At 38.0% G+C, this 144179-nt stretch overlaps 5 protein-coding genes and 5 pseudogenes across 5 annotated transcripts; all 10 read left to right on the forward strand.

Moving 5' to 3' along the window:
• Positions 1–595: 595 nt before the first annotated feature.
• On the forward strand, positions 596–1528 carry LOC131422538 (olfactory receptor 2A2-like). Its single transcript, XM_058569870.1, has one exon. It carries the CDS (start codon positions 596–598, stop codon positions 1526–1528), a length of 933 nt encoding a protein of 310 aa, XP_058425853.1.
• Positions 1529–13185: 11657 nt separating this feature from the next.
• Positions 13186–14115, forward strand: LOC131422547 (olfactory receptor 2A14-like; annotated as a pseudogene).
• Positions 14116–28033: 13918 nt separating this feature from the next.
• Positions 28034–28966, forward strand: LOC131422558 (olfactory receptor 2A2-like). Its single transcript, XM_058569887.1, has one exon. The coding sequence runs from the start codon at positions 28034–28036 to the stop codon at positions 28964–28966; it is 933 nt and encodes a 310-aa protein (XP_058425870.1).
• Positions 28967–35549: 6583 nt separating this feature from the next.
• LOC131422565 (olfactory receptor 2A12-like) lies at positions 35550–36470 on the forward strand (annotated as a pseudogene).
• Positions 36471–47921: 11451 nt separating this feature from the next.
• LOC131422570 (olfactory receptor 2A14-like) lies at positions 47922–48854 on the forward strand. Its single transcript, XM_058569912.1, has one exon. The coding sequence runs from the start codon at positions 47922–47924 to the stop codon at positions 48852–48854; it is 933 nt and encodes a 310-aa protein (XP_058425895.1).
• Positions 48855–61942: 13088 nt separating this feature from the next.
• LOC131422580 (olfactory receptor 2A2-like) lies at positions 61943–62876 on the forward strand. Its single transcript, XM_058569925.1, is given in 2 exon segments — positions 61943–62326; positions 62328–62876. Coding segments are annotated over 2 exon segments (933 nt in total).
• A 19135-nt stretch (positions 62877–82011) lies between these two features.
• Positions 82012–82598, forward strand: LOC131400471 (olfactory receptor 2A2-like; annotated as a pseudogene).
• A 14057-nt stretch (positions 82599–96655) lies between these two features.
• On the forward strand, positions 96656–97584 carry LOC131422586 (olfactory receptor 2A2-like; annotated as a pseudogene).
• Positions 97585–121910: 24326 nt separating this feature from the next.
• On the forward strand, positions 121911–122845 carry LOC131422595 (olfactory receptor 2A7). Its single transcript, XM_058569940.1, is given in 2 exon segments — positions 121911–122216; positions 122219–122845. Coding segments are annotated over 2 exon segments (933 nt in total).
• Positions 122846–141321: 18476 nt separating this feature from the next.
• On the forward strand, positions 141322–142262 carry LOC131422600 (olfactory receptor 2A1/2A42-like; annotated as a pseudogene).
• The last annotated feature ends 1917 nt before the right edge of the window (positions 142263–144179 follow it).

Below are 144179 nucleotides of genomic sequence, written 5' to 3' on the forward strand. Positions count from 1 at the left end.
TACCAGTGTCATAAAAGGCAAAGAAAGGCAGAGTAACTATTCCAGAAGAAAGGACGCTAAACATAGATGACATTAAATATACTATTTAATCTTGGATTGGGTCCTGGATGGGGGTGGTGATTAGAGAGAGAATACTGTAGATTAAAGAAACATGTCAGTATTAAATTGCTTGATTTTGTCAATTATTTTGTGGTTAGGTTAGTGAATGTCTTTGTTCTTGGTGGAAAAATGAGGAATTTTTTCTCATGTCTACACTTTAATCTCACATGGTTCTGAAAAAAAATATGTAAATGTAGAGAAATGGAGAATGAAAAGGCAACTATGAAAGAAATAGTAAAATTTGTTGAATCTAGGTGAAAGTATATGGGAGTTCTTTGAATAATTCTTGACCCTTTTCTGTAAGTTTAAATTTCTTGCATATTAAAAGTTAAAAACAGGAAGGTAACCAATTTGGGGGAGTAGGGGAAGCTGTCAAGTAGGGACGAGGATACAACATTTCTCTGAGCTCATTTTGAGATAAACAAGTTGACTTTTCGTTGATTCTCCAGCTCTGACCTTTTATCACACTTCAGTCCTTGACAAACTTCATTAAGGAATGGGAAGCAACCAGTCATGGGTCACCGAATTCATCCTGGTGGGATTCCAGCTCAGTGCGGAGATGGAAGTGTTGCTCTTCTGGATCTTCTCCCTGCTCTACATCTTCAGTCTGTTGGCAAACGGCATGATCTTGGGACTCATCTGTCTGGACCCGAGTCTACACAACCCCATGTACTTCTTCCTCTCACACTTGGCCATCATTGACATGTCCTATGCTTCCAGTAATGTGCCCAAGATGTTGGCAAACTTAGTGAACCAGAATAGAACCATATCCTTTGCTCCTTGCATTATGCAGACATTTTTGTATTTGGGTTTTGCTATTACAGAGTGTCTGATTTTGGTGGTGATGTCCTATGATAGGTTTGTGGCGATCTGTCACCCCCTCCAGTACACTGTCATCATGAACTGGAGAGTGTGCACAGTCCTGGCTGTCACTTCTTGGTCATGTGGATTTATTCTGGCTCTGGTGCATGCAATTCTCCTCCTCAGATTGCCCTTCTGTGGGCCCCGGGAAGTGAACCACCTCTTCTGTGAAATTCTGTCTGTCCTCAAGCTGGCCTGTGGTGACATCTGGATCAACCAAGTGGTTATCCTTGCTGACGGTGTGTATGTCTTAGTTGGGCCCCTCTGCTTAATGCTTGTCTCCTACATGCGCATCTTCTGGGCCGTCCTTAAGATCCAGTCAAAGGAGGGCCGCAGAAAGGCCTTCTCCACCTGCTCCTCCCACCTCTGTGTGTTTGGGCTCTTCTTTGGCATTGCTGTGGTGGTTTATATGGTCCCAGAGTCCAATCAACAAGAAGAGCAGGAGAAAATACTGTCCCTGTTTCACAGCCTGTTTAACCCAATGCTGAACCCTCTCATCTACAGCCTGAGGAATGCTCAGGTGAAGGGCGCCTTGTATAGAGCACTGCAGAAGAAAAGATCCATGTGAAGGGGAGATAGAGTCTTGTTTGGTTGGAGATTTCCTTTTAAAATGTGATTTGCTGAAGCAAAACCTCAGAAAAATTTCCCAATTTGATGTTTGATATAAAAGTGGTAATTGCTGAAATTCTAGCTCTGATAACGGGGCCAAGTTCCATGGAAATCACGTCTTCTAAACTTCAGAGACAATGTTAGGAAATGGGACAGCTAAATTATCAGAATATTTAGTCTTTCTTTTAAGAAGTATTCAATTGTCTTTATTTTTTAAAGCCAGGAATGTTAACTTGTGGAGAAAACTTTAAATGTAAGAAAATTGTATCAATACATTTCTCTAGCTTATGTATTTAGATATATGTGACTTCTTATCACCTTGTGGTAGCTGGAAACAGTACAGTAAAATTAATACCATAAGAGAGAACTTCCAAAGTAGACCTGAAATTTTAATATAGAAAATATTGCCAAGTTATATGAATCTACGTCACCAATTATGTGGTCAGTGAAATAAGAGTTTAGAGAAACTCTAAATTCCTTAATGGCAAAATTGAGGAGTAAAGGATAAAACTTAGCAAATTCTTTAGTCCAAGGAGAAACTATATTAAAAATCCTAAAATATACTAAAGGGTTTGGATTTGGTCGAAGGGAAAGTCATTAGTAAATGTTTAAATAGCTCTAGAGGTAAGTGTTTTGAGCATTGCTCAAACATTACATTTAATTTTGGGTTATAATATTTCTAATAAGGCAAGATTTAATCCTGTTGAAGTTCTTAAAAATTTTCCCACCAATATTTTTATAATGTTTGAACCAACTTATCTGAAGATAGTTTGGGGTAGCACCGAGCAACATGAGACAACTAGGATATAGCCAATGTCATTTCTCTTTCATGGTGGCAAATGTTCCCTGGATTTATGAAACCACATTGAACAACTGTCTTCATGATGCTAATAAGGATAAAATAATTAAAGGTTTCTCTTTTTTAATGATTCAATATTTGTATATATTGCAAAATGATCACCACAATAAGTCTAGTTAACATGTGTCACCATACATAGTCAGAAAAATTTTTTTCCTGTGATGAGAACTTTTAAGATCTAATCTTAGCAACTTTCAGATATGCAATACAGTATTATTAACTATAGTTACCATGCTGTACTTACAATCCCCATGATTTATTCATTTTTTAACTGTCAGTTTGTACTTTTTGACCCCCTTCACCCATTTTGCTCACCCTCCACCCCCTGCCTCTGGCAACCACCAATTTGTTCTCTGTCTCTGTAAGGTCTTTTTTTTTTTAGATTCAACATATAAATGAGATCGTATGATATTTGACTTATTTCACTAGTCTAATGCCCTCAAGGTCCATCCATGTTGTCACAAATGGCAAGATTTCCTTCTTTATGGATGAATACTATTCCATTATGTGTGTGTGGGGTGTGTGTGTGTGTGTGTGTGTGTGTGTGTGTGTACCACATTTTCTTTATCCATTCATCCATCGATGGACTCAGTTTGTTTCCATGTCTTATCTATCATAAATAAGACTGCAATGAACATGGGGGTGCAGATATCTTTTTGAGTTAGTGTTTTCATTTCCTTTGGATAAATACCCAGAAGTTCATATTGTAGTTCTATATTTAATTTTTTGAGGCACCTCCATACTGTTTTCCCTAGTGGCTGCACCAATCTATATTCCTACTAACAATGTACAAGGGTTCCCTTTTCTCCACATTCTCACCAACACTTGTTATTTCTTGTCTTTTGATAATAGCCATCCCAACAGTGTGAGGTGATATCTTATTGTGATTCTGATTTGCATTTCCCTGATGTTTAGCAATGTTGAGCACCTTTTCATGTGCATGTTGGCCATCTGTATATTTCTTTGAAAAATGTCCATTCACATCCTCTGCCCATTTTTTAATCACATTGTTTGTTTCTTTGGCTATTGAGTTGTATGAGTTCTTTATATATTTTGGACATTAACCCCTTATCGGATATATGATTTGTAAATATTTTCTCCCATATGGTAGTTTGCCTCTTCACTTTGTTGATAGTTTCCTTTGCTGTGAAGAAGTTTTTTGGTATTACATAAAATATATCATGATGTTAATTATTGTCTATTCTTTGACAAGTCATGAAAACTTTATTTACCTCGAGTTATAAAATTCTAGAATAAGCAAAAATTAAACATAATTAACTTTCATATTAAAAATATATAGTAACCAAAGCATAAAATATACAGTATTTAACATGGTAAGCAAATCTAGGTGTTGAAAAAGACAAGGAACCAAAAAGGTGAATGTATCTACCTGGTCCTCTAATTGATCAGGTCTCAAATATCACCTCCTCAAAGACCAGCCTGTTTCAAAGACTCCCACTTGACTTCACTAAGTGACTTTCAACCATACCACTCCAGTTTATCTTTTTACACAAATCACTTTACAAAATAAACAGACCTCAAGAATAAAAGCAGAATAGAGGTTTTTTTTCTGGCAATGTGGTGGTTGAGCAATTTTCAGATGTTTTGGTGGGAGAATTTTCTGACATAGCTATATTTAAAATTGATAAAGAGGCAATAAGAAATTCTTCTTGTCAGTCTTTCCCTTTTCATCAGGAATAAAAATCTTTTCCAGAAGCACTCCCTCTCATCAGATTTTTTCTTGTATTCCATTGGCCAAAAGTAGGCCAAATGGCCATTTCTAAACCAGTCACTGATAAAGAGGATGAAATTGAGAGGTTGGCTTAGATTAATCATTAGAGGTTTAATCCTCTTTGGCTCAGGATGAGGTCCACTTTCTCTGATAACTTTACTACCTAAGACCTGAAGAAAATGAGCACCAGGTCAGCAAGGAAGGGGTAATGGCCAGAGGGCAGACAACTAGCAGCATCTGCCAGATGGTTTCAGTTCTGAAGCAAGTCTTCTTAATCTTGAGAAGTAGGAAATTGAAGTGTGCTAATTATTTCATCCATAGGTCTTTGATAGTCTCTCCAGATAAGACATAGTGTTTTAAAAATCTAATGACTACAATCTCTAAAAATAATGAAAAATTATTCTTATATCAAGGAGATGGTATTAAGAACCACATCTTATAGTTAAAAAAGGACTCTGAAGCAGAATGAGTATGTTAGTTACATAGTAGGTACTTTTCCTTCTGCTACATTAAAAATATATATATACTTAAAAATAGCATGAGAAGTATTAATCAAGTTTTATAAAAAATATTTATCGTTATCTCTTTATCTGTCTCTTCTTATATTTTTCTAAGGGCACAGAGATACGTGGGATTCCACCAAACCAATGTGTGGGTGATATGGTTGTATTTTTCTGAATTTCTTAGCTTATTTTTAAATGGGGAAAATATTCTTTTTACATACACAAAAAAAAAGGCAAAACACTTTCCTAAAATATCATGTGATTACATTTTTGTTAAAATTTTCATCTGTCTGCCCTATTAGTCTTAGATCTGTATATATTTATGGAGAAATCTTTGGGATATCAAGCTATTAATCATAATGGATATTTCAGGGTGCTGTGCTCTGGAATAAGCTTAGATTTTTTCTTTGTACTTTTCAGAATTGCTTTTTTTAATACAGATGGAGTTATGACCTTAAACAATAAATATTGCATTTTTTCCCTAAAAGTGGGTGGAGAAGATGATGGTAAACAGAGGTGGACACATTTAAGAACCAGGTCACACAAGTACATCTCTCCTGTTGACACTGGGTGTGAGCAAGGGGAATGCAGACTTCTCTCTCTTGGTCAGCTGTGTCCCTGAGCACCTATAACCTAGACCGTCCAGTCACATTACTGGTCTCTGATGAACATTTGATCAAGGAAGACAGTGGTGGTCAGCACCAACTCCTCAACCCCTGAGCAAAGTGCAGTGCGCTGCTGGGATCTTGTTCATCAGCCCCATCAAGGGAGGCAATTCCCAGAGAAGCCAACTGCCATAAGAGAGACAAGCACCCCCACTTGAAGCTAGAAGCCCAACATCCACAGCACATCAGCAGTGGCGGGAGTTTGAAAAGAAAACTTAAAAGAAAACATAAAAGAAAATTTATGAGGCCAATATGTTCCTCACCTGACTCTCTAAGCGGGAAGTACATATCAATTAAATGCTTACGGCTACAAGCAAGAAAGGTGATGTTGACTGATTGCCTGTTTTTCCCTCTGCTTAGATTCTTTGTGCCCATTGCTATGGCTTTCTACACATGTCAATCCTCCTCAGCCACCTCAGATAATACATCCATCCCTCAGGAGATTTCTGTGCTCTTTCTAATTGGACTGGATCTTTCCTAGCAATTCCATCTGCCTTTATTCTGTGTTGGATGGTTTAGTTCATTAATCTCACGTCCTCCTCTTTCTTGGTTTACTCTCTTGTTTTGATGGAACACATCCTACAATAGCTCATATGGTTAAAAAGGCATACCATGACAGAAGTTATGGTGAAAACAGCCATCAACATGTCTAATTTCTCATCACTGCTTACATTATTTTATCTTTTCTGAATTCCCCATTGAAATTCTATGTGCTAAGTGGACTTAAAAAAAAAAAAGACAGGACTCAATCCCTGTGAAAGAGGAATTACTGTCTCAGAGATGGCAAAATATTAAAACGATACTTAGGTGCAGCTGTAGGTATTGTATTGTGATCTACAAATACTTTTATCTCTAAATTGACCTTCATTTAACAAAGTTCCATCACTAATGATGGAGCCAAGTATGCTTTGTAATCTTTATTCTTACTAAAATATAAAATATTAATCAATATAAATATTAATAACACAAGAAGTCTAAGACTATTCTCAATAAATGTTTTTGTTCTATCCATTTCAAAGATTAAAAGCAAAAAAACATAGAGATGAATCATGACACCTCTTTGTATCCACAGTAGGCTATGTTAAATGTCATCATATTGTCCTCATCAAAAGAAATACAAGAAGCAATTATGCATATCTGAATGAACATGCACTAAATTTTTATCCTTACCCCTTATCTGGGTGTTCATGAGTGAAATTTGTCTTTCTGTAATAATCTTGCTTTCCTTGTAAAATACAGGAAAATGAATGATAAAAATACTAAAAGTAATCAATTATTTAAGCACAACCTTGAAGGATGTTATAATAAGTGTTTTTATTCTACCAGGGAAGACTGATTTGGGTTGGGATATTTGAAGAAGACTCCATTAGTTCTTTGAAGAATGGTTTTATGTTTGAAGTCAACTGGGTAATACAAGGAGAAAATTGACTTGAAACACTGACTAAGAATTTCAAGAGCAACAGTACTGAGGAGTAGGACTTCAGTGAAGTAGAGAGCGTGTGTGGGAGAATAAGGAGGTAAGTGGAGTGGGGCTCTTACTAAAATGTGCTAAGATTTTAGTAAGACACGGATTATTTTAAGAAAACAAATAACCTCAATTTGCCTACTCTGAAATATACTTTACTGATCTCCAAAAGATTAAACATATTACTTTTATTTTGAAGTCCTCGTTCCACCACAGTTGAAGAAGTAAGACTCTCTAGAGAACTAGATTAAGATGGACACTTAGGAAGTTAGACCTGGAAGGACTTGACAATCATCAAACATTATCACTTAGTGCGAGAGAGAGAGAGAGGGTCATTTTAACTGTAGGCCTTAACCCAAGATGAAGAAATAAAAATATGGCTCAGAAATCTGGAGATGTTGGAAATGGAGGGCAAACTAAATACAATTAAAGGAGAGGTGTACCTAAACCGCCCAGTCAAAAATATTTGTTTGTGTATTTGCAGTGATTATTTGGCAATAACATTTGCTCCATTGGGAGATAAGGTATTTCTCTGAGATGACGTCTTAACAGGATCCATGGGACACCTTCTGTGAGAGATCAAGAAATCACAGCCTCTCTTCTACAGTCATACAGGGGGAATCAGAATGGAGCATATTTAAGACTGATAAAATGAGAATCGGGGGAAATGAATTTATGACACAATCTTGAATTTTTTTATTCTCTGTGTCAGGGTCTTGCATAGTTTAGAGACACCCTTGTCTCACCCAATCCCAAGCAAACACAAAGGAACACACATAAATCCCAAACATAATAATTCCCATGGGATACTGACAGAAGAAAATGAGTTAACGCGGGAAATGCACTCATTGGTTCATCTGCCCATAGGAAAGTAGCAAACTCCTTAAATCTCTCTGGAGAGAACAAGAGTAGATGCAATGCCATGGGTTCTCTCCCTTGAATCATTATTTGTGTCTGTAAGGAGAGAGCTGGTTTCAAATGATGACAGAAAAAGCCCTCCCTTTCAGAAGCAAGTCTGTCATAAAGCTCTGTACTGAGACCTGTGTATCTGGGCTTCCCCTCCCAGTGAGGCCCCTTTAGAGAGGAGAATCAATCCCAGCCCTTCCTTTCTGTGAGGTTTCTTCTAAGCTCAAGGCCATGTTTGATAAAAGAACACAGATTATACACTGTAAGGAAAAGTGGTTCATCAGCCCTGAGAAGGGTTTTGCAGGTGGGAAATGGGAAAGGGGAGTGAATGAACTCACTGGCTCCAGGGATCAGTGACTAAATGCCTTCCGTGTGTGGTCCTAAGCCTGTCATCATAACTAGGGTCCTGAGGGGATCTCTAGGGACCACTACCTATCCCCATCGTGTGGCCACGATACCTCTGAGCCTGTAGGTCCCTCCAACCACATCCCACTCGTCATCCTCATGTGGCAGCTCTTGGCTTGGTCATGACTGAGTCAGAGAAGAGGAGTCAGCTAACCATCCATGGAGCAGATCAACTGGCTCAAGGGCTACAAGGAACTTCAGGGGCCACGTGGCCCAGGTGCCTCTTCTTAGAAATAGAGGATCCTGAAGGCAGAGGTGAGTGGTTTGCTTGCACTGAAATTGATGTTCCTTCCCTCTCTGCTAACTGATTGCCCCCAGAGATGCCTGGACACATTGTCTGACCAAACAGGACACATTTCTCACTTGTCCTGGAGATAGATGGCATTGTCTTACAGGGAAAACCCATTGTCTGTTGGTACAGATTCTCTTCTTGTTCCTTATTTTAATAGAGGAATGTTAAGCATATAATATGCCTCCTTATGATTATTGGATACAGAAGTTACTCTCCCTTTCAATTCCCCCAAAATATATCTTCAAACACTTCTTAAGTGTCTTATGTGAGTTAACTCATTTAATTCTCTCTGCTATCCTATGAGGTAGGGTTTATTATTCACCCCATTTTGCACCCGGGAGAACTGAGGAACAGAGAAGCACAGATTGACCGCAAAGCTGGGATTTGAACCCAGGCAGTTGGGCTCATAATCCATGATTGCTTGTTTGTTTTTTAAACTGTGCTACTCCTTAGGGTGAAGCTGAGTGTTGAAGTAACTATTGGAGATGGTAAGTAATCTGAGTAAGTGTGAAAATTGGACATCTCTGTGCTGCCCTAGAACTCTATCTGTGACAGCCCAGGGCTCTCACTCTCAGAGAGTGACCAATAGAATCTTTTACTTCAGGTCAGTGTAAATATCCAAATATGGCCCCTTCCCTTCACAAGATTGACTCTCCCCCTCACTTTGGGATATCTGGCATGGCAGAATTGCCATTTGAGTTTTAAAACCTGTATTTTCTTCTTCAATCCAGGAGAGTGGTGACATTAAAGGATTCTTCTATTTCTTTAAATTCCTTTTTAAATTTAAATTTAAAAATCAGCATATAAATATGTTAATGGAAATGAAAGTAAAATGTGTGTATAGCTAGCCACTATTATACAGCTGACTCCTCATGAACCTGTAAAGAGTACATTTGGCATCCAGTATTACAGTGGTTTGTCTGTAGTTCACGTCTGATGAAATGAGTTGATTCACTAAGAATTCTATTTGCCTCCTTATTTGTTCTTGCCACTTGGAAATAGTTTTTTCTACACTATTGGTTTCTTTCAGAAGTATCTTACCTGAAAAAAATTATATGCAAAATCGTTTAAGTCCAGATTGCTCTATTTACAAACTTTGACTAGATGAATGATCCTAATCATTTGCAAAAAGGAAGCTAATGATGTGCATATTTGATAGCTGAAGCATCCACGTGCCTGCTCTCCTAGGTCACTGGCTGGGTGCAGGAGGAAGACACATCAACATCTCAGATGAGCCCACTGGGCTTTTCCTTTGCTGCACTCCCAGGATTCCATCTCAGGTCTAGACAGGCTGCCCAGGCCCTGTGCTCAGCCTGCCTGCCCTTCCTCTTCAAGCTCTCACCCACACTCCACCTCCTGGAGGTCTCCCAGGATGCATCCAAAGATGATCTTTAGAAAGAGATTTACTCTTCCCAGCTTCCTGTGTCTTTATTAGCTCTAAAGACATGCACTCGGGACTTTTTCTGAAGCCGTTGTCTAATTTTCTGTCATTACTTTTCTTCCTTTCTTACCATAATGACAAGGTGTGCTTATTCAAGAAGAGCCTTGAAAAGTTACAAAATATCCATGCCTCTGGAGTTCTCAGAAATTAAGAGCTCTCTGACGTCCCATTCAGCTTGATTCAGTGGGACCAATTAACATATTTCTTGTGTCCATAATGGGCCATCTTCCTTCTGTCATCAAATTTGTATATTCCAGAAAGTTTGGCAGTTTCCATTTCATACATCTGCTAATCAGAAGTTCAATATCTGTCCTTTAACTGTGTTCTGCTTGCATGAAATTAAAATAAATCAATTAATAAGAAGTCATTGTACAGCAATCTGCTCAGATAAAATCGATCCAATAATATTGGAGTGACTGTGTAAGATATTTTACTGACCACAATTTGCTGCTATTTCTTGGGAGTTCCACTGAAGTGTCCACTCAAAACTTAGGGAGTTAATCTAAGAGGGCCCCCTCCTTTTAAGAGAAACACCAAATCCATGTAGGCATAGACACATAAGTTCACATGAAAGAGAGTAAATGTCTCTCAAATTTGCAATTTCATGGCCCTCTGATCAAATGTGTCCACTAGTGAGCACGTTGGTCAACCACAGGAATATAAATAAGGGGAATTCACAGAGGCCAAGTTTGACGTGCGTCCCTCCAGCAGTTTCTAGGGAAAGAGGAGGCCTTCATGAGCCAACATGGGACAATGTTCCCACTAGAAAGCAGGCTGATTTTAAGTGAATTTTTTTAAGAAATTGATGGAAAGATACCTGGATTAGAAGACAGCTCAAATCCCTGTCACTTCTGATTCTGCGTTTGCAGGGACTGGTTTTATTGTTGTTCTCAATTCTTTTGGTTTTTAACTTGAAATGCCCAGAGTCTACAATGCAGATAAGAAAACTAGAAGGGCTTTGAAATGTGCTCCTCTGAATGACAAAGATCACTTTCTTTGACCTGTGCAACATCAGAACTTTGCTCTGCTTGTGCTCTCCTTCACATTTTAGTGGATGTTTCAATAATTTTCAACTGAATTTAACATCTATTTCTACTTTTAGTCAATAGAAGATCTTGATATTTTTCTCTATCAGGACAATTTAGAAAAAAATTCTCTTTAAAGAAAAATGAGGGACCAGCCCGGTGGCACAGCGGTTAAGTGCACGCACTCCACTTCGGCGGCCCGGGGTTCGGATCCCGGGAGCGCACCGACACACCGCTTGTCAAGCCATGCTGTGGTAGCGTCCCATATAAAGTAGAGAAGGATGGGCATGGATGTTAGCCCAGGGCCAGTCTTTCTCAGCAAAAAGAGGAGGATTGGTACCGGATGTTAGCTCAGGGCTAATCTTCCTCACACACACACACACAAAAAAAAAATAAGAAGAAAAATGAGATTGAGGTTTTCAATTTCCCTTTTCTGGTCAAAGCTTAACTATTTATCATAATACAGTGACTTATTTCTCCCATTTGAAGCTCTAAGAAAATCGGCTCTGATTTGAGATTCTTGTGAAAATTTGGTGAGGTTTATTGAAAAACACGGTTTATATCTTTAACAAAATTTCTCTTCCAATTACAATCATAACCATTATCCCACCCCCACCCCCAAAGGGGACAGAACATGCTCTGCAGGCTGTAACCTGAGGATAGAAATGTATCTCACCAAGCAGGAGAGCAGAGAAGGGGCATCCTCAGTTCCTTTTTCCTGTTTCACAAATCGTATCAACTAGAGGACAGAGAGGGCAGCTGTACCCCAAAGTGCTTCATCCAGAGTAGAGAGGTTACTCCCCTAAATGGAAATGTAAGGAATAGATGACAAATATAGCCACTACTTCCACAGAATATGTCTCCCCTTCAGAATATCTACCTTATCTGGTGCTGTTCCTCCAGATCCTAGAACAGAGGCTCGAATAGGTGATGCACTCAATGAATATGTGTTGAGTTATTATTGAAATATAAATTTAAACTGTAAAAAATTATTCATATATCAAATTAGCAAAGGTTAAAACTGGTAATTTGTAATATTGCTTACCTGTTGGAGAGAGACATAATTCTCACGCACTGTCAGAGGGAGGAATTGGTACAAATTTTCTGCCCGCTAATTGGCAATAGATATTGACAGCCTTAAAATGTCTATATCTAGAAAGAACTAACCAACTGATGCTCCAGCTGATCCCGCTCCCTGTGACCTGCTCAGAGTCCATGAGAACAGCAGGAGGTGGTCAGGATGGTAACAGGGATGAGGAAGGTCTTCATGGGATTTGATGGCAATGGGAATTGCCAAAGCTGGGAAGATGTCCTGATGACAAACAATTCTGTCACACCAGAAAGTAAGATAAGCTCTGGGATTTGTCTCTCTTTTAAGTTATAAAAGGGAAAAGAGACAACATCCAAACAAAATTAAAACACAACAATCATAAATGCGCCCACTCTAATGTAAATTCATTTTCTCCTTTTGAGTTTTGCATTGAAATGGCTGCAAAAATGTCATCATGTTTAACTGAGTTCAAGATAAGATACGGACGTGTGTTCATTGCACGAAGCAAAAAATTCTTTCACTTATGCCTAAATTTCTGTATCAATTGCTGATACCAAAGTAAATAAAACTCTCAAAATAAAACTACGAACACTGAAGATGAAACAGAGGTACCAGGAGATGCTTCTAGGGAGTATTAGCTGCTGAAAAGGAGGTTCTTACAAAGTTTTAAAGACACTACAAAACAGAGAATTTACTTAGAGGGATTGGAAATCTGAAATAAGTAACTAGAAAAGCATGTGAGAAAGTAAATGGATAAACAAGCAACATATAAAGAACAGAGAACCCCAGTCACTTCATACCTTGGACCAAGAACACAAGCAAGCCGAGGACATGAAACTCGCTCCTACAGCAGACGTTGTCTCAGGATCATCTCTCTACAACTACATTAATAGTCAAGACTTACGCCCTCGAAGGGAGCCGGAACACTTGAATTCTCCTAAACAACATGCATGCGCATGTGTGGATGCTACTTGGTAGAGTATATAATAATGCATCCTATTATTTCATCAATAACGTATTTTATCATCTGTAATAAATTATATCTATATCCTATTATTCCATTGATACAAGGGGAATTTCTATCTGCTTTGTATGAGCACAATGAGTTAGTTTCTACAACCTATCTAAAAATAAATGATAGAAAATCGATACACAGTAATACATTTCAAAATGCTCACTCTGGAAAATTCAGTAAATATTTTATGTCTTGATTGCCCTGCAGCACTATTTTCCTGTCGTGGACATGGACTTGTCTGTCTCTGCCACAGGAGCATGGCAGACAACCACACGTGGATCACAGAAGTCGCCCTGCTGGGATTCCAAGTGCACCCAGCACTGGAGTTGGTCCTCTTTGGATTTTTCTCTCTCTTCTATACCCTCACCCTTCTGGGGAACAGGGTCATCCTGGGGCTTATCTGCTTAGACTCTAGGCTTCACACCCCCATGTACTTCCTCTCACACTTGGCTGTTATTGACATGTCCTATGCTTCCAATCATGTCCCCTAGATGCTGGCAAACCTTGTGAGCCAGACAAGAACCATCTCCTACATTCCTTGCATTATGCAGAATTTTTTGTATCTGGCTTTTGCTGCTACAGAGTGCCTGATTTTGGTAGTGATGTCCTATGATCGATTCATGGCGATCTGCCACCCCCTACATTACACTGTCATCACGAGCTAGAGAGTGTGCATGCTCCTGGTCGTCAATTCCTGGATGTTTAGCTTCATCTTGGATCTGATTCAGTTATTTCTCATCCTGAGGCTGCCCTTCTGTGGGCCTCATGAAATCAACCACCTCTCCTGTGAAATCTGGTCTGTCATCAAGCTGGCCTATGCTGACACTAGGCTCAACCAGCTTGTTACCTTTGCATCCTGTGTTGTTATCTTATTTGGGCCCTTCTGCTTGGTGCTGGGGTCCTACACGCGCATCCTGTTTGCCATCCTCAGTATCCGGTCTGGGGAGGGCCGCAGAAAGGCCTTCTCTACCTGCTCCTCCCACCTCTGCGTGGTCGGGCTCTTCTTTGGCAGAGCCATCATCATGTACATGGCCCCCAGATCCTGCCATCCTGAGAAGCAGCAGAAGATCCTTTCCCTGTTTTACAGTCTTTTCAACCCTATGCTGAACCTGCTGATTTACAGCCTGAGGAACGCAGAAGTCAAGGGGGCCCTGAGGAGAGCACTGTGCAAGGAGAGGCTTGTGTGAGAGACAGCAGAGATCGTCATGGGGTAGGGGGCTTTGCTCACTGTGAATCTGGTGGGTGGCATTTTTGCCTTGTGCTACAATAAATTTCACATTAAAAAAGAATATTATAGATCTAAACATTTAGCCTGAAACCATATAGATTTTAGAAAATAAAACAGATGAATATCTTCATGACTTTGGATAGGCAAAGATTCTTAGATGATCCAAAAAGCACAGGACATAATATTTGAAAAATTGATAAATATTGTGCCTTTTTAAAATTACTCATTCTGCTCATGTAAGTCAATATTAAGAAACAATAAATGCAATCACAGACCAAGTGTTTTGTTTTTTGTTTTAAATGTGATGGTCAGTCAGATGCAGCCGCAAGAGGAGACAGAGATGAGGCTCAGGAAAAAACAGATTCTACTCACGGGTCCTGGGGACAGGAGGTAGGGCACACCATGCAGGGCCACATGGGCAAGTCACAGGTTGGTCAGGGGCAGAAGACAGGAGTGAGGGGAGGTTTAGACCACTGCCTGTGTAGGCATTTCTGCAGGAAACACCCAATAGAGGGTGTGTAAGAACAAGTTGGAATTCTTATAACAGATAAATCTTTATCATGTAAAGAAAGGGAATCGTGTAGACTGATAGTGAGGGAGAATTCTGAAGCTGAGAATGACTCTGATATTTGGAACCCAAGTCATCTTACTTTCAACAATCTCATTTTAAATCTATCTGGCCTCTCCTCTCCCTTGAAGTATAAGGTCCTGTGTAATAGTATAAGTTACTGTTTCTTCTTCCTTTCTTGGTTCTCCTCAGTCCATATGAAAATCAACATGCCCATTTCTGACCTTCATGCCAACCGCGCATGCATATTCTCTCAGTACCTACCCATTCTCTGGTATTAAAATGTTCCCCTGAAAAACTGCTCTGCAATTTGATTTGAAATATGTTTTTGCTATTTTCTCTCTAGAGGACTTGGACATTTCTGGCTTCCATTACTTACTGAAAATAGCATTTAAAAAATACGTAATAAAGTAATTTGAAAAAAAAACAGTTTGCAATGTAAACTTCAAGCTCACAAAATGATGAATTGCTGATATAAAGGCAAAATAAAAAGAATATAAACAGAATTTTTTCAAATAATGAAATAAAATATGATTTTTGCTTGTCAATGGGATTTTCAAACCTGACAAATTACATAATATCTTTAAATCTCATATCAAATCCTTAAAATATACTGCTTCCAATTTGAGAATAAAGTAAAAAAACAACCTTTTCTGTCACCAAATTGTAGTTACTGAAGGTTAAAACACCAATGGGGTTTTTCAGCGCACTTGTTCAGAGAGGAAGGTGAGTGAAGCACCACCAGCGTGCCGGTGGGGAGGGTCTGGAGACTGCGGGCCCTATTGAGAGCATCTTCAAGGTGCAACAAAGCATGAGTTTTGCAGACACATGAAGGTCGTCATGATAAATGTTTCCAAAAATTTGTCATAGAAGATGGTAGTGAAACAACTACTAGGACCACAATAGCATGTACGAGAGGTACCAAAATTTACATTATACAGGTAGTTGCAGATGAATGTTTCGGTCCTTAGCCATGGTATTTAAAAATCCTTCCCTATCTCAAGTGTGGCATGTAATAGTTTGGGAAGGAGAAATGAAGAATTGGGCAAAAAGACAGATGAATATAAGCAAAAGCTGAAAATTAATATTTTATTTGTCATTGATAACCTTATCTCACAACAAAATTATGTAAAAAAATACATTAAGGAGGAATTCTACTTCCTCTATGAAAGTGTGACAAGCACTTGTGGACATGCTCCCCAGTGAAACTGGTCAAAATATTTTTAAACAACCAGTTAAAGTCTCTGGAAATGGCCTAAGGGCATACAGCAAATGAAGAAACATTTATTCAAGAAAGTCTACTAAAACTCAGTAAGAAGAGTAAGAGTCTGTAATATCTGAACCAAAATTGGCTGCCTCCCTTCCCCTAGTTAACTCACGAAGAAGTAAATTCCACTCCAGACACATGCAGCCAAGACCACAGGGCTCCCCTCTCTACCTTACTCCCTGTCAGAGGGTTCTCCCAGTAGGAGCAAGGCACCAGCATTTCTCATCCTCCTGAAAATTCTAACATTTCTTCCCTGCCTCAAATCTAACTGCTATTGAGGCTAAGTTCTGGATGAGTGAGGCAGGAAGTGGGGGATCCCTTCTTCTGCCCAGTTCCCACTCACGGGACAGAGACTCTTCCTTGGGCACAATACCCCGAAAATACTGGGGCCCTTGCTACACCTCTAATCTGGTGGTGTCACACCACAAGACGCAAGTCAAAAAGACCTGAGGTTACTACCCCCTCCCAGTCCTCAGTGAGACCCCAATCATGTCATTGTCCCCACACCTAGTTACAAAATCATGACTCAGACATTTTGCCTGAAGGTAAAAGCAGGGCAGCCATCAAGTAGTTAGCGATCTCTCCCAAAGAAGCTGACTTCATTGGCAAGAGTGTGGAGAAATTCAATCCTAAGAGTGCTCTCGAAACAGTGGAAGTGGTGTTGAAAGGCAGGTGAGAAGAGATTGTTAGACTCATTGGAGACATAGACTAATCTGTAGGCTGGCTAGTTTTCAGGAGAGAACCAGAGAAAGAAATAGCTGAGAAGGGTCCTCCAGGGGTGAGAAAGAATCTCGAACACTGACCTGTGATGGAGCCCTTCAATGGAGCCCAAATTGGATTGGATTTTTGTTTGGAGCAATTTATGCCCTAGAGCATTGTTGAAAACAAGAGACCAATCAGCCCACAATTAGTGGAGTTTGACAGCTGAGTGTGGTCAGGGAAATAGACAGGCAAGAGAGCCTTGTCAAAAGCACTCTCATCTCAGGGTGACTGTAGGTATGACAAAAGTGTCACCCCCTGAGAAGCAACGTCCTCTGTTTTTAACACCTAACACTGATGGTTACTCATGGATGGGAGAATAGATTTCACTAAAATAATCCAGCCAATCAATAAACAAGTAACCAAGCAAATAACAATAAAAAGACCCAGAGCAGGTGTCAGAGAGGTACCAATATGCAGAGTTTTATGTAAAATGTCCAGTTTACAACATTAGAATTATGAGACATGTAAAGAAACAGGAAAGTAGGACCCCCACTGTAGCAAACAGCAGGCAATAGAAACTGCCCATGACAGTGACCAGATGTTGGATTTAATAGACAAAGATCTCAAAATAGCCATTATAAATATGTTCAATGAACTAAAGGAAACTATGATTAATGGAGTGTTACTGAGCAAGGGCTCACCGCCTGATGCTCACAGAAGCCGATACTGTGGTACACGGGTCTTTAGGAGAAGAGGCAGTTTATTGTGCAATCAATTGGCAAAGAGAAGAAGGACAGGCTCTCAACTCTGTCTCAACTGCCCAAGGTATAGACTAAGGTTTAAGGGATCTGGGAGGGCCGCTGGTACGTGGAAGTGCTAGCAGGATGAGTTTCGATTGGCAAATCAGAATTTTCTCTTCTGCGCATGCTCCTGGCTGGCTCCCCGCTCCTAAAAACGGCTTTAACATCCTATTGTTAAGACGAGTTCAGTTACGGGAGGTTATCAAGAAAAACACAGTAAACAAAGGTAATGTTATTGTGCACATTTAAGTCATTGCCTTCACTAATGATAAGAGTTTCTAGAGATTTAGAGTCATCCTCCCCTTCCTGGCACAGGGAGGGAGGCACTCTTAGAAATGGAGATTTCACTTATAAATATAAATTTCCCTTAAAAATGGGTAAATTGCACCAGGCTTTCAGAGTTTTTCCTATGTCTGCTGTTTTTTTAACAATAATCAGCTCAAAATAGCCCTTATGCCAAAGAGGCATATTTTGGGGTGGCAAATTCTGTGCCTGGTCCTGTGATTACACGAGAAACGGGCTGTACCATTTAGACCACCACATTACATTTCTTTAAACCAAAGAATGCACTTTACAGCCTATATTGTCCAACAATGGGCAAAGACATATCACATCAAATAGACATGTTGCATATCCTTCTCTGAGTAGTGGTTTGACAGAGAATTGGAATGGGCAGTTGAAATATTTGTTATCTAAAATGGGAGGAGATAAATTTGTGGGGAATCAGAATTTCCCACCCCAAAATGTGTCTTTTTGGCTTGATTATTTTTAAGAACAAAAGACTCTGAAAGATCAAACTTTGACCTGACCCTAACTACCTAAAATATTTTAATATAGAAAGCCTGTTCCAGGAAGTAGCTAATACCATAAGATAACTATAGGATAATATAAACAACGTATAGCAGACTGGGAGGATCCTTGCTAAGCCTATTTTTATCAAAGGTCTCCCTCTCTCTCTCTGTCTCTGTCTCTCTCACTCTCTCATCACATTGTCTCTAGATGGCCCAGAAAACATTTGTTTGTCAAACATTTGCTTTTCCATCTCCACGCAAATTTCCTTCCTCCCCTTTGAAGTCTCAATCTACTACCCCCAACATCCTCCTTTGTCTTTCGCTGAAGGTGTTATTTAAGGTGGTGGCTTCAGCCATTTTGGTGGCTTATTCAGATTTCCTGGGTTTCTCCCATGTATACATGTTATTAAATATTGTTTGATTTTCACCTGTTATTCTGTCTGTTAGCAATGTAATTCTTAGACCAGCCAGAAGGCCCTAGAAGTTGGTAGAATAGTTCCTCCTCCCCTACAAAGGCAGAAAGGATTGGGTTACATGCCCTTGTGAGTGTGTACACATCATGAGGTGGGCCATGGGCAAGTCCTCACTCAACAGATTCCTCAACTTTTCTGGGTGATATGAGAATCCTGGCATGATATATAATTCTTCCTGACATGATCTCACTTTCTGTTTTCATACCTTATGCAATTACCCCAGGACCAGGGCTGCAAAGGTGATGCCAGAAGCAAGGAAGATCCCTAAGCAAGAAACTGTAGCTATACTTCTAAATATTTATACCAGAATAATTAAAGGGTGCTGGGATGCAGGTGTTTTCACCCCATCTGGCAAAACTGGGTTGACAGTGAATGCAGCTGTATTGCCTAGTGGTTGAGGGAGTCTACTAGTTCAGTACCTATGTAGCCATCACCTATATGAATGGAATGGACTGAGGAACACTTGCTAAACTGGTATTGCTGTTAGCAATCTGTAACAGCAGAGTGACTGAATCTAATGTCTCTTCCGAAGGTGGAAAACTGGGTTAAAATCAATAATAAGAGGAGAAAAGGAGAAATATTAGTTGAGAGTAAATAGATGAATAAATGGGTTACACAATAAGGGAAATCTAATATTACATTGGTGCCTCAAGACAGGCTCATAGTTAAGAGGGTGATATTGTCTCTTAACACATTTATGCCAGATGCACAAAATAGTGAAGTCATGTGTTTGCCAAAACCAACCTCACTTTTGGAACTTGACAAGGTCAAATGGAAGCATGCAATCCTGAGGGGCATTGCACTGGGAAACATTATGGTCACATGATATGATGATAAAATGCACCAAATGTAGCAGTAACCTTTGACTCTTATTTGTCAAGTTGCTTCTACTACAAATGATCTCATTTGGGATGAAATTCCCAGGAACCACTCTCCACATGGCCATTGACCATGTGTTGTACAATTCTCAGCTGACTGATCACTATGTAACTATAACTTGGTGAACAAATGCTTAGAAAGGTCCTGGTTATAAAGCACAAAATATATCAGCTACATTCCTGGCATGCCGTAGTGTGCCAGGTACACAGGTACATATCACCTTTGTTTTTATGAGTGGAAATCTATTTAACAGAAGAGAAGACAATGGGTTTCTGATGGGAATAAAGCATAGACTTCACATAGGGTAGAATTCCCTGGGAAATGGCCCCACCATGACAGGAGGAAGGTTCTAGGAGGACTTACGGCATTTTCAGACTAAATTACATCTAGGTAGGACTACCACTCATCTAACCCCAGTATGGGGGATCCAATATTTTGGGGTAACAAAACATATCAAAACTGTACTCATCCTATTAGTACACAATGACAACAAGAAGCATAATCTGTTATCCCACAAAACAAAACACGGCTTTAGGAGAGACAGGTGGCTATCTAGGCATCATTGGACAAGCTGAATTCACTTTTAATAAGGAATTACAGTCAATCGGCAAAGATTTGTTAACTATAAAGAGCAGATTAAAGGAAATTCTCTTCCAGGAGGAAGGCAAAGGATGGGAATCAGCCTGGAAATATGTTGAGACTTCAGTAAAAAGGGTCTGACAGACTCAACAAATAATGCTGGATACTGCTGGCGCTTAGACCTGACCCAAAGACCTCTTGACTGTTTTGATATAGGTGGAGGCTAAAATACTCACAGGGCAATGGCCCTCCATTCTATCTGCTGAGGCCAAGGGTGCACTTGTGGGGATCTTACAGACCTTGGAACTTACTGAAGTTCTCTAGGGGCACTTGTAATTTTCATTGATGCACTATGACTCTCCCCAAGGATAGATCAGAGGAAGACACAACCTGTAGTACATTTAGAGGAAAAGAAAGTATCCAGAATAAGACCCTGTCCTCACCATGGGGGATGGGAGACAGAAGTGGGCACCACTACATAACAACACATAACAGAAACTAGTTTCAGTACAAGCCTTTAAACTGAGGTAGGATAACTTGCTTTGTCACCAGCTGACTTGGAACCCAGAAATAAGTGAATAATGGTTAATTGTAATGACAATAATAATCTGATGTACGGGCAAAGGCCAAGTCTTTTGGAAAGGCTTAGCAAATACCTCTATAATTCTTACTGACTGGTTCTGTACTAAACTGAATTGTACTATGACTATTCTGTGGTAGGGTATTACATTGGCATTGTTGTTAAGATTCAACTACCTTGTGTAAATAAGTCATATGATCACACTGATACTGACGATCAAATGAATTGGAAGATCGAGTTAAAGCCTCCTCAGAATGAAACACCGGTGGAGAATGGCTGGTCTGAGAACTTGATTTAGCTAATCATTAGCTCATTTCTATGCTAAACAGTTCTGCACAAGATTATTATAAGGTACAAATAACATAGCTCAAAGGAGAACAAGTAATCAAATTAGTACAAAAATGTGAAAATGTACATCATCGCTTCATAGGCTATAGCTGTTTCTTCGAGTCTGTCCCTACCCTACACTGACTCCTCCAAATGTTAGGCGTATTCATGCTATTACCGTATCTATTACATTAAATAAACAACTTCGTATCTGTTATATAAATGCTCTTTGAGATGTAGATGCTCAGAAAAATAAGATCAAATTTCTCTACAAGAGCTGAGGCCGAAGGCCAGCTGGGTAAATTGTTAAAGACAGGGTTTCTCAGTTAATTTAATATTTATATGAAATTAAAAGAACCTTTAAAATATCCTAATCCTATCTAAAAGCCAGCTGGGTGGGTTGTGCAAGAAAATGTTTCTCAGTTAATTTCATGTTTATAAGAAATTAAAAGAACCTTTAAAATATCCTAATCTTATCAGAGTAAGACACAGAAATGGAAATTTTTCCCTTCTGAGTTAGGATTCAAAGTTATTTTGGTTATTTTAGGTAAGAGTTCTGGAGGCATAGATAGCTGATAACAAAGATAGGCTTGACAGGATGGCATCTTTCTGAGGAAAAATATAATCTAAAAAATGAAGACAGTGCTCTGCAGTTAAGAAAAAAGACTTTGTACGATTGGCAGAATTCTAAAAATGGCCTCCTAAGATACCTGTCCCCTCATTATTTAATCAAGCACTAATCTGGGTACTGCTGTTAAGGGATTTGGCAAATCAAATGATCTTAAAATGTGGAGTTTATCTTGGGGGGCTTAACTCCATCAGTGAGTCTTCTAAAAGCAGGGATTTTTCTCTATCCAGTCTCAGAGGAGAAAATCAGGGAGCTTTAGAGTGTGAAAGACTCAACACAGCTGCTGATTTGAAGATGGAGGGGGCTGCATGCAAGGACCTCAGAGGAAGATGTGGAAAAGCCAAGACCTAGATTTCAGCCTGTGAGACCTGTGCAGCAGGGAAGCCAGCTGGCCTGTACCAGGACTTCTGACTAGAGGGAATAGATGTGTGCTGTTTTAAGTTGATGGGTTTGTGTTAATTTGTTGCAGCAGCAATAGAAAACCAAAACACTTTTGGTATCAGATAAAATTCATGTTTCCAGTTCTGCCCTTGTCAGACTGATTATCATTTATGCAGTGGTACTCTACCTTTTTGGTCTCAAGACGCCTTTGATCTCTTAAAAATTACTGAGGACACAAACACATTTTACTTACGTGGATGTATTTGTTGACATGTATGTATGATATTAGAAGTTAAAATTTAGAATCTATTAACTATACCTTTAATTCATTTATGTATATTTTCATTATACATTAATATAAATAATATATTTTTTTGAAAAATAACTATATTTTACAAACCAAAAATATAGTGAAAAGAATGTCTATGTTTTGAGTATTGGAAAAATTATTAAATATTTGGCTTAAGCAAGGACAGCTGGATCTTATATCTTCTGCATTCTATGTGTTGCAATATCACGTGTCGTGTTGCCTTTGGAAAATTCCACTGTGCACCCACGAAAGAGGGAGGGTGAAAAAGGCAAAAATATCAAAAAATTATTGTTAAAATAGTTTTGATCCCATGGACCCTTTGAAAGGTTCTCAGATATTCCCAGTGGTCTCTGGACCACACTTGAAGAGTTGATAACTTAGTCTATTTAAACTTCAGTATCCACATCTGTAAAATGGAGATAATGACCAGATTAAACTATGTAGTCATTAGAAAGCATTTGGCACATTTTCTGAAACATAAGAAGGGCTCAATAATTGTTCCTTATAGATGTTACCATCCTTCTTCATTTGTATCTCTCAACCCTACTGCAGATGGAGATACACCTTGGCTGGGGGATCTATTTCCTCTCAGTATTGCTATAAGAGGCTCCATGGGAGCCCACCTCTCAACCATCTAAAAGTCCCAGCCTCTCACATACCTTCATGGGGGCTGTAGAGAAGCATGAATTCATAAAACTGTAATAATTTTAAGAGCTGGGTACTGTAATTTGTGATATCTGACTCTGGTTTATACCACTGAGATATTTGAAAGTTTGTGTAGAAATAGTGTGATGCCAATATCTGCCCTGCCCATTCGTGAGAATTTTTCCTCCAATAACAGTCAGACACAATCTTGGCTCTCCTCCTGAGAGAAAATGCAGACATCTTTGTCCCCCGTAGGGAGAAGATAATTAGGTAGGATATCTTATGATCCTTCTGGGAATTGGAATTCTCAATAGAAACTCAAGAATGTTTTTAATTCATCTGAAACTAAAATAAAACCTCTGCTCCTGGGGTTCTTTGAAGAACATTCAACAAGTCTGGTGAATCCTTCTGTATCTGGGATTTAATCCTCTGAAAGCTGCTAAGGTAGAAGGATACTACACTTATTTTAGAGGTACATTTCTTACCTCAGTGGGGTTTATTCTAGATAAAAGTAGATTCTTGTGGGAAAATACAGTGCTCATATGTCCTCATACAGAAGAGATTAATTTATTCCGGAGATGGTTATCAGTACGGGTAGATGACATAGGACAGGACAGCAGTGGAAACCACCACGACTATGTGAACAAGAATGGCGTTCTTGGGTGATCTTCTCTCCTGACTCATATTATGCATTGAAGGTAGATATGATAGGCATCTAGATGTCTCCCTCCCCCACCTTAGGGAACAACTGCCTACTGTGCTATGGGCAGAAGGTCCCTGAACTCTGTCAGCATCTCTCACCATCACCTCCTAGTGTAACTTGGTGTGGTGGTCAGAGCTAGCACAACCGCCTCAATGAGAAGAGGCTCAGAAAATGAGAGGCTATATATCTAGGCATCATCTCTGAATAAGGCTCTGAAATAGCCAAGTTAATGAAAGGAATTCATATATTACCTAGCCTAAATGAAGATATTGATTTGCAGGGAGAATTTTCTCAATGGAAAAGAAAGTTCTAGTAACAGTTACAGTAAATCTTTTCTTTGCTGACACAGTGTAAGACATTAAGTTTTCCACAAAGTTATTTCCTTTTGGAACCACCCCAGTTTATCACCCTATTGTGATGACTATCAGACTTGAAATCACAGTATTTTGTATAAACATCTTTCCTATCACAAAATAGGATAGAATGAGTGCTAACACTCCTGACAAGAGCTGTAAAAAGAGAACAAAGCTCCATAGATGAAGAAACATTCTGGGTTACAGGACTTCCCAGGAAGAGAATTGCTCATACCGACCATGCAAACCTTTCGTTACCTGAGCTGCTATCGTTTTATTTACTCTATTGGGAAGGGGGAAGTTCTGGGCATCTCTACTGTGATATCGTCTTCTCTGTTCCAGTACTGTTTCTGCTTAAGAGATTTAATATATCCTCAATTTTATTTTTTATGTTGCTTATTTTTAACAGCAAAATGGTAATAATGGTAATAGAGATAAAAATAAAAAGATTTATTTATTCAGAAAAAAAATAACTAACCTAAACGTTAGTAAACAAATATAACTCCTGGGTAGTAATAGATAGAGATACCTCCAATAATATCCTTTATGTTCAGAGATTAAATGTTCAGGCAATGCTTATTGTGTCCAACTGCATTTCAGTAGAATTTTGCAATACTGATGTTACTATCTCTCACTTTATGTAACACAGGACTACTTTTTAATGTAGCAAAAATCAATTCTCAAACTAAATGGACATTTACATAGAATCCTCCCAAATGCAATCATATTTAAGGAGGTGAAATTATCTATGATTTTATCTCTGTTTCATTTTACAGTGATCAAATTCTAACTGTGAACTTTTCTAATAAAGTAGAAACCTTGAGGTGGTCAATAGAAACTGGCAAATAGAAGATGCTTTAATACATACATTTTTTAAACTAAAAATGATTATCATCCATTTAAGAAACATTTCGTAAGTGCCTGTTTCCTCTAGAAGTATACTGCTTATTATGAGATATAAAGAAGTACTATTACCCATCCACGAGACTTGCTATTTGGTAAAAAGTAATCTCAGTTCAAATAAATGACATTTGGTATAAACCCATTTTTATCTTTGGTTGTATCTTTAAGGTTATCCAGATCTTCATAGTGAGGCTATAACTCTTTTAAATGTTATTATTGACCAAGCCTATACATTTAATTTGTGCCTGAAGAGCCCCCTCATATGAATCTACTCTAATTCCCAAGAGTAGAAAGGTCCCTCTTTATAGGCTGTCTGACAACGAGCCTTTTGACGGGGCCTAGAGAAGGTCTAGTAGGCTGCCACTTTTCTCTTTATAGGAACTGGTTGTAAACTGCAATAAAATGATTCAAATGAGGAGGGCAGTGACTCCACTCCAACGCTCCCTCAGGATGATACAATGAGGGCAGTAATGATCACCATCTGTAACCACACTAGTATTTGAAAGACCCATGTGCACTTTCTAACTCAGTATATACCAGCCTGAGAATTGGCATTTACCTAAGCCTGATAGCCTCTAGAGGGATATCCAATAATTCTTGGCATTTTTTAAATTATCCTAGACTCATAAGCATTAAAAAAAATGTGTGGGGGCAGGTCCGGTGGCATAGTGGTTAAGTTTGGCATGCTCCACTTCAGCTGCCTGGGTTTGCTGGTTTGGATCCTGGTTGCAGACCTACACCACTCATCAAGCCATGCTGTGGCAGTGTCCCACGTACAACAAGGGGAAGATTGGCATGGATGTTAGCTCAGGGCCAGTCTCTCTCAATCAAAAAAAAACAAAACATATGTTTAAAATTTAATCACTGAAGCATTATGTTGTACAAACCTAATGAGGCGATAATATAGTAAATAAATTGAAATATTTATATTCACAGAAATAGTGTGCTGCAGAGAAATACTGACATGGAAAAATATTCCTGACATATTTCTAAATGAAAGAAATAGGGGAACTAGCAACACTGATGTATTCTTTTTAATTCATGATACATACAAAGTAGATGTACAGTAAAAAGGTACAACTGTATATACAAATCATTAACAATGATCATTTCTGATGGTATGTTTCAAGGTATTACCTCTTTGTCTTTTAAACATAGTTGCATAATGTTTTTCTAAGAAGATTTTGAAACTTGATGCCAAAAGCTCATAGAAGGTAGGTATCACCTTATTCACACAATGAACCACGCTCTTAAAATTTTAGTCTCTAAATTTAAAATGTTCAAGAGTCTGTAATTTTCTAAATAGTAATAAAAGCAAGAAATAATATAAATTTCATAATAAGATGCTAGTTACAAAGTATACTTTGCCTAAATAACTGAATAATATCAAGACCATTTTCTTCAATGCTAATGTTAATTTAGTGAAATAGATTTGACTCCATAAAGGAAGTCAGTTAACGTATATTAGATTTTCAGAACAATTATAAGAATCTGTGATTCCCCTAGAACAATTTGTATACCTTCCCAAATGATATGCTCATTGTTTTCAATGAAGATATTAGAAATTTGGTAAAATTCGTGATAAAAATAAACCATTAAACCTAGATATTAGTTTATATGATTCTTCACTATGATTCTTTCTAAAAGTAATCAGACCTTTTTGGAGAAATGGCTATGTCCATGGCTAAAGTGCTGAATGTACAATAAGAGCTTTAAACGTTTTATCATATCAAAAGTAAGGAAGTGCTCAAAAGTAATGGGAACATGTTAATAGAACAGAAGAGGAAGCTTGGATGGCTCATATATACAACAATTAAGCAATAATGATAAATAATTGTAATCGCTTGATAAAAAAATGCATACATCCGTATTGATAGATACGTGAGAGAGAGAAAGATGATAGATACAGATGTAGAGAGATAGATAGATGATTGATAGATAGAGCCTTTCCTTTTACTGAAATTGACAATCAATAAATATAAAAGCAACGAAGGAGTTAGAACACTATCTTTTGCAATAATTAAGTCAGGCAAGACAATCAATGAATGCTAAAATTAGTGGCAGAAAGCTTTATGAGGTACAAAAAATTTATATATTAATTTTAATGGATGCTCTAGAAATTACATTAGGGAAAAAATAATGATTATGTATTATGAGTATTAATGGAGATACTTGGGAGGCACCATCTTTACCAAGTGATCAAATTTAGCATCACCAACAATGTGAAAATTAACATCATGCACCTACTCATGAATACACTAAGGAGGATACTGGTTTTTCCTGAAAAAAGTGAATAATCTGAATCAAAACTGAGAAACTTCATAGAATCCCAATTTGAGGAACATTCCACTAAAGAATGACTCTATACTCTTCAAAAATATCAGTGTCACAAAAAGCAGAGAAAGTTGGAGTAACTATTCCAGATTAAAGGAGGTTAAACATAGATGATATTAAATATAATATGTAATCTTCCATTGGTTCCTTGATGGGGGCAAGGGGAGATTAGAGAGATAATACAGTAAATTAAAGAATCATGTCAGTATCAAATTGCATGATTTTGATAATTATATTGTGGTTAAGTTAGTGAAAGTCTTTGTTCTTGGTGAAAAAATGAGGAATTTAGGGGTAAAAGGACATCACATCTACACGTTAATCTCAAATGGTTCAAAAAAAGTAATACATATATATAGATAAAACGAGAATGATAAGGCAAATATGAAAGAATATTAAAATTTATTGAATCTGAGTGAACGCTTATGGGATTTCTTTGCATAATTCTTGACCCTTTTCTGTAAGATTAAATTTTATTTCATATTAAGAGTTAAAAACAGAAAAGCAACCATTTGGGAGAGGAGAGGGAGCTGTCAAGTAGAGACAAGGAGACAACCTTTCTCTGAGCTCATTTTGAGATGAACAACTCCAGTTTTCATTGATTTGCCAGCTGTGATCTTTTAGCACATTTCGGTCCTTGACAACTGTCATTAAGGAATGGGAAGCAACCAGTCATGGGTCACAGAATTCATCCTGGTGGGATTCCAGCTCAGTGCAGAGATGGAAGTGTTGCTCCTCTGGATCTTCTCCCTGTTCTACACCTTCAGTCTGTTGGCAAATGGCATGATCTTGGCACTCATCTGTCTGGACCCGAGTCTACACACACCCATGTACTTCTTCCTCTCACACCTGGCCATCATTGACATGTCCTATGCTTCCAGTAATGTGCCCAAAATGTTGGCAAACTTAGTGAACCAGAATAGAACCATATCCTTTGTTCCTTGCGTTGTGCAGACATTTTTGTACTGGGGATTTGCTGCTACAGAGTGCCTGATTTTGGTGGTGATGTCCTATGATAGGTTTGTGGCGATCTGCCACCCCCTCCACTACACTGTCATCATGAACTGGAGAGTGTGCACAGTCCTGGCTGTCACTTCTTGGTCATGTGGATTTATTCTGGCTCTGGTACATGCAATTCTCCTCCTCAGATTGCCCTTCTGTGGGCCCCGGGAAGTGAACCACCTCTTCTGTGAAATTCTGTCTGTCCTCAAGCTGGCCTGTGGTGACACTTGGATCAACCAAGTGGTTATCCTTGCTGCCTCTGTGTTTGTGTTACTCGGGCCCCTCTGCTTAATGCTCATCTCCTACATGCGCATCCTCTGGGCCATCCTAAAGATCCAGTCAAAGGAGGGCCGCAGAAAGGCCTTCTCCACCTGCTTCTCCCACCTCTGTGTGGTTGGGCTCTTCTTTGGCATTGCCATGGTGGTTTATATGGTCCCAGACTCCCATCAACAAGAAGAGCAGGAGAAAATACTGTCCCTATTTCATAGCCTTTTTAACCCAATGCTGAACCCTCTCATCTACAGCCTGAAGAATGCTCAGGTGAAGGGCGCCTTGTATAGAGCACTGCAGAAGAAGAGGTCCATGTGAAGGGTAGGGAGAATCTTGTTTGATTGGGGATTTCCTTTTAAAATATGTGATTTTCTGAAACAAAACCTCAGAACTATTTCCCAAATAGAAGTTTGAGAGAAAAATGGTTATTGTCCAAATTCTAGCTCTGAAAATAGGGCAAAGTTTCACCGAAAAGCATATATCCTAACCTTTAGAGATCATGTTAGGAAATGAGCGCAATTATCAGAATATTTAGTCTTTCTTTTAAGAAACATGGAATTCTCTTTATTTTTTAAGCCAAGAATATTAATATATAAAGAAAATATTAAATATAAGATATTTATGTCATTACGTTTCTCTGGCTTCTGTATTTAGAAGAGTGACTTATCACCTTGTGGTAGCTGGAAACAGTACAGTAAAATTAATACCATAAGAGAGAACTTCCAAAGTAGACTTGAAATTTTAATGCACAAAATATTGCAGAGTTATATGTCTCTACATCACCAATGTGAGGCCAATGTAATAAGTGTTTAAAGAAACTCTAAACTCCTCGAAGGAATAATTTAGGAGTAAAGGGAAATAAGTTAGGGAAAGCTTTAGTCCAACGAGAAACTATGTTAAAAATCCCGAAATATATTAATGGTTTAGGATTCGTTCAAAAGGAAATTCATTACTACATGTTTAAATGGTTCTACAGATAAGGATTTTGATCATTGCTCAAACATTACATTTATTTTTGGGTTATTATTATTTCTAATAAGGCAAGATTTAATCCTGTTAAAGTTCTTGAAATTTTTCCCACCAATATTTTTGTAATGTTTGAACCATCTTATCTGAAGATGGTTTGTGGTAGCACCAAACAGCACGAGACAACTAGGATATAGGCAACATCATTTCTCTTTCATGTGGCAAAAGTTTCTCTGGATTTATGAAACCACATTGAACAACAGTCTTCATGATGCTAACGAGGGAAAAATAAGTAAGGGCTGAATGATCACCACAATAGGTCTAGTTAACATGTGTTACCATGCATAGTCATGAAAATTTTTTTCTTGTGATGAGAACTTTTTAAGATCTAATCTCTTAACAAGTTTCAAATGTGCAATACAGTAGTATTATCTATAGTCAGCATACTGTACTTACATCCCCACGACTTATGTATTTTATAACTGTCAGTTTGTACTTTTGACCCTCTTCATCCATAAATTCTTGTTCTTTCTTCACTCCTGTTTTCAAAATCCTGTAAATGATATCTCAAGTTCTACTCTGTCAAATCCAAATTCTAATCTTAGTCATTCAAAATTCATCTTCTGGTAGCACAAGTTTTGTTTCTCATATTCTTTCGCCAGGGTGGTCTTCTCACTTTTTTAATAGCAAGACCATTTGTTTGTTCCTCATCATGACTTCATTCATGTTGTTTTCCATGCTGGAGTGGTATCCACTTCTTTACTGTGACATACTTCCTCCCGCGGCAGCCACCAGCCTCATGAGAACCATTATGATAGTACGACCACCAAAAAAGCACCTCATCCTCCCACTTGTTCTTGGAAATGGAACACAGAATATGCCACCCCTAATTACTGAGCAATCCTTCTGCCTTTGAATGCCCCTAAACCACTCACTTGCCCCCTCACAGCCAACCAAGGACTGCCAAATGTACCCGAAGACCAATTAGAAAGACCCCTCAACTTCCAAAAACAAATACCACCAGGAAAGAATGCTTGCCAATCAGAGACTGTCCAGTGTTTCCTCTTTTTACTGTGTAAAACTTACTCTCCTTGCTAACCCCTTTGAACTGCTGCTGACATAAAAGCAACAGCAGATGGACTCCCTTGCCAAAAGTCTATAAATAAACAGTCTTTTAAAATTGTGTCTCTGACTCAGTTTTGTCTTTGACACTAACCATCTAAATCTCGTCAACTTCTCAGAAGCAGTTTTGGTTCCAATATCTCTATGGTTGTCCAGCACTCAATTTCCTCTTTCATATATTATTTGCGCCTTTCCACTCCCATGTAGACTCACCTCCCTCTCTCACATGGGAAATGTAAAGCAATAGTAAGAAACTAAAAGGAGGGAAGCGATAGTTTCTCTCCCTGTCTTCCCTCTCCATAATCCCCCTCCCCCACTGCCTTCTCTCTCTACTTCTTTTTTTTTTTTTTGTGAGGAAGATCAGCCCTGAGCTAACATCCATGCCAATCCTCCTCTTTTTTTGCTGAGGAAGACCGGCCCTGAGCTAACATCTATTTCCAATCCCCCTCTTTTTTTTCCCTTTTTCTCCCCAAAGCCCCAGTAGATAGTTGTATGTCATAGTTGCACATCCTTCTAGTTGCTGTATGTGGGACGCCGCCTCAGCATGGCCAGACAAGAGGTGCGTTGGTGCGCGCCTGGATCCTAACCTAGCTGCCAGTCGCGGAGCGCGTGCACCTAACTTCTAAGCCACGGGGCTGGCCTCTCTACTTCCTTTTTAAAATAATCTCCATACTCCTAAAACTGAACCTAAGCATAAGTGCAAAATGGCGTGTTAATAAATGTTTTTGAGCGTGTTCATACTCATCCCCCAGGGCAATGAGAGTGAAGCAGACCAGATTACCACGTTATTTTACATATATGATATTTAGTCACAGTATAGAATTTTTAATATCCCTTTGACGTTATTCGGAGAAAATTCAATTCCAAATACTCATGTAAATAAAGCTAAATTTATAAACCTTAAAAAAATAAAAATACTTTTAAAAAATAATGTTGCCGTTCATTCTAGTAATCAATCTTTATCCTCACTGTTTGAATAGTGTTCACAAATGCTTGACCTATAGTAAAGTCTTTGTAAATATTTTTGAATGAATGCATGCGTGAAGAAATGACTGACTGAATGAAGGAAGAAATGCACATAGAATATGTTTTTAAATGAAAAAAAGAACTTAGTTAAGAAAGTATAAGTGTTTTGGAGAAGGAATGAAAATAGAAATTGGGTAGTGATCACGGCCATTATGGTACCACAGGTGTGCAATTCTAATCAACTGTTTTGATGGACATTATAGTTAATGCTCGTCAGCTGCCAAGGAAGCAACTTGATTCTATTGCTTAGCAATAGTCCTGCAAACAATAAAATGTATCTAGTGTCCTGTGAAAAGCAACTTTATTCGTTTAAAGTACTAAGAATCCTGAGAGAGGAGAGAAAATCCAAATAATAAATTATTTTTAAAGTAAAAAATATTATTATAATAATATCTAGAAAATATACTCTAGCTGGATTAATTTCAAAAATAGAAACACTCTTTCTATTTTGCATGTGTTTATCCAGTTTTCCCAACGCCATTTTCTGAAGAGACTATCCTTTCCCCATTGGTTGTTCTTGGCTCCCTTGTCAAATATTACTTGACAGTATATAGAAGGATCTAATTCTCGATTCTCCATTTGTTCCATTGGTCTATGTCTTCATTTTACTGCCAGCACCATACTGTTTTATCACTATAGCTTTGTAGTATAGTTTGCAATCAGGACATGTGATACATCTGGCTTTGTTCTTTTTCCTCAGGATTGTCTGGACTATTCGGAGTCTTTTCTGGTTCCATATAAATTTTAGCATTGTTTTTACTATTTCAGGGAAGAATGCCATTAGTATTTTGATGGGGATTGCATTGAATCTACAGATGGCTTTGGGTAGTATGGACATTTTAACAAATAAACATGGGATGTCTTTCCATTTGTTTACGTCTTCTTCAATTTCTTTCAGCATAGTTTTGTACTTTTCATTGTGCATATCTTCCACTTTGTTAAATTTATTCCTAAATATTTTATTGTTTTTGATGCTATTGTGAATGGAATAGTTTTCTTTCTTTCTTTTTCAGATGTTTCATTAGTGTAGAGAAAAAAAACTGATTTATATATGCTGATTTTGTGTCCTGCAACATTATGGAAATCATTGATTAGTTTCAAAAATTTTTTGGTCGAGTCTTTGGGATTTTCTATGTACAAAATCATATTATCTGCAAATAACAACAATTATACTTCTTCCTTTTCAATTTGGATACCTTTTATTTCTTTGTCTTGCCTAATTGCTCTAGCTAGTACTTCTATTACTACATTGAATAAGAGCTTCCTTGTCTGGTTTCTCGTTTTAGAGGAAAAGCTTTCAATTTTTCTCCATTGAGTAAATGTTAGCTGTGGGTTTGTCATATATGGCCTTTATTATATTGAAGTATGTCCTTCTGTATCCATTTTGTAGAGGATTCTTATCATAAAAGGATGCTGTATTTTGTCAAGTGCTTTTTTCTGCATCTATTGAGATGATTATGTGATTTTATCTTTCATTTCATTAATTTGATATCTTACATTTACTTATTTGCATATGTTGAACCATCCTTGCATCCCAGGGATAAATCCCACTTAGTCCTGATTTATAACTTTTTTAATATGTTCTTGAATTGAGTTTGCTAATATTTTATAGAGGATTTTTACATCTATATTCATCAGCGATATTGGTCTATACTTTTCTTTTCTTGTGGGGTCTTTTTCTGGCTTTGATATCAGGGTAATGCTGGCCTCATAGAATGAGTTTGAAGTGTTCCCTACTCCTCAATTTTTTGGAAGAGTTTGAGAAATGTTGGTCTTCATTCTTCTTTAAATGTTTGGTAGAATTCGCCAGTGAAATTGTCTGGTCCTCGGGTTCCGTGTTTGGGAGGTTTTTGATTACTGACTATCTCTTTACTCATTATTGGTCTGTTCAGATTTTCTATTTCTTTCTGTTTCCATTTTGGTAGGTTGTGTTTCTAGAATTTATTCATTTCTTCTAGGTTATCTGATTTGTTGGCATATAATTGTTCATAATAGTCTCTTATGATTCCATGTATTTCTGTATTATTAGTTGTGATGTCCCCTCTTTCATCGTTAATTTTGTGTTTTTTTTCTTAGTCTAACTAAAGGTTTTCAATTTTTTTTTTTATCATTTAAAGACCTAGCTTTAGGTTCCTGGATCTTTTCTATTGCTTTACGGGTCTCTATTTCATTTATTTCTGCTGTGATCTTTATTATTTCCTTCCTTCTGCTAACTTTGGGTTTAATTTGTTCTTCTTTTTCTAGTTCCTTGAGGTATAAAGTTACGTTATTCATCTGGGATCTTTCTAATTTCATAATATATGCATTTATTGCCATAAACTTGCCTTTCAAAACTGCTTTTGCTGCATCCCATTAGTTTTGATATGTTCTATTTCCATTTTCACTTGATTTGAGAATTTTTTATTTTCATTTTGATTTCTTCTTTGACCCATTAGTTGTTCAGAAATGCGTTTTTTATTTTCCACATATTTGTAGATTTTCCAGCTTTCCTCCTGTTGTTTATTTCTAGTTTTCTAGCATTGTGGTCAGAAAAGAGAGTTGGTATGATTTCAATCTTCTTAAATTTGTGAAGATTTGTTTTGTGTCCTAGCATATGACCTATCCTGGAGGGTGTTCCATGTGCAATCAAGAAGAATGTGTACTCTGCTGCTGTTGGATGGAATTTTCTATAAATGTGTGTTAAGTCCATTTCTTTTGAAAGTATGGTTCAGTTTCAACATTTCCTTGTTGATTTTCTATCTGGATGACCTATCCATTGCTGATAGTGAGGTACTGAAGTCCCCTACTATTATTGCATTGTTGTCTATTTCTCCCTTTAGATCTGTTAGTATTTGCTTAATATCATTCAGTGCTCTGATGTTGAGTTTGTATATATTTATGATTTACACATTCTTGATATATTGACCCTTTTATCATTATATAATGACCTTTTTTGTCTCTTGTTACCATTTTTGATTTGAAGTCTATTTTTCCTGATATGAGTATCTCCACTTTCTTCTGGTTTCCACTTGCGTAGAATATCTGCTTCCATCCCTTCACTTTAAGCCTATGTGTGTCTTTAGAGTTAAAATTAGTCTTCCTTTTTCTGGACTCAGATAGCTCATTACAAGGAGAATCTAAGATATTAAGAAAAAAGTATTTTCCATAAGAGAAAACAATCTGAGAACCACTACTTCAAGTTATTTATAAAAGAACAACTTTAAAAGAATATGGGCAGTAGGAAGTGATTCCATGGCCCAATAACTGTGATACCACAAAAAGAAAACTTCTGTTCCTTCATGCTTTAGTTCAAATGCTACCCTCAGGGTGGCCTGCTAAATCCACCTTAATCATGTCTTGTACCAAGAAGACAAGCAAGACAAGAACATGAAAATATCTCCTATTGCAGATGGTTTCTCAGGGCCATCTCTCTACCAACTATATTAATAATCAAGACTCACACTCTCAAAGGGAAGCCAGAATACTTGAATCCTCCAAAATAACATGTATGGAACATATTCAGTAGAGTACATAATAATGGATCCTATTATTTCATCTTATAATATGTTTTATTAAGTATAAGAAATTATGTATATCCTATTATTCCATTGATATAAGAAACATTGTTATTGGATTTGTATGAGCACACCAAGTTAGTTTTTAAAACATATCTAAAAATAAATTGTAGAAAATCCATCCAAAGTAATGCTCACTCTGTAACATTCAGTAAACACTTTGTGTCTTGATTGCCCTACAGCTCCCACCTTCCTGTCAAGGACGTGGACTTCTTTGTCTCTGCCACCAGAGCATGCCAGGTGACCAGACATGGATCACAAAAGTCGTCCTGCTGGGATTCCAGGTGGACGCAGCACTGGAGTTGGTTTTCTTTGGGCTTTTCTCTCTCTTCTGTAACCTCACCCTTCTGGGGAACAGGATCATGCTGGGGCTTATCTGCTTAGACTCTTGACTTCACATCCCCCTGTACTTCTACTTCTCTCACTTGGCCATCGTTGACATGTCCTATGCTTCCAATAATGTCCCCCAAGATTCTGGCAAATCTTGTGAGCCAGAAAAGAAGCATTTTCTTTGTTCCTTGCATTATGCAGACATTTTTGTATCTGGCATTTGCTCTCACAGAGTGTCTGATTTTGGTGGTGGTGTCCTATGATCAGTTTATGATGATCTGCTACTCCTTACATTCCGCTGTTATCACGAGCTGGATAGTGTGCACAGTCCTGGTCATCACTTCCTGAGCGTTTAGCTTCCTCCTGGCCTTGGTCCATATAGTTCTCATCCTGAGGCTGCCCTTCTGTGGTCCTCATAAAATCAACCACTTCTTCTGTGAAATCCTGTCTGTCCTCAAGTTGGCCTGTGCTGACACTAGGCTCAACCAAGTTGTCATCTTTTTGGCCTGTTTTATCTTAGTCGGGCCCCTCTGCTCAGTGCTGGTGTCATACACATGCATCCTATTTGTCATCCTCAGGATCCAGTCTGGGGAGGTCCGCAGAAAGGCCTTCTCCACCTGCTCCTCCCACCTCTGCGTGATCGGGCTCTTCTTTGGCAGCACCATCGTCATGTGCCTGGCCCCCAAATCCTGCCATCCTGAGGAGCAGTGGAAGAACCTTTCTCTGTTTTATAGTCTTTTCTGAACCCGCTGATCTATAGCCTGAGGAACACAGAAGTCAAGGGTGCCCTGAGGAGAGCACTGTGCAAGGAAAGGCCAGTGTGAGAGAAAGCAGAGATCATCATGGGGGAGGGGGCTTTGCTCCCTGTGAATACAGTGGGTGGCATTTTTTGCCTTGTGCTATAATAAATGCCAAAGTAAAAAAGAATATTATGGATCTAAACATGTAATCGGAAACCATATAGACTTTATAAAATTAAATAGATGAATATCTTCATGACCTTGAGTAGGCAAAGATCTTAGAGAAGATTCAAAAAGCACAAGACATAAATTTGAATGTTGATGTAATTGAGCCTTTTCCAAATTACTCATTCTGCTCATCTAAGTCACTATTAAGAAAGAAGAAATGCAAGTCACAGTCCAAGTGTTTTGTATTTTCTTAAATGTAATAGTCAGTCAGGTACAGCCACAAGAGGAGACAAAGGAGAGGTTCAGGTAAAAACAGTTGATTCTACTCACAGGTCCTGGAGACAGGAGACAGGGCACACCATGCAGGGCCACGTGGGCAAGACTCCAGGGTGCTCAGGGGCAGAAGACAGGAATGAGGGGAGGTTTAGAGCACTGCCTTTGTTGGCATTTCCACAGGAAACACCCAATAAAGAGAGTGGATAATAACTAGTTGGAGTTCTTATAACAAATAAATCTTTACCATGTAAAGAAAGGGAATCATGTAGACTGATAATGCAGGAGAATCCTAAAGCTGAGAATTATTCTGATATTTGGAGCCCAAGTCATCTTACTTTCAATAATTTCACTTTTAATCTGTCTGGCCTCTCTTCTCCCTTGAAGTATAATGTCCTATATAACAATATGTGTTATTGCTTCTTCTTCTTTGCTTGGTTCTCCTCAGTCAACTTGAAAATCAACATGCCCATTTCTGACCTTAATACAACTGCCCATGAATTTCCTCTCAGTTTCTACTGGTATTAAAATGTTCCACTGACAAATTGCTCTGCCATTTGATTTGAAATATCTTTTTGCCAACTTATCACAAGAAGATGTGGACATTCTGGGCTTCCAGGGGTCTACTGAAAACATGTATTAAAAAATATGAAGTAATTTTAAAAAGAAAGAACAGTTTGCAATTGTAAACTTCAAGGTCACCAAATGATGAATTTCTGTTCTCTAAAAGCAAAATAAAATGAAAATAAATAACAAATTATTTAAATAATAAGTAAAACATGATTTTTTCTTGTCAATGGGATTTTCAAACCTAACAAATTAGTTATATCTTTAAATCCCATATCAAATCTTTAAAGTATATTCTTCCCAATTGTGAGAATAAAGTAAAAAAAAAATTATTTTCAGTCCCCAAATTGTAATTATCGAAGGTTAAAGCACTCATGGGACTTTTCAGTGCAGCTGCTGAGAGAGGAAGGTGCCATAGGCAACACCACCACGCAGGTAGAGAAGTAGTGGAGACTGCAGGCCCTAGTGACAGCATCTTCAAGGTGCAACAAAGCCCACGAGTTTTGAAAATTCATGAGAGTCATCAAGATAAATGTTGCCCAAACTTTTCGTAGAGGAGGATGTGAAATAACTACTAGGACCAAAACTATATGTAACAAGAGATACCAAAAATTACATCACGTAGGTAGTTGCAGATGAATGCTCCAGTCATTAGCCAGGGTATTCAAAAATCCTTTCCTACCTCAAGTGTAGTGGGCAACACATTGGGCAGGCAAAATGAAGAATTGGTTAAGAAGACAGATGAATAGAAGCAAATGATGAAAATTAATGTCCTTTTTGACATTTAACAAATCTGAGTTCAACAGCTAAGTGTGGTCAGAGAAATAGAGAGGCAAAGGGAGACTTGTCATCCCAGGGTGACTGCAGACATACCCAGGGTGTCACCCCTGGAGAAGCTACATCCTATGATGTCAACACCTATCATTGAAGTACTGGTGGATGAAAGAATAGACTTTAGTAAAATAATCCAGCCAATCAATAAACAAATAAAAAAGTAACCAAGCAAATAACAATAAAAAGCACCAGAGTAGGAGTGGGGGAGGTACCAATGCCCAGAGTTTTATCTAAAATATTGAGTCTACAACAAAGAATTTTGAGACATGTAAAGAAACAGGAAAGTATGACCCATACTCTAGAAAAAAGCAGGAAACAAACTGCAGTAAGAGTGACCAGATATTGGATTTAGTAGACAAAGACTTCAAGTAGCCATTATAAATATGTTCAGTGAACTAAAGGAAACTACAATTAAAGGAGTAAAGGCTGTACCATTTGGACCAGCGCTTTGCATTTCTTTAGACCAGAGAATGCACTTTACAGCCCATATTGTCCAATAATGGGCAAAGAGATATAACATCAACTAGGCATATTATGTTGCATATCATACTCTGAGTAGTGGTTTGATAGAGAATTCGAATGGGCAATTGAAACAATTGTTACCTAAGATGGGAGGAGCTAAAGGCAGGAGGGATTGGTTTTCATGCCTTCATGAGTGAGTGCTCACTCTCAACAGGAGGAGGGCCAAGGAGGAGTCTCCACTCAACAGATTCCTCCACAGTTTGAGGGGGACTAGAGACAAAGGTAGTGAGGGAGGTTCCTGGTACCATATGCAGTTCTTCCCCACATTATCCCAACTTTCTGTGTTCCTATCTTATGCAATTTTCCCTGACCCAGGGCTACAACTCTGGTTGTCAGAAGCAGGGATGATCCCTAAGCAAGACTCCATGCTTTAAACATTGATGCCAGAATTCCCAAAGACTGCTGGGATGCAGATGTTTCACCCCATCTGCAAATGCACTAATTGCCTTGCCCCTCTGTGTGGATTCTTTGTGCCTATTGCTATGGCTTTCTACACATGTCAATCCTCCTCAGCCACCTCAGACAATATATCCATCCGCCAGGAGATTTCCATTCTCCTTCTATTTGGTAGTTTCCTAGCAATTCCACCTTCCTTTATCCTGTGTTGGAATGCTTAGTCCATTAATGTTACATCTTCCTCTTTCTTGATTTACTCCCTTGTTTTGATGGAGCACATCCTACAATAATTTTGTAGGTATACCATGACAGGGGCCGGCCCGGTGGCATAGCAGTTAAGTTCCGGTGCTCTGCTTCGGCGGCCTGGGGTTCACAGGTTTGGATCCCGGCCGCAGACCTACGCACCGCTTATCAAGCCATGCTGTGGTGGCATCCCATAGAGGAAGATGGGCTTGGATGTTAGCCCAGGGCCAATATTCTTCAGCCAAAAAGAGGAAAATTGGCAACAGGTGTTAGCTCAGGGCTGCTCTTCCTCGAAAAAAAGGCATACCATGACAGAAGTTATGGTAAAAACAGTCAACAGCACTTCTATTTCTCATTATTGCTTAATTATTTTATCATTTTCAAATACCTCATTTAAATTCTATGGGCTAAGTGGACTTAAAAAAAATAAGAAAGGACTCAGACCCTATGAAGGAAGAATTTCCATCTCAGTGATGGCAAAATATTAAAATGATATTTAGGTGCAGCTATAGATATTACATTTAATTGTGATATGCAAATACTTTTATCCTTAAATTGACTTTCATTTATTAAAGGTCTATCACTAATGATGGAGCGAAGTATGCTTTGTAATATTTATTCTTACTTAAATATAAAATATTAATCAATATAAATATCAACACTCACAAGAAGTCTAAAACTTTCCACAGTGAATGTTTTTCTTCTGTCTCTTTCATAGACTGGAGCAAAAAAATGGACGCAAAACATGACACCTCTTTGTATCCAGAGTAGGTTGTGTTAAATCTCATCATACTGTCCTCATCAAATGAAATAAAATGATAATTATGCATATCTGAATAAACATGCTTCAAATTATTATCCTTAGTTCTATCTGGGTGGTGGTGAATGAAATTTATTTTTCTGTAATAATCTTGGTTTTCTTCTAAAATACAGGAGAGATGAACAATAAAAACACCAGAAGTAAAAATTATCTGAGCACAACATTGATGGATGTTATAAGTGTTTTTAGTCTACCAGAGAAGATCAACTTGGGTTGGGATAGTTGAAGAGGGCTTCAGGAGTGCTCTGAAGGATTGGTTTTATGGTTGAAGTCAAATGGGTAATACAAAGAAAAGTTGACTTGAAACAGGGACTAAGAATTGTAAGAGTGGGAGTACGGGGGAGTAGGACTTGAATGAACTAGAGAACGTGTGTTAGAGAATAAGGAGGTAGGTGGAGTGAGGCGCTATTGCACACGCAGATTACTTTAAGGAAAAAAAAACCCCATTTGCCTCCCATAAATAGATTTTTTCTGCTCTCCAATTGATTAAATATATTAGTTTTATTTTGAAGCGCTCCTTCCTTGGGAGAACTGAGACCCTCTAGTAAACTAGATTAAGACAGACACTTCAGAAGTTAGACCTGGAAGGACTTTACAAACATTACCACCCAGTACGAGAGAGAGAGAGAAGTTCATTTTAACCGTAGGCCTTAACCCAGGACGAAGATATAAATGTGGCTTGGAAATCTGGAGTTGTTGGAAATAGAGGGCAACTAAAGAAAATTAAGGGAGAGGTACATCTAAACTGACAAATCAAAAATAATTTTAAGTGAGAAACGTGCCATTATTATTTGGCAATAACATTTTCTTCACTGGGAGATAACCTATTTCTCTGAGATGATGTTTTAGCAGGGTCTGTGGGGCACCTCCTATAAGAGACCAAGAAATCACAGCCTCTCCTCTACAGGAGAGGATTAGAATGTAGCATATTTAAGACTGATGAAAGAAGTATTGAGAGAAATTAATTTATGACACAGTCTTGAATATTTTATTTTCTGTGCCAGAGTCTTGCAGACTTTAGAGACATCTGGCCTCACCCATTCTCAAGCAAACACAAAGGAACACACAGAAATCCCAAACAAACACATACATAAAAATTCCCATGGGATACTGACAGAAGAAAATGAATTAACATGGGAAATGTATTCATTGGTTCATCTACATGTAGTAAACTAGCTAATCTGTAAATCTCTCTGGGGAGAACATGAGCAGATGTAACGTTGCGTGGTTCTGTCCCTGAATTATTATTTGTGTCTGTGAGGAGGGAATTGGGTTCAAATGATGATAGAAAAAGCCCTCTTTGCAGAAGCAAGTCTGTCATAAAGTTCTGTGCTGAGAGCTGTGTATCTGGCCTTCCCCTCCCCATCAGGCCCCCTTAGAGAGGGGAGCATCCCAGTCCTTCTTCTCTGTGAGGTTTCTTGTAAGCTCAAGGCCATGTTTGATAAAAGAACACAAATTATACACTGTCAGGAAAAGTGGTTCATCAGCCCTGAGAAGGGGTTTGCACGTGGGAAATGGGAAAGGGGGAGTGAGTGAAATCACTGGCTCCAGGGATCAGTGACTAAATGCCTTCCATGTGTGGTCCTAAGCCTGTCTTCATAACTAGGGTCCTGAGGGGATCTCTAGGGACCACTACCTATCCCCATCGTGTGGCCATGATGCCTCTGACCCTCTAGGGCTATCCATCCATGTCCCACTCATCATCCTCATGTGGCAGCTCTTGGCTTGGTCATGACTGTGTCAGAGAAGAGGAGTCAGCGAGCCATCCATGGAGCAGATCAACTGGCTCAAGGGCTACAAGGAACTTCAGGGGCCACGTGGCCCAGGTGTCTCTTCTTAGAAATAGAAGATCCTGAAGGCAGAGGTGAGTGGTTTGCTTGCCCTGAGACTGATCTTCCTTCCCCCTCTGCTGACTGCCCCCACAGATTCTCAGAAAAATTGTCTGACCAAATAAGACCGATTTCTCACTTGTCCAGAAAGTAGATTAATTTTCTTACAGGGAAACCCAGGTGTCTGTTGGTACAGATTCTCTCTTTGTTCCTTACTTTAATAGAGGAATGTTAAGCATGTAGTATGCCTCCTTATGATTTTTGGATCCAGCAGTTACTCTCCAAAAATGGCTTTCAAATCTCTAATATATCTTTAAGCACCTATTAACTGTCTTATGTGAGTTAAATCATTTAATTCTCTCAGCTATCGTATGAGGTAATGTTTAGTATTCACTCTGTTTTGCACCTAGGAGAACTGAGGAACACAGAGGTACAGATTGGTCACAAAGCTAGGATGTAGCAAAGCTGGGATTTGAACCCTGGGAGTTGAGCTGTGAATCCATGTTTCTTTGTTTCTTAAACTGTGCTACTCCTTAGGATCCAGCTGAGTGTTGAAGTAACTATTGGAGATGGTCAGTAATTTCTGAGTAAGTGTGGAAATTGGACAGCTCTGTGCTGCCCCAGAGCTCCATCTGTGACAGCCCAGGGCTCTCACTCTCAGAGACTGAGCAATAGAAACTTTTACTTTGAGTCAGTGCTAAATATCCTAAATATGCCCCTTTCCTTTTGTAAGATTGACTCTCCCCTCACATTGGGATATCTGGAGTGGCAGAAGTGCCATTTGAGTTTTAAAACCTGTGTTTTCTTCTTCAATCCAGGAGAGACTTGACTTTAAAGGATCCCTCCATTTCTTTAAATTCCTTTTTAAACTTAATTTTATTTTTAGTTTTTTTTATTTATTTATTTATTTTTTTTTTTGAGGAAGATCAGCCCTGAGCCAACATCCGTGCTAATCCTCCTCTTTTTGCTGAGCTAACATCTATTGCCAATCCTCCTCCTTTTTGTTTTTTCTCCCCCAAAGCCCCGGTAGATAGTTGTACGTCCTTCTAGTTGCTGTATGTGGGACGCGGCCTCAGCATGGCCGGAGAAGCGGTGCCTCAGTGTGCGCCCGGGATCCGAACCTGGGCCGCCAGTAGCGGAGCGCGCACACTTAACCGCTAAGCCACGGGGCCGGTCCTTAAACTTAATTTTAAAAATCAGCATACAAAAATATTAATAAAAATTAAAGTAAAATGTATTTTTTTTTATTTAAACTCGGAAATAACTAATAAGAAAAGCAAGATAAATGTGAAAGAGGTTATATAATACCATGATTTTGTTGGCTCTCTAATCCCAGTGACTTGGTGTCTTTCTTGAATTTTGTGGTCCAGTTAATACTCTTAGATGCAGCTCACATTTATTTAACTCCTAATATATGCCAGTTTAATGGGATTTATTCTTCACATTGGCCCTTTAACTCCCAACCTGTACTATTTTCATTGTACTGATTCTTCACATCAGCCCTTTAGACATATATTGTCACCATTATATAGATGAAAACAATGAGGTTTAGAATAAGTTTCTCAAGCTGACATGTTCACCTTGCCGAATCGGGATTAGAATGATGATCTGACCAACATGCTAACCGTGCTGCCATCATCCGCATTCAAGGATCTTGCATTTTTCAGACCCTGCAAATTTTCATGCTCTTGAAGAACAGAAAAATATATCCATGAAACTTTTCTTCTTATTCTCGGCACTGAAGATCTTTCTTTAACGTGCAGCGAGAGTGGACACTTAAAAAAAGTCTTCGCTTAGGTATCTGTCTATGTGTTGTATCTGTCAATCCTTAAAAATTTACAAAATGTCTATGCCCCTGGAGGCGTCAGGGATTAAGAGCTCTCTGACATCCCATTCAATTTGATTCAGAGGGACTGATTAACATAATATTTGATGTGTCCACAAAGGGCCATGTTCCATTCTGCCGTTAAGCTTGTATTGTTCGTAAAATTGGGCAGTTTCTCATTTCGTACATCTAATTGGAAGTTCAATATATATATCCTTTAACTGTGCTCTGCTTGCATGAAATTAAAATACATCAATTAATAAGTCAAAGTACATCAGCTCAGATAAAATCAATTCAATAATGTTAGAGTGACATTGTAAGATATTTTACTGACCGTAATTTGCTGCTGTTTCTTGGGAGCTCCAGTGAAGTGTCCACCCAAAACTTAGGAAGTTGAAGAGGGCCCTTTCCATTTAAGAGAAACACCAAATCCATGTAGGCATAGACACATAAGTTTACATGAAATAGAGCAACTGTCTCTCAAATTTGCAATTTCATGGCAGTCTGATCAAATGTATCCACTAGCGAGCATATTGCAACCATAGGAGTGTAAATAGAGGGAATTCACAGAGGCAATGTTTGACATGCGTCCTTGCAGCAGTGTCTAGGGAAAGAGCAGACTTTCATGAGATGTTTTGGAATACAACATTCCCACTAGAAAGTAGGCTGATTGTAAGAGACTTTTTCTAAGAAACTGATAGAAAGATTCCTGGACTAGAAGACAGCTAAATTCCCTGTCACTTCTGATTCTGCATTTACAGGTAGAGATTTTATTGCTGTTTTCAATGCTTTTGGTTTTTAATTTGAAACCCCAGAAGCTATATTGCAGATAAGAAAATTAGAAGGATATTAGAATGTGCTCCTCTGAATGACAACCGTCACTTTCATTGACTGCAACATCAGAACTTTGCTCTGCTTGTGCTCTCCTTCACATTTTGCTGGATGTTTCAATAATTTTCAACCAGATTTAAGATATTTCTACTTTTAGTCAGTAGAAGATCTTGATCTTTTTCTCTGTCAGAACAATTTAGAAAAAAAAAATTTCGATCAAGAAAAATTAGGTTGAGGTTTTCAATTTCCCCTTTCCTGTCAAAGGTTAACTATTGATCATAATGTAGTGACTTATTCTCCCATTTGAAGCTCTAAGAAAATCTGCTCGGATTTGAGGTTCCTGTTAAAATTTGGTGAGGATTACTCTAAAGATGAGCAGAAATAATGTGCAACTTTGGTTGTATATTACACTGTGGACTTTTCCAAAACAGAAATATCTTATTTTTTCTCACTTTGATGCATAAAGTGTATTAAAAAAAAAAATAAGCAAAGAATTTATAGAAAAGGTAGGTTGCTGCATAATCCTACTCTCTGGAAAGAAAGAATGTAAACAGTTTCCTTTTTAGCTTACAGAATTTTCCTCCATAAGTATAAATAGATACAAAAGACATATGTGTATAAATATGCTTATATTTTAAAATATAAGGTGGATCATACTATACACACATGGTTTGACTTTATGTGGAAAATTTTTCCTTTCACTATATAAAGACCTATATATCTTTTTTAATGGCAGCATGGTATTCTGTATGACAAAAGTAGCCAAGTATTTTAATCCATCTCCAATTTATAAACTTCTTTGTCAATTCCAAATTTTTAAAAATATAAACTGGATTACAATGAAGATTGACAACCTCTTGTTTACTGTGGTTTGAGGACATTGGATATTTTCTGTTCCCAGAACCTACTAAGTCCTTCCTGCCTAGGGACAGGCCTTTACTGTTCCCTGTGCAAGGAGCAGTCTACTTGGCTGTAGTCGGGGTGGACTCTCCTTCATCGTTTAGATTCCACACACACGTCTCCTCTTTGGAGAGACCTTTCCTGACAATCCCACCTACAGGAGCCCATTCAAACCAGGTCGCTGTCTATCATTTACCTTGTTTATTGCCTTCATAGTACTTTCCACTCTCAACAACTATTTTCTTGATTTGTTTACTCCTGGTGTTTTAGGAGGTGTTAATTAACTATGACCTCTCCTTGCTCCAAGTCTGAAAAAATAAATTGAAAAATTTACACAGGAATCAGGCAGAAATTATAAGTATGTTTTATTAGTGAGGTTTATTGGAAAATGTGGTTTATATCTTTAACCAAGTTTCTCTCCAAATTACAATCACAACTACTAGCCCACCCCCACCCGCAAAGGCGACTGAACATGCTCCTGCAGGCTGTCACCTGAAGCACAGAGATGTATCTGAGCAAACAGGAGAGCAGAGAAGGGGCATCCTCAGTTCCTTTTTCCTGTTTCACAAATCGTATCAACTAGAGGACAGAGAGGGCAGGTGTACCCCAAAGTGCTTCATCCAGAGTAGAGAGGTGCCTCTCCTAAATGGAAATGAGAGGAATAGATGACAAATATACCAACTACTTCCTCAGAATGTGTCTCTCCTTCAGGATATCTACCTTATCCACTGCTGTTCCTCCAGAGCCTAGAACAGAGGCTGGAACAGTTGATGCCCTCAAGGAATATAAATACAAAATTTAAACTGTAAAAACTTATTCTCATATCAAATTAGCAAAAGTTAAAACTGATAACTTGTAGTATTGATGACCAGGTGGGAAAGAGACATAATTCTCACACACTGTCAGAGGGAGAAATTGGTACAAATTTTCTGCAGGGATGCTGGCACTAGGTATCAAAGCTTTAAAGTGTCTATATCTTTAGCATCTGCAATTTCACTTTTAGAATGTATCCTAAAGAAACAATCATAGGTATAGACTGAACTTCAATTTGAAAGAACATTAACCTCAATGCTGCTAAACATAAGAGAAATAAGAACCTTAAATTTCTAACACAAGGAAGTTACATAAATCATATTATAATACAATATTGTGCTAATTTTAAATAATATCTGTAAAATATTATTTAAATACATAAAAATGTTCTGAATATTAAGTGAAAATGGTAGGTAAAAAATAGTCTGTATAATATAATCCCAATTTTAAAACATGAATTTGAGGATCTAAATGTTTACTAAAAGAAATCATTGAAATTATTTTTTAAATAATCTGTTCGATTTGAAACTTTACAGTAATTTAAAAATAAAGGTAGTTCAGCTTGTTTCCGGAATAATGTGAAGAAAGTATAAAGGGACCACACCTGGTCACCTGGTCTCTCAATGTGATGTTGCCATCCAGCCCTTCAGGACCCTCTCTCCCTCTGCTCCTGGACACATCCAGGCACCTCCCAGGAGGAGCTCTCTAGATAGAACTAACCAACTGATGCTCCAGCTGATCCCGCTCCCTGTGACCTGCTCAGAGTCCATCAGAACATCAGGAGGTCGTCAGCACGGTAACAGGGATGAGGAAGGTCTTCAGGGGATTTGATGGCAATGGGAGTTGCAAAATCTGGGAAGATATCACGATGACAAATGATTCTATCACACCAGAAAATAAGATAAGCTCAGATTTGTCTCTATATTAAGTTATAAAAGGGAAAAGAGAAAACACCCAAACAAAATACAATGACCATACAGCTGTCATCTTTAAATACACTCACAGTTAATGTAAATTCATTTTATACTTTTGAGTTTCATACTTGAAAAGGCCGCAAAAAGTAATCATGTTTAAGTGAATTTAAGATATTTGGTTATGTTTACTATGTAGCCAAAATATTCTTTCACTTATGCCTAAATTTCAGTATCAAGTGCTGAAAAAGAATAGATAAATCTCTCACAATAAAACTACAAAGACTGGAGATGGAACAGAGGTCCCAGAAGATTCTAATGTACCAGATTATGTTATCTTATAATTCACTTTTTATCCATTAATAATTATATATATATATCATATTATTCCATTGATTCAAGGGGCTTTTGTTTCTGATTTATGTGAGCACACTGAGTTAGTTTTTACAACATATCTAAAAATAAATGATAGGAAAACCTGCCAAAGTAAAACATTTCTAAATGCTAACTCTGTAAGACTCAGTAAATATTTTATGTCTTGATTGCCCTGCAGCACTATTTTCCTGTCGTGGACATGGACTTCTCTGTCTCTGCCATAGGAGCATGGCAGGCAACCACACATGGATCACAGAAGTCACCCTGCTGGGATTCCAAGTGGACCCAGCACTGGAGTTGGTCCTCTTTGGACTTTTCTCTCTCTTCTATACCCTCACCCTTCTGGGGAACGGGGTCTTCCTGGGGCTTATCTGCTTAGACTCTAGTCTTCACACCCCCATGTACTTCTTCCTTTCCCACCTGGCCATCATTGACACGTCCTATGCTTCCAGTAATGTCCCCAAGATGCTGGCAAACCTTGTGAGCCAGAAGAGAACCATCTCCTTTGTTCCTTGCATTATGCAGACGTTTTTGTATCTGGCTTTTGCTCACACAGAGTGCCTGATTTTAGTGGTGATGTCCTATGATCGATTCATGGCGATCTGCCACCCCCTACATTACACTGTCATCATGAGCTGGAAACTGTGCACATTCCTGGTCATCACTTCATGGGCATTTAGCTTCATCTTGGCTCTGGTCCATTTAGTTCTCATCCTGAGGCTGCCCTTCTATGGACCTCATGAAATCCGCCACTTCTTCTGTGAAATCCTGTCTGTCCTCAAGCTGGCCTGTGCTGACACTAGGCTCAACCAGCTTGTCATCTTTGCATCCTGTGTTTTTATTTTAGTTGGGCCCCTCTGCTTGGTGGTGGTGTCCTACTCGCGCATCCTGTTTGCCATCCTCAGGATCCAGTCTGGGGAGGGCCGCAGAAAGGCCTTCTCCACCTGCTCCTCCCACCTCTGCGTGGTCGGGCTCTTCTTTGGCAGCGCCATTGTCATGTACATGGCCCCCAGATCCCGCCATCCTGAGGAGCAGCAGAAGATCCTTTCCCTGTTTTACAGTCTTTTCAATCCTATGCTGAACCCGCTGATCTACAGCCTGAGGAACGCAGAGGTCAAGGGGGCCCTGAGGAGAGCACTGTGCAAGGAGAGGCCACTGTGAGAGACAGCAGAGATCTTCATGGAAAAGGGGGCTTTGCTCCCTGTGAATATGGTGGGTGGCATTTTTTGTCTTGTGCTGTAATAAATTTCACATTAAAAAAGAATATGATAGATCTAAACATTTTGCCTGAAACCATAAAAATTTTAGAAAATAAAATAGTTGAGTATCTTCACGACCTTGGGTAAGCAAACGTTGTTAGATAGATCCAAAAAGCAGAAGACATACAATTTGAAAAGTTGATAAATATTGTGCCTTTTCAAAATTACTCATTCTGCACATCAAAGTCACTGTTAAGAAATGCAAGTAAGACCAGGTGTTTTGTCTTTTTTTTAATATGATGGTCAGTCAGGTGCAGCCACAAGAGGAGACAAAGGAGAGGCTCAGGAAAAAACAGTTATTATACTCACAGGTCCTGAAGACCAGAGGTAGGGCACACCACGCAGGGCCACATGGGCAAGTCACAGGGTGGTCAGGGGCAGAGGACAGGAGCGAGGGGAGGTTTAGCCATTGCCTTTATTGGCATTTCCATTGGAAACATCCAATAAAAAGGATGGATAGGAAGCAGTTGCAGTTCTTATAATAGACAAATCTGTATCATGTAGAGAAAGGAAATCATGTAGACTGACAGTGCAGGAGAATCCTAAACCTGAGAATGACTCTGATATTCGGAGCCCAAGTCGTCTGACTTTCAATATTCTCATTTTAAATATCTTTGGCCTTCCTTCTCCCTTGAAGTATAAAGTACTATATAATAGTACGTGTTACTGTTTCTTCTTCTTTTCTTGGTTCTCCTCAGTCAATTTGATAATCACCATGCCCATTTCTGACCTTCATATAACTGCCCACGAATTTCCTTTCAGTTTCCACCCCTTCCAGGAATTAGAATGTTCCTCTGACAAATTGCTTTGCAATTTTATTTGAAACATCTTTTTGCCATCTTCTCAGGAGAAGATGTGGACATTCCTGGTTTCCAGCTATCTTATTGAAAATATGTATTAAAAGAGAAATATAATGTAGTAATTTGAGAAAGAAAGAAGAGTTCACACTGACAAACTTCAAGGTCATTAAATGATGAATCACTTATCTCTAAAAGCAAAATAAAATGAAAAAAAATCAATTTTTTAAATAATAAAATATGATTTTTTTCTTTTCAGTGGGATTTTCAAACTCTGACAAACTAGATAATATCTTTAAATCCCTTATCAAATCCTTAAAATATACTGCTTCCAATTGTAAGAACAAAGTAAAAAAAAGATATTTTCTCTCACCAAATTGTGATTATTGAACGTTAAAACACTCATGGGGCTTTCAGTGCACTTGCTGGGACAACAAGTTGGGTGAAGCACCACCACCATGCAGGCAGGGAGGCGGTGGAGACTGCAGGCCCTATTGACAGCCTCTTCAAGGTGCAACAAAGTCCATGAGTTTTGAAGATGCATAAAGGTCCTCAAATTAAGTGTTTCCAAAAACTTGTTATAGAGGATGTTTGTGAAATAACTACTAGGACCACAACTGCCAGTAACAAGAGGTACCAAAATTTATATCACATAGGTAGTTGCATTTGAATGTTGCAGTCCTTGACGTGGTATTCAAAAATCCTTCCCTACCTCAAGCGTAGCAAGCAACAGTTTGGGACGGAAAAATGAAGAACTGGTCAAGAAGACAGATGAATAGAAGCAAATGATGAAAATTAAAATTTAATTGACATTTAACAAATATGAGTTCAACAGCTGAGTGTGGTCAGGGAAATAAGCAAAAAGAGCCTTGTCAAAACCACTCTCATCCCAGGGTGACTGCAGGCATACCCAAAGTGTCACCCCTCCGAGAAGCAACATCCTCTGATGTTAATGCTTAACACTGAAGTGCTGGTGGATGGGAGAATAGATTTCATTAAAATAAACCAGCCAATCAATAAACAAATAAGTAACCAAGCAAATAACAATAAAAAGCTCCAGAGCAGGTGTGGGGGAGGTACCAACACCCAGAGTTTTATCTAAAATGTCCATTTTACAAAATTATGAGAAACACAAAGAAACAGGAAATATGACCTTTACTCTAGAAAAAAGCAGGCAATAGAAACTGCCTGTGAGAGTGACCAAATATTGGATTTAATAGACAGACTTCAAGTAGCCATTACAAATATGTTCAGTGAACTAAAGGAAACTATGATTAAAGGAGTAAAGGCTGTACCATGTGGATCACCATATTGCATTTCTTTAGACCAAAGAATGCACTTTACAGTCCATATTGTTCAACAACGGGCAAAGACGTATCACATCAAATAAACATATTATGTTGCCCTTCATACACTGAGTAGTGGTTTGATAGAGAATTGGAATGGGCAGTTGAAACATTTGTTATCTAAAATAGGAGGAGATAAAGGCAGGAAGGATTGGCTTACATGCCTCTATGAGTATGTGCTCACTCTCAACATGAGCAGGGCCAAGGAGGAGTCTCCTCTCAACAGATTCTTCCACATTTTGGGAGGATTTGAGGAAAAGGAGGTGGGGGAAGATCCTAGTGCTACATACAATTCCTCCCCACATTATCTTGACAAGAAATTTTCACATATTGAGGTACATGGCATAGCTATTCTGATTTAAAATTGATTCAGCTTGAACTAAAGAAACCTGACTTATGGCCTATCAAACATACATGGTACATCTGCTTTAACCATTAAAGTAAAAGAAACCACTCTGTGAAGATAAAATGCATACTTCCCCTCTTACAATGCCGGTATCTGTGAGGCCCTTATCAGTACTCCTGAAGATAAGCTCCCTATAAGGGACATCAGGGTCATATTGACCGGATAATTTGCAACTGAATATCTCTTTGAAACTTTCATGAATGTGTATCCTGGGCGTGTTGGATGTATGTTCTTTGTTCTAATGGTATAAAACTGTATTGAAAAACCATGCTTCTCTGGAATGCTTTCTTCCCTTGTGGAGACTGCCTTCCCAGGTTAGAAACCTCTGCTTGGCTTAAGTAAAACTCACCTTAGCTCTCCTATCTACAGAATTGCATTGGTAAATTGCATCAAAAATCTCGCCTCTCTCTTTTCCTACCTCATGCAATTGCCCCCAGACCAGGGCTGCAACTGTGGTTGCCAGAAGCAGGGATCATCCCTAAGCAAGAAACTGTAGTTATACCTTTAAACATTGATGCCAGAATTCCTAAAGGGTGCTGGGATGCAGGCATTTTCATCCCATCTGGCAACACTGGGGTTGACAGCGAATGCAGCTGTATTAGCTAGTGGTTGAGAAAGCCCACTACTTCAGTACCTATGCACCCTAACCTATATGAATTGGAATGAAATGAGGAACATTTTCTAAACTGGTAATGCTGTCAGCAATCTGTAACAGCACAGAGGCTGAATCTAATATCCTTTCCAAAGGTAGAAAACTGGATTCCAATCAATGATAAATGGAGAAAATCAGAAATAGTAGTTGAGACTAAACAAATGAATAAATAAATGGGGTACACAATAAAGGAAACCTAATATTACACTGTTGCCTCAAGAGAGGCTCACAGCTAGAGAATGATATTGTCTCTTAACACAATTATGCCAGATACACAAAATGGTGAAGTCATTTGTTTGCCAAAAGCAACCCCACTTTTGGAACCTGACAAGGTCAAATGGAAGCATGCAATCCTGAGTGGCATCGGCCTGGGAAATATTTTGGTCATATGATATCATGATAAACTGGACCAAGTGTAGCAATAACCTTTGACTCTTATTTTTCAGGTTACTTCTGCTATAAATGATCTCATTTGGGAAGAAATTTCCAGGAACCACTCTCCACATGGCCATGGACCATGTGTTGTACAGTTCTCAACTGGCTGACCACTGCATAACAATAAACAATCAAATGCTTAGAAAGGTCCATGGTTATAATGGACAAATTATATCAGCTGCATTCCTAGCATGCCATAGTGTGCTGTGCACAAGTACATATCACCTTTGTTTTTGTGGGTGGAAAGCTATTAGAGAGAGGAGGAGAAGACAATGGGTTTCTGATGGAAATAAAGCATAGACTTCACCTGGTGAGTACGAATTGCCTGGGAAATGGCCCCACCCTGACTGGAGAAAGGTTCTAGGAGGCCTTATGGCATACTCAGACTAAGTTACATCCAGATGGGACTGCCACTTATCTAACCCTAGTATGGGGGACCCAATATTGTGGGGTAACAAAACATATATCATAACTGCACTCACTCCATTAGTACACAGTGGCAACAAGAAGCATAATGGATTGTCCCATACAATAAAAAATGGCTTTAGGAGAGACAAGTGGCTGTCTAGGCATCATTGGACGAGCTGAATTAACTTTTAGGAAGGACTGACAGTCAGTGAGAAAAAGATTTGTTAACTAGAAAGAGCATATTAGAGGGAATTCTCTTCCAGGAGGAAGGCAAGGGATAGGATTCAGCCTGGAAATATGATGAGACTTCAATGAAAAGTTTCAGGCAGACTCAACAAATAATGCTAGATACTGCTGGGCCTCAGTCCTGACCCAACAGGACCTCTCGATAGTTTTGATACAGATGGAGGCTAAAATAACCACGGGACCATGGCCCTCCATCCTATCTGCTGAGGCCCAAGGGGTGCACACTTGGAATCTTTTAGACCTTGGAACTTATTCAAGTTCTCTGGGGGCACTTGTAATATTCATTGATACACTCTGACTCTCCCCAAGAATAGAGCAGAAGAAGACATAACCTATAGTACAGTTAGGAGGAAATGAACTCTTCTGAATAAAACCATGTCCTCACCACGTGGGAGGGGAACAGAAGTGGCCCCCACTATATAACGCCACACAAGAGAAATGAGCTTCAGTACAAGCCTTTGTCCTCAACTAACTTGGAACCCAGAAATAAGCGAATCATGGCTAGTTGTAATGACACCTAACAATAATCTGGTATATGGGCAAGAGTCAGATCTGTTGGGAAGGCTTAGCGAATACCTCTGCAAGTCTTACTGACTTGTTCTGTAATAAAACTGCATTGCACTATGACCATACTGTTATGGTGTTACATTGACATTGTTGTTAAAATTCATCTACCTTATGTAAATAAGTCATATGATGATACTGATACTGATACTGACGATCAAATGTACTGGAAGATCGAGTTAAAGCCTCCTCAGAATGTAACACCAATGGAAAATGGCTGGCCTGAGAAGAACTTGATTTAGCTAACCATCAGCTCATTTCTATGCTAAATAGTTCTGCACAAGATTATTACAAGGTACAAATAACAGATCAAAGGGGAACCAGTAATCAAACTAGTACAAAAATGTGAAAATGTACATCATCGTTTTATAGGCTATAGCTGTTTCTTCGAGTCTGTCCCTACCCTACACTGACTCCTCCAAATGTTAGGCGTATTCATGCTATTGCCATATCTATTACATTAAATAAACTATTACTGTATCTGTTATATAAATGCTCTTCCAAATGTAGATGATCAGAAAAATATGATCATTTTGCTATAGGAGACCCAGGGCAAGGGCCAGGTGGGTGGACTGTGCAAGAAAGGGTTACTCGGTTAAATTCATATAAATTGGGAAGTAAAAGAAACTTTACATAGCCTAGTCCTGTCACTTAGAGTAAGACACAGAAATGGAAATTGTTCCCTTCTGAGTTAGGATTCAAAATTATTTTGATTATTTTGAGTGGGAGGTCTGTAAGCATAAACAGCTGATAACAATGATAGCGGTGACAGGGTAGCGTCTTTCTAAGGAAAATATAAGATCTAAAAAATGAAGACATTGCTCAGCGATTAAGAAAAAAGACTTTGTGGGATAGGCAGAATTCTAAAGTTGGCCTCCTAAGATACCTGTCCCCTCAATATTTAATCAAGCACTAATCTAGGTACTGCTGTGAAGGGATCTGGCAAATCAATCTCAGAGGGACTCACTCAAACAGGTGAGCCTTTTAAAAGCAGGGATTTTTCTCTATCTAGTAGCAGAGAAGGAAGTTAGGGAACTTTAAAGCATGAAGGACTCAACACACCTGCTGGTTTGAAGATGGAGTTGGCCGCATGCAAAGACCTCAGATGAGGATGCAGACACAATCAAGATCTCGATTTCACCCTGTGAGACCTGCACAGAAAATCCAGCTGACCTGTACCAGGACTTCTGACCAATAGAAACTGAGGGAATAGATGTGTGCTGTTTTACGCTGACAAGTTTGTGTTAATTTGTTGCAGTAGCAATAGAAAACTAAAACCCTTGGGTATCAGATAAATTCCATGTTTCCAGCCCTGGCCCTTGGTGCATTGGTAATCTACCATTTCGTGGAACGATACTGTAACGTTTTGGTCTCAAGACCCCTTGAACTCTTAAAAATTACTGAGGACCCAAACACATTTTCTTTATGTGGTTAAATTTGTTGATATGTACCATATTAGAAATTAAAACTGAGAATTTATTAAATATTTACTTTTAATTCATTTAGATATAGTTTCATTACATGTTAATATAAAAAATGTATTTTTATGAAAAATAACTATCTTTCATAAAACAAAAGAATAGTAAAAAGAGTAGTTATATTTTACATATTTGAAAATTTTTTAAATGTTTGGCTTAACCAAGGACAGCTGGATCTTATATCTTCTGCATTCCATATGTTGCAATATCACGTGTCATGTTGCCTCTGGAAAGCTCCACTGTGCACTCATGAAAAAGTGAGGGTGAAAAAGACCAGAAGTCTCTAAATATTATTGTGAAAATAGCTATGATCCCACGGACCCTTAAAGGTTCTCAGAGATTCCCAGTCGTCCCTGGACCACACTTAAAGAATTGATTATTTAGTGTATTTAAATTTTAGTCTCCACATCTGGAAAATGGAGATAATGACCAGATTAAACTATGTAGTCAATAGAAAGCATTTGGCACATTTTCTGAAACATAAGAAAGACTTGATAATTGTTACTTATGGATGTTATCATCCGTCCTCATTTGTACCTCTCAACCCCTACTGCAGATGGAGATACATCTTGGCTGGGGGATCTATTCCCTCTCAGGGGTGCCATAACAGGCTCCATGGGAACCCAACTCTCAACCATCTAAAAGTCCCAGCCTCTCATATACCTTCATGGGGATTGTAGAGAAGCCTGAATTCATAAAACCATAATAATTTTAAGAGTTTGGGTAATCTGTGATATCTGTCTATGGTTTAGAACTCTTGAGATATTTGAAAGTTTGTGTAGAAACAGTGTGATGCCAATATCCGCCCTGCTCATTCCCAACAGTTTTTCCTCCAAGGACAATCACACACAATCTCGGCTCTCCTCCTGAGAGAAAATGCAGGCATCTTTCTTCCCCCTTAGAGAGAAGATAAATAGGTATGATATCTTGTGATCGTTCTGGGAATTTGAATTCTCAATAGAAACTAAAGAATGTTTTTAATTCATCTGATTCTAAAACAAAACCTCTGCTCCTGATGTTCTTTGAAGAACCTTCAGAAAGTCCAGTGAGTGATTCCTCCTGTATCTGGGATTTAATCTTCCGAAAGCTGCTAAGGGAGCAGGCTACTACACTTATTTCAGAGGTACATTTCTCACCTCTTTGGATTTATTTTAGGCCAAAGTAGATTCTTGTGAGAAAATCCAGTGCTAGAATCTCCTTACACAGAAGAGATTAATTTATTCTGGACATGATTTTCAGTGTGGGTAGATGACATAGGACAGGACGGCAGTGGACACCACCACAGCTATGTGAACAAGAATGGTATTCCTGGGTGATCTTCCCTCCTGACTCATATTGTGTATTGAAGGTAGATATAATAGGCATTTAGATGTCTCCCGCCCCCACCTTAGGGAATCTCTGCGTACTGTGCTATGGGCAGAAGGTCCTTGAATCCCCTCAGCATCTCTCCCACCATCACCTCCCAATGTAATTGGGTGTGGTGGTCAGAGCTAGCACAACTGTCTCAATGAGAAGAGGCTCAGAGAATGAGAGACTGTATATCCAGGCATCATCTCTGAATAAGGCTCTGAAATAGCCAAATTAATGAAAGGACTTTATATGTTACCTAGCCTAATTGAAGATATTCATGTCCAGGGAATTTTGTCACAATGAAAAAGAAAATTCCAGTAACAGTTACAGTAAATCTTTTCTTTGCGGAAACAGTGTAAGACATTAAGTTTTCCACAGTTATTTCTTTTTGGAACCATCCCAGGTTATCACCCTGTTGTGATGATTGTCTGACTTGAAATCACAGTATTTTATATAAACATATTTCCTATCACAAAATAGCATAGAATGAGTGCCAGCACTCCTGACAAGAGGTGGAAAAATAGAATAAAGCTCCATAGATCAAGAAACATTCTGGGTTACAGGGCTGCCTGGGAAGAGATTTGCTCATACTGACCATGCAAACCTTTCGTTATCTGAGCTGCTATTGTTTTATTTGCTCTGTTGGGAAGGAGAAGTTTTAGGCATCACCACTGTGATAGAGTCTTCTCTGTTCCAGTACTGATTCTGCTTAAGAGTTTTTTAATCTGTCTTCAATTTTATTTTTTATGTTGTTTATTTTTAACAGCAAAATGGTAATAATGGTAATAAAGATAAAAATAAAAAGACATTGATTCAGATACAAAAATAACTACACTAAAACGTTAATAAAAAAATGTTCCTATTGGGTAGTGATAGATTGAATTACCTTCAACAATACTATTATCCTTTATGTTTGGAGATTCAATGTGTTTCAGACATTGCTTATTGTGTCCAACTGCATCTAAGTAGAATTTTGCAATAGTGCTGTTACTATCTCCCACTTTACATAGCATAGGACTATTCCTTAATTGTAGCAAAAAATCAATGTCTCAAACTTAATGAATGTTTACATAAAATCTTCCCAAATTCAATCATATTTATGGAAGTGAAAGAATCTATGATTTTATCTCTGTTTCATTTTCCAGTGATCATATTCTAACTGTGAAATTTGATAAAGTAGAAACCATGTCCTGGTCAATAGAAACTGGCAAACAGAATATGTTTAGTACATACATTGTTTGAACTAAAAATGACAATCATCCATTCATCAAATATTTCCTGAGTGCTTGTTTCATCTAGAAATATACTATTTACTATGAGATATAAAAATGTACAGGACATATTACCCACCCGCAAGACTTATTATTTGGTGAAAGGGAATCTCAGTTCAAATAAATGACATTTAATCTTGAATTTTATCTTAAGGATTATCCAGATAGTCAAAGTGAGGATATAACTCTGTTAACTGTTATTATTGAACAAGACTGTACATTTACTAGTTGCCTGAAGAGCCTCCTCATGAATCTATTCTAATTCCCAAAAGTAGAAAAGGCGCTCTTTATAGGATGTCTGGGGCTATCCTTTTAATGGGCCTAGAGAAGGTCTAGTAGACTGCCACCTTTCTCTTTATAGGAACTGGTTGGAAACTGCAATAAAATGGTTCAAATGAGGAGGGCTGTGACTCCACTCCAACACCCCATCAGGATTATACAATGAGGGTGGTGATAAGCACAGTTTGTAACCACACTAGTATTTGAACAACCCATGTGAATTTTTCCACTCAATATATACTAGCCTGAGAGTTTACATTTACCTAAGCCTGATACCCTCTAGAGGGATATGCAATAATTCTCAGCATTTTTAAAATTACTGAATTCATTCTACACTCATAAACACTAAAAAAATGTGTGAACTAAAATTATATATATCATCTTAAGAGATTAAGCTTATAATATCTGGGAATGCACTGTCTGCTCCATTGAAACTTTACTGTAAGCCATGGGTGACAAAATGGCATTACATTTATGAAACATTATTAAGTGATATGGTATTGATTATATTAAAATATTGTTTAACTTGTAATTCCCATATAGGTAAGAACTTTCCCATTTTTAACAGTGAAGAGTCCAATAATTACAGATGTCATTCACCTAGGAAACAAGAGTCCCTCTCAAGCCAGAAACTGGACTTGAGAAGAAAACACTAGGTTAGATACTACAGGAGAAATCTGTATCTCTTGTTCTTAATAATGTAGGCATAAAGATGTCTAGAAAGGAAACCTGAACAGTGGTGGTAGGATAGCTTCTCTCACATGGAACCTGGGGAGTAAGAAACAAACAAATGTCACATTAAATTGTGTCATCTTGAATTAGAGGGTAGATAGCTCAGGTAGCAGGTGGAATTGGAGAGTAAGAATAAGAGAATTTCTCCCTGATAACCAAGTAGCTACACACATTATAAGCCAAGTTTTACTTAAGTTTTGTGGGATATTAATTTCTATCTAATATTTTTCTTCTTTCTCAGTATCTAATATAAACCTGAGATAAGAATGAACCAAAAGAGGCTGATGTTCAGCAGGCTTTCACCAAAGCATTAACAGAGGCTCAATGCCACTTTGGGATCCAGCATGTTAGAAGCAGCCGCAAAAGTGGGACAACCACAGGGGCTGGCTCGGTGGCGTAGTGGTTGGGTTCACGTGCTCCGCTTCAGCAGTCTGGGTTTGGGGGTTCGGATCCCAGGCGTGGACCTGCACCACTCATCAAACCATGCTATGGAGGCGTCCCACACACAAAATAGAGGAAGATGAGCACAGATATTAGCTCAGGGCCACTCTGCCTCAAGCAAAAAGAGAGGAAGATTGCCAGCAGGTGTTAGCTCAGGGCCAGTCTTCCTCACCAAATAAATAAATAAATAAGAAGTAGGACAACAACATAGGGTAAGTGAACTTGAGATTATAGAGTCATGTCTAAGTTAGACACCCCTTCCCACTGGGTGGTCTCTTGCAGAGAGAAGTCTTCATACATTTGTGTTTTTTCCTTGTTTGATCTTTAGACAACATACATACACATAGAGACGTAAATTGTATATTGATTTGCCCGACCACTTTCAAGTTTCAGAACTTATAAGGATTCATAAAAAAATACATATATATATATATATAAAATTTAATCACTGAAGCATTATATTGTACAAACCTAATGAGGAGATAATATATTAGATAAATTATAATATTCGTATTCAAGGAAATAGTATGCAGCTGTTCAAAGTATGTAGCAGAGAAATATTTTGACATGGAGAATCATTCCTGGTATGTTTCTAAATAAAAGATATAGGTAAACTAGCAACAGTGTTTGATTTTTTTTTAATTCATGATCTATATGAAAGTAGATGTACAGTAAAAAGGTATAACTGTACATACAAATCATTAACAATGATCATCTCAAGTTGTATGTTTCAGGGTATTACCTCTTTAGACTTTTTAATAGAATTTCATAATGTTTTTTTAAGAAGATTTTGAAACTTGATATCAAAAGCTCATACACGGTAGGTACCACCTTATTCTTACAATGAACCACACTCTTAAAACTTTAATCTCTAAATTTAAAATGCTCAAAAGTTTGTAATTTTCTAAATAGCAAGAAAATAATATAAACTTGATAAGACGATAGTTACAAACATATACTTTGCCTAAAAATAAACTACTGAATAAGATCAAGACCATTTTCTTTAATGCTAACGTTAATTTAGTGAAACAGATTTCACTCCACAAAGGAAGTCAGTTAAGAATATTAGACTTGCAGAACTAATTATGAGAATCTGTTATCCCCTAGAACCTTCCCAAATTAAATGCTCATTTTTTTCAATGAGGACATTAGAAATTTGGCGAAAATCATGATGAAAATATAAACTATTAAAATTCAGATATTAGTTTATATGATTCTTCACTATGATTCTTCATTAAAAGGAATCAAACCCCTTCAGAGAAATGGCTGTCCATGCCTGAAGTGGGGAATATACAAGAAGAGCTTGAAACATCTTATCAGAAATAAGGAAGAGCTCAAAAATTATGGGAACATGTGAATAGAACAAAGGAGCAAGATTGGAGGGTACATATATGAGACAATTAATCATGTAATGATAATAAATATTTGTAATCCCTTGATAAAAAAATTATGAGTCCATATTGATAGACGGATGAGAGAAAGATAATAGATACAGATTCATAGAGATAGATCATAGATAGATAGATAGATGGATAGATAAATAGATAGAGCCTTTCCTTAGACTGAAATTGACAACCAATAAATATAAAAGCAATGAAGGAGGTAGAGCATCACATTCTGCAATAAACATTACCAATAGTTGAGTCTAGCAGGATAACCAATGGATGCTGAAATAGTGGCCAAAAGCTTTATGAGGAACAGAATATTTGTATATTAATTTTAACGGGTGCTCCAGAAATTACATTAGGGAAAAATATAATGATTTTAAGCTGAAGATGCTTGAGAGGCACCATCTTTACCAGGTGATCCAAGTTTTCATCACCAACAATGGGAAAAATGACATCATGCACCTACTCATGGAATACACTGAGGAGGATACTTTTTTTTCTGCCAAAAAGTGAATAATCTGAATCAAAAATGAGGAACTTCATACAATCCCAATTTGAGGAACATTCCACTAAAGAATTACTCTATACTCTTCAAAAATATCAGTGTCATAAAAGGCAAAGAAAGGTTGAGTAATTATCCCAGATGAAAGGAGGCTAAACATAGATGACATTAAATTTAATATGTAATCTTGGATTGGGCCCTGGATGGGGGCAGGATTAGAGAGAGAATAATGTAGATCAAGGAATCACGTTGATATTAAATTGCTTGATTTTGATAATTATATTGTGGTTAGGCTAGTGAAAGTCTTTGTTCTTCGTGAAAAAATGAGGAATTTAGGGGTAAAAGGACATCACATCAACATGTTAATCTCAAATGGTTCAAAAAAATTACATATTTATAGATAAAACGAGAATGATAAGGCAAATATGAAAGACTATTAAAATTTATTGAATCTGAGTGAATGCATATGGAATTCTTTGCATAATTCATGACCGTTTTCTGTAAGATTAAATTTCATTTTATATTAAGAGTTAAAAACAGAAAAGTAACCAATTTGGGAGAGAAGGGGGAGCTGTCAAGTAGAGACAAGGATACAACCATTCTCTGAACTCGTTTTGACGTAAACTCCAGTTTTCATTGATTGACCAGCTGTGATCTTTTATCACATTTCAGTCCTTGACAAACTTCATTAAGGAATGGGAAGCAACCAGTCTTGGGTCACAGAATTCATCCTGGTGGGATTCCAGCTCAGTGCAGAGATGGAAGTGTTCCTCTTCTGGATCTTCTCCCTGTTCTACATCTTCAGTCTGTTGGCAAATGGCATGATCTTGGGACTCATCTGTCTGGACCCAAGTCTACACACCCCCATGTACTTCTTCCTCTCACACCTGTCTGTCATTGACATGTCCTATGCTTCCAATAATGTGCCCAAAATGTTGGCAAACTTAGTGAAGCAGAATAGAACCATATCCTTCGTTCCATGCATTATGCAGACTTTTTTGTATTTGGGTTTTGCTGCTACAGAGTGCCTGATTTTGATGGTGATGTCCTATGATAGGTTTGTGGCGATCTGCCACCCGCCTCCAGTACACTGTCATCATGAACTGGAGAGTGTGCACAGTCCTGGCTGTCACTTCCTGGTCATGTGGATTTATTCTGGCTCTGGCACATGCAATTCTCCTTCTAAGGTTGCCCTTCTGTGGGCCCCAGGAAGTGAACCACCTCTTCTGTGAAATTCTGTCTGTCCTCAAGCTGGCCTGTGGTGACACCTGGATCAACCAAGTGGTTATCCTTGCTGCCTCTGTGTTTGTCTTGGTTGGACCCCTCTGCTTAATGCTCATCTCCTACATGCGCATCCTCTGGGCCGTCCTAAAGATCCAGTCAAAGGAGGGCCGCAGAAAGGCCTTCTCCACCTGCTCCTCCCACCTCTGTGTGGTTGGACTCTTCTTTGGCATTGCCGTGGTGGTTTATATGGTCCCAGACTCCAATCAACGCGAAGAGCAGGAGAAAACACTGTCCCTGTTTCACAGCCTGTTTAACCCAATGCTGAACCCTCTCATCTACAGCCTGAGGAATGCTCAGGTGAAGGGCGCCTTGTATAGAGCACTGCAGAAGAAGAGGTCCATATGAAGGATAGGTAGAATCTTGTTTGTGGTTTTCCTTTTAAAGTATGTGATTTTCTGAAGGAAAATCTCTGAAAAATTTCTGAATTAGAAGTTTGATGTAAAAATGGTAATTACCCGAATTCTAGCTCTGAAAACAGGGCCAAGCATGAAAAAGCATATGTTCTAAACTTTAGAGATCGTGTCAGGAGTGGGGCAGCTAAATTATCAGAATATTTAATATTTCTTTTAAGAAACATTGAATTCTCTTACTTTTAAAGCCAGGAATATTAATGTATGGAGAAAAAAATTAAATGTAAGAAAATTATATAAATACATTTCTATGGCTTATGTGTTTAGAAATCTGTGACTTCTTATCACCTTGGGGTAGCTGGCAGCAGTAAAATTAATACCAGTCAGCATGAGACAACTAGTATATAGCCAACATCATTTTTCTTTCATGGTACAAAAGTTCCTCTGATTTATGAAACCAAATTGAACAACTGTCTTCATGATACTAATGAGGATAAAATAAGTAAGGGTTACTCTTTTTTTTTAATGATTCGATATTTGTATACATTGCAAAATGATCACCACAAGTAGTCTAGTTAACATCTGTCACCATACATAGTAACAAAAATTTTTCTTGTGATGGGAATTTTTAAGATCTAATCTTAGCAACTTTCAAATATGCAATGGAGTATTATTAACTATAGTGACCACGCTGTGCATACATCCCCATGACTTATTCATTTTATAACTCTCAGTTTGTAATTTTTGACCCCCTTCACCCATTTTTCCCACCCCCCATCCCCCACCTCTGGGAACTACCAATTTGTTCTCAATTTTTAGATCCCACATATAAGTGAGATCATATGATTTTTGACTTATTTCACTTAGCCTAACACCCCCAACATCCATACATGTTGTCACAGATGGCAAGATTTCCTTCTTTTTTATGGCTGAATAATATAACATTATGTGGTGTGTGTGTGTGGGGGGTGCACATACCACATTTTCTTTATCCATTCATCCATCGATGGACCCTTAACGCTACAATGAACACAGGGGTGCATGTATCTTTAGGCATTGATGTTTTCAAGTTCTTTGGATAAATACCCAGCAGTGGAATAGCTGGATCATATGGTAGTTCTATCCTTAATTTTTTGAGGAATCTCCATACTGTTTTCCATAGTGGCTGCACCAGTTTGCACTCCCACCAGCAGTGTATGAGAGTTCCCTTCTCTCCACATCCTCTCCAACACATGTTGTTTCCTGTCTTGTTAATTATAGCCATTCTGACGGGCATCAGGTGATATCTCATTGTAGTTTTGATTTGCATTTCCCTGATAGTTAATGATTTTGAACATCTTTTCATGTGTCTGTTGGCCATCTGTATATCTTCTCTGGAGAAATGTCTGTTCAGGTCTTTTGCCCATTTTTTAATTGGGTTGTTAGGTTTTTTTGTTGTTGAGATGCATGAGTTCTTTATATATTTTGGAGATTAAGCCCTTATCAGATGTACGGTTTGCAAATATCTTCTCCCAATTGCTAGGTTGTCTTTTCGTTTTGTTGATGGTTTCCTTTGCTGTGCAGAAGCTTTTTAGTTTGATGTAGTCCCATTTGTTTATTTTTTCTATTGTTTCTCTTGCCAGGTCAGACATGGTGCTTGAAAATATGTTGCTAAGACCGATGTCGAAGAGCGTACTACCTATGTTTTCTTCTAGAAGTTTCCTTCTAGACATTTCATAGTTTCAGGTCTTACGTTCAAGTCTTTAATCCATTTGGAGTTAATTTTTGTGTATGGTGTAAGGTAAGGGTATGCTTTCATTTTTTTGCATGTGGCTATCCAGTTTTCCCAACACCATTTGTTGAAGAGACTTTCTTTTCTCCATTATATGTTCTTGGCTCCTTTGTCAAAGATTAGCTGTCCATAGATGTGTGGGTTTATTTCTGGGCTTTCAATTCTATTCCATTGATCTGTGTGTCTGTTTTTGTGCCAGTACCATGCTGTTTTGTTTACTATAGCTTTGTAGTATATTTTGAAATCAGGGAGTGTGATACCTCCAGCTTTGTTCTTTTTTCTCAGGATTCCTTTAGCTATTCGGGGTCTTTTGTTGTTCCATATAAATTTTAGGATTCTTTGTTCTATTTCTGTGAAAAATGTTGTTGGAACTTTGATAGAGATGGCACTGAATCTATAGATTGCTTTAGGTAGTACGGACATCTTAACTATGTTAATTCTTCCAATCTAAGAGCACAGAATATCTTTCCATTTCTTTGTGTCTTCTTCAATTTCTTTCAGCAAAGTTTTATAGTTTTCCGTGTACAGCTCTTTCACCTCTTTGGTTAAGTTTATTCCTAGGTATTTTATTCTTTTTGTTGCAATTGTAAATGGGATGGTATTCTTAATTTCTCTTTCTGCTACTTTGTTGTTAGTGTATAGAAATGCAACTGATTTTTGTATCCTGCAACTTTACCATATTAGTTTATTACTTCTAAAAGTGCTCTGGTGGATTCTTTAGGGTTTTCTATATATAAGATCATGTCATCTGCAAATAGTGACAATTTCACTTCTTCCTTTCCAATTTGGATCTGTTTTATTTCTTTTTCTTGCCCGATTGCTCTGGCTAGGACTTCCAGTACTATGTTAAATAGGAGTGGTGACAGTGGGCATCCTTGTCTGGTTCCTGTTCTTAGAGGGATAGGTTTCAGTTTTTCACCATTGAGGATGATATTAGCTGTGGGTTTCTCATATATGGCCTTTATTATGTTGAGGCACTTTCCTTCTATACCCATTTTATTCAGAGTTTTTATCATAAATGGATGCTGTATCTTGTCAAATGCTTTCTCTGCATCTATTGAAATGATCATGTGATTTTTATTCTTCATTTTATTAATGTGGTGTATTACGTTGATTGATTTGCGAATGTTAAACCATCCCTGCATACCTGGAATAAATCCCACTTGATCATGGTGTATAATCTTTTTAACGTATTGTTGTATGCGATTTGCTAGTATTTTGTTAAGGATTTTTGCATCGATGTTCATCGGTGATATTGGCCTGTAATTTTCTTTTTTTGTGTTGTCCTTGTCTGGTTTTGGTATCAGGGTAATGTCAGCTTCGTAGAATGGAGCTTCCCCCTCTCCTCAATTTTTTGGAAGAGTTTGAGAAGGATAGGTATTAAGTCTTCTTCGAATGTTTGGTAGAATTCACCAGGGAAGCCGTCTGGTCCTGGACTTTTATTTTTGGGGAGGTTTGTGATTACTGTTTCGATTTCCTTACTGGTGATTGGTCTATTCAAATTCTCTATTTCTTCTTGATCCGGTTTTGGAAGGTTGTGTGAGTCTAAGAATTTTTCCATTTCTTCCAGATTGCCGAATTGGTTGGCATATAGCTTTTCATAGTATTCTCTTATAATCTTTTCTATTTCTGAGGTGTCTGTTGTAATTTCTCCTCTTTCATTTCTGATTTGGTTATTTGTGCCTTCTCTCTTTTTTTCTTGGTGAGTCTAGCTAAAGGTTTGTCAATTTTGTTTATCTTTTCAAAGAACTACCTCTTGGTTTTATTAATTTTTTCTATTGTTTTTTTGGTCTCTATTTCATTTATTTCTGCTCTGATTTTTATTAATTCCCTTCTTCTACTGATTTTGGGCTCTGTTTGTTCTTCTTTTTCCAGTTTCTTTAGGTGCATTGTTAGATTGTTTATTTGAGATTTTTCTTGTTTGTTGAGATAGGCCTGTATTGCTATAAACTTCCCTCTTAGAACCGCTTTTGCTGTATCCCATGAATTCTGGCATGTTGTATTTTCATTTTCATTTGTCTCCAGGTATTTTTTGATTTCTTCTTTGATTTCTTCATTGACCCAGTCGTTGTTCAGTAGTGTTTTGTTTAATCTCCATGTATTTGTGGCTTTTCTGATTTTCTTCCTATAGTTGATTTCTAGTTTCATACCATTGTGGTCAGAAAAGATGCTTGGTATTATTTCAATCTTCTTAAATTTATGGAGACTTGTTTTGTGGCCTAATACGTGATCAATCCTGGAGAATGTTCCATGTGCATTTGAAAAGAAAAGAACGTGTATTCTTCGGTTTTTGGGTGGAATGCTCTGTATATATCTACTAGGTCCATCTGTTCTAGTGTGTCATTTAAGGCCAATGTTTCCTTATTGATCTTCTGTTTGGATGATCTATCCGTTGGTGTAAGTGGAATGTTAAAGTCCCCTACTATTATTGTGTTACTGTCTATTTCTGTTTTTATGTCTGTCTGTTAATAATTGCTTTATATATTTAGGTGCACCTACATTGGATGCATAGATATTTACAAGAGTTATATCCTCTTGTTGGATTGTTCCCTTGATCTTTATGTAATGACTTTCTTTGCCTCTTTTTACAGTTTTTGTTTTAAAGTCTATTTTGTCTGATATGAGTACTGCTACCCCAGCTTTCTTTTCCTTGCCATTTGCATGGAGTATCTTTTTCCATCCCTTCACTTTCAGTTTGTGAGTGTCTTTAGGTCTGACGTGTGTCTCTTGTATGCAGCATATATATGGGTCTTGTTTTTTTATCCAGTCAGCCACCCTATGCCTTTTAATTGGAGTACTTAGTCCATTGATGTTTAGTAGCTATTGATAAGTATGTACTTACTGCCATTTTTTAACTTTCTTTTTTCTCAGTGTTTTAGTAGTCCTTCTCTGTTCCTTTCTTCTTCTATACAAGATTGATGGTCTCTTTAGTTTGACCTCTGTCTGAAAGCTCTGCTCTTTAACTCCCCTCGTCCCTCTTTTTATGTTTTTGATATCATATCTAACCTCTTTTTTGTGCATTTGTATCCATTACCCTCTTATCATGGAAATAGATAATTTTTCCTATTCGTGGTCTTCTCTTTTCCCCTTAAATCAGTCCCTTTAACATTTCTTGTAGCACTGGTTTCTTGGTGACAAACTCCTTTAATTTTTGCTTGTCTGGGAAATTTTTGCTCTTTCCTTCCATTTTGGATGATAACCTTGCTGGGTAGAGTATTCTTGGCTGTAAGTTTTTTCCTTTTAGCACTTTAAATATATCGTGCCACTCTCTTCTAGCCTGTAAGGTTTCTGCTGAGAAGTCAGCTGATAGCCTTATGGGGTTTCCTTTGTATGTAACTTGACTTTCTCTTGCGGCTTTTAGGATTCTCTCTTTAATTCTGGACATTTTGATTATGATGTGTCTTGGTGTGGGCCTCTTTGGGTTTATCTTGTTTGGGTCTCTCTGTGCTTCCTGTACCTGGATGTCTGTTTCCTTCCTTAGGTTAGGGATGTTTTCATCTATTATTTCTTGAAATAGATTCTCTGCCCCTTTGTCTTGCTCTTCTCCTTCCGGGACACCTATGATACGGATGTTAGTGCACTTGATGTTGTCCCAGAGGTCCCTTAGACTGTCCTCACTCTTTTTAATTCTTTTCTCTTTTACCTGTTCAGCTTGGGTAATGTCCTCTAGTCTTTCGTCTAGCTCGCAGATCCGTTCTTCTGTGTCCTCTACTCTGCTTTTGAGTCCCTCTAGTGAATGTCTCATTTCCAGTATTGTATTCTTCATTTCTGATTGGTGCTTTTTTATATCTTCCATTTCTTTGTTGACATTCTCACTGAGTTCATCTATTCTTCTCCCCAGATCAGTGAGCATCCTTAACACTCTTTGTTTGAACACTCTGTCGGGTAGGTTGCTCATTTCTGTTTCACTTAGTTCCTTTTCTGGGATTTTGTCCTGTTCCCTTACTTGGAATGTATTCCTTTGCATCCTCATTTTGCCTCTTTCCCTGTGCTTGTGTCTATGTATTAGGTAGGTCAGCTACGTGTCCTGCTCTTGGATAGGTGACCTTATGTAAGTGATGGCTTAGGAGGCCTGCAGTGTGCTTCCCTCAGTTCTCAACATTCCAGGGGTGACCCCTATGTGGGCTACGTGTGTCCTTCTGTTGTGGCCTGTTTGCTCTCCCTGTAGGTGCCCAGGGAGGCTGAAGTATGCCCCTGGCCAGCTGTTGTAATGCTCAGCTGCTTGTAGTTGTTGTGAGCCCTTCAGTCTCTTTATCAGGTGTGGGGAGCCCCAGCACAGTTGGCTGCAAGTTCTAATACCACATTTGTGTTGCAGTATATCTTTTAAGTGAGTAGGCCCCCAGCATGGCAGGTTGTTAGGCTCAGGGTCTTACAATTGTTATAAGCCTCCAGCCTTTAGGTCTCTTATCAGCTCTCTGAGGATTGTAGCTGTGTGGGCCTGGCCTCAGACACGTGAGCACCCAATTGTTTCAGGCTTTGGAAGGTGGGGCAAACCCCCTATGTGGTTCTTTGAGAAGCACAAGTCTTCTGCAGCTGACAAGCCCTGCCACCCACAGGTCCACACACACAGTCAACACAGTCCTGCCCCGTGTGCACGTCCCGAGCTCCCGAAGCAGACCCAGTCTCTCCACGGTGGGAGCCCCACACACTCCACCGCCGCCCCACACTCTCCACCTGCTCCTTGTGCACGCCCTGCCCCACTGAAGTCTGCTCAGTTGCCAGGCTGCAGAGAATCCAGTCACCAATCTATGCAGGTCCACAAATTGTCTGAGTGCTTGTTGTTGGGTGGGGCCAGTCTCTAGGGATGGTTGCCCGCCCTGGCTGAGCTGGATTAAATCGGTGCTCTAGTGGGTGGGGCAGACCTTGGCTAGCAGGCCCCAGGGAGGGCTCCAGTGGCGTCTGTGTCAGCAAGCCCTCACCAGGCCACAACAATGGCCGCCACAAATGTCCCAGTCCCTGGAGAGGTCTCACCTCTCACCAAGATGCACCCAGGGCCTATCAGGTGAGTTTCTTTTCACCAAAGCACTGTGTACCTTTCTTTCTGGTGATTTTAGGTTGCTTTCTGAAACGGGTGAGTTTGCTCGTGGGCCCTTTAAGAGCAGGTTTTAATTTCTTTGTGAACCAGCTTTTCTGGGGGTATTCCCCAATGTTTTAGTAGCAGGCAAAGTCAGATATTATGCCACTCGTCTCGGTTTTGCTGGGTCCACAAAATGCCCACAGCGGGGGCACTCCCGGGCTCAGGGCCCCGCTACTCCAGGGAGGGTTGCGTACCTGTGCACTGCTCCCGGGTGGCCATGAGGTGCTGCGGCTTGTGAAGGCAGCGTTTTTCCTCTCCAGAAGGGAGTTTCTGCCTCTTCCACCTCAATTAGTATTGTGCTTTGTTGCAGGAGTTCCTCTTATCCAGTTTTCAGTTCTGTCTCAGGGGTAATTTTTCCACGAGTAGTTGTAAATTGGCTGTGTCCGTGGGAGGAGGTGAGTTCAGAGGCTGCTTACGCCACCATCATGACTTCATCCCTTATTTCTTGTCTTTTTCGTAATAGCCAACCCAACAGGGTGTGGTGATATCTCATTGTGGTTCTGATTTGCATTTCCCTGAGGATTAGTGATGTTGGCACCTTTTCATGTACATGTTAGATGTCTTTATATCTTCTTTTGATAGTGTCCGTTCAGATCCTCTGCCCATTTTTTAATCAGATTGTTTGTTTGCTTGTTTTGCTATTTACTTGTATGAGTTCCTTATATATTTTGGTTATTAACCCCTTATCAGATATATGATTTGCAAATATTTTCTCTCATATGGTAGTTTGCCTTTTCATTTTGTTGGTTTCCTTTGGTGTGAAGAAACTTTTTAGTTTTATATAAAGTGAATCATGATGTTAAGTATCCTCTATTTTTTGACAAGTCATGAAAACTTTATTTAACTCGACTTATAAAATTCTAGAATAAGTACAAAATTAAACATAATTAACTTTCATTTTAGTAATAAATAGTACCCAAAGCATAAAATATATAGTATTTAATAGTGTAAGCAAATATAGGTGTTGAAAAAGACAAGGAACCAAAAAAGTGAAGGGATCTACCAGATCTTCTAATCAATCGGGTCTCAAACATCACCTCCTCAAAGACCAGCCTATTTCAAAGACTCCCACTTTGTTGACCAAGTGACTTTCAACCATATCACTGCAGTTTATCTTTTTACCCAAATCACTTTACAAAATAAACAAACCTTAAAAATGAAAACAGACTAGAGCATTTTTCTCTGGCAATATGGTAGATGAGCCATTATCAGATGTTTTGGTGGGAGAAGTTCTCTGACATAACAATATTTAAATTGATAAAGAAGCAAAAAGAAATTCTTCTGGTCAGTCTTTCCCTTTTTACCAGGAAGGAAAATCTTTAACAGAAGCTCTCCCTCTCATTAGATTTTTTCTTGTATTCCACTGGCCCAAAGTGGCGCAAAGTGAGCCAAATGGCCATTTCTAAACCAGTCAATGGTAAAGAGGATGAAATTGAGAGCGTGGTTTAGATTAATCATGGTTTAATCTTCCCTGGCTCAGGATGAGGTCCACTTTATCTGATAACTTTCCTACCTAACACCTGAAGAAAATGAGCACCAGGTCAGCAAGGAAGGGGTAATGGCCAGAGGGCAGACAACTATCAGCATCTGCTAAATGGTTTCAGTTCTGAAGCAAGTCTTCTTAATCTTGAGCAGTAGGAAATTGAAGTCTGCTAATTACTTCATCCTTCCATTTTAGGGATGTAATTGATACTTTCTTTCCAGATAAGACAAAGTGTTTTAAACACTTAATAGCTACAATCTCTAAATATAACAATAAATTATTCTTATATCAAGGAAATTGTATTAAGAACCATATCTTATACTTCAAGAAGGATTCTAAATTAGAATGAGTATTTTAGTTACATAGTAGGTACTTTTCCTTCTGCTACATTAAAAATATATGTATACATAAAAATAGCATGAGGAGTATGAACCAATCTTTATAAAAAATATTTATCTTTATCTGTTTATTCTTCTCATCTTGTATTTCTCTAAGTGCACAGAGATATGTGAGATTCCACTAACCAAATGTGTAGATGAATAGTTGTATTTTTCTGAATTGCTTAACTTATTTTTATATAGGGAAAATATTCTTTTCACACACGAAAAAACAAAAGTCAAAATACTTTCTGAAAATATCATGTGATAACGTTTTTGTTAAATTATTAATCTATTGGTCCATTAGTCTTTGATTTGTATATATTCATGGAGAAGTCTTTGGGATATTGAGCTATTAATCATAATGGTTATTTCAGGGTGCTGTGATCTGGAATAAGTTTACATTTTTTCTTTGTACTTTAAAGAATTGGGGGGGGGTTGTATCTATGGAGCTTATGTCCTTTTACAAGAAAAATTCCATTTTTTCCCTAAAAGTAGGTGGAGAGAGAGGATGGTAAAGAGGGGTGGGGACTTTTAAGAAAAAGGTCACATGAGTGCATCTCTCCTGTTTACCACTAGATATGAACAAGATGAATGCAGATTTGTCTCTCTTGATCAATTGTATCCCTTAGCTCCTATAACCTAAACTGTCCAGTCACATTACTGGTCTAATAAACATTTGATTAAGGAAGACAGTGGTGGTCAGCACCAACTCTTCAACTCCTGAGCAAAGTACAGTGCAACGCTGGGATCCTGTTAATCAGCCCCATCAAGGGAGGCAATTCCCGGAGAAGTCGACTGCCATAAGAGAGAAAAGCACCCCCACTTGAAGTCCAACATCCACAGCACTTCAGCAGTGGTGGGAGTTTTTAAAGAAAACTGTTTATCACTCAAACATATTCCTCACCTGACTTGCAAAGCATGAAGTATGTATCAATTAAATGATTACAGCTACAAGTAAGAAAGATGATATTTACTAATTACCTGTTTTTCCCTCTGCTTGGGTTCTTTGTGCTGATTGCTATGGCTTTCTACATGTCAACTCTTCTCAGCCCCTCAGATAATATAGCCATCCCTCAGGAGATTTCCATTCTCCTTCTAAATGGACTAGTTGTTTCCTAACAATTCCATCTGCCTTTGTTCTGTGTTGGACTCCTTAGTTCATTAATCTCACATCTTCCTCTTTCTTGGTTTACTCCCTTATTTTGATGGAGCACATCCTACAATAGCTTCACGTGGTTAAAATGTCATACCATGACAGAACTTATGGTGAAAACAGTCATCGATGTTTCTAATTTCTCATCATAGCTTATTTTTTTTTTCAAATGCCCCATTGAAATTCTATGTGATAAGCGGACTTAAAAAAAGGAGGAAAAGGGCCGGCCCCGTGGCTTAGCAGTTAAGTATGCATGCTCCACAGCTGGCGGCCCGGGTTCGGATCCCGGGCGTGCACCGACGTACTGCTTCTCCGGCCATGCTGAGGCCGCATCCCACATACAGCAACTAGAAGGATGTGCAACTATGACATACAACTATCTACTGGGGCTTTAGGGGAAAAAAATAAATTAATTAATTAAATTAAAAAAAATTTAAAAAAAGGAGGAAAAGACTCAAGCGCTGTGAAAAAGGAATTGCTTCTCAGAGATGGCAAAATACTAAAATGATATTTAAGTGCAGCTGTAGGTATTGTATTGTGATCTGCAAACACTTTTATCTCTAAATTGACCTTCATTTGATAAATGTCCAACTCTAATGAGTTGGAACAGTAAATGTTTTTGCTCTGCTCATTTGAAAGATTAAAAGCAAAAAAATGGACACGAATCATGACATGTGTTTGGATCCACAGTAGGCTGTGTTAAATGTCATCCTATTGTCCTCATCAAAAGAAATAAAAGTGGAGTGATGTCAACTACGTGGAGGAATGAGCTGTTCCCTTTATCTCTCCCACTTGGAACTACAACTAAATGGACATTCATTGACCAATGAAGGAAACCCACAGAGTACAACAGGATGCCTGAGATACCCATGCAGCTATACATCTGAAGGTGGATTGACTGGTCCCCCTGGCAAGTGGTGGAGGTAGATTAGCACTCCCTGCCCTTGCCCATGAGCCCTGTACACATGCATGAATGCTTTTCAGCTCAGCACAAGCTCGCATAATACTGCCACACCCTGAAAGTGGGAACACACTCCAGGGCGACTGTGGAAAGAGGTGACAGCAGCCCTTAGCATGTTCATGATTGCTTTCCTGGCAGTGGGGGAGACCGCTGAGCCACTGCAGCCCCATGGAGTGGCCCTAGCTCCATCTCCATGAGGAAGCCCCACCCACCAAGCACAGCAGCCCGCACAACCACAAGAAGAGGTGGCGGGAGATCTCTGCACTGGGGCAAGCACATTCCCAGCTCCCAAAAACAAACCATAGTACCACTGTACCCCAGAAGTGGGAACATGCCGCAGGTCTAATGTGGGAAGAGGCAGTGGCACCCCTATCCCACTTGTGATGGCTTTCCTGGTGGTGGGGGAGCCCACCATGCTGCTTTGGCCCCAATGAGTGGCCTAGGCTCAGACCCCAAGAGGAAGCCCCGCCCACCAAGCACAGTGTACACATGTGCCCAAATGCTCTCTACGTTGGCACCAGCACCTGTAGTACACTCACAACTTGCAGCAGAGGGTGGGATCAGAAACTCAGTTCCTGCTTCCCCCTAGTGGTAGCAGGTGGAACCTGCAACCTAATACTACCACAAACGTGCCAACAAAAGATTAGTTCATCAAACACCGTGAGAAACTACAGCAACAATTCAGATCAGAAGGAAAATGATAATTCTCCAGAAACCAACCCTGAAAGCAAAGAAGTTTACAATCTAAATGACAAAGAATTCAAAATAGCTATCATAAAGAAACTCTGAGTTACAAGAAAACTCAGAAAGACACTTCAATGAGCTCAGGAATAAAATTAGTGAGAAGAAAGAACACTTCACTGAAGAGATTGAAAATATATAAAAAAAAAAGCTGAAATTCTTGATATGAAGAACACAATTCATGAAATAAAAAATAAGCTAGAATCCTTAAAAAATAGAGCTGATGTTATGGAGGAAAGAATTAGTGAGTTAGGGGATAGAAATATAGAAATGTTAAAGGTAGAGAAGAAGAAATAAGGTTTTAAAAAAATGAAGGAATTCTTTGAGAAATGAGTGACTCAATTAGGAAAAGCAATGTAAGAATTATGGGTATTCCAGGAGAAGAGAGGGAGAAAAGAGCAGCAAGCTTGTTCAAAACAATAATAGCTGAGAATTTCCCAAACCTTGGGAAGGAGCCGGATTTGCAAATACAGGAAGCTAATAGAATGTCTAATTACACCAATGCTAAAAGACCTTCTCCAAGGCATATGATAGTAAAACTGGCAAAAGTCAACAACAAAGGAGAAATATTAAGGGCAGCAACGCAGAAGAAAATAACCTACAAAGGAACCCCTATCAGGCTTTTAGCAGATTTCTCAGTAGAAACTTTACAGGCTAGGAAAGAATGGAATGATATATTCAAAATACTGAAAGACAAAAACTTTCAACCAAGAATACTCTATCCAGCAAAACATTTCTTCAGATATGATGGAGAAATAAAAGCTTTCCCAGATAAACAAAAGTTGAGGGAGTTCATCGCCCCTAGAACTCCCCTACAAGAAATGATTAAAGATGTCCTCACACAGGAAACAAAAAGGCAAAGGTCTACAAAGCTTTGAGCAAGGAGATAAATAGACAGACAAAATCAAAAAAGGCAGCTCTCTATCAGACCAGGGAAGCAAATACTCAATAATAACTTAAAAGATAAAGGGAAGGGTGACAACAATAACTTAGAAGGAGAAAAGGAAAGGGATCGATCGACTTAGTCTAAGGGAATAAGAGGCCATCAGAAAATGGACTATCACATCCATGAGATTTTTTTACACAAACCTCATGGTAACTACTAACCAGATAATCAGAACAGATTCACACACGATAAATAAAGGGAAAACTAAGAGAACCACCATAAGAACTACCAAACTGAATCATTAGTCAGAAACACATGGGACAAGAAACAAAAGAAATGCAAAAGAACTACACAGTGAGTGATAAAATAGCAAAATTAAGCCCTCATATATCAATAATTATACTAAATTTAAATGGACTAAACTCTCCATGGATTGAAAAACAAGACCCAACAATATGCTGCCTCCAGGAAACACATCTCAGCTTTAAAGACTACCACAGGCTCAGAGTGAAAGGATGGAAGACAATACTCCAAGCTAACGGCAAACAAAAGAATGCAGATGTTGCCATATATCAGACAAAGTCGACTCAAGATAAAACAGGTAATGAGAGACAGAGAGGGGCAATATATAATGATAAAAAGGACACTCCACCAAGAAGGCATATCACTCATAAATATATATGCACCCAACACAGGAGCAACAAAGTACATAAAGCAACTATTAACAAACCTAAAGTGAGATATTAACAACAACACAATAATAGTAGGGGATCTTAACACCCCACTTACATCAATGGATAGATAATCCAGACAGAAAGTCAATAAGGAAATAATGGACTTAAACAAAAGACTTGACAAGATGGACTTAATAGATATATAGAGAGCACTCCATCTAAACACAGCAGATTACACATTATTCTCAAGCACTTATGGAACATTCTCAAGAATAGACTATATGTTGGGAAATAAAGCATGCCTTTATAAATTTAAGAAGATTGAAATCATAACAAGCATCATTTCCAACCATAATGCCATGAAGCTGGAAATCAACTACAAGAAAAAAACTGGGAAAGTAACAAAGATATGGTGACTAAACAACATGCTACTGAACAACCAATGGATCATTGATGAAATTAAAGAAGAAATGAAATCATATCTGGAGACAAATGAAAATGAAAATACAACACACCAACTCATATGGGATGCAGCAAAAGCAGTCCTGAGAGAGAAACTCGTAGCAATATAGGCCCACCTTAACAAACAAGAAAAAGCCCAAAGAAGCAACCTCAAACTGCGCCTAACAGAATTAGAAAAAGAAGAACAAACACAGCCCAAAGTCAGAAGAAGGAGGGAAATAATAAAAATCAGAACAGAAATAAATGAAATCAAAACCAAAAAAACAGTAGAAAGAATCAATGAAACAAAGGGCTGGTTCTTTGAGAAGATAAACAAAATTGACAAACCCTTAGACAGTCACCAAGAAAAAAAGAGAGAAGGCTCAAATAAATAAAATTAAAAATCAAAAAAGAAAAATTACAATGGATACCAAGAAATACAAAGGATTATAAGAGAATACTATGAAAAACTATATTCCCACACATTGGACAATCTAGAAGAAATAGATGAATTCTTACACTCATACAACCTCCCAAAACTGAATCAAGAAGAAATAGAGAACCTGAAGAAACCAATCACAAGCAAAGAGATTGGAACAGTAATCAAAAACCTCCCCAAAACTAAAAGTCCAGGACCAGATGGCCTCTCTGGAGAATTTTACCAAATATTCAAAGAATATTTAATAGCTATCCTTCTCAAAGAATTCCAAAAACTTGAAGAAGATGGAATAATTCCCAACACATTCTATGAGGCCAACATCACCCTGATGCCAAAGCCAAACAAGGACAATATTGAGAAGGAAAACTACAGGCCAATATTCCTGATGAACATAGATGCAAAAATCTTCAACAAAATATTGGCAAACTGAGTACAGCAATACATTAAAAAGATCATACACCATGATCAAGTACGATTTATACTAGGGACACAGGGATGGTTCAATATCTGCAAATCGATCAATGTATTGATGTGATGTGATTGATGTGTGTTGTACACCATATCAACAAAACGAAGAATAAAAACCACATGATCATCTCAATAGATGCAGAGAAGGCATTTGACAAGATCCAATCTCCACTTATGATAAAAACTCTCAATAAAATGGGTATAGAAGGAAAGTACCTTAACATAATAAAGGCTGTATATGACAAACCCACAGCCAACATCATACTCAATGGAGAAATACTGAAAGCCATCCCTCTGAAAACAGGAACAAGACAAGAGTGCCCATTCTCACCACTCTTATTCAACACAGTACTGGAGGTTGCCACCAGAGAAATTAGGCAAGAAAAAGGAATATAAGGAATACAAATAGGCAACGAAGAAGTGAAACTCTCACTGTTTCCAGATGACATGATCTTATATATAGAAAACCATAAAGAATTCATTGGAAAACTATTAGAAATAATCAACAACTACAGCAAAGTTGCAGGGTACAAAATCAACTTACTTACAAAAATCAGTTGCATTTCTGTATGCCAACAATGAACTAACAGAAAGAGAACTCGAGCAGACAATCCCATTTACAATTATGACAAAAAGAATAAAACATCTAGGAATAAATTTAACCAAAGAAGTGGAAGACCTATACAACGAAAACTATAAGACATTATTGAGTGAAATCAATGATGATATAAAGAAATGAAAAAATATTCCATGCACATGGATTAGAAGAGTAAACGTAGTTAAAACATCCATACTACCTACAGCAATCTACAGATTTAATGCAATCCCAATCAGAATCCCAAAAATATTCTTCACAGAAATAGAATAAAGAATACTAAAATTCATATAGGGCAACAAAAGACCCTGAATAGCTAAAGCAATCTTGAGAAAAGTGAACAAAGCTGGAGGCATCACAATCCTTGACTTCAAAACATACTACAAAGCAGTAGTAATTAAAACAGCATGGTACTGGTACCAAAACAGACACACAGATCACTGGAATAGAATTGAAAGCCCAGAAATAAACCCACATATCTATGGACAGACCCACACATCTATGGGCAGCTAATCTTTGACAAAGGAGCTAAGAACATACAATGGAGAAAGGAAAGTCTCTTCAATAAATGGTGCTGGGAAAACTGGACAGCCATATGCAAAAGAATGAAAGTAGACTATCTTCTCTCACCACACACAACAATTAACTCAAAATGGATCAAAGACCTGAAGGTGACACCTGAAACTACAAAACTCCTGGAAGAAAATATAGGCAGTACGCTATTTTTCATGGGTCATAAAGGGATCATTTCGAATTCCACGTCTACTCGGACAAGGGAAACAAAAGAAAAAATAAACAAGTGGGACTTCATCAGATTAAAGAGCTTCTACAAGGCAAATGAAACCAGGATCAAAATGAATAGGCAATCCATCAGCTGGGAAAAAATATTTTCAAATTATATATCCAACAAGGGATTAATCTCCATAATATATAAAGAACTCACCCAACTGAACAACAAAAAAACAAACAACCCAATCACAAAATGGGCAGAGGAAATGAACAGACACTTCTTCAAGAAGATGTACACATGGCCAATAGGCACGTGAAAAGATGTTCAACATCACTAATCATCAGGGAAATGCAAATCAAAACCACACTAAGATATCATCATACACCCATTAGAATGGCTATAATCACCAAGACAGAAAACAACAAATGCTGGAGATGCTGTGGAGAAATGGGAACCCTAATTCACTGCTGGTGGGAATCCAAACTGGCACAGCCTCTATGGAAAACAGTATGGAGATTCCTCAAAAAATCAAAAATAGAAATGCCTTATGATCCAGCTGTCCCACTACCGGGTATCTACCCAATGAACCTGAAATCAGCAATCCAAAGAGGCTTATGGACCCCTATAGCAGCTTTATTCACTATAGCCAAGACATACAAGCAACCCAAGTGTCCCTCAATGGATGAGTGGATAAAGAAGATGTGGTATGTATACAGTGGAATACTACTCAGCCATAAAAAAAGACAAAATTGTCTAATTTGCAACAACACGGATGCACCTGGAGGGTATTATGATGTTAAGGGAAATAAGCCAGAAAGAGAAAGACAAACACCACATGATTTCACTCATAAGTGGAAGAGTAAACAACATACAGACAGAGAGAACTGTTTGGTGGTTACCAGGGGGAAGGGGGGTGGGGGTTGGACACAAGGGGTGAAGGGATGCATTTATATGGTGACTGACAAATAATAATATACATATTATTATGTATATGTATATGTCCCCAATATGGGGACATTGGACATTTTCTGTTCCTAGAACTCACCAAGTCCTTCCTGCCCAGGGACTGGCCTTCACGGTTCCCCGTGCAAGGAGCAGTCTGCTTGGCTGTAGTCGGGGTGGACTACCCTTCATTGTTTAGATTCCATCTACATGTCTCCTCTTTGGAGAGACCTTTCCTGACAATCCCACCTACAGGAGCCCCTTCAAACCAAGTCCTGTCTATCATTTACCCTGTTTTATTTCCTTCACAGTACTTTTCACTCTCAACAAATATTTTCTTGATTGATTTACTCCTGGTGTTTCAGGAATGGTAATTACCCAAGACCTCTCCTTGCTCTGAGTCTGAAAAAATAAATTGAGAAATAGACACTGGAATCAGGTAAAAATTTTAAGAATATATTTCTTAGTGAGGTTATTGAAAAACATAGTTTATACCTTTACAAAATTTCTTTCCAATTTACAATCATAACCATTAGCCCACCCCCACAACCAAGAGGACAAAACATGCTTCTACAGGCTGTAACCTGAAGGACAGAAATGTATATGAGCAAACAGGAGCGCAGAGAAGGGGCATCCTCAGTTCCTTTTTCCTGTTTCACAAATTGTATCAACTAGAGGACAGAGAGGGCAGGTGTACTCCAAAGTGTTTTATCTGGGGTAGAGAGGTTTCTCCACTAAATCGAAATGTGAGGAACAGACAACAAATGTACCAACTACTTCCTCAGAATATGTCTCCCCTCAGAATATCTACCTTATCCACTGCTGTTCCTCCAGAACTTAGAACAGAGGCCGGAACAGGTGATGCACTCATGGAATGTGTGTAATGTATTGTTGAAATATAAATTTAAACTGTATAAAATTATTCACATATCAAATTAGCAAAGGTTAAAACTGGTAATTTGTAGTATTGATGCTCACGTGGGAAAGAGGCATAATTCTCACACGCTGTCAGAGGGAGAAATTTGTACAAATTTTCTGCCCGCAAACTGGCAATAGATATTGACAGCCTTAAAATGCCTATATCTAGAAAGAACTAACCAACTGATGCTCCAGCTGATCCCACCCCCTGTGACCTGCTCAGAGTCCATCAGAACAGCAGGGGGTTGTCAGCACGGTAACAGAGATGAGGAAGGTCTTCAGGGGATTGATGGCAACCAAGTTGCCAAAGATAGAAAGACATCATGATGACAAATGATTCTGTTACACCGAAAAATAAGATAAGCTCTGAGATTTGTTTCTGTATTACCATAAAAGGGAAAAGAGAAAACATCCAAACAAAATTATAATTTTAATCACTATAGCCAAGAAGTGGAAGCAACCTAAGTGTTCCTCGACTGATGATTGGATCAAGAAGATGTGGTATATATATACAATGGAACACTACTCAGCCATAAAAAAAAGACAAAATCACTCCATTTGCAACAACATGGATAGGCCTGGAGGGTATTATGTTAAGTGAAATAAGCCAGAAAGAGAAAGACAAACACTGTTTGATCTCACTCATATGTGGAATACAAACCAACACATGGACAGAGAAAACTGTATTGTGGTTACCAGGGGCAATGGGGGCAGGGAGTGGGAACAAAGGGTGAAGGGAGACATATATATGGTGATGGACAAACAAAAATGTACAACCCAAAATTTTATAATGTTATAAACTATTAAAACATCAATTAAAAAAATAAATTAAAAAATTATAATTTTAATACACCTGTCATCTCTAAATGAGCCCACTGTTAATGTAAATTCATTTTCCCCTTTTGAGTTTCACATTTGAGATGGCTGTGATACCAGCTGAAGACAAGGTTGACATGAGGGAAGCCATGTTGTAGAAAAGAAACCCTACTGTAACTTTGAATGACCTCTGACTAACCCAGCTGGATATGCACCCTCCAGGAGATCTAACTGCTCTGTAGATTTTACGACCCCTGCTTGTGCGTGTATCTCCCAGCTGCAATAAGATGATAACTCACAAAACTCCCTCCTATTGCATACGTTGTCTCAGGATCATCTCTCTACAACTCCATCAATAGTCAAGATTCCCACCCTCGAAGGGAAGCTAGAACACTTGAATTCTCTGAAACAACATATGGGCATGTGTGTGGATCCTATTCAGTAGAGTATATAATAATGGATCCTATTATTTTATCATATAATGTATTTCATCATCTATAGAAAATTTTATATATATGTATGTGTATATATATCCTATTATTCCATTGATAACGTGGGGAATTTCCATTTGATTTGTATGAGCTCACGGAGTTAGTTTTTAAAACATTTCTAAAAATAAATGATAGAAAATCGATCCACACTAATACATTTCAAAATGCTCACTCTGGAACATTCAGTAAATATTTTGTGTCTTGATTGCCCTGCAGCTCTATCTTCCTGTCGTGGATGTAGACTTGTCTGTCTCTGCAACAGGAGTGTGGCAGGCAACCACAAGTGGATCACAGAAGTCACCCTGCTGGGGTTCCAGTGGACCCAGCACTGGAGTTGGTCCTCTTTGGACTTTTCTCTCTCTTCTATAGCCTCACCCTTCTGGGGAATGCGGTCTTCCTGGGGCTTATCTGCTTAGACTCTAGGCTTCACACCACCATGTATTTCTTCCTCTCCCACTTGGCCATCATTGACATGTCCTATGCTTCCAACAATGTCCCCAAGATGCGGGCAAATCTTGTGAACCAGAAAAGAACCACTTCCTTTGTTCCTTGCATTATGCAGACTTTTTTGTATCTGGCTTTTGCTGCTACAGAGTACCTGATTTTGGTGGTGATGTCATATGATTGATTTGTGGCAATCTGCCACCCCCTACATTACACTGTCATCATGAGCTGGAAAGTGTGCTTGGTCCTGGTTGTCACTTCATGAGCATTTAGCTTCCTCCTGGCTCTGGCCCATTTCAAACCCTGACAAACTAGATAATATTGAAGGTGGAGGAAGAGTATCATCTATCCACTCTGGGTCCTTCCTGGCTGGGCTACAAATTAAATTGACATGAGACCGAATAGCAGGAGAAAATCAAAGTTTAATAACATGTATACATGGGAGAAACCAGGGAAATTGAGTTTCTCCACAAAAGGCAGAGGTTTTCACCTTAAATAGATTTAGATAAAGACAAAGGAGGATGTTGAGAGTGGGGGATGAGACAGCTTTGGGAGATTACCAGAAAGCACAGCAATCAACGGTATACAGATTTAAGTCCTCTCCTTCCGTACTGATAAAAGTTTCCAGAGATAAGGTCATCCCTCCACTCTTCCCAGTATGGAGAGGGAGATACCTTTACAAATGTAAATATGTGGTAAACAGAACTTTGATAAGAATGGGTTTAGCAAGGACCCTGCCAGTGTAGCCATACCTAGACTTAAATTCGTTTAGGCAGTTAGTGAGGGAGGTCAAATGTCCATCAGAGAAAATAATCAAGGTAAAGAGACATATTTTGACGTGGTCAATTTTGATCTCCCACAATATCGTTAAATCTCGTATCAAATCCTGAATATATACTGCTTCCAATTGTGATCATAAAGCAAAAAAAAAAACTTTTTTTGTCACCAAATTTTAATTGCTGAAGGTTAAAACTCTGCTGGGGCTTTTCAGTACAGCTGCTGAGAGGATAAGTTGCCTGAGGCAGCACCACCATGCAGGCAGGGAGGTGGTGGAAACTGCGGGGCGCTATTGACAGCCTCTTCAAGGTGCAACAAAGCACAATGAGTTTTGAAGATGCATGAAGGTCTTCAAGATAATGTTGCCCTAAACTTGTCATAGAGGAGGCTGTGAAATAACTACTAGGACCACCACTGCATGTACAAGAGGAACCAAAATTTACATCATATAGGTAGTTGCAGATGAATGTTCCAGTCCTTAGCCATGGTATTTAAAAATCATTCCCTACCTCAAATGTGGCATGTGACAGTTCGGGAAGGAAAAATGAAGAATTGGTCAAGAAGACAGATGAATAGAAGTAAATGATGAAAATTAATATTTTAATCGACATTGATAACCTTGTCTCGCAATAAATTATGTAGAAAAAATATATTAATGGGGAATTCTACTTCTAGTATGACAGTGTGACAAGCTCTTGTGGACATGCTCCCCAGTGAAACTGGTGAAAATATTTTTAAACAACCAGTTGAGGTCTCTGGAAATGGCCCTAGGGGGATACAGCAAATGAAGAAATATTTATTCAAGAAAATCTACTAAAATTCAGTAAGAAGAGCAAGAGTCTGTGATATCTGAAACAAGATCAGCTGCCTCTCTTCCCCTATTTAACTCATGAAGAAGGAAATTCCACTGCAGACACACGCAGCCAAGACGACAGGGTTCCCCTCTCCCCCTGACTCCCTGTCAGAGGGCTCTCCCAGGAGGGGCAGGACAGCAGCTTTTCTCATCCAGCCTGAAAAACCTCAGCATTTCTTCTCTGACCCCAGAGCTAACTGCTACTGAGGCTAAGTTCTGGGTGAGTGAGGCAGGAAGTGGGGGATCCCTTCTTCTGCCCAGCCCCCCCTCATGGGACAGCGATTCTTCCTTGGTCACAGCACTGCTGAAATATTGGGGCCTTGTTCCTGCTCTAACGTGGTGGTCCCACACCACAAGAGGCAAGTCAAGAAGACCCGCGGCTGCTACCTGCCTACCACCCCCTGCCCCATTCCTAAAATGGAGATTTCAAGGAGAATTATGCCATATAGTCACAAAATCATGACTCAGAGATTTTGCCTAGAGGTTAAAGCAGACCGACCATCAAATAGCTAGTAATCTCTCCCAAAGATGCTGACTTCATTGGCAAGAGTATGGAGAAATTCAATCCTAAGAGTGCTCTCAAAACAGTGGAAGTGGTGTTGAAAGGCAGGTGAGAAGAGATTGTTAGATTCATTGGAGACATAGACTAATCTGTAGGCTGGCTAGTTTTCAGGAGAGAACTGGAGGAAGAAATAGCTGAGAAGGGAGCTCCAGGAGTCAAAGAATCTGGAACACTGACCTCTAATGGATCCCTTCAATGGAGACCAAAATGGATTGGATTTTTGTCTGGAACAATTTATGCCCTAGAGCATTGTTGAAAACAAGAGCCCAATCAGCCCACAATTAGTGGAGTTTGACAGCTGAGTGTGGTCAGGGAAATAGACACAGAGATCCTTGTCATAACCACTCTCATCCTAGGATGACTGCAGGCAGACCCAAGGGTCACCCCTTGAGAAGCTACATCCTCTGATGTTAACACCTAACACTGAAGTGCTGGTGGATGGGAGAATAGACTTCATTAAAATAATTCAGCCAATCAATAAACAAATAAGTAACCAAGCAAATAACAATAAAAAGTCCCAGAGCAGGTGTCGGGGAGGTACCAATATGCAGGAGTTTTATCTAAAATGTCCAGATTACAACAAGAGAATTATGAGACATGTAAAGAAAGACGAAAACATGACACCAACTATAGCAAAAAGCAGGCAACAGAAACTGCCTGTGAGAGTAACCAGATGTTGGACTTAATAGACAAAGACCTCAAAGTAGCCACTATAAATCTGTTCAGTGAACAAAAGGAAACTATGCTTAATGGAGTGTTACTGAGCAAGGGCTCACCACCTGATGCGCCCAGATGTGCACCAGTGGTACACTAGTCTTAGAGAAGAGGCAGTTTATTGTGTAATCAATTGGCAAGGAGACAGAAGGACAGGCTCTCAAAAGATTTGGCTCACCTGTCCAAGGTATAGGGTAAGGTTGAAGGGATCAGGGAGGCTGACTGGTATGTGGAAGCACTAGCAGGATGAGTTTTGATTGGCAGATCAAAATTTTCTCTTCTGCACATGCTCCTGACTGACTCACTGCTCCTGAAAATAGCTGTAACATCCTGTTGCTAATATGACGTTAGTTATGGGAGGTTACTAGGAAAAGCACAGTAAACAAAGGTAATGTTGTTATGCAGATTTAAGTCATTGCTTTCTCTATTGATAAGAGTTTCTAGAGATTTAGAGTCATCCCCCCCTTCCTGGCACAGAGAGGGGGGCACCCTTACAAATGGAGATTCGTCTTATAAATATGTTTCCCTTACAATTGGGTAAATTTTACCAAGTTTTCAGAGCTTTTCCTAGGTCTGCTGTTTTTTTAATAATCATCAGCTCAAAATAGCCCTTATGCCAAAGAGGCATATTTTGAGGTGCCTGGTCCTGTGGTTACAGGAGTAAAGGGCTGTACCATTTGGATCACCACATTACATCTCTTTAAACAGTCCATATTGTCCAACAATGGGCAAAGACATATCACATCAAATTGACATGTTACATATCCTTCTCTGAGTAATGGTTTGATAGAGAATTGGAATGGGCAGTTGAAACATTTGTTATCTAAAATGGGAGGAGATAAATGTGTGGGGAACCAGAATTTGCCACCCCAAAATGTATCTCTTTGGCTTGATTATTTTTAAGAACTAAAGACTCTGAGAGAAATTTTGACCTTCTTTCTAACTGCCTTAAAGAATTTAAGATAGAAGACTTGTTCTATCTATGGAGCTAATACCATAAGATAACTGTAGGATAATATAAACTAGGTATGGTAGTCTGGAGGATCCTCACTAAGCCCGTTTTTATCAAAGTTCTTTCTCTTGGATCACATTGTCTCTAGATGGCCCAGCAAACTCTTGTTTGTCAAATGTTTGCTTTTCCCTCTCCATGTAAATTTCCTTCCTCCCCTTTGAAGTCTCAAACCACTACCCCCAACATCCTCCTTTGTCTTTAGCTGAAGATGATATTTAAGGTGGTGGCTTCAGTCATTTAGGCGAGTTACTCAGATTTCCTGGGTTTCTCCCCTATATACATGTTATTAAACGTTGTTTGATTTTCTCCTGTTATCCTGTCTCATGTCAGTTTAATTCTTAGATCAGCCAAAAGGACCTAGAGGGTAGAGGAATACTTCTTCCTCCCCTGCAGAGGCAGGAAGTTTTGGCTTACATGCCGTTGTGAGTGAGTGCTCACAGTCAATATGTAGAGGGCCAAAGGAGAGTCCCCACTCAAGAAATTCCTCCACTTTTCTTGGGGATTTGAGGATTCTGGTACCATATAGAATTCTACCTGCTGTGATCTCAAGTTCTATTTTCCTATTTTGTGCAATTACACCAGGACCAGGGCTACAATTATGGTTGCCAAAAATGGGGATGATCCCTAAGCAAGAAACTATAGCTATACTTTTAGACATTGATGCCAGAATTCCTAATGGCTGATGAGATCCGGGTGTTTTCACCCCATCTGTTGAAGCCGGGGTTGACAGTGAATGCAGCTGTATTGCTTAGTTGTTGAGGAAGTCATACAACTACTATACCTATGTAACCCTACTCTATATGAATGGGAATGGACTGAGAGACACTTGCTAAACTGGTATTGCTGTCAGCAATCTGTAACAGCAGAGTGGTTGAACATAATATCCCTTCCAAAGGTGGAAAATTGGGTTAAAATCAATGATAAGTGGAGAAAAGGAGAAATAGTAGTTGAGAGTTAAAAAAATGAATAAACAAATGGGTTACACAATAAGGGAAATCTAATATTACACTGATGCCTCAAAAGAGGCTCACAGCTAAGAGAATGATATTGTCTCTTAAGACAATTATGCCAGATGCACAAAATAGTGAAGTCATATGTTTGCCGAAAGCAACCCCACTTTTGGAATCTGACAAGGTCAAATGGAATCATGCAATCCTAAGTGGCATTGTTCTGGGAAACATTTTGGTCACATGATATGATGATGAACTAACCTATTGTAGCAGTCACATTTGATTCTTATTTTTCAGGTTGCTTATACTACAAAGGATCTCATTTGTCAAGAAATTCCCAGGAACCACTCCACGTGGCCACCAGACCATGTGTTGTACAATTCTCAGCTGACTCATCACTGTAAAACTATAAACCTTGATGATCAGATGCTTAGAAAGGTCTCTGGTTATAATGGACAAAATATATCAGCTACATTCCTGGCATGACATAGTGTGCTGTGCACAGGTACCTATCACCTTTTTTTGTGTGTGGGTGGAAAGATATTAAACAGAGGAGGAAAAGACAATGGCTTTCTGATGGGAATAAAGTCTAGACTTCCAATGGTGGGTATGAATTCCCTGGGAAATGGCCCCATCCCCACAGTAGGAAGATTCTAGGAGGCCTTATGGCATACTCAGACTAAATTACATACAGACGGGACTACCACTTATCTAAGCCTGGTATGGGGAACCCAATATTGTGAGTTAACAAAACATATATCAAACTGTACTTATGCCGTTAGTACACAGTGGCAACAAGAAGCATAAGGGATTGTCCCACAAAACAAAAAATGGCTCTAAGAGAGACTAACTGGACAGGCTGAATTCACTTTTAATAAAGAATGACAGTCAGTGGGAAAAGATTTGTTAACTAGAATGAGCGGATTAGAGGGAATTCTCTTCCAAGAGGAAGGCAAGGGATGAGAATCAGCCTGGAAATACGTTTAGATTTAAGGGTGAAAAAGGTCAGGCAGACTCAAAAAATAATTCTGCATAGTGCTGGGGCTCAGTCCTGACGCAACAGGACCCCTTGACTGTTTTGAGACAGATGGAGGCTAAAATAACCACGGGTCAATGGCCCTCCATTCTATATGCTTAGGCCCAAGGGGTGCACTTGTGGGGATCTTATAGACCTTCAAACTTATTCAAGTTTTCTGGGGGCACTTGTAATTTTCATTGATGCACTATGACTCTGCCCAAGAATAGATTAGAAGAAGACATAACCTGTAGTACAGTTAGAAGGAAAAGGAACTATACTGAATAACAACATGTCTTCACCATGGGTGGGCGGGAACAGAGGTGGGCCCCACTATATAATAACACACAATAGAAATCAGTTTCAGTACAAACCTTTAAACTGAGATAGGGTAACTGGCTTTGTCCCCAACTGACTTGGAACCCGGAAATAAGTGAATCATAGCTAATTGTAACAACACACAGTAATAATCTGGTATATGGGCAAGAGTCAAATCTGTTGGAAAGGCTTAGCAAATATCTCTGTAAGTCTTACTGATCTGTTATGTAATAAAACTGAATTGCACTATGACCCATACTGTGATATGGCGTTACATTGGAATTGTTGTTAAGATTCAACTATCTTATGTTAATAAGTCATACGATGATACTGATACTGATGATCAAATGTACTGGAAGATCGAGTTAAAGCCTCCTCAGAATGTAACACCAGTGGAAAATGGCTGACTTGAGAAGAACTTGATTTAGCTAACCATCAGCTCATCTGTATGCTAAATAGTTCTGCACAAGATTATTACAAGGTACAAGTAACATATCTCAAAGGAGAACCAGTAATCAAATTAGTACAAAAATATGAAAATGTATGTCATGGTTTTCTAGGATATAGCTGTTTCTTCGAATCTATCCCTACCCTACACTTGTTCCTCTAAACATCAGACATATTCATGCTATTGTTGTATCTATTACATTAAATAAACTACTACTGTCTGTTATATAAATGCTCTTCTAAATGTAGATGCTCAGAAAAATATGATCATTTTGCTGTATGAAATGGCAAAGGGCCAGGTGGGTGGACTGTGCAAGAAAGGGTTACTCAGTTAATTTCTTATAAATAGGAAATTAAAAGACACTTTAGAGTACTCTAAACCTATCACTTAGCGTAAGACACAGAAATGGAAATTATTCCCTTCTTGGTTAGGATTCAGAATTGTTTTGATTATTTTGGGTGGGAGTTCTGGAGGCATAAACAGCTGATAACAAAGATAGCCGCGACAGGATGGCATCTTTCTGAGGGAAAATATAGGATCTAAAAAAAGAAAACACTGCTCAGCAGTTAAGAAAACAGACCTAAGGGGTAGGCAGAATTCTAAAGTTGGCCTCCTAAGATACCTGTCCCCTCATTATTTAATAAAGTACTAGTCAGGGTACTGCTGTGAAGGGATTTTGCAAATCAACTGATCTTAAAATGTGGAGGTGATCTTGGCAGGCCTAACGCAATCAGGCAAGAATTCTAAAGGAGGGATTTTTCTCTATCTAGTCTCAGAGGAGGAAGTCAGGGAGCTTTAAAGTGTGTCGGACTCAACACACCTGCTGATTTGAAGATGGAGGGTGCCGCGAACAAGGACCTCAGACGAGGATGCAGAAAAGCCAAGACCTTGATTTCAGCCTGTGAGACCTGTGCAGAGAAGCCAGCTGGCCTGTACCAGGACTTCTGACACAATGGAAGCTGGGAGAAATAGATGTGTGCTGTTTTAAGCCAATAGGTTTGTGTTAATTTGCTGTAGCAGCAATAGAAAACCAAAACACTTTTGGTATCAGATAAAATTCATGTTTCCAGCTCTGGCTCTTGCTGCATTGGTAATCTACCATTTATGCAATGGTGCTCTAACTTTTTGGTTTCAAGACCCTTTTGAACTCTTAAGAATTACTAAGGACACAAAGACATTTTACTGATGTAGTTGTATTTGTGGTTCATTTCTAATATGTATCATATTAGAAATTAAATCTGAGAATTTATTAAATATTTACTTTTAGTTCATTTAGAAATATTTCTATTATATATTAATAAAATAATGTACTTTTATGAAAAATAACTATCTTTTATAAAACAAAAAATTAGTGAAAAGAGTAGTTATGTTTTGCATATTTGAAAAATTTTTAAATGTTTGGCTTAATCAAGCACAGCTGGATCTTACACCTTCTGCATTCTATGTGTTGCAACGTGTCATGTTGCCTCTGGAAAACTCCACTATGCACTCATGAAAGAGTGAGGATGAAGAGGCAAAAAGTGTTTAAATATTATTGTGAAAATAGCTTTGATCCCATGGACCCTTTGAAAGGTTCTCAGAGATTCCCAGTGGTCCCTGGACCACACTTGAAGAATGGATAACATAGTGTATTTAAACTTCAGTCTCCACATCTGTAATATGGAGATAATGACCAGATTAAACTATGTAGTCAATAGAAAGCATTTGGCACATTTTCTGAAACATAAGAAAGACTTGGTAATTGTTACTTATGGATGTTATCATCCTTCCTCATTTGTATCTCTCAACCCTACTGCAGATGGAGATACATCTTGGCTGGGGGATCTATTTCCTCTTAGTGTTGCCATAACAGGCTCCATGGGAACCCACCTCTCAACCATCCAAAAGTCCTAGCCTCTCATATACGTTCATGTGGACTGTAGAGATGCATGAATTCATAAAACTCTAATAATTAACAGGTGGGTACTATAATTTATAATATCTGTCTCAGGTTTATAGTATTGAAAGATTTGATAGTTTGTGTAGAAACAGTGTGATGCCAATATCTGCATGCCCATTCCCTAGAATTTTTCCTCCAAGGACAAGCAGACACAATCTTATCTCTCCTCCAGAGAGAAAATTCAGGGATTTTTTTTTTCCTCCCTAAGGAGAAAATAATAGGTATGATATCTTATTATCCTTCTGGGAATTTGAATTCTCAATAGAAACTCAAGTATGTTTTTAATTCATCTGATTCTAAAATAAAACCTCTGCTCCTGGGGTTCTTTGAAGAACCTTCAGCAAGTCCTCCTCCTGTATCTGGGATTTAATCCTCTGAAAGCTGCTAAGGGAGCAGACTACTACACTTATTTTAGAGGTACATTTCTCACCTCTGTGGGGTTTATTCTAGGTTGAAGCAGATTCTTCTGAGAAAATCCAGTGCTCACATGTCCTTATGCAAAAGAGATTAATTTATTCTGGAGGTGGTTTTCAGTACGGGTAGGTGACATAGGAAGGGACAGCAGTGGTAACTACCATGGCTATGTGAACAAGAATAACATTCCTGGATGATCTTCTCTCCTGACTCATATTGTGCATTGAAGGTAGATATAATAGGCACCTAGATGTCTCCCTCCCACACCTTAGGGACCTCTGCCTACTGTGTTGTGGGCAGAAGGTCCTTGAACTGCCTCAGCATCTCTCACCATCACCTCCCAATATAACTGGGTGTGGTGGTGAGAGCTAGCACAACTGTCTCAATGAGAAGAGGCTCAGAGAGGCTGTATATCCAGGCATCGTCTCTGAATAAGGCTCTGAAATAGCCAAATTAATGAAAGGACTTTATATATCTCCTCGCCTAATTGAAGATATTCATGTCTAGGGAAAACTCTATCAATGGAAAAGAAAATTCTAGCAACAGTTACAGTAAATCTTTCCTCACTGAAACAGTGTAAGATGCAAGTTTGCCATGTAGTTGTTCCTTTTTGGAACCATCCCAAGTTATCACCCTATTGTGTTGATTATCTCACTTGAAATCACAGTATTTTATATAAATATCTTTCCTATCACAAAACAGGATAGAATGAGTGCTTGCACTCCTGACAAGAGCTGGAAAAAGAGAATAAATCACAACAGATTAAGAAACATTCTGGGTTACAGGGCTGCCCAGGAAGAGAATTGCTCATACTGACCATGCAAACCTCTCGTTATCTGAGCTGCTATCGTTTCATTTACTCTGTTGGGATGTGAAGTTTTAGGTGTCACCACTGTGATATATTCTTCTCTGTTCCAGTACTGTGTCTGCTTAAGAGATTTAATCTATCTTCAATTTTATTTTTTATGTTATTTTTTAACAAGAAAATGGTAATAATGGCAATGAAGATGAAAATAAAAAGATTTGTTAATTCAGATACAAAAATAACTGGACTAAAAAGTTAATAAACAAATGATCCTACTGGGTAGTAATAGATTGTCTTCAATAATATTATTATCCTCTATGTTCAGAGATTAAATGTGGTTCAGGCAATGCTTACTGTGTCCAACTGCATCTCAGTAGAATTTTGCAATATTGATGTTACTGTCTCCCACCTTACATAATATAGGACTATTCTTTAATGTAGCAAAAATCAACGTCTCAAACTTAATATCATTTACACAGAATCCTCCCAAATGCAATCATGTTTATAGAAATGAAAGAATCTATGCTTTTATCTCTGTTTCATTTTCCAGTGATCGAATTCTAACTGTGAACTTTTCTAATAAAGTAGAAACCATGTCTTGGTCAATAGAAACTGGCAAATAGAAGATGCATAGTATATATGTTTTTTGCAGTAAAAAATGACAATCATCCATTTAACGGACGTTTCCTGAGTGCCTGTTTCATCTAGAAGTATACTAGTTAATATGAGATATAAAGGTGTACAGAACGTATTAACCACCCATAAGGCTTATTATTTGGTGAAAGGGAATCTGTTTAAGTAAATGACATTCAGTGTAAACCCCTTTTTATCTTCAATTTTATCTTGAGGATTATTCTGATAGTCATAGTGAAGATATAACTCTTTTCATTGTTATTATTGACCAAGCCTATACATTTACTAGCTGTCTGAAGAGCCTCCTCATATGAATCTACTCTGATTCCCACGAGTAGAAAGGACCCTCTTTATAGGCTGTCTGACAACGAGCCTTTTAATGGGGCTAGAGAAGGTCAAGCAGGCTGCCACCTTTCTCTTTATAGGAACTGGTTGGAAACTACAATAAAATAGTTCAAATGAGGAGGGCTGTGACTGCACTCCAACACCCCGTCGGGATTATACAATGAGGGCAGTGATGAGCACAGTCTGTAACCACACTAGTATTTGAATGACCCATGTGCATTTTCCAACTCAATATATACCAGCCTGAGAGTTTACATTTACCTAAGCCTGATATCCTCTAGAGGGATACGCAATAATTCTCACCTTTTTGAAAATTACTGAATTCATCCTATATTCATTAGCAATAAAAAATGTGTGAACTAAAATTATATCCATCATCTTAAGAGATTTAACTCATAACTATCTGGGAATGCATTGCCTACTCCATTTAAACCTTACTGTAAGACATGTGTGACAAAATGGCATTATATATGGCAAAAATGGCATTATATCTATGCATCATTTCAATTAGTATGGTATTGATTATATTAAAATATTATTTAATTTGTAATTCGTGTATAGGTAAGAACCTTCCCCTTTTGAATAGTGAAGAGTCAAGTAATTACAGATGTCATTCACCCGGGAAACAGGAGTTCCTCTCAACCCTGAAACTGAAATTGAGAAGAAAACACTAGGTTAGATACTACATGAGGAATTTTTATCTCTTGTTCTTAATAACATAGGTATGAAGATGTCTAGAAAGGAAACCTAAATAATGGTGTTAGGATGGCTTCTCTCACATGGAAACATATGGAACCTGGGGAGTAAGAAACACAAACAAATGTCATAGTAAATTGTGTCAACTCCTTGAATTAGAGGGTAGATCGCTCAGGTAGCAGGTGGAGTAAGAGAATAAGAATAAGAGAATTTCAGCCATTAACCCAGTAGCTACACACATTGTAAGTCAAGTTGTACCTAAGCTTTGTGGGATATCAATTTCCATTTAATATTTTTCTTCTTCCTCACTATCTAATATCAAGCTGAGATAAGAATGAACCAAAGGAAGTTGATGGTAAGCAGGCTTTCACCAAAGCTTTAAGAGAGGCTCAATGCCCCTTTCAGAGCCACATGAGAGGAGCAGCCATAAAAGTGGGACAACCACACGGGAAAGGTGAACTTGGGATTATAGAGTTGTGTCTGTTAAGTTAGACTCCCCTTCCCACTGGGTGGTCTCTTCAAGACATAAGTCTTCATACATCTGGGTTTTTTGCTTGTTTGATTTTTAGATAACTAGAGATACATACATATATACACATAGAGACATAAGTTGTGAGATTGAGTTGACCGAGCACTTTCCAGTCTCAGAACTTATTATAAGGATTCATAAAAAAATACATATATATGTGAAATTTAATCACTGAAGCATTATATTGTACAAACCTAATGAGGAGATAATATATTAAATAAATTAAAATATTTATATGCAAGGAAACAGTATGCAGCTGTTCAAAGTATGGTGCAGAGAAATAATTTGATACGGAAAATCGTTCTTGATATGTTTCTAAATGAAAGAAATAAATAAACTAGCAGCACTGATTTTTTTTTAATTCATGACACATATGAAAATAGATGTACAGTAAAAAGGTATAACTGAATATACAAATCATTAACAATGATCATCTCTGATTGTATGTTTGAGGGTATTACTTCTTTAGTATTTTAAATAGAGTTGCATAATGTTTTTCTAAGAAGATTTTGAAACTTGATGTCAAAAGTTCATGCAAGGTAGATACCACCTTATTCACACAATGAACCACACTCTTAAAACTTTAATCTCTAAATTTCAAATTCAAGAGTCTGTAATTTTCTAAATATCAATAAGAGCAAGAAAATCTTATAAACTTGATAATAAGATGCTAGTTACAAACATATATTTTGCCTAAAAATAAACTACTGAATAAGATCAAGACCATTTTCTTCAATGCTAATGTTAATTTAGTGAAATAGATTTGACTCCATGAGGGAAGTCAGTTAAGAATATTAGATTTTCAGAAGTAATTACAAGACTCTGCTATCCCCTAAAACAATTTGTATACCTTCCCAAAGTATGTGCTTGTTCTTTTAGATGAGGACATTAGAAATTTGGCAAAAATCATGATAAAAATATAAACTATTAAAATTCAGATATTAGTTTATATGATTCTTCACTATGATTCTTCATTAAAAGGAATAAGACCTTTTTGGAGAAATGGCTGTGTCCATGGCTGAAGTGGGGAATGTACAAGAAGAGCTTGAAACATCTTATTGTATCGGAAGTAAGGAAGAGCTCAAAAATTATGAGACAATGTTAATAGAACAAAGGAGCAAGCTTGGAGGGTTCATGTATAGGACGATTAAGCATGTAATGATAATGAATAATTTTAATACTTTGATAAAATAATTTATGGGTCCATATGATAGACAGATGGGAGAGAGAGAAAGATAATAGATACAGATGCATACAGATAGATGATAGATAGATAGATAGATAGATAGATAGATAGATAGATAGATAGATAGATAAAGTCTTTCCGGATACTGAAATTGACAACCAATAAAAGCAAGGAAGGAGGTAGAGCACCACATTTTGCAATAATCATTACCAATAATGGAGTAAGACCGTGTAACTGATGGATGCTGAAATAGTGGCCAAAAGCTTTATGAGGAACAGAATCTTTGTATATTAATTTTAATGGATGCTCCAGAAATTACATTAGGGAAAAATATAATGATTTTATAAGGGAGATGCTTGGGAGGCACCATCTTTACCAAGTGATCCAAGTTAGCATCACCAGTAATGGGAAAATTAACATCATGCACCTACTCATGGAATACACTGAGGAGGATACTTGTTTTTCCTGCAGAAAGTGAAGAATCTGAATCAAAAATGAGGAACTTTGTACAATCTCAATCTGAGGAACATTCCACTAAAGAATTACTCTATACTCTTCAAAAATATCAGTGTCACAAGCGGCAAAGAAAGGCTGGGTAACTATTCCAGATGAAAGGAGACTACAGATAGACGACATTAAATATAATATGTAATCTTGGATTGGGTCCTGGGTGGAGGTGGGATTAGAGAGAGAATAATATAGATTAAAGAATCATGTCAGTATTAAGTGCTTGATTTTGATAATTATATTGTGGTTATGTCAGTGGATGTCTTTGTTCTTGGTGAAAAAATGAGAAATTTAGGGGTAAATGGGCATGATTATCTACATTTCAATCTCAAATGGTACCAAAAAAAAATAATACTATATACAGAGAAAAAGAGAATGATAAGGTAAATATGAAAGATATATTAAAATTTGCTGAATCTGGGTGAATGCGTATGGGAGTCCTTTGCACAATTCTTGACACTTTTCTGTAAGTTTAAATTTCTTTCATATTTAAACTAAAAACAGGAAGGTAACCAATTTGGGGGAATAGAGGGAGCTGTAAAGTAGGGACAAGGGTACAACTTTCTCTGAGCTCATTTTGAGATACACAGCTCCAGGTTCTCTTGATTCTCCACCTCTAATCTTTTATCACATTTCAGTCCTTGACAAACTTCATTAAAGAATGGGAAGCAACCGGTCACAGGTCACAGAATTCATCCTGGTGGGATTCCAGCTCAGTGCGGAGATGGAAGTGTTGCTCTTCTGGATCTTCTCCCTGCTCTACATCTTCAGTCTGTTGGCAAATGGCATGATCTTGGGACTCATCTGGACCCGAGTCTACACACCCCCATGTACTCCTTCCTTTCACACCTGTCTGTCATTGACATGTCCTATGCTTCCAATAATGTGCCCAAAATGTTGGCAAACTTAGTGAAACAGAATAGAACCATATCTTTTGTTCCATGCATTATGCAGACTTTTTTGTATTTGGGTTTTGCTCACACAGAGTGTCTGATTTTGATGGTGATGTCCTATGACAGGTTTGTGGCGATCTGCCACCCCCTCCACTACACTGTCATCATGAACTGGAGAGTGTGCACAGTCCTGGCTGTCACTTCCTGGTCATGTGGATTTATTCTGGCTCTGGTACATGCAATTCTCCTTCTCAGATTGCCCTTCTGTGGGCCCCGGGAAGTGAACCACCACTTCTGTGAAATTCTGTCTGTCCTCAAGCTGGCCTGTGGTGACACTTGGATCAACCAAGTGGTTATCCTTGCTGCCTCTGTGTTTGTCTTGGTTGGACCCCTCTGCTTAATGCTCGTCTCCCACATGCGCATCCTCTGGGCCATCCTAAAGATCCAGTCAAAGGAGGGCCGCAGAAAGGCCTTCTCCACCTGCTCCTCCCACCTCTGTGTGGTTGGGCTCTTCTTTGGCATTGCCGTGGTGGTTTAGATGGTCCCAGAGTCCAATCAACAAGAAGAGCAGGAGAAAATACTGTCCCTGTTTTACAGCTTCTTTAACCCAATGCTGAACCCTCTCATCTACAGCCTGAGGAATGCTCAGGTGAAGGGCGCCTTGTATAGAGCACTGCAGAAGAAGAGGTCCGTGTGAAGAGTAGATAGAATCTTGTTTGATGGGGGATTTTCTTTTGAAATATGTGATTTGCTGAAGCAAAAACTCGGAAAAATTTCCCAATTAGAAGTTTGATATAAAAATGGTAATTGCCAAAACTCTAGCTCTGAAAACAGGGCTAAGTTCTATGGAAAAGCATATGTTCTAAACTTTAGAGACCATGTTAGGAGTGGAACAGCTAAATTATCAGAATATTTAGTCTCTCTTTTAAGAAATATTGGATTCCATTTATTTTTTAAACCCATGAATATTAATGTATGAAGAAAAAATTAAATGTAAGAAAATTACGTCAATACATTTCTCTGGCTTCTGTATTTAGACTCTGTGAGTTCTTACCACCTTGTGGTAGCTGGAAACAGTACAGTAAAAGTAATACCATAAGAGAGAACTTCCAAAGTAGACCTGAAATTTTCATACAGAAAATATTGCAGAATTATATGACTCTACCTCACCAATTGCAAGGCCAATGATATAAGAGTTTAGAGAAATTCTAAATTCCTTGATGGAATAGTATAGGAGTAAATGGAAAAAGTTAGGGAAAGCTTTAATCTAAAAATAAACTATATTAAAAATCTTAAAACATATCAAAGTTTTAGGATTGGGTCAAAAGGCAATTCGTTAGTAAATGTTTAAATAGTTCTAGAGGTAGGGTTTAGAGCATTGCTCAAACATTACATTTATTTTTGGGTTGTAAAAATTTCAAATAAAGCAAGATTTAATCCTGTTGAAATTCTTAAAAAATTTCCCACCAATATTTTTGTAGTGTTTGAACCAACTTATCTGAAATGATTTAGGGTAGAAGCCGCATGAGACAACTAGGATATAACCAAAATGATTTCTCTTTCATGGTGGCAAAACTTCCTCTGGATTTATGAAACCAGACTGAACAACTGTCTTCATGATGCTAATGAGGATAAAATAAGTAAGGGCTACTCTTTTTCTTTAATGATTCAATATTTGTATATATTGCAAAATGTTCATCACAATAAGTCTAGGTAACATCCGCCACCATGCGTAGTACGAAAAATTTTTCTTGTGATGACAACTTTAAAGATCTAATCTTAGCAATTTCAAATCTACAGTAGAGTATTAACTATAGTCACCATGCTGTGCATACATGATTTATTTATTTTATAACTCTCAGTTTATACTTTTTGACTGCCTTCACCCATTTTGCTCACCCCCACACCCACCTCTGGCAATCATCAATTTTTTCTCTGTATATGAGCATTTTTTTTTTAGATTCCACATATAAATGAGATAATATGATATTTGACTTATTTCATTTCACCTAATGCCCTCAAGGTCCATCAATGTTGTCACAAATGGCAAGATTTCCTTCTGTTTTATGGCTGAATAATATTCCATTATGTGGTGTGTGTGTGTGTGTGTGTGTGTGTGTGTGTGTACCACATTTTCTTTATCCATTCATCCTTCAATGGACACTTAGGTTGTTTCCATGTCTTGATTATTGTAAATAATGCTGCAATGAACAGGCAGATGCAGATATCTTTTTGACTTAGCATTTTTGTTTCTGTCAGATAAACACCCAGAAGTGGAATTGCTGGATCATATGGTAGTTCTATATTAAATTTTTTGAGGAATCTCCATACTGTTCTCCCAAGAGGCTGCACCAATTTACATTCCTACTAACAGTGCACAAGGGTTTCCTTTTCTCCACATTGTTTCCAACAGTTACTATTTCTTGTCATTTTTATAATAGCCATCCTAACAGGGTGAGGTGATATCTCATTGTCGTTCTGATTTGCATTTCCCTGAGGATTAGTGATTTTGAGCACCTTTTCATGTACCTGTTGGTCATCTGTATATCTTCCTTTGAAAAGTGTCCATTCAGATCCTCTGCCCATTTTTTAATCAGATTGTTTGTTTGTTTGTTTTGCTATTGAGTTGTATGAGTTCTATATATATTTTAGATATGAACCCCTTATAAGATATATGATTTGCAGATATCTTCTCCCATTTGGTAGTTTGCCATTTCATTTTGTTGATGGTTTCCTTTGCTGTGAAGAACCTTTTTAGTTTTATATAAAAATGCATCATGATATTAATTATTCTCTATTTTTTGACAAGTCATAAAAACTTTACCTCGAGTTATAAAATTCTAGAATAAGTACAAAATTAAACATAATTAACTTTCATTTTAGTGATATATAGTGCCCAAAGCATAAAATATACAGTATTTAACACTGTAAGCAAATATAGGTGTCGACAAAGACAAGCAACTAAAAAGGTGAAGCTATCTACCAGATCTTCTACCTGGATCACTCTAGTGGTTATCCTTACTGACAGTGTGTTTGTCTCAGTTGGGCCCCTTTCCCTGGTGCTGGTTTCCTACGTGCACATCCTCTGGGACATCCTGAAGATCCAGTCAAAGGACGACCACAGAAAAGCCTTTTCCACTTGCTCATCCCACCTCTGTGTGGTTGAGTCCTACTTTGGCATTGCCATGGTGGTTTACTTGGTCCCAGACAATAGTGAACAAGAGGAGCAGCGAAATATCCTTTCCCTGTTTTACACCCTCTTCAACCCACTGCAGAACACCCCCATCTACAGTCTAAGGAACGTTCAAGTGAAGGCTGCCTTCAACAGGGCATTGCAGAAAAAGAGGATGGGGTGGAGGGTAGAATATTGGTTCAGTGGATTTTTCCCCTTAAGAAATGTGATTTCTGATGAAATAAAACTCAAGGAAATTCCCCAAGAAGAGGCGTGATTTAAGGATGACAATGGTCCAAGAGTAATATCAGTCAGTCAGCAGAATAGGAATCCCCAGGCCCTTGTTCCTCTGTGAAGACAACAATATACAGACCAAATTGCCTTTGTGAGAACACCAGGAACCAGTTAAGAGGTTGAAGCACTGCAGACAAGCACAAACCCAAGGATAGACCCAGTAAAACGAAGAAGCAAACATATGACATGTTACCTGCCCTAGCTACCTCCCCTCCCTGGCCCAGTGTGGCAGGATCAGGAGAAAATTCCCAACTCCTGGCTCTCCCCCAAGAGGGAAAGAGAAGAATGGACTATATGTACTATATTCCGACTTTCAGGAGATAGTCTGAGGGATTGTTTTCTGTCTTGTATGATTGAGAGTACATGGCAGTTTGGACGGCATGTTGGGACTGCGGAGAAACAAGGCAAGCACTCCAGCTTTTTACAGCCCTAGAGAGAGTTCAGCATTTCAGACAGACAAACACTAGGGGGCGCAAGTGTTTACAGGCTCCAGAGACGAAGCAGACAAACGTCGTTCGCTGGGAAAACACAGGAACCAGCTCAGAGAAGCTGCCTCCCCAGAAAAGGTTGGAGAGGTCGTCGGCATCTCTAGCAGGGCTAATTGCTGAGGACCTTGCCCTTCATGAACTCAGTCAGTCACGACTGGGAGAGGTAGCTGTTTTTTCAAATACCCAAATCTCAACTAAAGTTCACAAAGCGACGAAGAAACAGGGAAAACATGAACCACTCAAAGGAACAAAATAAATCTCCAGAAACCACCCCTAAAGAAATGCAGATTTATGAATTCTTGACAAAGAATTCAATATAATCAACTTAAAAGATGTTCATTGATCTAAAAGAGAGTGCAGACAACTAAAGAAATGAGGAAAACGATGCATGAACAAAAAGAAAACATCACAAAGAGACAAAAAGTTATAAAAAAAGAAGCAAACAGAAATTCTGGAACTGAGGAATACAATAACTGAATGGAAAATATTCACTAGAGGGGCTCAAGAGCAGAAATTAGAAACTAGCTGGAGACAGATGAAAATAAAACACAAAATACCATAAATGAGATGCTGCCAAAGCAGTAAGAGGGCAGTTTACAACAGCAAACTCTTACATTAAAAAGAAGAGAGATCACAGATCAATAACCTCACTTTATACCTCAAAGGACTAGAAAAAGAAAAAAACCAAGCCCAAAGTTAGCAGAAGGAAAGAAATAATAAAGATTAGAGCATAGATAAGTGAAATAAAGAATAGAAAAACAACCAATCAATAGAAAAATATCAATGAAACTAAGATTGGTTTTCTGAAAAATTCAGCAATATTGCAAACCTTTAGACCAACAGAAAAAAGGGATACCTAGAAAAGTCAAATTCATAGAAACATAAAATTGCATAGTAATTACAAGGAACTGTAACTTCCTCCCTCCCCCAGGAAGAAGGAAGGGGGAGTTATTTATTGAGTACAGAGTTTCAGTTTCGGATGAAAATGTACTGGAGATGGATCCTGGTAATGGATGTATACAATGTGAATGACTTAATGCCACTGAACTGTACATTTAAAAATTGTTAAAATTTTATGTATATTTTTCCACAATAAACTATTAATGAAATGCTTTAGCTGATGACCATACAAAATGTAGTCTTTACTGATTATACCATCATAATGAGAGTTGCTCTATCTGGTTTCACAAGACCAGAACAGTTTAATAGAGAGAATACTGCAGAACAATATGCTTCTACCTCACCAATTGTCAGGACAGTGAAATAAATGATTAAGAAACTGTAAGTCCTGTTTGAAATAATTTCAGAGTAAACCATGAAAAGCTGTGCAACACTGTAATCCAATCAGAATAATACAAACAATTCTAAGACATATTTTAAATTATGATACAATAAAGTGAATGAACTCCATTTGAAAATGTTTAAATGACCCTGGAAGCTAGGGTCTTGAGAATTGATCCAAGTTTACATTTATTCCTAGATTATGATAATCGCCAATATGGTAAGTTTGGTTCACCTGTAGAGACTCTTGCATAAATTTTCCTACCAGTATTTTTAATGTTTGAACCAATTTATCTTAAAATGGTTTGGGGTGACACCAAAAGATGTGAAATAGCTTTGAAATAACCAACATCATTTATCTTTCATGGTGGCAAAAAGACTTCTGGATTTGTGAAACAAAAATGAGCAATACTCATTATGCTAATGTTAGTAAAATTAGTAAAGTCTGCTTTTCTGTAGTTGTCAGCTCAAGCATTTCCTCTGGTTTTGAAAGTATTCTCATAATTATGGACTTTCGTCTGAGTAACATTTAACTTGATGTTCAATTGCATCAGATAAGTCATTAATGTCCTTTCTTTAAATTAATGGTCTTTATTTTTAGTACAGTTTTAGGTTTACAGAAAAAATGAGCGCTAAATTCAGAGTTCCATATACTCCCTCATCCCTCCCCACATAGTTTCTCCTATTATTAATGTCTTGCATTATGTGCAGTGCATTTGTTACAGTTGAGCCAATATCGATACATTTTTATTAACTACAGTACATAGTTTATAGTAGAGTTCACTCTTTGTACATGCCATGAGTTTTAACAAATAGATAATGACATGTATCTACCATTATAGGATCATACAGAATAGTTTCCTTGCCCTGCAGATCTGCTGTGTTCCGTCTATTCATCCCTCCCTCTATCCCCCCAAACCCCTGGCAACCACTGATCATTTTAATATCTCGATAGTTTTGCCTTTCACAGAATTTCGTATAGTTGAAATCATACAGTATGTAGTGATTTCAGATTTGCTTCTTTCACATAGCAATATGCATTTGAGCTTTCTCCATTTTTTTTCTTATGGCTTAATAGGTCATTTGTTTTTATTGCTGAATAATATTTCGTTGTATAGATGTACCACAATTTGTTTATCCATTCATCTATTGAAGGACATCTTTGTTACTTTCAAGTTTTGATAATTATGAGTAAAGCTGCTATAAATATTTGTGTGCAGATTTTTGTGTGGACATAAGTTTTCAGCTCCTTTGTATGAATACTAAGGAGCATGATTTGCTGGATCATACGGTAAGAGTATGTTTTGTAAGAAATCTCCCAAATTTTCCCAAAAATCTCCATTATTTTCCAAAGTGGCTGTACCATTTTGCATTCCCACCAGCAATTAATGAGGTCCTGTTGCTCCACATTCTTGCTAGTATTTGATATTTTCAATGTTTTGGATTTTCACCATTCTATCAGATGTGCAGTGGTATCTCATTCTTGTTTTAATATGAAATTCCCTGACAGCTGATGTTGAGCATCTTTGCAGGTTCTTCCTTGCCATTTGTATATCTTCTTTGGTGAGGTATCTCTTCATATCTTTTGCCCATTTTTATTTAATAAACTTTATTTTTCTAGTGATTTTAGATTCACAGTAAAATTGAGTGGAAGGTACAGAGGTACCCTTTATTACCCTCTGCCTTCACACATACATAACCTCTCCCATTATCAACATCCCCACCGGAGTGATACATTTGTTACAATTGATGAACCTACTTTGGCACGTCATTATCACCCAAAGTCCATAGTTTACATTAGGGTTCACTCACAGTGTTGTACATTCTATGTGTTTGGACAAGCGTATAATTATGTGCATCCGCAATTATAGTATCAGAGTAGTTTCACTGCCCTAAAAATCATCTGTGTTCTACCCATTCATTCCTCCCTCTCCGCTAAAACCTGGCAACCACTGATCTTTTCACTGCCTCTATAGTTTTGGCTTTTCAGAATGTTATATAGTTGGAATCATATACTAAGTAGTCTAAGCCCAGATTGGCTTCTTTCACTTAGCAATATGCATGTAAGTTTTCTTCTATTGTCTTCTTCTTTTCATTGCTGAATAGCTTATTTCTTTTTAGTGCAGAATGCTACTCCATTGTCTGGATGTACACAGTTTATTTGTCCATTCACCTCGAGGGACAATTCAGTTGCTTTCAAGGTTTGACATTATTAATAAAGCTGCTGTAAACATTTGTGTGCAGCTTTCTGTGTGGACATAAGTTTTCAAATCCTTTGAGTCAACACCAAGTAGGGCAATTGGTAAATCTTAGTGAGAGTATGTTTAGTTTTATAAGAAACTGTCGAGCTGCCTTCCAAAGTGGCTGTACCATTTTCATTCCCTCCAGCAATGAATGCAAGTGCCTCCACATCGTAACCAACGTCTGGTGTTGTCAATGTTCTGGATTTAAGCTGTTCTACTGGGTGTGTAGTGGTATCTTGTTGTTTTAATTTGCGTGTCCCTGATGACATAAGATGTGGAGCATCTTTTTATACACTTATTGGCCATCCATATATTTTCTTTGGAGAGGTGTCTGTTAGAGTCTTTCACCCATTTTTTAATTGGGTTGTTCATTTTCTTATTGTTGAGTTTTAAGAGTTCTTTTTATGTTTTGGAATCAAGTTATTTTTTCTATATATGTGAAGATTTTCTCACAGTGTGTGGCTTGACTTTCATATTCTTAATCGTGTCTTTCACAGAGCACAAGTTTTTAATTATAATGGAGTACAACTTATTAATTTCTTTTTTAATGATAAAGAGTTGTTGATTTTCAGTTCAGATTTTTTCTCATGGGAAGACAGGAGTGATGACTTCCAAGCTCTTTATATGCTCAAATAAACGATAGAAATCACCAATTTCTCTTTGAATTTTTATTGGGGTGCCCACAGAAGTTAGAAATTGATTTATTTCATCACATACTGAAAATAAAGCATGATCAATCATGTATTACTTTCTTATTACTTTTGAAACATATTACCACAAACTTAGTGGCTTAGAATGACGCAAATGTATCATCCTATAATTCTAGAGATCAGAAGTCTAAAATGGGTCAGCAGGGTTGTGTTCTTTCTGGAGACTCCAGGAAACAATTTGTTTCCTTGTCCTTTACGTTTTCCAGAGTCTATCTACATTCTTTGATCCCATTTTCAAAGCCAGCAACATAGCATGTTCTCTCCTCTCTGACCTCCGACCTCCCTCTTACAAGGACTCTTGTGGTTATAGTGGACTCCTGTAGATAATCCATGATAATCCTTGCATCTCAAGATCTTTAACTAAATCACAAAGTTCCTTTGCCATATAAGGGAGCATATTCGCAGCTTCGTGGAATTAGGATGTGGACACCTTGGTCGGGGTTGGGGTGGGGTGGAGAAGAGGGCATTATTCTATCTACCAGATGTCCCAAAGATGCAGTTACTGTAAGTAAAGATGTTAACTTTCAAAACTTTTAACAATGAATTATAAAAATATATTATCTCATTTGGTTATCGTTACCAAACAATTTTAAAGAAGATAATGTGCTGGCATGTCACAGTAATTCTACACCTCTGATTCATCTATCTCAACCAACAGGTCGCCTAACTTGCCTGTTCTGCTTCCACTTGTAAAGCATATTTGAAAGACCTACTTTGCATTTCTTGAATACCCATGTTTATGCCTTATATGGATGTAAGTACGCCAGGATAAACGAAAAATAATGCTGACACCTCTTTATAAGACCTGCCCAGTGGAGCAGCACTTGAGCAACGATCTTAGGACTACTAGAGAGTAAAAACATTTTGAAGAAATTTTTGAGGTTGGATTCATATAAACTGTAATCTAAAGAATCTTACTGCAAGAGATGGAAAGAGAAGTTATTTTCTTCTGAGGTTGTGAGTCACGCCCAGGGAAATGTGAGTAGGAATTCTGGAGTATTATGAGGCTGGTGAGAATTGGTAAGGACTGAAGAATACAGGGGAAGCTTTTCTGAGAGATCACTTTAAGAACTTCTGAAAATGAGCATATATTCATTAGTTAGAGGTTTTAGTATCTGTATATATAATTCATTTTTGGTGTGGCAGTTGATAGACTGTGGACAATTTACTTATTTCTCTAATTTCATAACCCACGTCTATATCGTAGAGATAACATATTAACCAATTCACAGGATTAAATAAAATAGTATGTGTCGTGTGTATACCAGAGGTCCTGAAATATAATAAATGCTAAACATGGATGGTATTACGATAATCTCGCTGCTTTGCATCCCAATCTCATTCTTCAGTAGATGAAGATACGCGTCTTCTTGAGAAGACTTACTGCCCTTAGAGGTGGCAGCACAGTCTCCATTGGCACTCATTTATCAGATATTGGGGGACACCAGATCTCATAAATCACCTTGGGGATAAGAAATTTGAATCAGCAAGACTATTATACATCCAAGTGTTACGTCTTAGAAATTGTGATATTTACCTCAGGTTATAGCCTTTGAGGTATTTGCAAATCTGTTTGCTTTCTGTGAGAATCCATCTGCTACTGCTCTTCCTCAAAATATTTCCTCAAAGACAATCAAACGTAGGTGATGTTTGTTTCCCTCCACGGAGAATACCGAGTGAAACTTTTTTCCCTTAGGAATGATGTATATGGATGTAATGACTCACGGGGACCCCTCAGAAAATCTAAATTCTCATGGGAGTCACGAGAATTGTTCATATTAAGCTGATCATAAAATACAACCTACGCTCCTGGGGGGTAGAAAACAGCAGGTATATTATTCTCCAACATTGTCAGAAAGTGAAGTAAATATTTTCAACCCTGGGATTTCTCACTATGAAGTCTGCTAGAAGGAGTAGATCTACCTTCTGTGGGGTTGCCTCTTAAGTAGAATCTTAAGGTAAAAGCCAGAGCTAACACCCCGATATGTAGAAGAGATTTATTTGCAGTGGTAGGTGATTTGGGATACAGATTATCGCAGTAGGATAAGGAGACAGCAGAAATCACCTGGGCCCTAGTGAGAGAAAAACCATTTCCTGCATACCTGTCTTCCTGAGTCAGAGTTCATGTTCAAGGTGGCTAGGCTGGCAAACAAATTTTCATGGGATATCCTCCTGGCTGGGCTGTGAGCATGGGCCTTCTGACTCCATTGCACATCATTCTCCGCATCACCTCCAATAATGTGACTAGAGATGGAGACCAGAAATGGCAATAATGTAAAAATGAGTAGGAGACAAAGGAAACGAGAGACTCCTTGTCCAGGCCATAGTCTCTGATGTGGCTCTCTCAACTCAGCCACAGGGATGAAAGGACTTCATGCACCAAGATGGAGGTATTGATGTGCAGAGATGTTAAATAACTCACCCAAAATCACTTAATGGGAGGATAAGGAGAGGAATATGTAGTTGTGGAGACCTCCACCAGGAAAATTTTCATCATGACATTTGCTACTAATCTTGGTGCCACTGAGTGACTACCAATCAGCCTAAAAATAAACAAAAGTCCTAGTGATAGTTGTTATAAGCATCGTTCATTGCCTTTCGTGAATCAGTAAAATAGCTAAGTGTGCCTAATAATTATTTCTGAGTTATATTCTTCCAGTTTATTCATGAGTGTTGGTATATATCATACTCTGATAGCATCTGTCTCTTAGGAGAATATTTTTCTGGTCCCAAAGTAGGAAAGGATGAATGTCAATGCTGATGGATTTTCTGAAAATACCATAGAGATGAAGACAGATAGTAAAACTCCTTAGATCAAGAAACATTTTTCAGAGGTTCCTGTGTTGTGTGTTCAAGGGAAACCACTGCCCAGGTGAGGAAGTGCTCTTACTGACTATATTTTTATTTCCATGAGCTGATACACTTTAATTTCATTGATTAACAAATTGAACTGTCATTAACCATCAAATGCTTTCTTCTCTCTTTCATTGCTGTAATGATTTATCAGTGTTCTGTGATATCTCGACTTTTATTTTTAGTTTTGTTCAATTTTTTAAAATATTAAGATAATGGTAACCAAAATGAGAAAAAAAAGATTTATTGATTCAAAATAAAAATAACCACCATTGAAAAAAATAATCTAAGAAGTAAGATTATGATGCATAAGAAGCAAATGTTCCTAATCAGTAGAAGTAAATTATTCTTATTAAAATTATTAACGTTTTAGTTTGGAGATTAAATTTATTTTAATCGTTACTAATTGTTTCTAATAGTGTCTAAGAAAGTTTATATGTCCTTGATGTTTCCTACCCAATTTTGAATTCTAGACCAGTATTTTTGTAGCTAAATTTAATATCACATACTTAACATACTCTTATATGGAATCCTCCCTCACTCGATCATATTTATAGGAAATAAAATGTCTAAGAGATCACATGGGCTTTGGCTCATAAAGAGACACTACTCCATCTTAAAAAAAACTTCAAAACTGTGCCATACATTAAAACTGTGACTTCAAAGCTGCTTTAAGCAGTTCTTCTAGAATACTACTTCTTCTTCAGATTTCTCTGAACTGTAAGTGCAAAGCAGATATAAACTACAAAATGTATTTAAGTCTTATAATTTTTCTATAGGTTATAATAGCCTAATATTACAAACTGATTCCAATTTACCCTTAGGAAACAATATCTTCTAAACTGATGAATTGAATCATTACAGTCTTTCAAATAAAATTATTGTCAAATCATTAACTTCCAACAGTAAAATTTTTTTCTTTTTTTTCCTTTGTTTTTTTGCTGGGAAATATTCATCCTCAGCTAACATCTGTTGCCAATCTTCTTCTTTTTTTTCCTCCCCAGAACCCCAGTACATAGTTGTATATTCTAGTCGTAAGTTCTTCTAGTTCTTCTACATGAGCCACCACCACAGCATGGCTGCTGACAGATGAGCGGTGTGGTTCCGTGACTGGGAATCGAACCCAGGCCACCGAAGCAGAGCACGCCAAACCTTAACCACTAGGCCATCAGGGCTGGCTCAAAATTTTCTTTCTTTTAAAGCAAATATCACAACTTTGCAAAACACAGGATCTACATGTATTTAGCCCTCAATATATGCATTTTTCATTGAATCTGACACATTAATTTAACAAAAACTTTTTGAGTGTCTTTTACATCATAGTGAACTATGCTGACCACCTAAAAGGACAAACTGATGTATATGATAATACATATTACCCAGGATACATTTCATATGGTAAACACAGCTTTTGAATTCGGTTGAATAGTCTTCTGTATCACACTCCTCACTATTTCATTTTTGACTATGTCTTTAAAAATAACAAGATTTATGGTGATAATATAATAATTTGTACTGATATCTTTGACCAAGATTACACATTTAATATCAGCTTGTAGATATCCCTCATTCATAACGAGTTAGTGCCCAAAAAGCCTTGAATTCACCAAGGCAGAAAGGACCATGTCATCTTTACCCAGACTTTTAACTGGTCCTTGAAAGGGTGATCTGGCTGCCCACCTTGTTCTTTATGGTAATTATTTTTGTATGAGAAAAGAGAGCTGTTTAGTGAAGGAGGAAGTCTAGGCTCATAATATCAAAGGACTATCATGCACTTTAAAGTGTCCCTTTGAACTTCTGCAAATAGGTCAGTTGTCACTCAGTGGATAAACTCGGTGAGTACATATGCACATGTCCAAGACAGATCTCACAGCATTTCTCCAATCAATATACGCCTGTCTCACAACCACAAAAGAATATACAATCATCTCCAATATGTTTTCATTACTCAGATTATCCTACTTGCATAGGTCTTAAAAAACAGTCAATCATATATATGAAGAAAAATTATAATTTTAGCACTAGTGAATTTAACTCACAATGTACTGAGAACTATTTATTATCTATGCGGAAAATTTGCTGTGACCAAGCAAAATAAAATGAAATCTACCATGTGTATTTAAATGCTATGATCTATGCTACATAATAATACATGATAAATTTATTCTCTTCTGTGTAGCAGATAAAGTCCTGGCTGAAAAGTCTTATCACTTTTGATGTCAGTTATGTAAGAAAGAAGAGTAGTTCTCAGAGGAGACCCTAAAATTTAGAAAAAATCACTACATTGGATAGAGTTTTAAAAATATTGTGGTGTATGAGCAATGGTAAATGTTTAATAACAAGCCGTCTAAGGGGGGAGGTGAGCCTTATTTATAGTGTTTGCCAATGTTCATGGTGTAAATACTCCCACCAGGGCCAATTTTAAGCAACCAATGTGTCATCACTGAGCACAGAGTGGGAAAGACATGAGTACAATCAGCATTGGTGAGCAGTAAAAACCAGTTCCATCAAGTGTTTGGGTGTTAGAGACTATCAAATATACTTGTAATTTCCCATATTTACTAGCCTTCCTTGAAATTAAAATGAATGCATATGACTGTTTCTGGCCTAAAAAGTGAGCAGAAGTGGTGTATGTCATTTCCAAGCTAAAGTAGTTATGAGCAGGTATAAGCATCTTTCATCTGTTTCCCTGCTGTGAACCACTGGGAGAACTTGTGTTCCATAAGGCACAGCTACAAGACGAGAGAGGGCTGCCTCACTGACATTTGACTTTGAGTAAGTGTAAAATATATATTGCTGTATATGGTACTGAGGACTTAGGATGTGTCTGTTGTGTTATGGCAGCTAGGTATCATGTAAGAGGATTAAAGGGTGGTGTATATGATGGAGTTGCCATTTGGAAAACTTCAAAAATCTAGAAAGTAAGGTACTAAAACAAGGTGTGTCTGAAATGTGTCAACTCTTTGGGACAAGAGGGCAGTTACATCAAGGCAGAGAGTAGAATGAGACAAGGTCTCAAGGCTGGTAATTATGGGAGGATCAGGGTCTGCACCTTGAAAGTCAGATTGTCCCAGGTTGAATCCTCCACGAGTGGACACTGACATGGAGTTTGACATGCAGGATAGGTATTAGGGATCAACACTCGTAGAAGGAGGGGGAGGCAGGAAACTTGCAATGTCAGTGCAACAAAGGCTCCTTCAATGCCACAGGCAGCTCTGAAGCACCAGTTTTTCCACACTGGGCCAGAACGGCTGGGCCTTTACATCCCCACCACAGTCAGTCATTGGTTGAGGGCAGCATTGGAAGCTCACGAGCTAGGATGAGCGTCTCTGCAGCTGAGGCAGCCCTGAAGGAGCTGATGGCTGGAGGCTGTCTACTGGCAGCTGGGGAAAGCAGTCCTCCATTGAGGTCACTGCTCTCTGTATCCACCACACAGATTGAATTCGAGTTTGAGGAGCCTCTATTTTTCTTTTGTTGTTGTTGTTTTCTCATTTACCGCTTACCAAGTAATGGTAAGAATAACCCAAAGGTAGCAGATTATTCCCAGTTCAAGTCAGAAGTTTAAAGAGGGTACCTCTCAGGAGCCAGCATAATAGAAGTGGCCATCAGGCAGAAAATTACAAAGGAGGATGGACTCGGGTTTACAAAGTCTTAGCTGCTGACTCAGCCACTTTTCCCAAGGGGGGATTTGTGCCCAGGTTAAGCTTTAAAATATCTGTTTTTCTTCCTTTTATTTCTTTTTTAACGAGAAAACTTCCTTTAACTCAGCAATTCTGCTCCTAGGACTATATCCTAAGCTTATAATTAAAAAAATAATAAAAATAGAAATAAATCACTGCTTTTCTTATAGTGATAAGCTACTTTGAGCAGAAGCCTTTTAGGTTTACATAAATCTGTAAAAAGCACTGGCTTTAGAACAAGAAGGTTTAACTTAATATTTTTCTATCACTAGCTGTAGACTTTGCAAGTTAGTATAACAACATTATCTTTCATCTTCCATTTAAAAGTAATTTTTTTTCAATCATAGATTTTTCCATTATCTTTTTGGAATCTGTTTAAAAATAACACTTATTTTTTTCGGATTTTTTTATGTCTAACATACAAATCTAACTTTTTTCTTTGAAAATTTAGAAATTATAAAATGATATAATGCAAGAGATAAGTCAGATATAAGTCAGAATTCTTCATCCAGAATAAAAAAGTGTTAACATTTTCATTTATATATTTCCATATTTGTATACAGATACAGTTTTCAAACACAGGTGCTATGCAGTAGTGTTTTATAACTCATTGTTTCGAATAATAATATAAGTACTTTTTAGATCATTAGAAGAATTTTAAAATATGATTTTAAAATTGTGTGATGTTTTCTGGTGTACCTGCATTAAAGTTATTTTATTAACTTCCTATTCTTTTTCATTTAGATTACCTACTCATTTTGCTTGTGAAGTAGGCTTTCAAACAATCCTTGTTCAGCACAAAAATAAATTTGTACTATTTTTGTAAAAAATAAAAATAAAAATTATATACATACACACATACATATTATATATATACACACATACATATATTTACTGCCCCATAACACATTGTAGTAAATAAAATGGACATACTCCATAATCTAATTGTCAAAAAACAAAGTTCACTAAGTTACAGTATATGTATGAAATGAAAAAAACACTCGTTAAATAAAAGTCATAGAAGAAGATTTTTGACATGAGAAAAAGTTCATAAATATTATTTCCAAAGGGAAAACAAAGGATAGGTATAATATCAACATTTTTTTCAATTTCTAATATATAGCATATGAATATATATGCATTACAAAGATTAGATGTTTACATATCAAAATAGTTAAAATGGGGGGCTGGCCCCATGGCATAGTGGTTAAGTTCGGTACACTCCACTTTGGTGGCCCAAGTTCGTGGGTTCGGATCCCCAGTGCAGACATACACCACACATCAGCCATGCTGTGGCGGTGACTCATGTACAAAATAGAGGAAGATTGGCACAAATGTCAGTTCAGGGCTAAGCTTCCTCAAGGAAATAAAAAAAAGAGGAAGATTGGCAACAGATGTTAGCTCAAGGGCAGATCTTCCTCACCAAATAAAACAAAAAAAAAGTTAAAATGCTTAGCTTTATAGATTTCTTAGTCATTTACATGACATTTCATTTTTTTATTTCTAAAAGAAGTAGAAAATTGAATGTCATATCCTCAGCTAAGAGGCAAACTTTCTTATTTCCACGATGAATCAGCCTTTTGAAACTTTGACCTGTGACCTAAAATTGTCGTGTCAGCAGATTTTTTCATGTGGTAAGAAAAGTAAAGGAATTAAGCAAATAACTAATATAAAGTCCTAGAATTGTAAGATATTTAAGCTAAAAATAAACCACCAGTTAATGTAAATACTGATGGTTAGTGAAATATATTAGATTCTCCAGAAGGAGTCAGAAAAGCTCTAAGTAGAGGCTCTAGAATAAAATTACTCGTCTGTCTCTATTACTCCATGATACGATTTTTATACTATGCTAAATAGTTTGTCTTTTCTTTATAAATGTGGTTTTGAAATATTTGTTAAAGACTGGAAATAATTAAAACATAATAGAGACTAGTATATGTTTCCTCTGAACTCTTTTGAATTAATAACTCCAATTTTTATTGATTTTTGTTCTCTGACCTTTCTGTCACCCTTCTGTCCTTGACAGACTGTCTTTAAGACATGGGGGCATTTCTCAGAATGTATCCCCATCATTAAGCCATGCATGACTGTATTAATATCAGCTAAAGGAAAAAAAAAAATTTCAGAAAAAGAGAAGGATGTTGTATAATAAAAGATTTAATCCACCAAGAAGACACAGCAATCCTAAACATGTATTCACCAAACAACAGAACTTCAAAACACATGACGCATAAACTAGTAGAACTGAAAGGAGAGATAGACAAATTCACACATGGTTAGAGGCTTCAGCACCTCCATTTCAACAGCTCATAGAACAACTAGACAGAAAATCAGCAAGAGTTGGAATAACTCAACAACACCTTCAACCAAAAGAATCTAATAGGCATTTATAGAACATCTCATCCAACACAGCAGAGTACACATTCTTTTCAAGGGCTGGCAGAACATATAACAAGATAGAGCTATTCTAGGTCTTGAAAAAAATACTTGAGCAAATTTAAAAGAAATTAAAATCATACACAGTCCTTTCTCCGACCACAATGGAATCAAACTAGGAATCAACACAGTCATGCATTGCTCAATGACGGGGATACTTCTGAGAAGTCGTTGTTAGGTGATTTCGTCATTGTGTGAACATCATAGAGTGTACTTACACAAACTGAGATGGCATAGCCTCCCATGCATGTAACCTACGCAGTACTAATCTTATTGGACCACCAACACGCATGCTCATTGACCAAAATTTCATTATGCGGCATGATCGTATAAAGAAGACAGAGAAACCTGCAACACTTTAAAATTTAAAAATACACTTTTTATTTTTTTTTGTGAGGAGATCAGCCCTGTGCTAACATCTGCCAATCCTCCTCTTTTTGTGCTGAGGAAGACTGGCCCTGGGCTAACCTCCGTGCCCATCTTCCTCCACTTTATATGGGACGCCGCCATAGCATGGCTTGCTAAGCAGTGCATCTGGTGCGCGCCAGGGATCTGAACCAGCGAGCCACCGGCCGCTGCAGCAGAGCGCATGCACGTAATCGTTTGTGTCACCAGGCCGGCCTCCTAAAAATACACTTTTAAATAATCTATATGCCACAGAAGTCTCAAGGGAATTAAAAAAATACATTGAACTGAATGAAAATGAAAATACAACAATCCAAGTACTGAGAGGGAAACATATCAATAAATGTGTATGTTAGAGAAAGGAAAAGTCTCGAATGATAGATGTCCGTACCTTAAGAACCTAGAAAAAGAAAAGCAAAATAAATTTAAAGCAAGCAGAGGGTGGGAATTAATGAAGATAAGAAGAGACAGCACTGAAATTTGAAACAGAAAAACAATGAGTAAATCAACAAAACCAAGAGCTGGATCTTTTAAAAGATCAATTAAATTTAAAAACTTCTAGCAGGACTTATTAATGAAAGACACAACTTAAAAACATCAGAATGAAACAGAGGGTATCATTGTAGACATCAAAGGATAATAAAGGAAGTTGCAAACAACTGTACACATATAAATTTGACAACTTAGACAAAATGGACAAACTACCTCAAAAAATACAGACTACCACAACTCACCCAATATGAATACATAATTTGCATAATTCTATAACTATTAAGGAAATTTAATTCATAATTTTAAAATTATTAAAAAATAAACCTCAAGAAAATGAAGACTTATGTTCACACACACACACACATACACACACACACTTACACCCAAGAAAAACCTCCATAAAAATGTTTATAGAAGCTTTTTGTGCAATAGCTCAAAACTGAAATAATCCAGATGCCCATCAACAGGTGGTTGATTAAACAAACTGTGGCACATCCATATCATAGGATACTGCTCAGCAATATGCAGAAGCAGGCTATTGATACATGCAACAACCTGCATGAATCTCCAAAAAATTATGCTGAGTGAAAAAAAAAAGCCAATCACATAGGATTATATACTACATGATTCCATTTATGTAACACTTTTGAAATAATAAAATTATAGAAATGGAGAACAGATTTGTTGTTAAGGTCAGAACAAGGGTGCAAGGGAGGTGGATGTGACTAGAAAAAGGCAACACGAAATGTTCTTGTGGTGATGAAAATGTCATGCATCTTGACTATATCAATGTCAATATCCTGATTGTGATATTGTATCATAGTTTTGAAAGAGTTACCAATGGGGAAAACTGGATAAAGAATAGAGAGTATTATAATAATAATATCTAATAATAATAATATAATTGTATTATTTCTTACAATTGCATGTGAACCTACAATTATATCAAAATAGAAGTTTAATTAAAATGAAATAAAATTTTTAAAGAAAAACAGATGTTAAAAACATAATTCTTACATAAAAAATTACATAAAAATGCAAAGAACCTTAAATATCAAAATAATTTTAGGAAAGAAGAACAAAATCAGAAGCCTTACATTTCTGATTACAAGGCTTAATATATAGCAATCAAGACAGTAAGACAGTGAGTGTTGTATTAGTTTAAGGATAAATCAATAGAAGAGAATAGAGAATACAATAACAGATCCACACACATTTAGTCAGTAAATTTTTGACCAAGGTGCCGATGTAATTCAATGGGTAAATGATTCATCTTTGTAGTTGGATATCTATTAAACTCAACCCCTATCTCACACCATACACAAAGTTAACTTGAGGTGCATCTTAGATCTAAACATGAAAGCAAATAACCACTCTTCCAGGAGAGGAATTGGAGTATGTTTCATAACCTTTGGGTAGTGTTAAGCAGGAAGCCAAAAGCACTAATCATAAAAGAAGAAATTAATAAGCTAGACATCATTAAAATTACGAATTTCTCTTCATCAAAAGAACCAGAAAGCAAGTGAAGACACAAGCCACAATCTGGGGGAAGATGTCCTCAGTACACATATTCAACAAAGCGCATCCAGTCTACAAAGAACACCTACAAATCGATAAGAGGCAAAAAACAACTCAATTAAAAATTGGGCAAAAGACTTAAAGAAGCACTTCAAACAAAAGGATTTCCAAAAGGCTGATAAGCATATGATGTGTTCCATACAATCATCAATAAAATACAAACAAAGTCACAAAGAAAAACCACAATGGCTGAAATTATAAAACTAATACAAGTACTGGTGGGAAAGCAAAATTATAAAATTGCACTGGAAAACTGGCAATATCTGCTAAATATAAACGTGAGCCTGTCATATGATTTGGCAATTCTATTCCATTGGTCTATACCCACTGAAAACATGTATACGAATATTCATAGAAGCTCTTTAATCACAATAGCCAAAAACTAGAAATAACCCAAATGTACATGAATAGCAGGATAGAAAAACAAATTGTAGGACGTTCATAATGAATATTATGCAGCATAAAAAAGAATGAACTACTGATACAGCAGCATGAGTGAATCCCAATAACATTATATTGGGTCAAGAAGCAAGACACAAAAGCATACCTGCTGTATAATTTATTTACGTGAGATTCAAAAACAGGCAAAACTAATCTGTTGCAATAGAAATCAGAATAGTGGTTACCTCAGAGTAAAGAAGTGATTTCTGGCAGTGAGGAGGTGAGGGACAAAGGAATTTTCTGTTGTGACGGAGATGTTCTGTACCTTCATCTGTATGGTGATTATACAAGTGTATTAATATATAAAAATTTATTGACCTATACACTTACCATTTATAGCTCTAGCACTTGGGTCACTTGACCAGGAGACCACATAGATATGAAGGTATCTCTGGTCATGACACCAAGATGTCATGTAGAGTCTCTGGGAAGGCCCCGTAGGTTAATCATAGAATGAATCACAGAGATTCTACATCAAAGACTTTCCATCTACAGCAGAAGACGATACACCTTTGAAAACACAGCTCCTCAGATATTATTGAGCCTCAGTAGAGACTTATCATAGAATATCAAGTAACTATAAATCCAGGGTTGCCTATCTTGAGCTTAGATGCTATTAGACCCACCAAATCATAAGACTGAGTGATCATAGCAGCCATCCAGCATATAAAAAATATGTAAAGAATGTGGTATAACTTAGGATGAAAGCAAGTACAAAAGACAAAAGTAAGCTGAATGAACAGTTGGCCCAGATCCCCAGATCACCTTTATCACTGACGCAACCTTCACAGTTGATAGGTAAGTAGATAGATAGGTAGTTGTTGAGTGATTCCCTACAATCAGCTGACAGATTAGGAAAGAAGATAGTCCTGCTGCAGGGATGATTTGGCTAGATATATTGCTGCAAAATGTCTACCATTTGGATTTGAGGCCTTAAGGGTAACTGATGATGGTAAATTTCTCACTGCCCATAGTTGGCAATTCACCTAGTCATCTACTTTGTGGAGAGAGAAGTTGCCTGATGTGAGAATATGCCTAGACTCCTGGAAATTGGCAAATTGGTTGACTCGTTGGTCATTGACCTGGAAGGAGCACAGTTGGACTACTGGGTATGTGGAAGTATGGGGAAGAGACATAGGATGGAGCACAAAGTATGAGAATCTATATATCCCATATTAATGCCAAGTAACAAGTGACTGTGGGTGACATAAATACAGAAAGATCTGGGATGCTGGATCTCAAAGGCAAGGACAAGTGAGATGCCCGGAATCAGCTGAAGGGGACTTCCAAGGAAGATGTCATGAAAGCTAATGTTGACAAAGTAGAAGACCTAAAGAAAAAATATGGAATATAAGGGACTGGATTTGACTGCCAGCCTTGCATTTCATCTAAACTGATATAATGCCTTGTTTTTCTGATACTGTAGATGAACTGAAATAATGAAAATAATCAGTTAACCCAGTTCCTTGAAACTGTCCAGGATATGGCTTTAAGAGATCAGGGTCTGATGCAGTTACTGACCTTCACTGAGTAGTTTTCATCTGTAGATCAATTAAAAGTGCATTTGTTTCTTTAAAAATAAATCATTGCAGAAGAGGCATTAAACAACTAGGCATGGGATGACTCAGTCATAGATATGTCAGCCTGCCTTTGCTCTTGCCACCCCAGTGATTGCACAGTGAGTACACCAATGCAGTAGCCATGGCAACGGAGATGGAGGCTTTGCATGAATCCAACAGCATAGGCTACCCCTCACCACAGCTGCTCTACTCAGCTGAATATTTGTTCTGTCAGCAGCAGAGACCAATGCTGGGCCCTCGATATGGTGCCTTCCTCTTAAGGAGACCAATAAGTCAGTCCGTGGCCTGTCAATTTCTTCCACCCTATATAGGGCAATGATTCATCATGATTAAAGATGATATGCATTACAGGTATGAATGTCCCTTTCTTGTGTGCAGAACCTTAGCCAGTATCTCTAATGGAGAGCTACTAGAATATCTTATTTGTGACATGGTTTCACACATAACATCACTTCAGTCCAATAGACCCACTTCACAGCGAAGAAAGAGACAATGGGAAAATGACCAAAGAATTCATTGGTCCCAATACATATTGTAGTACTCAAAAACTGTAAGTCTGATAGAAATTGTGACCTGACACACAGATTTAGGGCCCTGGATTGTTGATAACATCCTGCAGAATTGGAATGCTATCCTCCAAGTATATGCTGTAATAGTAGTACATGCCTACTCTGATACGTAGAATACATATATCCAGCCCCAACCATGAGGGTAGAGAAGACAGGAGTTGACCCTCTGCTTTTACAGAGCTATATCTTTCCCATGAGGACAGGACCAGGCGTTATTAAAAAGAGAAAATTTTCAAAATAAGCTTTTCTCAGCCCTTGTGCCTCATCCATTCTTCTTCCAAACCGGGCAACAAGCCCTGGGGCACGTCTAATATGAATCCCCAGCATGAATGTCTTCACATCTCCAGATCTATGCTCAAAGATATAGGGTATGGTCTAAAATGATCTAATGATTAAGACCTTCAAATTCAAGTTTATTCTCCTACCACCTTTAGGACAGTTGGGAAACCATACTACACTAAAAGAAATACGGCTGTGGGAATTAATGTCAAGATTCCATTTCACTAACGATACCCAGTCATGGATCTTTGCATCCCCTAAGTGCTCCTTAAATGTTTAGAAGCTGGAATAACATAAAAAATCATGAAACTATAACAAATCCATGTATTAGGGTAGCTGTAATATTCATGTGGCACCAGGGTATGACTATATGTGTGTGTATCCTTTCAATTATGAAGGAACTAACTGTTCTTACCTTAACTTTTAGAGATCTTGCTACCTCTCTGGATTCCTTAGAGATAGAAATGCACAGAGACTGCCAGTCCTCTTCCCTCTCAGAAGGATATCAGTGCTTGGGTTCTTCCTGTCTCTATAGGGAGCATGCTGGTACAAGTGAGACCTACTGTCTTGTGCCCTACACTAAGCCCTCATGACAATTGGAAAGGTACCTCGTGGAGATAACAAGTTAATAAAGCCTTCTCTTCTCAAAGGTAACTTGAAGAGCCAAGAATCTTCCTTGGCATTTCTCAGATGGGCAGCAAGTCTTCCAGTACCATCAATAAATTCAGCCACACTAGATATGTTTTTTCTGCATGAAGATTTTTTTGGTCCTTATACAACAATTATCTCTGGACACACAGGTTCCCTAATCGCCTTTGTGAGTTCTGGTCAAATATATTTTAACATCATCTTCATTGCCTGTTATCTTTTACTGTTACACTTTAATATCATGCAAAAGTACATTTTTATTAATGCTCACATTTTACTCATTGATAGTTTAAACAATAGGATAAACTGAATAAATATGTTATTAATCAATATATCAGTATATGAATCTAACCAATATATTATAAAAATATAATAACAAAATAACAAATATAGTTATTTTTGACTGGTAGCTATTTTTAAGAAAAGAGATAAATGTGTGAAATGACTTTCTAGTAAACGTTTAATATTAAACAAAAAAAGATAGCACTTCTTTATTAAAAAACTAGATTTGAAATGTCACATTTAGAGGAAGTCTAATATCTAAATATACAGGGAAGAATAGCCAGAGTTATTGGACAGGTGTACAAACACTCATTTATTTATGTGCAGTGTTGTGAGGCCACAGTCCGAGGAATGAGTTTGAGCTCAGAGTTCCTATCATTGATAGTTCCACTCTCAGAACAATGTTAGTACATAATAGGAAGTCAATAAATACCTGCAAATTATTTTATTTTCAACATCCTGGACATGACACTTATCATTAGAATGGTAAGAGGACGGTTACGATGCAAATGTGATGATTTTTTAATAGGTTTAAAATTTTATGGCTATTTAAATTGAGAATTCTTGCTCATCCTTGCTATCGCCAAGACAACATCTTATATAAAAGATGGGAATAACATTTAAGCAAGAAGGGTAATATCATGTTTGTACTGACATTTTATTGTGGAATCAGAGTAAAAGAGATGATTTAGTTCAATCTCTCAAGGAATTCAGAGATCCTTTCTTGCACCCCTCACAACGGTCATCTAAATACTGCCAAATACATGCAGAGACAGTGTCTAAAACTGGATATTTCTAGAGTTTTTATTAATGTCGAGTCAAGATTCAACAAAGTTATTGATTCTGTTTTTATGTTTAGATAAACAACACAGTACAAATCTATTCAGTCGTTCATGTAAATGTTCATCTAAATATTAGTGTTAAAAACTAAATAAGAAAAATGAGATTTAAGGCTGAAAATAAGTCTTTACACTTGAACAAGAAGAGATTTTGTGAGATATTTGTTGTGAGGTGACAACAGATGGGGGAGTGGAAAGTGCGTTTAGACAGGCAGGTGAGAGGTTAATGGCTAATGTCGTATTTGACCAATGGTATTTCTCACCTTAGTGTACCCTGTCCTTAATGAACCCTTCCAACTCGAGATTAGACTTGTAGTTTAGGACTTTGGCATGTGTATTAGTTAGAAGTCATTGTTCTTGAAAAAAACAGAATAACTCTGACTAATGTAAGCAAATAAAACCAGAATTTATTTGAAGGATATGGATTAGCTCACTGAATGAACAAAATCTGTGTATTTGATTAACATATGACAATATATTTATTTTGAAAATTTAGCCTCTGTTAAAAACATTAAAAACAACAATAAAAACATATGTATATGTGTACGTATATATATATATTTTTTTTAACTTATTTTAGGGTTACCAAATACAGTCTTTAAAAATTCATTAAAAAACAACAAAAATTCACTGAAAGCGTTTCTGAACAATTTTCTATCCAACAAAAAGGTATCAAATAGGTTAACATAAATCTATTTTTAAAGACTTTTCTTAAACCACGAACGTTAACTCAATTTCCTCTGTCTTAGGAATATGGGAGACAATATGACATCTGTCACAGAGTTCATCCTCCTGGGATTTCCCCTTGACCCAAGGATTCAGATGCTTCTCTTTGAGCTCTTCTTCTTGTTCTACATCTTAATCCTGCTGGGGAACGGGGTCATTCTGGGGCTTATTTCACTGGACTCCAGGCTGCACACCCCCATGTACTTCTTCCTCTCACACCTGGCCATGGTCAACATAGCCTATGCCTGCAACACAGTGCCCCGGATGCTGGTGAACCTCCTGAACCCAGCCAAGCCCATCTCCTTTGCTGGTTGCATGACACAGACCTTTCTTTTTTTTTGACATTTGCTGCTACCGAATGTCTTCTCTTGGTGGTGATGTCCTATGATAGGTATGTGGCCATCTGCCACCCACTGCAATATTCTGCCATCATGAGCTGGAGAGTCTGTATCAACCTGGTAGTGACTTCCTGGACCACTGGAGTTCTTCCGTCTTTGGTTCATCTAGTATTACTTCTCTCTTTACCCTTCTGTAGACCCCAGAAAATTAATCACTTTTTCTGTGAAATCACGGCTGTTCTCAAACTTGCGTGTGCGGATACCCACATCAACGAAATCGTGGTGTCGGCTGGAGCAATTTTTGTGCTAATCGGACCCTTCTCATCAATTGTCATCTCATATATGTGCATTCTTTGTGCCATCCTTAGGATCCAGTCAGGAGAAGTTCAAAGAAAAGCCTTCTCCACCTGCTCATCCCACCTCTGTGTGTTCAGACTCTTTTATAGCACAGCCATTATCATGTATGTTGGGCCCCGATATGGGAGCCCCCAAGGACAGAAGAAATATCTCCTCCTGTTTCACAGCCTTTTCAATCCCATGCTTAATCCCCTGATCTATAGTCTGAGGAACAAAGAAGTGAAGAATGCCTTGAAGAGAGTGCTGAGAATAGAAAGAGCTTTATGAAAAGATTACGGCATCAGAGTTGACAGTGACCTAGGAAGATATTATCTCAAGGGGTTCCAAACTCAACTCAGCACAGGAATTATCTGAGACACTTATTAAAAATAGAGCTATTGGGCTGGCCCCATGGCTTAGCAGTTAAGTGCGCGCACTCCGCTGCTGGCAGCCCGGGTGAGGATCCCAGCGGGCACCAAGGCACCGCTTCTCCGACCATGCTGAGACTGCGTCCCACATACAGAAACTAGAAGGATGTGCAGCTATGACATACAACTATCTACTGGGGCTCTGGGGGGAAAAATAAATTTAAAAAAATCTTTAAAAATAATAGAGCTATCTGCTGCCCCACCAGTAGATCACTGACTCAGTAGATGTGGGATGTATTCTAGAAATCTGTCCTCAAATATTATCAGTAGCAAACTGTGATGTAGCTGCTTCATGGACCAGGATTTGGAAGCCACAGATCTAAAACAATACCCTTTACAACATCTTCATATGCTTTATATGCTGTGGTCAGCCCCATATCTCCCAAAATGTTTTCCTCAAAACACTAGCCCCTCAAGAAGGCTTTAAAATAAATTCTGTGGTCAAATAAGTGTGAGAATTGTTGCATTTTAGATGCCTCACTTTAGGGCTTACAGTTCATATTAGCATAGTGAAAACTGTAAAAATTCATATGGTAAAGAAGAATTCTGTTTCATTTTTTAGCCAGTGTTTTCCAAACTTATTTAATCACATGAAATTTTTTCATAACATTTAACTGGTTCTTGGAACAGGAGAACTTGATCTTTGCCTCATTGTGAATACTTCCTGCAACCACCTTTTAGAGCAAAATAATTTTTTTCTTGCAAGGTGAGCCCCTAAAGAGGATGGAGATCTTAACACAGCACCCTAGTTCAGCCTGTGACAATCGGTGCTCTCTTTGGGTGTAGAAAGTGAGGGTCAGTGTCTCTACTCTTCAATGCTGGATCAACTGAAGATAATAGATCCAATCCTCTGCTTCCTTTTGGAACAGCATTCCTAGATATGTCTCAGAGGATGACCTCATTCAATTTCACAATCTTCTAGATCTGAGATTAAAAAATTTATTCTGTGTACATTTTCCTGTTTACCCACTGCATGAAATCAATCTATTTTTTCTGTCTTGGGGCTCTAAAGATAAAACCAAGTTTCTCACAGAAATCTGGAAGGATTTGCAAAACCCACTACCTATATAGTATATAAGCTTTAGAAAGGTTTCTCAACTATTATTTAGAGAATAGAGATATGGGAGAAGTTCCATAAGAGAATGTTCACAGGATTAGGTACATGACGCATATGATGGATAAAAAGGAAATAAATACAGATAGAATACCCAAGGGGCTAGTTGATACTTTATAGATTAAGACAAAAATAAAATTTTAAAAAGTGCATGATTTATTATTCATTGGCTATTCTTCCAATGAACAAATCTCAAATGAGAGCTTTGCAAACAGGAATTTCCTGATACTCTATATAGATGCCATATGCATTATTATAATCTCAAAAGACAAAGGATTAAGTGAAGTGTCTGTGCAGTTGCAAAGATTTCCTTCTAATGAAGGGAAAAAACAAACACTCTGACCAAGTTCTTTTGTGGCAAATACATGGACAAAATTTTATTACTTGTTCTTTTTCTACTGCTGGAAGAAAATAATGCTATTTTCAAGTGGTGTAAAGTAAATTAATATCTTCTAAAAATTGTATTTTTTAAAATGTTATTTTGGGATATAATCAGGTCTCAGCTACTTGAAAAGCAATAAAACTTGGCAATAAGTAAAGGCTTTTAAGCATGGTTATAGTAATGTTTTGATTGTAAATTAAACCCCAGACTAAATTGGAGAAAAATGTTCTATCACGCCTTAGTGGAGTCAAACACTGCTGAACAATTGGGAATTTGGGGGATTAAGAGAAACCGTTTAATTGCATCAAAGTGTTTTATATTATTGAACTAATATCATCATTTCAATAAAAGGATTAGTGTTCTTGATTATGGGATTAATGCTTAGTCCTTAATAAAGTTTACGCTTAATTGAGTCAGACAAAAGCATTCTAACCTGTTAGTTAACCATTTCTATGGGAATCCTGATGGTCAGACTGTGAAATGATAATTTGAACATGAACGTTTATCTGGTTTGGGGCTTCTTCACTGGGAGCTTGTAGGCACTGAGGAACACACGGTCCTCAGTGGGTCAGTGGATGCTTGACAATGTAAGTAAATTCTCTGTGCGTTTGTAGTATGTGTGAACTGGAGCAGAGAACAAGGAGATCCTTAGCATTGGCTTATAAAGAGGTCCATGGCCTCATAAAAGGATAAGAACGACTGATGTATTAATGAAAATTGTTTTTTGATTCTTCTTTTTAAAATGAGCATTGCAAACCTAGTCCTATAAAGTGTTAAACTTAAAAAGGAAATAAGGAGAGTGAAAAATGGCAAAAAACCATTTTCTTGAGAAAAACCTTAGGGGTTTAAGTCCTGATCATCAGTTCTGTAAGTCCAGAAACGTGTTTTCTATCAGTTAATCTGAAATTGATTGTAATTGAGAGAACTGACTGACCCTCACAAAACTCAGGAGATAATCATGGTTAACCCACATGCTAATTTCAACTTTTATAATGAAGGATATTTCTTCCCAGGTAAAGAAGTATCTATACCCATTACCCCATTACCCAAGATACCCCAGTTCTCTTTTTAAAAATCCGAGAAATAAATAAATAATTAGAATATGGCTCAAGGAGCCTAGTTCAAAGCAAGTGGAATTGAATAATAGTAAAGGGTATCTTTTCAAAACTGTAGAAAAAAATTCCCCCTATAGATCACAATTCTCATCATCAGAACCCAGGTGTCTACCAACTGAAGTTTCTGTCTTGGGCTGTGTTCAACAAGCTCTAACAAATTGTGCCTCTTTATTTTCCCATTTTTCAAGATTCCAAGTGAAATATAGAACTTTTAACACATAATTACTCCAGAAATGCAATTAATAACATTTTACAATTGTTATTTTCCATCAGTTAGATGCCTGTCATGATATTCTGAAGACATGTTCATTCTTGACTTGGATATTTATTTCATCAATTAAAAGCCAACATTTTGCAAACCAATTATTAAAGTAATTTACTTTAGGAAGTGTTTTAATTATCAAAGTGTTGATTTTTATTATAACAATGGTCATATGGTGATGAACATAGAAAACTGTGTCCTAGACTATTGTTTTCACAGGATTTCAGTTTGCTACTAATTTTTTCTCTTATATGTCAGTTTTCTGATTTCCACATTTTCTGAAGGTCACCTGGGTATACAAAGAAAAGGAAAGAAGAAAGGTCTCAATACTTATGGATTGCCCGATATGCACCAAGCTTTTCATATGATCAGGAGCCATTTTCGGTGTCACTAAATGCGCGTTTCTTCCCATAGTGGATATGCAGAGCAGAAGCACAGGTGGACATGTTCTCAAAACCCGATAACTGTGCCCAATTTTCCCTAAGTTTATGTCACAACCCCAATAAGTCAAGCATCACATTGTAATGAACTAATCGGTTTGTAAATCGCATGATTGATAGGAGATTTCCAAAATAACATTTTGACCCCCTTATAACCAGTATAAGAATGCAGACAAATACAAATAAATATGATATGTTAGGTAGCAAATCTCCCAATTCCAGAACAAGCAGGAAGCTTCTACGGGAAGCTGTCTCCTTGGAGAGGGTCCTTTCCTCCCCTCTCCTGAGGGAGTGGACTCAGAATCTCCCCACTTCACAATGGAGAGTAGAGAATACTTCCAACAGTTGACCTGCATTGGTGGTTCCTGCCCTAGAAAACCCTCCCTGGGCAGGTTCTAATAAGCCCCACTGGGACACCTTGGGTTCTCTTTGGACTCCCTGATCCACTCCAGGCCTCCATAACCAGCTTTCTACAGCATCTCCACACCTTGAGTTACTTGGAATCAGCTGATTTTTCGGAGTCCTCTCCCACCTCTGCTGCAACTCGAGGGTCCCAGATGACAGTGGGGAGAAGTTGAACTACAAGGTTAACGCCAGGAGCTTCTTCATTGTCACACTGGTTCTGCTTCCTTATAAGTTCACCTGGACCATCTGGAGATGTGGGAACTAGGGCAGAGTGGGATCCATGAAATCCAAATAATACCGAGTATTCGGGGACCATAATGAGTGACGTTGTCTCAGAGGTGTGCTCCATGGCTCTGTCTGTGTTTCCTAATTGTGCGTCCTGCAGAGGATGAGAACAGAACAAAAAGAGAGAATTGCTTTGTCTCTCCTTCCCAGTGGAGGTGGGCATGCACTACCTCTCACAGCCCACCTCCTCCAGGGATCCCTCCAGAGCTGCCAACTAGTTTGACCCCATCAAAAAATAAAACCTTCTTTTCCGATGATTCTGCTACATCTTCCATCAGGAACAGAAGTGAGGGTTCTGCAGCTCCCACAGAAGCTTCTAGAAAGCAGGACCCTGCCCAACCTTCAGGTGCTTTCCCCTTTTGAGATCCTTGAGACAAAATGTGGGAACTACCAGTTTGTCTTATTTTATTTTACCATCAATTCCTCTTAGATGTGTTACATCATGCAGTATTTTATTAATTATCACTCTGTTAACTGCCACTCTTTAAGTATTGGAAAGAGAAATAAATACTCTCTGTTAATGTTAAACATGTATACTCATCATTCATATTCCATATGAATAGTTTCTGGGAAAAATCAAATGCACGTTTTATAGACAAATTATATAAAAATGTTTAGGATTTGTTTAATTTTGTTTCATTGGTAGAGAAACACCCATGTGATAGAGATTTTCTTGGAAAAGATGACACTGAAAAATAAGTAAGAAATTTCTGTATTATGGATTTGGATGGAACATACGGAATAATTTTCCTAGCCAAAGAAAATTACTAGGGTATATTATGGAGCGATGTTACATTTCAAGAAAATTAACATGTTGGTTGTATAAATTATGCATTTGATTATTGGAAGCGCAGTCACAATCCACACTAAATCTCTGAGAACATATTTATTGCAGTGGAATATGAAGCCAAATGAATAGTAAATCTATGTCTTTTATGTATCTTTCATTAAGCAGAGCGCTAAAGACAGTAGCAGGCAGCTAGAATGCACTCAATATGTGTAAATATTAGGTTTTCTGTAGTTTGGAGGATTAGTTTTTGTGGTGGGGATGGAAAGAGTACAGATAGGGGACCAAGATGTTAGGTGGTGGTGTAACAAGGTGGGCGAAGGGTGAAATAGTCAGTAAGACTATATATTTTATTTTTATAGAATTTTAGTGTTTAATGTGCACCTTTTTATTCATCCCTGCTCTTTCTCCTGAAGTACATTTCCGCAGTAAAATCTTCACAGAGCTCGGAATTCTCAATCTGCTTCACTTTGTGCTTCTACAGTCCCCATACATAGGAAGCATTTAATAGTATGGTCAATTATTATCAACCTTTAATAGATTCTCAAATAGACTATAATTACATGGAACTGACACTCAGTTCTTCTTTAAGGTCCACAATAGTTCTCATATCTGGAAAAATCACTTATCAACCCTCACCCCATAAGACAACTTTGCACAGTTTTGGCTTATAGCTATGTAAACAATAAAATGAATTAGTTTCCAGTTGTTCCTTGTTACTCGAAAGTAAACAACCCTACAGTTCAGCAGAGCTATGCAGAGCTATGGATTAACACTAGGTGATTATTCTAGGAATTCTGCTTTTACCCATGCCCACTACTTCAGAAAAGATCTTGCCAGCTCATTGCTTCAAGGTTTACTTTTTAAAATATAGGTTCCATCAAGTTCTGATGTTTTGTTTATATATGAAATTATTTCTTTCTTAGATATTTACTTTATAACTTTAGAGTTGACTGATTATTTATTAACCAGATAATGATTTGCCATTTTTGAAATTCTGAAATTGTACACATATAAATTAACAGACATCACTGTACCTACAAGTTACATTGGAAACTGGGATACATTTCAATGTTGAGCTACCCCCTTCACCCACACCAGTCCATAAGAAATTTAATCTGTTTGCACTCCATTTGATTGTATTTAACTAATATTAGATATGTCATGTAGGTATTAAATAAAATAAGAAAAAATAGATAAAAGAGAAATATATCCAAAATTTAGTTGTTTAAAACACTTTGCAAATCCTTCAATTATTCTTACCGAATTTATAAAATCCTGTTTTAAGGCAGATCGCCAGGGGTGAAATTCTTCTGAGCTGCTGTACTTTACTTCCTTTGGGAGGAATGGGCTGGACTTGGCAAAATTACAGCAGAACATATTTTTTAAAGGAACCAGATCTAATATAGCAGCATCAATATTTAAATGTCTGTTCATTTGCTTATGTTTATTAATTTGTCATTCAACTTCTCCACTGCTTTAAAAGAAACCAAATGTGAACCAAATAGGGCTACTGCAATTAAAGAATATTGATGTATTCTGGCCTTCTCTTTCATATGTCTTTCAATTTGGCTATCAAAAATCACAGTTTGTGCCATATTTCTTTTTTCATTCATGTTTTCGCATTGAGCAAAGAAAGGAAAATTGGGAAAGGAAATTACTATTTTATATGTGGGTGGATTTGAATGTATCTTTCACAGCCAAATATTTTCCTATGCCTTACGTGTTTAAAAAATAAATTTAGAAAAAAAAATAAATTTAGAAAGTTTGTTAAGCACAGAAATTTTTTTTTATAATTTTTTTTTATAATTTATTTATTTTTTCCCCCAAAGCCCCAGTAGATAGTTGCGTGTCATAGGTGCACATCCTTCTAGTTGCTGTATGTGGGACGCAGCCTCAGCATGGCCGGAGAAGGAGTGAGTCGGTGCGCGCCCAGATCCGAACCCAGGCCACCAGCAGCGGAGCGTGCGCGCTTAACCACTAGGCCACAGGGTCGGCCCAGAAATTTTTAATATTAACCTAAGATCAAGTATGAGGAATATTTAATATATTATTTAGATTACTTTTATGTCTCAGTGATTTGACAATTTATCAATAATGCTTATAAGAAAATAGGCATTTCACTTATTCCTGTCAGGAAGAGATCTGTTTCTTTCTCTGAGTCTTGCTTCAATGAGGTTACCGTGGTCCAGGGTCTAATCCTCACTTTTATATCCACCTTTGGAAATTTTGTTCAGGAACTGCATCATGCTATCCAAAGCACAATCAGATAATGCATAAGCCAGAATACCTAAACATTATTTATTTAAAATTCAAAATGCAACTGCATTATGAGCAAAGAACTTTGCTGATCAACACACTCCTTCTTTGTAGAAATATCTACACAAGAAGATAATTTATTACCTAACAGTTGATTGGTGAACATGAAATCAGAGCAAGAGGGGCTAATCAGAGATCTTACTGACTGGGGCTGTTGATTACTAGTCACCTAAGCCATCCATCTAGACTGCAGACATAGAATCACCAGGTGACTAGGATCCTTGTGCCAACCCGCCATCTTCCCTAAAGATGCGCGGACAAACGCTGCCTCTCTGTCTTTATGTCTATGTTCCACACTGATCCTCTCCTTTCTTTTTCCCACAGTCTTCTCCAGATAGGTAGCCCACACAACTGACTACATTTGGGTTCACTGTCACATCCTCCTGCCCTGCCTCCCTGAGATTGTATCAGAGCATCTTGAGTGGACTTGTGGAGGCTCCCAAAACTCTCCAGTCGCATATTTCCTGATATCTTGTTTTTCGCCTCTAAATTGTAATTCTCATCAGTTATATGCATGTTTCCAAGTTTTTTTCTCAGAATTCAATCCTATCTCTTATATCCAGTTTCCCTGGGGAGCACCTCCTTGACATCTCCATTAGTACTGATGACAGCTAAACAGTGGACTGGCCCAAAAGTGTACCTTTCCTCACACTAATCCTGGAACTTACAAGTTACTACAAGTTATTTGCCCTTGCAATGGCACTGACAAATGTTTGCACTAGAAATAATGCTGAATTTTAACATGGCTTATTGAGGAAGCTATGATCCAAGATCTAAGGTAAAAAAAAGCCAAATTTATCAATTTAGCATACCACCACTTGATAGACTAAGTATCTTACCGCCAACTTGTTGATGTGGCCATTTGGCTAGAGACAAGCTGAATTACCAATTTGTCAATAATTTGTTTCTATTAGCTACTTATAAAGTATATGTTAATTCTTGTTGCTGGGGTCAGCCACTGTTTTTTGGTTTAAACAGCAATTTCCTGTGTTTTGGATTTCAGGTATAATGTGTGTTACAAATATGAAGGATTGAATTTACAGCAAGATGAGTCTATTTCCTCCTTATTTTCATTCTAGCCTATGACCTTTTTTATTCTCTTTTCTTTAATTTTTTCCAGTTTTATTGAGATACAATTGACTTACATCACTGTATAATTTTAAGGTATACAGCTTAATGATTTGACTTACAAATATTGTGAAATGATTACCCACAATAAGTCTAGTTAACATCCATCACATCATATAGATAAAAAAATATTTTTTTCCTTGTGATGAGAAGTCTTAGGCTTTACTCTCATAACAACTTTCAAATATACAATAAGGTAGTGTTAACTATAGTCATCACGTTGTACATTACATCCCTAGTAAATATTTATCTTATAACTGGAAGTTTGTACCTTTTGACCCGCTTCCTCCAATTCCCCCTCACCCTAAGCCCTGCCTCTGTTAGCCACAAATTTGCTTTCTTTTGCTATGAGTTTCATTGTTGTTTCTTTATTTTTATATCCTGCATATAAGTGAGATTATACAGTATTAATCTTTCTCTGTCTGACTTATTTCACTTAGCATGATGCCCTCAAGGCCCATCCATGTCACAGATGGCAGAATTTCCTTCTTTTTTATGGCTGAATAATATTCTATTGTATACATATATATATATATATATATATATATATATATATATATATATCTCACAACTTCTTTACACATTCATCTGTCAATGGACACTTAGGTTGTTTCCACGTCTTGGCCATTGTAAATAATGCTGCTACAAACATGGAGGTGCAGACATCTTTTCAAGCTAGTGTTTTCATTTCCTGCAGATAAATACCCAGAAGCTGGATGGCTGGATCATATGGTAGTTTTATTTTTAGTTTTTTAAAGAACCTCCATACTGTTTTCCATAGTTGCTGTAACAATTTACAATCTCAACAACAGTGCAAAAGGGTTCTCTTTTATCTACATCCTCGCCAACACTGGTTATTTCTTGGTTTTGGTGATAACCATTCTAACAGGTGTGGGGTGATATCTCATTGTGGTTTTGATTTGCATTTCCCCGATGATTAGCGATGTTGAGCAATTTTCACGTATCTGTTGGCCGTGTGTATGTCTTCACTGGAAAAATGTCTATTCGGATCCTTTGCCTATTTTCAATTGGATTATGTGTTTTGGGGTTTGTTTTTTTTTTTTTGCTATTGAGTTGTATGCATTTTTATATACTTTGGATATTAACTCCTTATCATATATATGGTATGTAAATATTTTTTCCCATTCCATGTGTTGTCTTTTCATTCTGTTGATTGTTTCTTTTTGCTGTGCATAAGTTTTATAACTTGACGTAGTCCCACTTGATTTTTTTATTTTTCTATTTTAATTGTGGTAACATTGGTTTATAACATTATATAAATTTCAGGTGTTCATCATTATATTCCAATTTCTGAGTAGATTACATCATATTCACCACCCAAAGACTAATTACAATCCATCACCACACACGTGCCTAATCATTCCTTTCACCCTCCTCGCTCTCCCCTTCCTTTCTGGTAACCACCAATCCAATCTCTGTCTTTCTGTGATTGTTTGTTGCTGTTTTTATCTTCTACTTATGAGTGAGATCATATGGTATTTGACTTTCTCCCTCTGACTTATTTCTCTTAGCATAATACCCTCAAGGTCCATCCATGTTCTCACAAATGGCTGGATTTCATCATTTTTTATGGCTGAGTAGTATTCCATTGTGTATATATACCACATCTTCTTTATCCATTCATCCCTTGATGGGAACCTAGGTTGCTTCCAAGTCTTGGCTATTGTGAATAATGCTGAAATGAACACAGGGGTTCATGTGTCTTTATGCATTCATGTTTTCATGTTCTTTGGATAAATACCCAGCAGTGGAATAGCTGGATCATATGGTAGTTCCATTCTTAAGCTGTTGAGGAATCTCTATACTGTTTTCCATAGTGGCTGCACCAGTTTGCACTCCTACCAGCAGTGTATGAAAGTTCCCTTTTCTCCACATCCTCTCCAACACTTGTTATTTCCTGTCTTGTTAATTATAGCCATTCTGACAGGCGTGGTTGTGGTGAGAATATCACCTCATGAGAGGTGATATCTCGTTGTAGTTTTGATTTGCATTTCCCTGATAGTTAATGATGTTGAACATCTTTTCATGGGCCTGTTGGCCATCTGTATATCTTCTTTGGAGAAATGTCTGTTCAGATCTTTTGTCCATTTTTCAATTGGGTTGTTAGTTTTTTTGTTGTTAAGATATATGAGTTCTTAATATATTTTGGAGATTAACCCCTTATCAGATGTATGGTTTGGAAATATCTTCTCCCAATTGTTAGGTTGTCTTTTGTTTCATGATGGATTTCTTTGCTGTGCAGCCACTTTTTAGTTTGATGCAGTCCCATTTGTTTATTTTTTCTATTGTTTCCCTTGACCAATCAGACATGGTACTTGAAAATATGCTGTGAAGACTAATGTCAAAGAGCGTACTACCTATTTTTTCTTCTGGAAGTTTCATGGTTTCAGGTCTTAGGTTCCAGTTTTTCATCCATTTTGAGTTAATTTTTGTATATGGTGTAAGATAATGGTCTACTTTCATTCTTTTGCATGTGGCTGTCCAGTTTTCCCAACACCATTTGTTGAAGAGCCTTTCCTTTCTCCATGTATGTTCTTGGCTCCCTTGCCAAAAATTAGATGTCCAGATACATGGGTTTTTTCTATGCTCTCTATTCTGTTCCAATGATCTGTGTGTCTGTCTTTGTGCCAGTACCATGCTGTTTTGGGTACTATAGCTTTGTGTTATATTTTGAAATCAGGGAGTGTGATACCTCCAGCTTTGTTCTTTTTTCTCAGGATTGCTTTGGCTATTTGGGGTCTTTTGTTGTTCCATGTAAGTTTTAGGATTCTTTGTTCTATTTCTGTGAAAAATGTTGTTGGGGCTTTGATAGGGATTGCATTGAATCTGTAGATTGCTTTATGAAGTATGGATATTTTAACTATGTTAATTCTTCCATTCCAACAGCATGGACTATCTTTCCATTTCTTTGTGTCTTCTTCTATTTCTTTCAACAATGTTTTATAGTTTTCAGCATACAAATCTTTCACCTGTTTGGTTAAGTTTACTCCTAGGTAATTTTTTCTTTTTGTTGCAATTGTACATGAGATTGTATTCTTAATTTCTCTTTCTGCTACTTCATTGTTAGTGTATAGAAACGCAACTGATTTTTGGATGTTGATTTTGTATCCTGCAACTTTACTGTATTCATTTATTATTTCTCTGAGTTTTTTTTTTTTTTGGATTCTTTAAGAGTTTTCTGTATATAAAATCATCTTTAACTGCAAATAGTGACAGTTTCACCTTTTCCTTTCCAATTTGGATCCCTTTTATTTCTTTTTCTTGCCTGATTGCTCTGGCTAGGACTTCCAATACTATGTTAAATAAGAGTGGTGAAAGTGGGCATCCTTGTCTGGTTCCTGTTCTTAGAGGGATAGCTTTCAGTTTTTTTCCATTGAGTATGATGTTGTTTGCAGGTTTGTCATATATGGCCTTTATTATGTTGAGGTACTTTCCTTCAATACCCATTTTATTCAGAGTTTTTATCATAAACGGATGCTGCATCCTATCAAATGCTTTCCCTGCATCTATTGAGATGATCATGTGATTTTTCTTCTTTATTTTATTAATGTGGTGTATCACGTTGATTAACTTGCAGGTGTTGAACCATCCCCGCATCCCTGGAATAAGTCCCACTTGATCATGGTGTATGATCTTTTTATTGTATTGTGGTATTCTATTTGCTAGTATTTTGTTGAGGATTTTTGCATTGATGTTCATTGGTCATATTGGTCTGTAATTTTCTTGTTTTGTGTTGTCCTTGTCTGGTTTTGCTATCAAGGTAATGTTGGCTTCGTAGAATAAGTTAGGAAGCTTCCCATCCTCTTCAATTTTTTGGAAGAGTTTGAAAAGGATAGGTATTATGTCTTCTTTGAATGTTTGGTAAAATTCACCAGGGAAGCTGTCTGGTCCTGGACTTTTATTTTTGGGGAGGTTTTTGATTACTGTTTCAATCTCCTTACTGTTGATTGGTCTACTCAGATTCTCTATTTCTACTTGATTCAGTTTTGGAAGGTTGTATGATTCTAAGAATTTATCTGTTTCTTCTAGATTATCCAATTTGTTGGCATATAGCTTTTCATAGTATTCTCTCATAATCTTTTGTATTTCTGAGATGTCCGTTGTAATTTCTCCTCTTTCATTTCTGATTTTACTTATTTGAGCCGTCTCTCTTTTTTTCTTGGTGAGTCTAACTAAAGGTTTGTAAATTTTGTGTATCTTTTCAAAGAACCAGCTCTTAGTTTCATTGATCTTTTCTATTGTTTTTTTTAGTCACTATTTCATTTATTTCTGCTCTGATTTTTATTATTTCCTTCCTTCTATTGATTTTTTGATTTGTTTGTTCTTCTTTTTCCAATTCCTTTAGGTGTACCATTAGATTGTTTACTTGAGATTTTTTTGGTTTATTGAGATAAGCCTGTATTGCTGTAAACTTCCCTCTTAAAACAGCTTTTGCTATATCCCATAGATTTTGGAATGTCATATTTTTGTTTTCATTTTCCTGCAGATATTTTTTGATTTCTCCTTTGATTTCTTCATTAACTCAATCATTGTTCAGTAGCATTTTGTTTAATCTCCACATATTTGTGGATTTTCTGATTTTCTTCCTGTAGTTCATTTCTAGTTTCACACCATTGTGGTCAGAAAAGAGGCTTGGTATTATTTCAGTCTTCTTAAATTTATTGAGACTTGTTTTGTGGCCTAATATGTGACCAGTCCTGAAGAATATTTCCTGTGCGTTTGAAAAGAATGTATATTCTGCGGTTTTTGGATGTAATGTTCTGTATATATCTACTAAGTCCATCTGGTCTAATGTGCCATTTAAGGCCAATGTTTCTTTATTGGTGTTCTGTTTGGATGATCTATCCATTGGTGTACGTAGAGTGTTAAAGTCTCCCACTATTATTGTGTTGCTGTCTATTTCTCCTTCACATCTGTTAATAATTGCTTTAATAGTTGCTTTGTATATTTAGCTGCTCCTACGTTAGGTGCATAGTTATTTACAAGTGTTATATCCTCTTTTGGATTGTTGCCTTGATCATTATGTAGTGCCCTTCTTTGTCTCCTGTTACAGTTTTAATTTTAAAGTCTATTTTGTCTGATATAAGTATTGCTACCCCAGCTTTGTTTTCATTTCCATTTGCATGGAGTATTTTTTCCATCCCTTCACTTTCAATTTGTGAGTGTCTTTAGGTCTGAAGTGTGTCTCTTGTATGCAGCATATACACAGATCTTGTTTTTTTATCCAATCAGGCACCCTATGCTTTTTATTGGAGCATTTAGTCCATTGACATTTAAAGTAGCTATTGATATGTATGTACTTATTGCCATTTTGTTCCTTTTTTTCTGAGTGTTTTAGTATTTCTTCTCTGTTCCTTTCTTCTTCTCTTGTTCTCTTTCCTTGTAGTTTGATGGCTTTCTTTAGTATTGTGTTTGGGTTCCTTTCACTTAATTTTTTGTATATTTATTGTAGGTTTCTAGTTTGTGATTACCATGAGGTTCATATATAATAACCTATCTGTATTAAGTTGATGGTCTCTTTAGTTTGAGCTCTTTCTAAAAACTCCACTCTTTTACTCACTTCCTCCCACATTTTATGTTGTTTTATTTTCTTTTTTGAGGAAGATTGGCCCTGCACTGACGTCTGATGCCAATCTTCCTCTTTTTTTCTTTTTTCTCCCCAAAGCCCTGTACATAGTCATGTATCATAGTTTTAAAGTTGTAGCTCTATATCTATTTTGGATGCTGCCTCAGAATGGTTTGATGAGTGGTGAGCTGGTGTGCACTCTGGATCCAAACCAGCAAACCCCAGGCCACAAAGCAGAATGTGAGAACTTAACTGCTATGCCACCAGGCCAACCCCATTTATGAGTTTTTGTGCGTGTGTGTGTGTGTGTGTGTGTGTGTGTGAGGAAGATTAGCTCTGAGCTAACATCCGATGCCAAGCCTCCTCTTTTTGCTGAGGAAGATTGGCCCTGGGCTAACATCCATGCCCATCTTCCTCTACTTTTATATGGGACGCTGCCACAGCATGGCTTGACAAGTGGTGCATGGGTGCGCACCTGTGATCTGAACCTGCGAACCCTGGGCTGCTGAAGCAGAGCACATGTGCTTAACCACTACACCACCAGGCCAGCCCTTTCCCTTTTATGTTTGTGATATCGTGTCTAACCTCTTTGTGTGTGTTTGCGTATCTGTTACCCTCTTATCATGAAAATAGGTAATTTTAGTACTTTTGTCTTTTTACCTTCATATTACCTTCATAGGTGGTTGATCTGCTACCTTTAGTGTATTTTTGCCTTTACCAGTGATTTTATTGTTTTTTTTTTAGAATTTTCTCATTCCTATTTGTGGTCTTCTCTTTCCCACTTAAATAAGTCCCTTAGCATTTCTTGTAAGACTGGTTTCTTGGTGATAAAATCCTGTTATTTTTGCTTGTCTGGGAAACTTTTTATCTCCTTTCATTCTGAATGATAACCTTGCTGGGTAGAGTATTCTCTGCCATAGGTTTTTTCCTTTCAGCACTTTAAATATATCATGCCACTCCCTTCTAGCCTGTAAGGTGTCTGCTGAGAACTCAGCTGATAGCCTTACGGGATTTCCTTTATACGTAACTTGTTGCCTTTCTCTTGTGGCTTTTAGGATTCTCTCTTTCTCTTTAATTCTGGACATTTTAATTATAACGTGTCTTGGTGTGGGCCTTTTTGGATTTACCTTGTTTGGTGCTCTCTGTGCTTCCTGTACCTTGATGTCTCTTTCCTTCTTTAGGTTAGGAAAGTTTTCAGCTATTATTTCTTCAAATAGATTCTCTGCCCCTTTGTCTCTCTCTGTTTCTTCTGGGACACCTGTAATATGGATGTTAGTATGCTTGATGTTGTCCCAGAGGTCCCTTAGACTGTTCTCATTTTTTAAAATTCTTTTGTCTTTTATCTGTTCAGCTTGGGTGATTTCCTCCAGTCTTTCATCCAGCTCATTGATCCTTTCTTCTGTATCATCTATTGAGTCCCTCTAGTGAATTTTTCATTTCTAGTATTGTATTCTTCATTTCTGATTGTTTTTTTTTTTCATATTTTCCAATTGTTTGTTGGAGTTCTCACTGAGTTTGTCCATTCTTCTCCCAAGATCAGTAAGCATCCTTATGACTTTTTGTTTGACCTCTTTGCCAGGTAGATTTTTTTATTTATGTTTCATTTAGTTCTTTTTCTGGGGTTTTGTCCTGTTCCTTTACTTGGGATGTATTCCTTTGTCTCCTCATTTTGCCTCTTTCTCTGTGCTTATATCTATGTATTAGGTATGTCAGCTATGTCTCTTGATCTTGGAGAGGTGGCCTTAGGTAAGAGATGTCTTATGAGGCCCAGCAGTGTGCTTCCCTCTTGTCACAAATTTAAAATATTTCAGGAGTGTCCCCTTTGTGGGCTACATGTGTCCTTCTGTTGTGCCAGGGCTGTTCTTGCTGCAGGTGCCCAGGGAGTCTACACTATCCCCCTGGATGGCTGGTTGTAATGCTCAGCTGCGTGTGGCTGCTATGGACCCTTCAGTCACTTTATCAGTCATGGGGAGCCTCAGCACAGTTGGCTGTAAGGTCTAATAGCACGTTCCTGTTGCAGTTTTTCTGGTAAGTGAGTAGGCCACTAGCGTGGCTTCTTGCTAGACCCAGGGGCTTACAATTGCTGTAGGCCTCCATCCTACAAGGCTCTTGTCATCTCTTTCAGGATTGCAGCTGAGTGGGGCTTGCCCCAGGCATGGGAGCACCCAATTGTTTCAGGCTTTGGAAGGTGGGGCTGATCCCCTATGCAGCTGTTTGAGAAGCACAAGTCTTCTTCAGTTGACATGCCCCACCACCCACAAGTCCCCACACACACTGTCAACACAGTCCTGCCCTGTGCACACACCTCAATCTCCTGAAGAGGACCAAGTTGCCCCACTGCTGCGGCCCCACACACTACACTGCTGCTGGGGCCCCACACACTACACCCACTCCTCGTGCATGCCCTGCCCTGCAGAGGTGGACCCACTCACCCTGCTGCAGAGGATCCAGGCAGCCTGCCTATTCAGGCCCACAAGTTGCTTGAGGGCTTTCTGTTGGGTGAGGCCAGTCCCTAGGGAAGGTTGCCTGCCGCGGCTGAGCTGGATTAAATAAGTGCTCTAGTAGGTGGAGCAGACCGTGGGCTAACAGGCCAGGGGAAGAACTCCAATGGCATCTGCCAGCATCTTTGTCAGCACGCTGGTACTAGGTCACAATAATGGCTGCCACCAATGTCTCAGTCCCTGGAGAGGTCTCACCTCTCACCAAGATGCACCCAGAGCCTATCAGGTGAATCTCTTCATCAAAGGACTGTGCACCTTTCTTTCTGGTGATTTTAGGTTGCTCTCTGAAACAGGTGAATTTGTGCATGGGCCCTTTAAGAGCAGGCTTTTTTTTCCTTATGACTGATAGCTTTTCTGAGGGTATTCCCTGTTGTTGTTAGCAGCCAGCAAAGCCAGATATTATGACACTCACTCATCTCAGTTGTGCTGAGTCCAAAAGCTGCTTATAGTGGTACTGCTCCCTGGCTCAGATCCCCCACTCCTCCGGTGAAGGCTACATACCTTAGGATTGCTCCCGGCCGGCTATGAAGTGCCACGCCTGGAAAGTGGCTTTTTTTCTCTCCAGAAAGGAATTTCTGCCTCTCCTACCTCAGTCAGCACTGTCCCTTGTTCTGTGGGTTCTTTTTATCCAGTTTTCAGATCTCTCTCAGGAGCAAGTGTTACAAGAGTAGTTGTAAATTTGTTACATCCATGGGATGAGGTGAGTTCAGAGTCTGCCTGTGCCTCTGTCTTGACACCAACTTCTCCACTTGTTTATTTTTTATTTTGTTGCTTGTGCTTTAGGTGTCATATTCAAAAAATCATTGCCAAGACCTATGTCAAGGAGCTGTTTTTCCATTTTCTTCTAGGAGTTTTATGATTTTCAGTCTTATATTTAAGTTTTTAATCCATTTTGTGTTAATTTTTGTGAGTGGTGTAAGATAGGGGTCTAGTTTTATTCTTTTACATGAGAACATCCAATTTTCCCAGCACCATTTATTGAAGAGACTGTCTTTTCTCCATTGAGTATTCCTTGCTTCCTTGTCAGATATTAGTCAACCTTATACGCACGAGTTTATTTCTGGGCTCTCAATTCTGTTCCATTGGTCTATGTGTCTGTTTTTATGCCAGTACCATACTGTTTTGATTATTATAGCTTTATAATATACTTTGAAATCAGGAAGTGTAATGCCTTCTGCTTTCTTCTTCTTTTTCAGTATTACTTTGGCTATTCGGGGTCTTTTGTAGTTCCCTTAAATTTTAGGATTGTTTTTTCTACTTCTGTAAAAAATGCCATTAGAATCTTGACAGGGATTGCATTGGATCCATAGATGGCTCTGAGTAGTGTGGACATTTTAACAATATTCTTCTAATCTGTGAACATGGGATTTAGATACTGATAGTAACTCAATCATAATTTCTACTGAAGTAAGTAAAATTGTTTTCTTTTCCAGGACCATTCTCATGTTTAAAGCTCTTCTGTAACTATTTCTACTGTCCAGTAATTCTCTTACAGATTTGGACATTTGTAGCTCTGAGACAATCCATATTTCCTGATTATTTTCTTTGCAATTTGGTTTGATATTTCTTAATTCCATCACAGTGTCAGTGGATCTAGGTAGGTAATCACTGGTGACATAGTCCCCTTCTGTAAAATTGCATATCAGATTAAGAATTTAGCTTAATGGACAGACACAATTTAAATTTGTTTAAATAGGTAAGTCAGTCTCTTTCTTTCTTTCTTTCTTTCTTTCTTCCTTCCTTCCTTCCTTCCTTCCTTCCTTTCTTTCTTTCTTTCTTTCTTTTTTTCTTTCTTTCTTTCCTTCTTCCTTCTTTCCTTCCTTCCTTCCTTCCCTCCCTCCCTCCTTCTTTCCTTCCTTCCTTCCTTTATTCTTTCCTCCCTCCCTCCCTCTCTTTATTTATAAGTCAATGAGTTCGGTGATTACTAATAATTTTTCACATAGTAAAAATTTATGGGACAATAAATAAAATAGATGTCACATAGCTATCTGGTTCTCTCTTTAATAGTGAAATGAAGGAAAATCAGACAATGGTTACAGAGTTCATCCTACTGGGATTTTGTCTTGGTCTAAGGATCCACGTTGTCCTTTTTGGACTTTTCTCTTTATTCTATACCTTCACTCTGCTGGGGAATGGGTCATCCTGGGGCTCATCTCACTGGACTCCAGGCTGCACACTCCCATGTACTTCTTCCTCTCACACCTGGCCACTGTCAACCTAGCCTATGCCTGCAACATGGTGCCCCGGATGCTGATGAACCTCCTGAATCCAGCCAAGCCTATCTCCTTTGCTGGCTGCATGACACAAACCTTTCTCTTTTTGAGTTTTGCTCACATCGAATGTCTTCTCCTGGTGGTGATGTCCTCTGATCGGTATGTGGCTATCTGCCATCCTCTTCAATATTCTGTCAGCATAAGCTGGAAAGTCTGCATCACCTTGGTGGTGATTTCCTGGGCATGTGGCTTTCTCCTGGCCCTGGTCCATGTGAGCCTCATCCTGAGGCTGCCCTTCTGTGGACCTCATGAAATCAACCACTTCTCCTGTGAAATCTTGTCTGTCCTCAAGTTGGCCTGTGCTGACACTAGGCTCAACTTAGTTGTCATCTTTGTTGCCTCTGTGTTTGTTTTAGTTGGGTCACTCTGCTTGGTTCTGGCGTCCTACACACGCATCCTGTTTGCCATCCTGAGGATCAAGTCTGGGGAGGGCCGCAGAAAGGCCTTCTCCACCTGCTCCTCTCACCTCTGCGTGGTCGGGCTCTTCTTTGGCCACGCCATCGTCACGTACATGGCCCCCAAATCCCGCCATCCTGAGGAGCAGCAGAAGATCCTTTTCCTGTTTTACAGTTTTTTCAACCCTGTGCTGAACCCACTGATCTACAGCCTGAGGAATGCAGAGGTCAAGGGTGCCCTGAGGAGAGCACTGTGCAAGGAAAGTCATTCCCAATTGGAATGACATTTGAATCACCAGCCTAAGTGCTTAGTTACTGCCTAAATCCAGAAAAGTTTACTACTCTCTTTTTATGTGTGCCTAAATGACACAAGAGCAAACTTTCCCTCTTCCTTTGAAGAAAAAGTTTTAGACATGTTGTATTCATTGATTTTCTATCAGATATGATTTTTTTCTTTTATTTCTCATTGACTTAAGTATCTGTGAAATTAAAAATTATTTTAATTCATTTTCTTGGTTCCAAAAGTTGAATACAGTCTATCTACCTCCCTTATCTAACTATATTAACTCACTAACTGTATATGTCACAAGATTTTGGAAGACAAAATGCTGCTGTCAAAGGAAGTGCTCCCCCAAACCCGAAGGCACACTAGTCCATTCTCCCACAATTGCACTTGCCCTGTTAAAGAATAACTGAGGGATATTTAGTTTTGTTGCATGACATTGAGAAATTGCACACGAAAATTGACTCATATTAGGGAGTTAACAAGCAGGCCAAGTGAAGGAACAAAATTAATACAAAGTATACAGGAAGAAGGAGAGGAGAGAAGGATAAAAGCTCAGACGGTGTGGGAACAGTGCACATTGTTTACAACTATGGGGTAAACTAGTTAGCTAGTAGCTAGCAAAAGGGCAAAACTGGGCATTCTCCCCTTGAATAGGCTGATAATGGGTATCAAATAAAACAGTTTGGGTTGTTTATGGATTCTTCAGAAAATTTTGAATGCACAGCTGTAAATTATGAAGATGCACAGACTATCTCTGTATTTGGTTTCTCAGTTTCTTTTCACGATCACTTCCACCTTGGTTAGTCCAGATGTGCATCATTTCCCTCATTAGAATGTCTTATCCCTGACATAGGAAATTTTACCAGACAACGTAAGTGGCTAATACAGTATAGCTGGCTATTCAGCCTTGGTGGTGGATTGATTTTTACTGATTCATTCTACTTTACAAATCCGATGGTCAGGGATGAGTCCCACACATTTTAGATGACTTAGGGTATTGCCTATAAAATCCACTTCTTAAACTGCCCTAAGACTACTATGGTCACTTGCTTCCAGAGTCTTTCTCAGTTTCACAGTAAGAGTGAACAGAAGATTTGTTCAGAAGAAGTGTGTGCCCTTCACTTGGGAATTAATAATTACTCATCTCAATTCTTAATTGCTGTGTGTGGGCAGCAGAGCTTACTGAATGTAAAAACAAAACGAGTTCTTATAATAGCTAGCATTTTGATTAATCACTTACCAGGTGCTATATGCTATATCCTGATAGCACTTTACATGGATCATCTCATTCAGTCAAAGAAATCCATGATGAAGGTCCTATTATCATTCTATTTTATATATCCACACACCAAAAAGTAGCAAATGTCAGATTTTACATAGACATTCTGGCTGCCGAGCCCTCTGTACTTAACCACAACAATATAGTATGTCAACATCAGTGTTATCAAATAAAAAACAAGGCTAAGTTATCCCAAGGAAGGATGTGTTAAGTGAAGGAGGGTTTCCTCACAGCCTCATGTGTCCACAGTGAACCGATCTGCGCTCTGTGAGGCCTGCGAGATCATCTATGAGAGGCTGGTTGTCCTGGACAGTAAATCCTATGGGCAGAGTCACAAAAATCATTGGAACTTTAGAGGAATACAGAACATGAAGGTAAGAATAAAGGTCATTCTCATTGAGATTGGTGATTTATTTCAGCTAAGACCCAGAACCAATATGCCAAGACACCAACATAATAGTCTCTCTCCCACTGTCTCTCTGTCTCTATCTATCTCTCTCTCTGACTCTATGTCTCTGTCTCTCTCACTATGGATCAGTCACTGCACTTTACTTTATTATCTCCTTTAATCCTCAAAACGGCCCTTTGAGGTAAAAGATAATCAATATCCCCACTTTACATATAAGGAAACTGAGG

Source organism: Diceros bicornis, chromosome 3 (assembly GCF_020826845.1).
Source record: "Diceros bicornis minor isolate mBicDic1 chromosome 3, mDicBic1.mat.cur, whole genome shotgun sequence".
Taxonomy (NCBI): Eukaryota; Metazoa; Chordata; class Mammalia; order Perissodactyla; family Rhinocerotidae; genus Diceros; species Diceros bicornis.

Coding starts and splice junctions, on each gene's coding strand:
- LOC131422538 (XM_058569870.1), top strand. CDS start 596: ATGGGAAGCAACCAGTCATGGGTCACCGAATTCATCCTGGTGGGATTC.
- LOC131422570 (XM_058569912.1), top strand. CDS start 47,922: ATGGCAGGCAACCACACATGGATCACAGAAGTCACCCTGCTGGGATTC.
- LOC131422558 (XM_058569887.1), top strand. CDS start 28,034: ATGGGAAGCAACCAGTCATGGGTCACAGAATTCATCCTGGTGGGATTC.